At 44.2% G+C, this 144,179-nt stretch overlaps 1 protein-coding gene across 1 annotated transcript; it reads left to right on the plus strand.

Annotated features, from left to right (window-relative positions):
- Positions 1-15,560: 15,560 nt before the first annotated feature.
- Positions 15,561-78,594, plus strand: ANTXRL (ANTXR like). Its single transcript, XM_083615715.1, has 18 exons — positions 15,561-16,246; positions 25,586-25,657; positions 25,768-25,839; positions 28,559-28,640; positions 29,422-29,452; positions 30,953-31,032; positions 31,281-31,349; positions 32,646-32,726; positions 32,822-32,882; positions 35,549-35,647; positions 36,795-36,864; positions 37,208-37,286; positions 43,838-43,933; positions 49,948-49,986; positions 51,745-51,843; positions 61,694-61,861; positions 63,744-63,824; positions 76,863-78,594. Exons 1-18 carry the CDS (start codon positions 16,059-16,061, stop codon positions 77,088-77,090), a joined length of 1,695 nt encoding a protein of 564 aa, XP_083471841.1. The 5' UTR covers positions 15,561-16,058; the 3' UTR covers positions 77,091-78,594.
- Positions 78,595-144,179: the final 65,585 nt, after the last annotated feature.

Raw genomic sequence — 144,179 nt, forward strand, 5'->3', positions numbered from 1 at the left:
ATGAGGCGGTTGCGGCGCCACAGCAGCCGCTGAAGCGCCACCCTTCTGCGTACCTTCCCATCCCCTCCTCTTCCTCCTCCCTCAGGCTGCCTCCTCAGCCGCAGCCACCACCTCCGGCTTCCCCTGGCAGCGCGGCGGAAGTCTCACAAGAGAGGGGCTGCCCGCCCGCCCACCGCCACCCGTCCCCTCACATGGCAGCTCGTGCGTGCGTGCGCTCTCGAGGCGGAGGACCCCGAGCTGCTGCTTCCCTCCCAAGCCGGGCAAGCATGAAAGTCGGGAAATTTAAGGGGCATCATCAATAAGGGACAGTAACGGGACACTGTGCTGGGATAAGGGAGTTTCCCGCCAAATAAGGGACGGTTGACAGCTATGTTCCGGGTGTCTGCAGTTCCACTACGCGACGTTACAGGGGTGCCTGTCCGGGCTGATCCGGATCTTGTTAGGTGGAAATAACGGCGCTGGAAAGGATTCGGATTCAGATGATTTCGAGTTGACTGGGGTGGGGGGGCATCTTAAGACGGAGGAAATCAGGTGTTGGGACCCCTGCCCTGCTTCTATGCAATAGGAACCCAAAGCCGCCTTTGCAGAATGGGGAAAAGAATTGGTCCCTCTGCCTTCAACTCCTTCTGCACCAAAAATACCGGTGGAGAATATTTGAAGAAAAATTATAAGGCGGCCTTCCAGGAGGATTGGGAAAAGAAAGCTTTGAGGGAATTTTCTTTGGAAAATTTGTTATTTTTTTCTTTTTTTGCTTGCTTGCATTTATTTATTTATTTTTTAGCAATTTTTTTTTTTTTTTTTAGCAATTTTAACTGGGCTATTATTTCCCCAGTCCTTCAGTGCATCACCAATGAGACAACATTTTTATGGTGCTCTTGCAGTTTTGCACTTTACTTTTCATTCTTTTGATTCTGTAGTTATTAGGCTGCTTTAAACCTGAACAGCAAGCATGCCGATTTTTGCAAGTTGAAATGTTGAGGAGTGAAAATGTCTATTCCTCTACAGTCATATCAGCACTAGCATACAGGGAACCCACAACCTGTGTGCATCTAACCTGTGTGCATTCCGTTTTGTACACATGGCAAAAAAGAAATAGGAAAGGGGGCAGGGTTCTGGGAAAAAAATCACTAGGGGAATCTCACCCGCCATTAAAGCCAATGGGTTTTGACCACAGTATATGCACTGTAAGCACGATTCCCTGGAACCTAAACCCCACGTGAGCTGTGGGCTTACTGTATTGAGATACATTGCACATAAAAAAATTAGGGATGCGGGCGCCGGGCTCTCAGGGGTGCCAGACTGAGAGTTGAGTCCGGGGAAGAGCCCATCTGTTGGTTGGAGCTCTGCGATGGGCTTTTCTGATGCTGGCGGCTCCGCCCTGCGAGTTTGGGGGTGACCGAGCCAGCGAGACGCTGAGGTGGCCAGCCGGCTCCACTCTCCTGTGCGCCTGGGACTGGGCAACCTGGGGGGGGGGGAGCCGGGCAGATCTTTGCACCCCAGCACCGCATATGCTTAAGACAGCCCTGAGCTTGATAACACAGTAAGCGTAGGTAATTAAAAAGGAGGATTTATTGTGAAACCAAACAGATTGCTCTGGACAGCTTCAACAAAGCGTCCAGCATCATTGCTCAAGATGACCCTTCTGAAGACTCCTTCCGGCATTGACAGAAGATATTGAACTTACAACCCTTGCGTCTCTTGTTTTGCTTCCTATCTAACAGCCCTCCCATTCGCCGACTCTTTGGACTGAGTGGATCAACTCCAACCTCTTCCTGGTCTGAGACTATTCGCACCTTTTTGTGCTTCCGGCAAGCTTTGGCTCTGTTCCACCCTACTCTCAGCTACTGTCTTATCAGCCAGCCTATCAAGGTCTGGAAGAGCTGAAGTCTGCAGCTGCCGGCTCTCCCCTGCCTGATTAATATCTAAGCCTCTCTGTTCCTGGCTGCTTTCTGCAGTTGGCTGCAAATCTTCGCTTGGAGCTGGCTCATTCCTGACACTCCTGTTCCTGGGAGACAGTGGGAAAGGGGACAGAGGGGATTCTCCCAGCCCACCCCTCTCGGGAACCATCTTTTCCTCCGCTTCTGATGCGTCCTGCACTTCCTCCCCCAACTCTGACTGCTCAGCCCCTTCGCCTTCTTCCAGCCCTTGCTGCTGCCTCATGGGGGGGCACGAAACCCCATAAATCGCTGGCCCCTTCTCCTGGGTCAGCCTTGGACCACACACTCCTGAGAGCCCCACTAGTCCCTGACAGAAGGAGACCAACTGACAACCCAATTAGCTTCCAGGCCCAATTCAAAGCTCTGGTTTTGACCGATGAACGTGGCCCTGGACCCCAATACCTCAAGGAGAGCCTCTCCTCATAGGAACCAACCCAGACTCTGCAATCGTCATCCAAGGCCCTTCTTTGTGTGCCTCGTTCATGAGAGGTCTGGAAGGTGACCACACAAGAACAGGTTTTTACAGTGGTGGTTCCCCATTTGTGGAATGCTATCTCTGGGGATGCGGGTGGTGCTGTGGGTTAAACCACAGAGCCTAGGACTTGCCGATCAGAAGGTCGGCGGTTCGAATCCCCGCAACGGGGTGAGCTCCCGTTGCTCGGTCCCTGCTCCTGCCAACCTAGCAGTTCGAAAGCATGTCAAAGTGCAAGTAGATAAATAGGTACCGCTCTGGCGGGAAGGTAAACGGCGTTTCCGTGCACTGCTCTGGTTCACCAGAAGCGGTTTAGCTGTATGCTGGCTCCCTCGACCAATAAAGTGAGAGGAGCACCGCAACCCCAGAGTCAGTCACGACTGGACCTAATGGCCAGGGGTCCCTTTACCTTTACCTTTATCTCTGGGGAAGCTCACCTGGAGCCCTTATTACGTATCTTCAGGTGCCAGGAAAAAAAATATTCCTTTCAAACCAGGTCTTTCCCTGTTATGTACTGAGTTGAATAGGATCCAAACTGCAGCAGTCTGATTGGTCCTAGAACAATAGGATCCAAAAGGCAGCAGTCTGATTGGTCCTAGAACAATAGGATTCAGAATGCAGCAGTCTGATTGGTCCTAGAACAATGCAGCAATATGATTGGTTGGCAGGAACCACCCAATCATGCTCCAGATAGAAGTGAATCCACAACCTGATTGGCTTACAGTAGAATTCCGGAATTAGCCAATCATGTGCAGCCCATTGTGTAAATAATGTATATAAAGCAGATACCTTGAGGGGACTTCCATTCATTCCTCCTCACCACTATGAGCTGAATAAAGAGCATGAAATCACTTTGCGACTCTGAGTATATTTCACTGGCGACGAAGGTGGGATCCCGCTGAGCTGACTGCCACACACAGCACCGCAGCACCGCCACCTGCCGCACCGCTGCCTCGCACCGTGTATCCAGGCTTCAGCTCCGGGACACAAGGAACTCAGAATGGCAACCGACAGCAGCTTCTCGCCGTTCAACCCAGCATCTGGAGACTGGGAAGCGTACGCCTCCCGTTTCACCTTCCTCCTAGAAGCCAAAGGGGTCACCGATGAAGAAGACGCCAAGAAGAGGGCAATATTCTTCAGCATCTGCGGAGAGGAGACGTTTGAAATCGCCCGGGCTCTCCTTGCACCCGAAGACGTCGCTACTGTTCCATACAAAACAATAATGGAACAGCTGAAGGGGCACTTTTCGCCACAGCCCTCTGTGGTGGCTCGTCGAAATGCCTTCTATGCAAAGCGGCAAGCCCCTGGGGAAACCATAACTGGGTTTGTGACCTCTCTCCGCCAAGCTGCCCGGTTCTGCAACTTCTCAGAATTGGAGAACATGCTTCGTGACCGCCTCGTCGGTGGCCTGAAGGATGAGAAGCTGCAACGACGCCTCTACGCTAAGAAGGACCTAACGTTCCAGGTCGCTCTGGAGGAGGCCCTGGCAACGGAAGCTGCTGAGAGGTCGACGCAAGAGGCACGGCCGAGCCAGCCGTCCCAACCGAGGGTCCACCACGAAGACCTCACCGACGACTCAGGATCCAACAGGGAGGAGGTGCACCGAGTACAGCAGCGCACTCAAGCAGCCCACATACCACAGCTGCCTCGACGAGAAGCAGGGAACTGCGCAAGCTGTGGAGACAGTCACGAGAGGAGGACCTGCCGTTTCCGCAACGCAGAGTGCAGGCAGTGCAGAAAATTGGGACACATCGCCCGGGTGTGTCGAGCTCGGCCCACCCGACGCCAGGCATCAGATGACCAATCCAAGAGCCCCAGGTCCCGGGGCCCAACACACCAAGGCAACTCGACGGAGCTCACGGACTTCCAGGTATACCAGTTGCCCCACCCCAACGTAGAGAAAATTTATGTAGAGGTACAGATAGAGGGGGCCCCATGCCGCATGGAGCTTGACACGGGTTCAACTCTATCCATAATCTCGGCAAGGACCTTAAGGAAACTGTGTCCTACTGGGGGTCCCAAACTCAGGCCGGCCCCATTCACCCTCCGGGACTTCCAGAAACGTAAGGTCCCCACAATGGGGGTGGGGACCTTCAGGGTGCAATACCGAGGGCGGACGCGGCAACTGGACTTGCTTGTGGTCAAGGGCCCCTACATTAGCTTACTGGGATTGGCATGGTTTGGACCACTGGGGCTAGCCATCACCGGGGTGAACCACACTACCTTACAAGTGGACGTGGACGCCATATGCAAGGAATTTCCGGGGGTTTTTGATGGGAAATTGGGACAGTATACGGGCCCCCCCATTGCTCTACAGCTTGACCCCGCAGTACGACCAGTCAGGCTCAAGGCCCGCCGGGTCCCGTTCGCCCTGAAACCCCGTATAGACGAGGAATTGGACCGACTCGTGGAGCAAGGAGTGCTGGAGCCGGTGCCTAATGCCCCCTGGGAAACCCCAATCGTCACACCCGTCAAGCCGAATGGTTCGGTCCGCATCTGCGCAGACTACAAATGTACCATAAACAAGGCCCTCACGGCCCATGCATACCCAGTGCCAGTGGTCAGCCATGTCCTTGCCACCCTGGCTGGGTCGAAAATTTTTGGCAAGCTGGACTTGGCCCAAGCATATCAACAGCTGCCAGTAGATGAGGCCACAGCAGAGGCACAGACGATTGTGACGCACAGAGGAGCGTTCAGGGTAAAGCGGCTGCAATTCGGTGTCAGCGTGGCACCAGGCATATTCCAGAATCTAATGGACTCTCTCCTTAAAGGGATTCCTGGCGTCACCCCCTTCTTCGATGATGTGTTGATTGCCGGGCCCACACCAGAGGAGTTTGAGGACCGCCTCCGCACCGTTCTGCACCGTTTCCAGACAGCGGGTCTCAAGGTGAAGCGGGAAAAATGTCTACTAGGAGTGCCTCAGGTGGACTTTCTGGGATTTATGGTGGACGCAGAAGGGGTCCACCCGACTGGGGACAAGGTACGGGCCATTTGTGATGCCCCAGCGCCCAAGAACAAGACTGAACTTCAGGCCTTCTTGGGACTATTGAACTTTTACCATTCCTTCCTTCCCCACAAGGCGGCGGTAGCGGAGCCCCTACACAGACTCCTGGACAAGCGGGCCCCTTGGGTGTGGGGCCAGCGCCAGGAGGCCGCATTCCAGGCAGTCAAGGACTTGCTTGTCTCAAACTCGGTCTTGGCACACTTCGACGAGAGGCTGCCGGTGGTGCTAGCATGCGACGCCTCACCCTATGGCATTGGCGCTGTCCTGGGACACCAACTCCCGGATGGAAGAGAGGTACCGGTGGCATACTTTTCCCAGACACTCAACGCAACCGAGCGGAACTACTCGCAAATCGACAAGGAGGGTCTGGCAATCGTGAAGGGAGTAAAAAAATTCCATGATTTCTTGTACGGGCGGCCCTTCACCGTGGTGACTGACCACAAGCCCTTGCTTGGCTTGTTTGCCTCCGAAAAGCAGACCCCCCAAGTGCTGTCTCCTCGTGTCCTCAGGTGGTCAATTTTCCTTGCCAGCTACCAGTATGCACTGATTCACCGCCCTGGGAAGGCGATGGGCCATGCGGACGCCCTCAGCAGGCTACCACTACCGGAAACAGGCCCCGACCCAGCACCTGCACAAGAGGTTATGAGCCTGGAGCTGCTTCCCGACCGCCCCATTCAGGCACAAGAAGTTGCACACCATTCCAAGAAAGATAGGGTCATCTCCCGGGTCCTGGACTGGGTGTGGAGGGGATGGCCCAGCAGCAGCCCCGGGCCAGAATTCGCCGGCTACACAACCCGCAAACATGAACTGTCGGCCCACAAGGGGTGCCTGTTATGGGGAAGCAGGGTCGTTGTTCCCCAGCCCCTCCGCAAAAGGGTCCTCACAGCCCTACACGAGACACACCCAGGGGTAGTAAGAATGAAGGCCCTTGCCAGGAGTTATGTGTGGTGGCCGGGGATCGACGGAGAGATAGAGGCCTGGGTCAAACACTGCCAGGCCTGCCAAGAATCCCGCCCAGATCCCCCAAGGGCCCCAGTCCAGTCCTGGGAGTCCGCCCGAGCACCATGGTCACGCCTGCATGTGGACTTCGCTGGCCCCTTTCAGGGGAAAACATTCTTCATAGTGGTGGACTCCTACACCAAATGGCTGGAAGTCGCACTGGTACCGTCCACTTCTACGTCCGCAGCCATCCGGGTACTACGCAGGCTGTTTGCAACCCACGGGCTCCCTGACACTCTCGTCTCAGACAACGGGACTGCATTTACGTCAGGAGAATTCCAAACCTTCACAGCGCAGAACGCCATCCGCCACATCCGTTCGGCGCCATTCCACCCTGCCACCAATGGCCAAGCAGAACGCATGGTGCGGACCACCAAGGACACCCTTCGCCGCATGACGCAAGGGGATTGGGAGTACCGCCTTGCCACATTCCTCCTAGCACAACACAGCACCCCCAGCTCAACGACTGGCCGGAGCCCCGCTGAACTACTAATGGGTCGGCGCCTTGCAATCAGATTGGACCGCCTTCACCCCGATAGAGCTCAGGATGAGGTAGTGGTGGGGGAAGGCAGGAACCCCCGGACCTTCGAGGCCCAGGACCCAGTGTACGCAAAGAATTTTGGGGCAGGCCCAGCATGGGTACCCGCCACAGTCACCAGGGTCACTGGTCCCGTGTCGTACGAGGTGCTAACGGATGGGGGGCAATGCTGGCGCCGCCACTGCGACCAGATACGGCGACGATTCCCGGGAGAAAACCAGGAAAGGTCAGAGGAGTCCCAAGGGAACAGAGGGGCAGTGAAGCCCATAGAGCAGGAGGGGCCAGCAGGAGAGGCAGAATCAGTAAATACAGAGAGGACCCGCGAGGCCGAAAGGACACCGGAACCAGAACCACGACTGAGCGAACCGGTTGCACCAGACCAAACAGGCCCATCACAGCCAGCATCCTTGGAACATGAGCCAGAACCTGAACCCCGGACCAGGGAACACCCCAGGCCGCAACGCACACGTAGGCCACCGGCGTACCTCAAGGACTATGAATGCGACCTCCCGGGCAGGACTGGAACTTAGAGGGGAGGGGTGTTATGTACTGAGTTGAATAGGATCCAAACTGCAGCAGTCTGATTGGTCCTAGAACAATAGGATCCAAAAGGCAGCAGTCTGATTGGTCCTAGAACAATAGGATTCAGAATGCAGCAGTCTGATTGGTCCTAGAACAATGCAGCAATATGATTGGTTGGCAGGAACCACCCAATCATGCTCCAGATAGAAGTGAATCCACAACCTGATTGGCTTACAGTAGAATTCCGGAATTAGCCAATCATGTGCAGCCCATTGTGTAAATAATGTATATAAAGCAGATACCTTGAGGGGACTTCCATTCATTCCTCCTCACCACTATGAGCTGAATAAAGAGCATGAAATCACTTTGCGACTCTGAGTATATTTCATTCCCTTTTAACTATCCATGGCCTTTCAGAGTGGGTAGAATGTTTTAATGTATTTCTTCCCCTGGTTTTAATGTATGTGTTTTTTGTTTGTAAGTTACTTGGCAAGTCACTTTCAGTTGTCACGGCAAAATAAAAAGGCACCTAGTAAATTAAATAAATAAATAAATAAATACATAGTTGTGCTCATGAGTCTACCAGGTAACTGCTGCTTAAAACAACGAACTAAATACTCAAGTCAAATCAACCACCAATTCAAATGGCTTGTGGACTAAGTAATGAATTGTGGATTTCCCCCAAAGCAAGAATTGAACCTGAAATCCTTTAGCAACTTGAAACTGGCAGCTCCACGGTAAAAAAAAGCTTCTCAAAAACAGGTAGAAGGTGCCAAATGTTCAGGCATGATCTCAGAAGAAGCAGATTTGTAGCTCAAGTCCAGTGTTAGAAAGACAGAGGTCGATAATTTGTTTATCGAGGGCAATTGTTTTCGGTGTGATGGGAATAGTTTTACTCTCCTCTGAGGTTTTATATGCAAAAATAAAAGCTTATCAATTTTCCATGTTTAGGGTTTTTGTTTTTTTTTTAATGTTATATTAGGCCACCGATGAAGATATTTGCATTGAAACAAATTTGGCTTATGTCAAAATGATTTGCATGGTATTAGGATAGTTAAGGAATTATTGCTGGAATCTTTGTAGGTATGATTTGTTTGTTGTAATAAATAATTCTGCATTTTACTACCATTCCCCCCCCCCTTTGTTTTTGGTTGAAAACACTGGCATTGCCATTAAAGCAGCAAGTCAAAACCCTTTAACGGAGAACTTCATCATCTGCATTAGCCTGCCTAGTTGGTTGCTTTATGTGGCATGTAAGCCTGGCAGTTCCTGTTACGGGTGGGTGGGTCTAGTCATGTCTAATAAAAAAAGGTTGCAGGGAGGGAGCTACAGAAATGGGGGGACCCAGCTGCACCACTGGAAATTGCGACGAAGATGCCTGCTCTTATTTGCTCATCCTCCGTTGCTCAAAATAAAATCAAACTATCAGACCCTCGTCGGAATAAGAACCAGCACCATCTGCAACACAGAGGAGGCGGGAAAAATATTGGGGCCACTTTCAGAGTTGGTCTCCCTCGCCGGTCACCGAAACAGGCAAAATGAAAATTAAAAAGGCAGGTTCTTTATTTCCTCCAACACTCCTAAAGTAGCAAATACCTGCGCTGGCAACCCAATTGGATCAAAACATCTGCAGCTGATGGGAGAACGTTGGATAAAGACCTTTATGAAATGCCTGGATTGATTTCTGTGTTTTCTTTTCTTTCTTTTTTTTTTGCAAAATCAGAAATATTGCAAAGATTTCATCCCCCCCCCTCCCAGTTTTCTACATTAGCTTTGCAAGATCTCCTGAGCTTGTTCTGTCTTTTCCACAATCTCTCTTGTCAGCTTTTCTTTTGGCAACAGATTTCTCTTTGATTGTATCAAATATAAAATATCCCTCCTTCAAAACCATTACTGGGTTGACGTTTGGTTTTTCAATACAAGCCAATATTCAGTTTGCTTGGACATTAATCAAAGAAGCCCGGTTATTTCATTTGTCAACATGCTCATAGGAATTTTCTACCAGGCGTTAAAGGCATTTATATGGAATGACATCTTTCAAAAGCGATGTAGCAAGTCCCAATTTGGGGCCTATTCGATTCTGACAAGACATTTGATGGTTATATATTTTATGTACCAGCTGTGCCAGAAACCATTTGCTATGCAGAGCCATAAATTATCTCCAGCAAGTGCCTTTTATAAAGAAATTAAAAACAAACAGGCATAAGGCACTTCTTGCGATGATGATGATGATGATGATGGATGATGATCACCATCATCGTATGTGAACAGGTGAATTCCATTACAATATTAAATAAAGGGTTGGAAGTCAAAGGGATCTCAAGTTAGTGATTCCAAAGATAGGAGATAAAATGGATAAACCGTTTGCTAGATTTCATTGCAAAGGGCCTTTCTGAAGGCAGTGTAATTTGGGTTCATTATCTCATCCCCTTTCCCATTACTGCTGATCTTGTGCAGACTGGCATAAGCATTATTCCATCAACATGCACGGTGTTTTACAGAATACAAGTCCCTGTTCTGCATGTGGCTCCAGCCTGGCAACCCTGAGCAGAGAAGGCCGATGTCCTTTTCACAAATGATACCCACCTCTCCCCCCACAATTCCCCAGTTTGTAAGCTGAGTGAAGAACTTACACTGGCTACGAAACACGTTTTCCCCAGCCAATTCCATCTTGAATAGGGAATTGTATAAGGGTAAGAGCTGCAGTCCAGTGGCCAAGTGTAAATGGTTTTGCATGCACAATGTCCCTGGTTCACTGCCTGCCATCTCTAGGTTGAGGCTGGGGAAACCCTAGAACAGGCATAGACAAACTCGGCCCTCCAGATGTTTTTGGCCTACAACTCCCATCATCCCTAGCTAGCAGGACCAGCGGTCAGGGATGATGGGAATTGTAGTCCCAAAATATCTGGAGGGCTGAGTTTGCCTATGCCTGCCCTAGAAAGCCCTGATCAGCCAGAAGCAATTCTGAGTTACACAGATGGATAAATTGACTCTGTATAATGCAGCTTTCTATTTGTGGGATTATTTGTGGGGCCTGCCTGGTGTTTTTACATGAGTAGAATGGTGCTGTGGGTTAAACCACAGGACTTGCTGATCAGAAGGTTGGCGGTTCGAATCCCCACAACGGGGTGAGCTCCCGTTGCTCTGTCCCTGCTCCTGCCAATCTAGCAGTTCGAAAGCACGTCAAAGTGCAAGTAGATAAATAGGTACCGCTCTGGCAGGAAGGTAAACGGCGTTTCCGTGCGCTGCTCTGGTTCGCCAGAAGCGGCTTTGTCATGCTGGCCACATGACCCAGAAGCTGTACGCTGGCTCCCTTGGCCAATAAAGTGAGATGAGTGCCACAACCCCAGAGTTGGCCACGACTGGACCTAATGGTCAGGGGTCTACAACGGGGTAAGCTCCCATTGCTGTGTCCCAGCTCCTGCCAACCAAGCAGTTCGAAAGCACACCAGTGCAAGTAGATAAATAGGTACCGCTGCAGCGGGAAGGGAAATGGCTTTTCCATGCGCTCTGGTTTCCGTCACGGTGTCCTGTTGCGCCAGAAGCGGCTTAGTCATGCTGGCCACATGACCCAGAAAGCTGTCTGTGGACAAACGCTGGCTCCCTCAGCCTGAAAGTGAGATGAGCGCCACAACCCCATAGTCGCCTTTGACTGGACTTAACCGTCCAGGGGTCCTTTACCTTTCACCTTTACCTGCCCCACCAACATAAATCCTGACAACACCCATGCTAGGGGAGTTGTTTGTAAGCAACATCAGGAACGATGGAGCAAATGTGCAAATCGAGTAGACTCTGTAGAAGCATTTGTCACTCTTAACTGTGCTTGGTAAAACTTCTAATATAGTGTAGCTATATCAGAGTATCAGACACTGACTGGCTTGCATAGGCAGAAATGATCCTCTCTGTTAGCTGTTGCAATGCCCTGCCTGATTCATTGGCCCTTTGCTGCAAATTAAGGCTGCAATCCCATGCAACCGGAAGTAATTTACCTGTAAGTAAGCACCATTGAGGTACGTGGGTGGCGCTGTGGGTCAGAAGGTTGGCGGTTCGAATCCCCACAATGGGGTGAACTCCCGTTCCTCGGTCCCAGCTCCTGCCAACTTAGCAGTTTGAAAGCACGTCAAAGTGCAAGTAGATAAATAGGTACCACTCCAGTGGGAAGGTAAACGGCATTTCCGTGCGCTGCTCTTGTTTGCCAGAAGCGGCTTAGTCATGCTGGCCATATGACCCGGAAGCTGTCTGCGACAAAACGCCGGCTCCCTCGGCCAGTAAAGCGAGATGAGCACGCAACCCCAGAGTCGGTCACGACTGGACCTAATTGTCAGGGGTCCCTTTACCTTTTAAGCACCATTGATTTCAGGGGAGCTTATGACATATAAACGTGCATTGCGTCAGGCTGCATGTGAGACTGTGAGGAGCACAGAGGTGCAGTTGAGCCTGGTGTGAGAGACTTTGAGTCAATATAATAGCTGCAATGTACGGACAAAACATAAACACGCAACTCCCCAGGTTGAGTCAAGGCTTGTTTCCCACCAAAACGAAAATGGACAAATTGCCTCAAAGTGATTCTGCTTTCCTTCCCCGTCCTGTGGCTTGATCCATTAATTAGGTCAGATCGGTCCAGTTCCATCTCGAGGGGGCGACGGGGGGCGGGGCGGGCGGGACACAGGGATGACAAGAAAGAGTCGGTCATAATTACTGCAATAATTTCAGGTGGCTTGACAACCTTTCTAGGAAAAAGACTTTGGCGAGAAGGGTGAAATATGGAAATATGCAAAATAGGGTGTGTGTGTGCTTGTTTGTTTTAGAATGTTTCATTGCAAGAACTACATGTGTCTTACACACATAAATACAAGCATGTGCCTGGCAAACGTATCAATATGGTGCAAAGCTAATTTAGGTTAGATTTGCACATGATTTTATCATGTTAAAATCTGATTTTGTGTAGCCTCAACACTATATGTAGTAGAAGCAAAAATCCAAGCTTTGCACAGCCATCCATATGTGAAGCTACCTATTTCTGTGTTTGCTTTTAAAGCACAATTTACCATATCCCTACACACAGTTTGGACGCAGGCTATTGCTGAGCACAGCATTCCCCTACCAATTACAGTCACAATATGTAGAAAATATGGGACGCAGGTGGCGCTGTGGGTTAAACCACAGAGCCTAGGACTTGCTGATCAGAAGGTCGGTGGTTCGAATTCCTGCGACGGGGTGAGCTCCCATTGCTCGGTCCCTGCTCCTGCCAACCTAGCAGTTCAAAAGCACATCAGAGTGCAAGTAGATAAATAGGTACCACTCCGGCGGGAAGGTAAACAGTGTTTCCATGCACTGCTCTGGTTCGCCAGAAGCGGCTTAGTCATGCTGGCCACATGACCCAGAAGCTGTACGCCGGCTCCCTTGGCCAATAAAGCGAGATGAGCGCCGCAACCCCAGAGTCGGTCACGACTGGACCTAATGCTAAGGGGTCCCTTTACCTTTTATGTAGAAAATAATGGACTAGGCTGTGTGCCCAATTAGCATTGGCCCATCCCAGTTCCTTATTCCTTTCTCCATCTATTGGCTGCTGTTGGCAAGGAAGTCCAAGCTCGACAGCATTCTGCCCTCAAATAGAGGGCTGGACCACCAGGCACAATTCACCACTACCTCATAAAGGACACATCTCCAGTTGCCAACTGACAGTTTGCAGGCATATTTATATTGGTCACCTGGGCTCATCATGTTATCAATGAGTGTTGTGCAAAAAACAATGGTTTTGCCTGAATATAAAGAAGACAATTCCCCAGTCACGGAAATCTGTTAGATAAAAATTATTTTGTGGCCTAGGGACATAGAATCACAGGACAGATTTATTGAGCTCATTCAAACTTTTATTGGAAATAGTCGATATTCTAGTAAACTAGTACAGTATTCAGCTTCAATAGACACCCCTAGGAGGCTACATGCTTTTGAATTATGGTGCTGGAGACTCTTGAGAGTCCCATGGACTGCAAGATCAAACCTATCCATTCTCAAGGAAATCAGCCCTGAGTGCTCACTGGAAGGACAGATCATGAAGCTGAGGCTCCAATACGTTGGCCACCTCATGAGAAGAGAAGACTCCCTGGAAAAGACCCTGATGTTGGGAAAGATGGAGGGCGCAAGAAGGGGACGACAGAGGATGAGATGGATGGACAGTGTTCTCGAAGCTACCAGCATGAGTTTGACCAAACTGTGGGAGGCAGTGGAAGACAGGAGTGCCTGGCGTGCTCTGGTCCATGGGGTCATAAAGAGTCAGACACAACTAAACGACTAAACAACAAGAACAAGGAGACTACAAGTGGGGTGGGTGTGGCAGTGGCGGCACTCTGATGAATTTGTGGTCTCCTCTGAAAAGGAGGCTTTGAATCAACCCTGATTTTACTGCTTTTTCTTGCTAACAACTACAGTGGTACCTCAGGTTACTTACGCTTCAGTATACTGACTCCGCTAACCCAGAAATAGTGCTTCAGGTTAAGAACTTTGCTTCAGGGTGAGAACAGAAGTAGTGCTCCAGCAGCGCAGCGGGAGGCCCCATTAGCTAAAGTGGTGCTTCAGGTTAAGAACAGTTTCAGGTTAAGAATGGACCTCCGGAACGAATTAAGTACCTAACCTGAGGTACCGCTGTAGTTAATACATAAAAAAGCTGACAGCTCACTTCTCTGTTAGATGCCTGCTTTCATAGGAGCCAACTCCTAAGGGCCGAGGTCCCTTCACCCCCCTCCCCATAAAATACTTGAGGGGGCTGAGTGTCCCCCAGTTGCCATTCAAATGGTGTCCCTGTGCTTGTCATGTGATTGATTACGCGGGGTGCGGTTTACCCCAGTATTTAATTCAAGTTGGCACCCCTGGGCAAGACACCCATTCGTCACCATCTTCTGCCTGGCACTGTCTAGCAACTTCAGGCTGAAATGTCTCAACAGTAGTAGTTTTATTTTAATTTTTTTCAAAAAAAATTATTAAGTTTCACAAAATTATACACAAACAAAAAACACAAACAAACATAAATCATATTAAAATTACACTTATTGACATTGTTAAGTGACTTCCTTGCTTCCCCTTAGTTGAATTTCCATGCATATCCTTATAACGGCTTTCCAAATCATAATTCTTATAAACTTAACTTAGTCCAATAACATCCTTACGTCTTTTCAATTCGAAATTGTACATGTTAAACATCACTTAACTTATATAAATTCCTAAGCCAATCTGTTGCCTGCAAGCTATTTCCAATTAATTTAACTTAACAAATTTAGCTAAGTAATCGTTAAATTTTGTCCATTCTTCCTGATACTCCTCCTCCTTCTGGTCGCGGACTCTTCCGTTTAGGTCGGCTAGCTCCAAAAAATCCATCATCTTCATCTGCCATTCTTCCACGGTAATTCTTGGGTTTTCCACTTTTTCGCTAGTAAAATTCGAGCAGCAGTTGTGGCATACAAAAATAATTTAACATCTTTCTTGGGTAATTCCAAAACTGTTATTCCAAGAAGAAAGGCCTCTGGTTTCTTTATAAATGTATATTTCAACATTTTTTTCAGTTCATTATAAATCTTTCCCCAGAATTCTTTCACCTTGGGGCAGGTCCACCACATGTGATAAAAAGTTCCTTCGTTTTCTTTTACACTGCCAACATAAATTATCACAGTTAGGATATATCTTTGCTAGTTTGACGGGAGTCAAATACCATCTGTACATCATTTTCATTATATTTTCCTTTAACACAGTACATGCAGTGAACTTTACCTCTTTCTTCCACAGTCTTTCCCAATCCTCAAACATTATATTATGTCCTACATCTCTTGCCCAATCTATCATCACCAACAGAAGTTTTAAATGACTTTCTTTTGGATCCCTAGTGCTCATAAAACTTTCTACAATATCTACTTTTAGCGAAGTATGCTTGATTAAGGAGGGGCAACCCCGATCTCTGCGCTACGCCGGAGCCCCTCGGCCGTCTTCCCGCAAACGTCGGGGATGAAGCGCGCACGTGTGAACACCGCTCTTGGCTGCATGCTCCGGAGGGCTGCGCGCTCCGCGATCCCCCGTGGGCTTCCCCTTCCCCGGGTCCTCCTCTGGCCGATCCCCGAGGAAAGCCGCGGGGCTTTGCGCGCTTCGTCAAGGCGCCCACCTCCCACTCCATCTCCTGGGTCCTGTGCGCGCCTGTGCGCCCCGCTTCCCTGCGCGCCCGCCTGGCCGTCCGAGGGAGCTCCGCGCCGCGCGTCCCGGAACAGGAAAGGTCCGCGCGGCCGGCTCGCCTTCTCCCGGCCTGGGCGCGCAGCAGAGCAGCCCTCCTTCCCTGCTGGCCCGCTCCGTCCGGCCCTCCTTCCCCTCCCCGCCAAGGCGGGCGCGCAGGAAACCGGGGCCGCGCGGCAGACAGCCTCTTCCTGGGGCTTTAGGTAACGTCTCGCCAAGCGCCGCGGGCAGCAGCAGCAGCAACCCAGCCTTCGCGGCCCTCCGCCGATCGCCCCACCCAAGCAGCCGTCCGCCGGGGCTGCTGAGCCGGGCGCGCACGTCGGAGGAGCGGGCCGCTGCGCGCTCCTGCTGCTGCTGCTGGCGGAGGCGAAGATGGCGCGCCCGGGGAGCGGAGGGGTTCTCCTCCTCGGCGCCGCCGCCCTGCTGCTGGCCGCGGGCAGCCTGGCGTCGGGAGCCCGCCAGGAGAAGGACATCGGAGGAGGAGGGCACGGAGGCGGCGGGCCAGGGGAGCGGCCCTCGTCGTGCCACGGCGCCTTCGATCTCTACTTCGTCCTGGACAAGTAAGTGCCTTGCCGTCGGGGCTCTCCAAGAAGAAGCCTCCTCCCCAAATTGCCCTGGGCGCTTACTCCCGAGTAGTCCGTCCTCCCAGCGGGGCTGGCTCCCGAGGAAGCCGTCGTGGGCTTGCAGCCTCCCGGTGGAGGTTTCGTCCGGAGAGTTGCACCGTCGTTTTGTCTCGGAGCAACGTCCGCTGCGGGGAAGTGCGCAAACTTCGGGGTTGCACCGAAATGCGTGACAAGAAACGGGGGGTGTCGTCGGGCTGCCCAGACGCCAGCCTAAACGGGCAAATTGGAGTACTCTTTTTCTGCCAGCTGAAGTTACTCCAGGGTCGTTGTCTTGCAAATCCGCACCTCTTTGTTGTACCTTGTTGCAACCCGAGGGCAATTGCGCCCCCTCCTCTCCCCTATGCATTAGCTGCACAGAGGCCCTACAGAGAGAGTTGAAAAGTGCTATTGATGAAAGCATAGTCGTGGTTATTCCTGCCTCGTTGCTGATGTTGTTGTTCAGAGGCGTTCATATTCTGCCAGACTGGATTGAATGGCCAAACTTTTTGCCAGTTTTCTGGTCGTTGTGAGGAAGAACCATCCCAAACAGAAATCCAAGCACAAATTAGGTTCTGCAGAAAGAGCATTAAAAAAAGAAAAAACCCAAGGAAATGGGTTCATTTCCAGCAATTCTCCTAGAGGCCAAGTTTTGGCCAGATGTGAAGACTTCTGTGTGCACTGACAGTCAGCGCATGACGGTCTGCATTGAACTGCACCTGGATCGAGTTCTGGGTCTCCCTCATAGTTTGGCACTGAGCAACGCTGCTTTTATTGCATATTAAGATTAATATTCAGACTTGTTAAGCGACTTAACAGCCTAAGTGAAAACACGTTAGCTCCAAAAATTGTTCTTTGCTTGAGCAAGTATGGAGCTCAGACAAAGAATGATTTACTTCCTAGCATGCACATCAAGGAGGGATGTGGGTGGCGCTGTGGGTTAAACCACAGAGCCTAGGACTTGATGATCAGAAGGTTGGTGGTTCGAATCCCTGCGACGGAGTGAGCTCCTGTTGCTCAGTCCCTGCTCCTGCCAACCTAGCAGTTCAAAAGCACATCAAAGTGCAAGTAGATAAATAGGTACCACTCCAGCGGGAAGGTAAACGGCGTTTCCGTGCGCTGCTCTGGTTCGCCAGAAGCAGCTTAGTCATGCTGGCCTCATGACCCGGAAGCTGTACGCCGGCTCCCTTGGCCAATAAAGGGAGATGAGCTCCGCAACTCCAGTGTCGGTCACGACTGGACCTAATGGTCAGGGGTCCCTTTACCTTTACTTTATGCACATCATGAGCTGAAAGCATTTCTCCTTGGGAGAAATCGGTTCTGTGGACCCCATGAACAAATAGCTTGCAACTCTTAACTCTGCCGTGCGTTTCAGTGCAGGCACTGAAAAATACAGCCGCTGATGGAACAGACCTCCAGCAGCGACAGCTTAAATTCCCTCAGTAATCACCAAACAAACCCACAAAATTAAGAGAAGCCGAAAGAGTTGTTTGTCACGCAGTTGATGAAAACAACCAAGACAGCTTCATTTCTCTTAATGCTGAGTGGTAATTTAAAATACATATATTCCATACAAACTGTCACTGTCGTTCAAGATCCTCTGAAAATGATACAGTAATGGCAAGCCGGTGGTCAGTTTATGCTGGCCTAACATACCTAGTGGGATGCGGGTGGCGCTGTGGGTTAAACCACAGAGCCTAGGACTTGCCAATTAGAAGGTCGGCAGTTTGAATCCCCGTGACGGGGTGAACTCCCGTTGCTCTGTCCCAGCTCCTGCCAACCTAGCAGTTCGAAAGCACGTCAGAGTGCAAGTAGATAAATAGGTACCACTCCAGCGGGAAGGTAAACGCCATTTCCGTGCGCTGCTCTGGTTCACCAGAAGCGGCTTAGTCATGCTGGTCACATGACCCGGAAGCTGTACGCCGGCTCCCTCGGCCAATAAAGCGAGATGAGCACTGCAACCCCAGAGTCGGCCACGACTGGACCTAATCGTCAGGGGTCCCTTTACCTTTACCTAACATACCTAGTTGTAGTATAGAATCGTAGAATCATTGAATTGTAGAGTTGGGAGGGACCCCAGGGGTCATCTATTCCAACCCCCTTTTGCCCAACGTGGGGCTCAAACCCAAAACCCAGTTGTGTGCTATCTGTACATGAAGCATGCGATGGAGGGAGCTAGTCTGTGCATGGCGACAAAGAAAGGTTTCCATAATTTCGCTGCCCCTCGCTACAGGCTAAGCACACCGATGTCTATAGAGACAGATACCACAGCGCTGTGAGTCATTGTGGCGCAGGCAGCAAACAGCCAGCGGCTCTTTTCAAAACGATCTTTTTAAGTTTTCAGCAGAAAGATTCCCATGTGTATTGCTCAGCTCCCAGTCTGAATCATTGGGTAGAACTGATTTATAGACTGTCCAACTCAACAGAGGGCACAGAAGGTGCGGATTTAACAGACACAGGAAAGAAAAGAGAGACCCAAAAAGAGAGACCCATTACATGGATTGTCAGTCAAAGCAAAAATGCTGTTGAAATCAGTAGACATCTGAGTAGACATATTTAGGATGGCAGTAAAAAAATATCTACTGGAGCTCTTTACCTTCCTCTTTCCAAATGGGGATAATAAAACGTAAACCAGCAACTTTCTAATAAGACTGTTATGTTCACCATTGAAAGCAGCAATTATTCATTTCTGCGTTTCCTTTCTTTTTAATAATGCTTAGCATTCATGTATATTTTATTATACTTCACCAAGTTGGTGAAGTAAGCCAGTGTCATTCTGTCACTAAGTTGGAGTGAAACCATCCTACCGTCTCCAGGGGCCTTATTTGCTCCCCCAACCTCCTATTGCAGTTTAATTTGTTTCATAGGGAGGAGTCCAGCGCAGTGCGAACGTTACAGCAGAGTGGAGATTTCTGCTTGTACAATGGACCATTCTCCCCTCTCCTCCCTGTCTCCCGCATGCCCCATGAATCTGTTCTAGGGGTTTCCATGACTCTCTGGTGCAGATTTGCAGGGGGCGGGACCACAAGAGTAATGCAGGAATCAATAATAATAATAATAATAAATTAATTAATTAATTTACACCAGAGTGGGAGATAGCGTCCTTGCAACTGATGCAATTTTATTTTATGCATCTGTGTTCATTTGTTGTTTTTATGTTTGCAATTGGTGTATATTTGTGTCCTTCGATGTATTCTCTGCTTCCCACCGGTTTGTTAAGCTTGTGTGAATGCTTAGCCGTCCAGAAATGAAACCACAATAGCTTAATGTTACTGTGGTGTGTCACTGACTGTTTTGCTCTAGCCAATTTCAGTGTTAATTTGCATCAGGCTTTCAGGGCTTTGAACGGTAATGGGGCAGGTTTTTTCTGCTTAAATATTGTGGCTATGTTTTATGCAGAAAGATGGGGTGGAAATTATCAAAAGTGAACAAAGGGTGTTTCCTCATGAGAAAGCAAAAACCGAGTTCTATGTTTCGCCAGGAAAAGACGGAATGAAAAATAAATAAATAAATACTGTTATTCAAAAAGAGAAAGCAAACCAAACCGTAAATAGGCCAAGATCACCTAGTGGTTTGTGTGTGTCTGAGTGATTTCAGTCAGTCTCGATGAATTAAAAAAACCTTGCCTGTACCGTGGTACCTTGGTTTGCAACTGCTTTGGATTATAACCGTTTTGGATTACAACCACGTCAAACCCGAAAGTGCGTGTCCCTTTTTTTGGATTACAACTCATTTTTTTTTGAGGCCCCATTGGCGAAAGCGCACCTTGGGTTACAACCTGTTTTGGTTTACAACTGGACCTCCGGAACGGATTATGGTTGTAAACCAAGGTACCACTGTACTGGATGATCAGGGAGAAGAAACAACAACAACAACAAAACAACAACAATAATAATTCATTTATACCCCGTCCATCTGGCTGAGTTTCCCCAGCCACTCTGGGCGGCTCCCAATCAAGTGTTAAAAACAGTACAGCATTAAATATTAAAAACTTTCCTAAACAGGGCTGCCTTCAGATGTCTTCTGAATGCCAGGTAGTTGTTTATCTCTTTGACATCTGATGGGAGGGCGTTCCACAGGGCGGGCGCCACCACCGAGAAGGCCCTCTGTCTGATTCCCTGTAACTTTGCTTCTCACAATGAGGGAACCGCCAGAAGGCCCTCGGCGCTGGACCTCAGTGTCCGGGCAGAACGATGGGGGTGGAGACGCTCCTTCAGGTATACAGGACCGAGGCCGTTTAGGGCTTTAAAGGTCAGCACCAACACTTTGAATTGTGCTCAGAAACGTACTGGGAGCCAATGCAGATCTCTCAGAACCGGTGTTATGTGGTCCCGGCGGCCACTCCCAGTCACCAGTCTAGCTGCCACATTCTGGATTAATCGTAGTTTCCGGGTCACCTTCAAAGGTAGCCCCACGTGGAGCGCGTTGCAGTAGTCCAAGCGGGAGATAACCAGAGCATGCACCACTCTGGCGAGACAGTCCGCAGGCAGGTAGGGTCTCAGCCTGCATACCAGATGGAGCTGGTAGACAGCTGCCCTGGACACAGAACTGACCTGCACCTCCATGGACAGCTGTGAGTCCAAAAAGACTCCCAAGCTGCGCACCTGGTCCTTCATGTTTTAACATGAAGCTGTTGAAAGGAAGAAGGACCTTGCCTAGATGGAATGTGACAGCTCTCCTGTTTACACTTACTTCAAAGTAACCTCCGTTGCTTCTGAGGAATTGTACACAGGAGCCAGACTAGCAGCAAGGCATGATGCCACTAAGTAATGGGTAGTTTGTCTTACCAAAGCACTTTGGGCGGTCCAGTCCAACACCTGATTTGGAATTGCATGCCTGTTCTTGCAGCTTTTTCTGCTGTCTTCACGGGGCAGGGTGTGGTGACAATTATCACACAAGCTTTTCATTTTCTAACAGTGAAAAACTATTGCCGGGGGATAGTCATTATGGTAAATATAGATTGGAGCAAAATCAAAAATCCATCGCACACGTTTTTCACTTGACGAGGGAGTGTGCCAGAGAGGGATACGTATGAAAATGCAAAGGTGAAAACGTGCATCCCGTTTGCATAAGAGATTTACTTGCTCCCGAAACAACCTTTATATGCAAATATAACTTGTTCTTATTAAAGCACGGTAATTATCCTAAGGGATAATCCTAAGGGACATGGGTGGCGCTGTGGGTTAAACCACAGAGCCTAGGACTTGCCGATCAGAAGGCTGGCGGTTCGAATCCCCGCGACTGGGTGAGCTCCTGTTGCTCGGTCCCTGCTCCTGCCAACCTAGCAGTTCGAAAGCACGTCAAAGTGCAAGTAGATAAATAGGTACCGCTCCGGCGGGAAGGTAAACGGCGTTTCCGTGCGCTGCTCTGGTTCGCCAGAAGCGGCTTAGTCTTGCTGGCCACATGACCCGGAAGCTGTACGCCGGCTCCCTCGGCCAATAAAGCGAGATGATGAGCGCCACAACCCCAGAGTCGGTCACGACTAGACCTAACGGTCAGGGGTCCCTTTACCTTTACCTAATTATCCTAAGATACATACAGTATAGCAGGTTCTGCATTCCCTCTGGCTCTGATGTGCATGAACCAGGGACTGTACAAAAAATAGAGAGATGCCCCCACTTTGCAGCCATACTCTTGCAATCTACTTTTGCAATTTTCCATTTTCAGGTGAAGGGGATCATTCTGAAGCAGCATGGCTCTAATTTTTTCTGCGGCACTCATCCTTCACTCACCTGGCATTGCTCATCAATTACAGTGGTACCTCAGGTTACATCCGCTTCAGGTTACAGACTCCGCTAACCCAGAAATAGTGCTTCAGGTTAAGAACTTTGCTTCAGGATGAGAACAGAAATCGTGCTCCTGTGGCGTGGCGGCAGCGGGAGGCCCCATTAGCTAAAGTGGTGCTTCAGGTTAAGAACAGTTTCAGGTTAAGTATGGACCTCCGGAACGAATTAAGTACTTAACCCGGGGCACCACTGTAAAGCAAACTAGTTCATGGCTTTGCACATTAGTTAAAGTTTTGAAGGGGGCTTGTAGATTTTGCTTCATAACGTCTGCAAATACTAAAGATGTAATTTCTTTAATGAAGGCTCAAAAGTCTGGGCATTGCATAGGCTCTGGGACCTGTGGAGGTGAGACGAGGAAGTAGCAGATCCCTGAACTGGTAGCATAGGATGTACTTTTCAGTCTGCAGGGGTGCAATATTTTGAATGGTCCCTGTGGTAAAATGAGCATCTGATTCACCTGAGATATTCTGGACGCGGGTGGCGCTGTGGGTTAAACAACAAAGCCTAGGGCTTGCTGATCAGAAGGTTGGCGGTTCGAATCCCCATGACGGGGTGAGCTCCCGTTGCTCGGTTCCTGCTCCTGCCCAGCTAGCAGTTCGAAAGCACATCAAAGTGCAAGTAGATAAATAGGTACTGCTCCAGCGGGAAGGTAAATGGCGTTTCCCTGCGCTGCTTTAGTTTGCCAGAAGCGGCTTAGTCATGCTGGCCACAGACCCGGAAGCTGTACGCCGGCTCCCTCGGCCTGTAAAGCGAGATGAGCGCCGCAACCCCAGAGTCGGTCACGACTGGACCTAATGGTCAGGGGTCCCTTTACCCTTAGAAACTGCAAATTGCTATATCTTAACAAGTAGAACTCCCCTCTGCCTTCTCTGTCTTATGTCTTCGCTATGGAGTAACCCCCCCCCCCAAAAAAACCCCCACACCTTGATAATTTTGCTGCTATCTCCAGGAGCGACAGTGGAGGATTTTCCAGGTGGACACTCATGTTCCATCTGACCTCCTCAATGTAGACCCTGAATTCGTTTCTGTCTTGGGGTACCTTTCCCCCTTGATTAAGGGTCAAAAATCCAACTTTGGTGAGACCCTCAGCTTAAAAAGCTCTTCTATCCTGATCTTCTTTTTTTATCCTTTAAGGCAGTGGTTTTCAACCAGCGTGCCCTGGCACCCTGGGGTGCCTTGAATGATGGTCAGAGGTGCCACGGGCAATACTGGCCTCTGTCCGAATTTCTATGCCCCACAAATAACCCAGAGCTGCATTTTAAATATACACATTCTACTCATGTGAAAATACAGTGGTACCTCAGGTTAAGTACTCAATTCGTTCCGGAGGTCCGTTCTTAACCTGAAACTGTTCTTAACCTGAAGCTCCACTTTAGCTAGTGGGGCCTCCTGCTGTCGCCGCGCCGCCAGAACACGATTTTTGTTCTTATCCTGAAGCAAAGTTCTTAACCCAAGGTACTATTTCCGGGTTAGTGGAGTCTATAACCTGAAGCGTATGCAACCCGAGGTACCACTGTACGCTGATTCCCGGATTATCTGCGGGCCGGATTGAGAAGGCGATTGGGCCGGATCTGGCCCCCGGGCCTTAGTTTGCCTACCCATGCTCTTGCGTCTCTGCCTCCCAAAGCCTTGCACGACTGTTTGTTGCAGCAGCCCTGGCTACAAGCTCCGCAGGTGAATGGAGCCTCTGGGGCTGGCCAGGGGTGCTGGTTGCCAGGAGCTGAGGCGGCCTTGGTGCAAGCAAGCGGGTGAGGGAGCCTAGCCAGCCGGTCCGCCAGCCCTTGCTGTTGGGAATGGGCAGACAGATGGGAGACCAGGCAGGTGGGCACCAAGGTGGCCTCCCTTGTGCTTGTTGTGTGCAAGGCCTGTCTGGGAGCTGAGTGCCCGGCGCTGCCATGCAGGCCAGTGGTGCCCGCTGCTGCCTCCCAAGGAGCGTAAGATGGTGGCCTCACATTTGGGCCACTAAGGCTGGGGGCATCCTCTTCCCCGGCCCCTGTGGGGCAGTGTGAGAGACCAGGGATGGCGGTGGCAGCTGCCCAGAGGACCCCCAAGGAGAGGGGAAGGGAGAGGAGAGGAGGCTGAGGAAACACTCTCCAAGGGAGGGTATTTGAAAAGGGGTGAGGGGCTGCCAGCTCTGCAGGCAAGGGGTGACATAACTGGGCTCCTGAGCCCCACAGGGGTGCCAGCGAAAGAAGGTAGTTGGTCAAGGGAGCCGTGGACTCAAAAAGGTTGAAAAGCTCTGCTTTAAGGTATTACAGTAATTATTTTGTTCAGGTAGCAGTAACCGAAAGCAAACGTGCAGATGAAGGTTGTTGGTTTTTTAATGATGATGTTGATGATGATGATAATTTTATTATTTATACCCCACCCATCTGGCTGGGTTTCCCCAGCCACTCTGGGCAGCTTACAACACACATAAAAAATGGTAGAACATCTGACATTAAAAATTTCCCGATACAGTGGTACCTCGGGTGACATACGCTTCAGGTTACATACGCTTCTGGTTACAGACTCCGCTAACCCAGAAATATTACCTCGGATTAAGAACTTTGCTTCAGGATGAGAACAGAAATTGTGCAGCGGCGGCGCAGTGGTGGCACGGCGGCGGCGGGAGGCCCTATTAGCTAAAGTGGTGCTTCAGGTTAAGAACAGACCTCCAGAACGAATTAAGTTCTTAACCTGAGGTACCACTGTATAGGGCTGCCTTCAGATGTCTTCTAAAAGTCAGGTAGTTGTTTATTTCCTTGACATCTGGTGGGAGGGCGTTCCACAGGGTGGGCGCCACTACCGAGAAGGCCCTCTGCCTGGTTCCCTGTAACCTCACTTCTCGCAGTGAGGGAACTGCCAGAAGGCCCTCGGAGCTGGACCTCAGTGTCCGGGCAGAACAATGGGGGTGGAGATGCTCCTTCAGGTATACAGGACTGAGGCTGTTTAGGGCTTTAAAGATCAGCACCAACACTTTGAATTGTGCTCAGAAACGTACTGGGAGCCAGTGTAGGTCTTTCAAGACCGGTGTTATATGGTCTCGGCGGCCGCTCCCAGTCACCAGTCTAGCTGCCGCATTCTGGATTAATTGCAGTTTCCAGGTCACCTTCAAAGGTAGCCCCATGTAGAGCGCATTGCAGCAGTCCAAGCGGGAGATAACTAGAGCATGCACCACTCTGGCCAGAAAGTCTGTGGGCAGGGAGGGTCTCATCCTGCATACCAGATGGAGCTGGTAGACAGCTGCCCTGGACACAGAATTGACCTGCACCTCCATGGACAGCAGTGAGTCCAGAATGACTCCCAGGCTACGCACCTGGTCCTTCAGGAGCACAGTTACCCCATTCAGGACCAGGGAGTCCTCCACACCTGCCCGCCTCCTGTCCCCCCAAAATAGCACTTCTGTCTTGCCAGGATTCAGCCTCAATCCGTTAGCCGCTATCCATCCTCCTTTTACTGAGTTTCTGCCAGAAGCTATAAGAGAGTTGAGTAAAAGTTGGCCATTGCTGATCTGAGAATATTTCACTTTCAGGTCTGGAAGCGTCAAACACCACTGGATAGAAATTTATTCCTTTGTTGAAAGTCTGGCTGAGAAGTTCATAAGGTGAGTATAAACATCTGGAGATTTGAGTGCAGTTGATTTCAGTATTTCTAAGTTCCCTCCTTATTCATATTCACTTATTCACGGTGCTTTGTCCTGCCTTTGCCTCACAGTCCGATGCTTCGAATGTCTTTCATTGTGTTTTCCTCGCGAGGGACCACAATTATGAAGTTGACTGAAGACAGGCAAGTGTCTATATTTTTAATTAAATAAAGAAGGGGAGGGAAGGCGAGTAGAGGTGTTCCTGTGAATTGGTTGGTAATTTCCTGGGATGAAAGAGGAGCTAGTTTTGGAGAGAGCGTTGGTAGTTACTGGTTTGTACAGTTTTCGCCCAGTTACAACTGGGGAAATAAGAAAAAAACCTCAGTTCGTATTCACTGAAACGTATTTTGCCATTTGGCGATACTTTTTTCCAGTTCTGCTTGTTGTGTAGCTTTGTTCACAATCACAGAACGCTGGAAACTTGGGAGAGGCAGGCAATTAATTTTGCCTGAGAAAATAATAATAATAATAATAATAATAATAATAATAATAATGGTAATATTCATACCCCGACCATCTAGACGGCTCCCTGCAGAATATTAAAAACATTTAAACATTAAATGTTTTAAAATATTAAATATTAAAAATATTTAAAAATTAAAATTAAAATTAAAATTAAGGTCAGCATGCTAGAAACCAACTGCAGTTACCATGGCAACAGGTCCAGAATGCCAGCAGAAAGACCCTTTGGGTAACTAAAAGTTTTAGATGCCCCTTCAGCCTGCTTGATATTGAGGCCATTGAATTGTAGAGTTGCAAGCGTATCTTAGAGGACATCTCAGTGATGGGCATCTTCAGATATTTGAAGATGTCTGTTATATTGCATGTGGATAACCTCTCCTCCAAGCCAGACAGCCCAAATCTCTTTGACCTTTCCTCATAGGTAGTGATGGCCAAACTTGGCCCTCCAGCTGGTTTGGGACTACAATTCCCATCATCCCTGACCACTGGTCTTCTTAGCTAGGGATGATGGGAGTTGTAGTCCCAAAACAGCTGGAGGGCCAAGTTTGGCCATCGCTGCTCATAGGTTTCCAGGCTTCTTGCCGTCCTTGTTGCTTCCGTTGTGTTCTTGCTCGATGGTTAATAAAGCTCGCTTGAAAGCAACAACCCCGATTTCATGAAACCAGTGGAAGCCGTTGAGGTTGCTGGTGGAATTTTGTTAAGTAGTTGTCAGTTGGTTGGAATGTGTTGGTTGCAGGGTGGATAAAAATCAATGGTTTTAAAAAATAATAAATTTAAAAATCGGATATTTTTTAATCGGGGTTTTTTTTATTTAAATCAGATTTTTTAAAATTTTAATCGGATTTTTAAAATACAGTGGTGCCTCGCAAGACGAAATTAATTCATTCCGCAAGTTTTTTCTTCTTGCGAGTTTTTCGTCTTGCGAAGCACGGTTTCCCATAGGAATGCATTGAAAATCAATTAATGCGTTCCTATGGAGACCACTTGCCAGGCTGGCGGTGCGGAGAAGGGCTTTTCTCCCCACCGCAAGCCTTCAGGACAGGTACGGGAACAGAGGGGAAGGCGCGCAGCGCTTCTCCTCTGTTCCCGGGGCTTGCGGTGGGAGGAGGGTTTTTCCTCCCCACCGCCAACATTCAGAACAGCATTCTGAATGTTGGCGGTGGGAAGGAAAACCCTCCTCCCACCGCAAGTCTTCAGAACAGCCATCCGAAGGCTGGCGCGGGGAGAAGGTCTCTACGCCCCACCGCCAGCCTTCGGAGGAGGTTCGAGGACAGTGGGGAAGACGCGCTGCGCTTCCCCGCTGTCCTGGAGATTTCCCTATGGGCTTTCGTCTTGCGAAGGAAGCCCATAGGGAAATTCGTCTTGCGAAGCGCATCGAAAAACGGAAAACCCTTTCGTCTAGCGGGTTTTTCGTCTTGCGAGGCGTTCGTCTTGCGGGGCACCACTGTAAAATGTTTTTGGAGGAAAAATCTTTCTAAAGATAGTTTTCTATTTAAGTTACTTTATAGTCCAAAGCCTATTCATCAGGAAATAAGGATTAGTTTTAAGTTTTTCATGTGTGCTAAAACTCAGTCTAAGTTGGGGTTTTTTTAAAAAATTGTTTAACCACATCAGTTAAGAAACATGGATACATATGGATACATATGCTATAATGTTATTGTTTTAGTTAAATAAATTGTTTAAATTGTTATTAAGGAAATGATTATTAAAATAAATGATTTTTTTCTCCTTCCAATAAAGTACAGCAGAAAAGTTGTCTGAATATAAACAGCTAACTTATGAAACCTCACAATAATTTCATAATTATCTGTCTATGTATTTCTAATATAACTATTTTTTTATATAACTGTAAAAACCACTCTGAAAATTTATCATCCCAAAAATGAAACCTTCATCTGGTTGTAAATATTTTAGATGATACCAGAATGAGTCTTTCTGTGAAAATAATAATAATGATTTAAATCAAGTCTTCCTGACGAGTGATTTAAATTGTGATTTAAATCAATTTGATTTAAATCAAATCCACCTTGTTTGGTTGATGGTTGTGGGTCGAAACACAAGGGCTGTCTAATGTACGGCTTCCATTTTGTTGGGTCGTGTTGAGTTTGTGCATAATTTTCAATTAGATAGAGAGATCTAGAGATCTATGAATATGTTAATTCAGAGAAGTATTCCAGTTCAATAGGCTATGTCGCAGTGAACAGGACCATACAACCTTATTTTTATTTACATGCACGCAAGTGTCCCCGGGGGATGCAATTCCGAGCGAGCTTACGTGATGCACAACGCACGCTTTCCGGTCACTTTTCAGTCGTGTGGCTTGCTGAGGGTTTGCTGTCTTATTGCAACGTTTCGCGGTGGCGAAGCAAAAACGTTGAAAAGCTCTGCCTTTTTCCCTAGGGAAGTCATCCAGCGAGGCCTTGCAGTTCTTCAGAGACAAGTGCCTGGAGGAGACACATTCATGCATGAAGGCTTTAAAAGGGTAAACGCTGCAGTTTCAGTGCTGAGATTTACACATACCAAGTGCTTCCAATTCATTTCAGGACCCAATTCAAAAGGCTGGGTTTTGGGTTTGTTTTTTTCCTTTAAAGCCCCAAAAGGCTTGAGGTTGGGCTATTTGAGGGATCACTTTCAAATGTGATGCAGTATACCTGCCTGGGTGTTGAGACCTTAATAAGAGGCCATTTTTAGGTTCCCCAGCCTAGTGAGATGACGTGGGGGGCGAGCAGGGCTTTTGTAGGGGTGGCACCCAATATATGGAACGCTGTGGTCTCTTGTCAAGTGAAGAATCTTCTCCTCCCAAGGTACTTGCTATTCCCCTTGCTGACTTAATGTTGGTTTTAAGTTGTTCTTCGGTTACATTGTTTATGTTGATTTTAGCTATACTGGTTATTTGTAAATGGTTTTAGTGGGGGGGTTTTAACCATTTAATTGTTGTGATGCACTTTTAGTGGTATGTAAAGGACCCAAATAATACATCATCATCATAATTTATTATTTATACCCTGCCCATCTGGCTGGGTTTCCCCAGCCACTCTGGGCAGCTTCCAGAAAAATATTAAAATACAATAATTCATCAAATATTAAAAGCTTCCCTAAACAGGGCTGCCTTCAGATGTCTTCTAAAAGTCAGATACTTGTTTATTTCTTTGACATCGGATGGGAGGGCATTCCACAGGGCGGGTGCCACTACCAAGAAGGCCCTTAGTTATGTGAATGGTATGTAATATATGTAATAAATAAATTTGTATCCTCTGTTGCAGGCAAATGAACAGATCTATGAAAATTATGGAGGTAGGAGATGTTTCTGTTAGGAGCACTGTCACTTCCTACTGTAAGCATCCCAGGGAGGGATATGCGAGGGAGGAGGCCTAATAGGAGTTGCCATTAGATTAGGCCAGGCCTACCATCTTGAATAAGGGACGCGGGTGGCGCTGTGGGTTAAACCACAGAGCCTAGGACTTGCCGATCAGAAGGTCGGCGGTTCGAATCCCCGCGACGGGGTGAGCTCCCATTGCTCGGTCCCTGCTCCTGCCAACCTAGCAGTTTGAAAGCACGTCAGAGTGCAAGTAGATAAATAGGTACCGCTCCGGCGGGAAGGGAAACGGCGTTTCCGTGTGCTGCTCTGGTTCTCCAGAAGCGGCTTAGTCATGCTGGCCACATGACCCGGAAGCTGTCTGCGGACAAACGCCGGCTCCCTCGGCCAATAAAGTGAGATGAGCGCCGCAACCCCAGAGTCGGTCACTACTGGACCTAATGGTCAGGGGTCCCTTTACCTTTACCTTACCGTCTTGAATAATAATAGTAATAATAATAATTGTTATTATTATGAATACTCTGCCCATCTGGCTGGGTTTCCCCAGCCACTCTGGGTGGCTTCCAGCAAAATATTAAAATGCAGTAATTCATCAAATATTAAAAGCTTCCCTAATTTATCTGTTTTGATTTGGTATTTTTTACAATTGCTGTCCAGAATGTTTTCTTGAAGTCGTTAACTGTCTTAGGTCATTGCTGTTCTTATATGATAATCTGAAGGTATCATTTCACAGCCTGCAAAAAAGTTAGAGCGACTGACTATTGCGATTTTTTCTTGTTACATCCAAATGGGTTTTTTAAAACATTTGTGCCATGCAAGCTTGATCTTTTTAACATCAAAACTTAAATGGCTTTTGCTTTCCGTTTAGCCACATTTTCTAGGAACTAGACTATTTCATATGAAACAAAGGGAAGACCTGGATGCCAAACGATAATTCCCTCTCTTGCCTGCGTTTCTCCCAAGAAGCAAGACGAATGCGCCCGATCTCTCTCTCCCTTCCCAAGGTCACCTTGAAGATCTTGTGTCTCTGTGACATGAGCAAGAAAAGAATATTTGACATTAAGAATACCTGTCAACAGTGATCAGTGTCTTTAATTTCAAGCTAGACTGAGAGAGACATTTGAAAATACGATGAATTGTATTAGGAATGCACCCAGTAATAAAACAATATTTTAAATGACTGCTTAGCGGCGCTTTCAGATTGATGTATGTAACAAATTTCACGAAAGCGGTTTTCTGGAGATTCTTCATTGAGCTACCTACCTGTTGCTAATAGCTCGGTTTGTAGAATCCCCAGGAGCTTCAATGAGAGTGGCTACTGTATGTTTGAGCCTTGCTTCTGTGCATGTCATTCAGCCTCAATCCTGTTTCTCTGCTGATTGGTGCCCAAGTAAATTACTAGCTTTTCTCTTAAGCTGAAGTCTTGTTTTCTTTTTTAATTGAAGAATCTAATATATATTTATGCTGCCGTATTTCAGGACTCCAGACAGCTAGCGTGATCATAGCTCTCACAGACGGGGAGCTGCAAGAGGCCCAGTTTTATTACGCAGAGAAAGAAGTAAGTTGAGCCTGAAGTTCATCAGACTATGTGGAAATGTATGAAATGTTCCTTTCATATCTCCAATTTTCTTGAACAGATCTCTGGTTCTTCCCATTCTGTTGTTTTCCTCTATTTCTTTGCATTGCTCGTTTAAGAAGCCCTTCTTGTCTCTCCTTGCTAATTTTTGGAACAACAACAATGTGGAAATGTACAAGTGTGCCCCATGGAAGTTATATAGAGTTTTTTAATACCACCTCTCATTTTAGGCCGACAGAGCAAGAAGCCTCGGAGCAATTGTCTATTGTGTTGGTGTGAAAGACTTTAATGAAACTCAGGTAATTTTCAAAAAATAATAATAATGTTCTTCTACAAACGGAGTTTGATTCTTACATTGCATTAAAGGACAACGGATGGTTCCTGTAAGGCACTCCTGTACCTGCAAACAAAGACAAATACTTTGTCTGAATAAGTAACACACACCTTTGTCTTTGTTCCCCTTTAAGGTCAAGCACCCTAATCCCCCCTTTACTATTATTAGCATATGAACATCTATACACAGTGTCCTTCTTCAAATGTCACTTTGGCTTCTTTAAATGAACACCTAACAAAAAAATAATGTCCATACTTTTGTGTGGTTAAAAAGAACAAAACACCCCTTGGTTTCACCACAATTTTTTTTTGCAGTGATGGTGGGCCTTGGGCGTCCTACTCACAAGCAGCGTAGCATTGCTTGCTGGTGCCCGGGGCATGTGTGTGTACGTGCTTCCATGCTTCCAGAGCAACCCCACCAGAGCAAATTGGGGCCGCACTGAGCTGCCTGCCCACCCACATAGGGGGGAGTCCGGCTGGCTGACATGGCCCTTGGGGGGCAGAGAGGAGCACTGGGCTATTGGGGTCACCTGGATCATGCTGCCTCAAAAATCGTGTGCCCCCCGGCACCCCCTTTTAAAGAAGGCTTTTATGATCTCTATTGCTGCGGTTGATTGATTGTGGTTCATCACGCTGCTTTCTTTTCTCTTGTTTTATTACTATGCTTTGTGCTTTACGTACATCTTATTTTAATGTATGCTGCTTTGAGGGTCTCCTCTGGCCAAGAAGCTGAGTATTAATGTAAGTAAGAACTAAATAATAAATACTACACCTGTGTCCTTTCCAAAATGTTGGTGTATGGCAATAGTTAAGCTCTGTGGGTTGCAAGTTCCGATTTCGCATCAGCTCATTGATTGGCCTTTGCGTAGGTCATTATTTTCTTAATCTTGGTTGCCTCGCACCCCTGCAATATTGGGAAATAGAACTGGCTTAATGGCAACGCTGTTAGGCAGGTTACTGATATATGTGAAATACTACAAACTTTCAAATATATCTCTATAAATGTGAAGCCTTTTATGACAAAGAAATCTGCATGTATTTTAATAAGTGGCCTTAAATTCTTCCAGTCAGCCTCTACTCTGGGCACATAATTCTACCATGTCTCTGGGTGGATATCGCTGGATAATTTAAGTCTCTCCTGGGTCACACGTTCTTCAGAACTTCCCAACGGAAAAGGGGCATAAGCAGAAAGCAGGCTCTGTTTTTAGTTTAATAGATATTATTTTCCCCACCACACATTTATGAGTGTCTTGTCTTTGCAGCTATCGACTATTGCAGATAGCATTGATCACGTTTTCCCTGTGACTGGAGGTTTTTACGCTCTCAGAGGCACCATTGATTCAGTAAGTAGCTTATCCAATAAATTCACCCTTTTCTCAATTTGTCAATCAGTGTCAGGCTACCCTTGGCTGCAAACGTCGTTCTTTCAATCCTACAGATTCTGAAGAAATCGTGCATTGAGATCCTGGCCGCTGAACCATCAAGCATCTGTGCAGGAGGTGAGTAATGCTACCCCGTCCGCTATGGATTCTGGTGATCTTTCTAGATAGTGATGTGAAATGCTGGGCTCTGTTAAATAAAGTCCTGGCTTTGATTTTCCACACAATATCACAGAATCGTAGAGTTGGACCTCAAGCATCATCTAGCCCCAACAATGCAAGAACATCCTTGCTTAACCGATTTTTGCAAGTGATTTATTGAACATGGTGCATCCACGTTTTAGGAATATGCTTTCTTCTTCTTCTCTGGATGTTTGGCAAATCATAGCCTACAATGTGTTGTTGTTCCCTGCTGAACGAAGGATTTGATGATCAAATTCCATAAGATGCAAATGGCTCCTTCGCTTGTGAAGGAACAACCATACACTGCAGGATGCCATATGCATTCCAGATCACAATGTGCGAGATCAGAAGAGAGGTCAGGTGTGTCCTGGAATGGGTTCTTCAGAAGACAATGGTTCCAGTTGACTTGAGAAAGTGAGGCAAATCATTTCATTTCGTTTCACTTTTAATTTGTGTGGTGCAAGGCAGCTTGCAGCAGCAAAATATACAACAAAGAACACACGCCTTTATAATAATCTCACAGAAAGTCATAATAACACATAACTCTGAAATGGAATGACTTGTATCAAACAAAGTAATCTATTAGAATATAATAGTACACCGCAAAATTAACTATCAAAACAAAACAATAATTGAACAGAAATTCACTCCCTGTGGAACGCCCTCCCGTCAGATGTCAAGGAAATAAACAACTATCTGACTTTTAGAAGACATCTGAAGGCAGCCCTGTTTAGGGAAGTTTTTAATGTTTGATGTTTTATTGTGCTTTTAATATTCTGTTGGAGCCGCCCAGAGTAGTTGGGAAAACCCAGCCAGGTGGGTGGGGTATAAATAATAATAATAATAATAATAATAATAATAATAATAATAATTATTATTATTATTATTAGTATTATTAGTATTATTAGTATTATTAGTATTATTAGTATTAGTATTATTATTTTATAAATAATGACTAAACTATGATCAGTAAAAATGACTGAGGGACAGTGGACCGGCCCCCCTGCTGAAAAAGTTTGCTGGCCCCTGTTCTAGCCCAACCCCCTGCAATACAACAACAACAACAATAATAATAATAATAATTTATTATTTATACCCCGCCCATCTGGCTGGGCTTCCCCAGCCACTCTGGGCGGCTTCCAAAAAAATATTAAAATACTGTAATACATCAACTAGAATCTCAACTAAAGCATCCTTTGCGTTTAAGAACGGGTCTCTCTGTGTTTGTATTCATATTTTTCCACATATTTTTCCACCTGCCTCTGTTGAATCATGGATAGCCCCCAAGGCTGGTTTTTAGCGATCGAGAAAACTGAATGTTGACTGGGCTGCTGTAGATGGATTAGCCTGTCTGGATTCTGACAATTCTCTGAGGCTTAATGTTTTGTGACCCTCCCAATCTGTAAGCCCCCCGACTCGTAGTCCACTCTGCAAATTTGGATCTCCCTTGATTAGAAGTGACCGAGACGCGCAGCCTGCGAAGAGGCCCATCAGTCTGGAGTCCGAATTTCCCAGAAGCTTCATTGCTCTGATTATACTCACAAGTGCCCTGGCTTGATTGAAAGGTTGCGCTGGATGTTGGCACCCAACTGGCCGCGTCAACTCCCAGGTGTAGATGCAAGCCGTCAGCTCCTCATCAGAGTCACAGAAGCAAAACAGACAGCCCCGCCAGTGCGCACCAGTTTCAACCCACCCTCTCGCTGCCAGCGCTGCCTCTTTGGTTCTGCGCTGACCTTTTCCCCTTCGTTGTCTTGTCAAAATCAGCAATTTGGAATCTGACAGTAACGAAGGAAGAAAAGGACGTGTGCCGAGTCAGGGCCCCAATTTAAATAGAATTAGCCCTTTCAGCTGGCTTGGGTTCCCCGGAACAGAGTCGCGCTGTATGGCATTAAGAATGGGGCAAAAGGGGTCGCAGGTTGGCAGACCCAACAGTTTCCACCGCTCGTCTAACCCGCAATGAAAATGAATAGTTTTCCCCCTTTTTTGTTTCTGTACCGGTTAATAGGAGTCGAAAATGCATAGTGGTTGTTTTCACGAACACCGATAACATTACAGGCTGGTGGGGGGATGCAGTTATTAAAATGTAATATTTTTGTAGTGTCAAAAAAAGCACTTTTACAGGAGGTTACAGTAATAGTCAGGGAAGAGGACTTTGCCTCAAAAGCATAATTCTACAGCCTTCAAATACAGTGGTACCTCGGGTTAAGTACTTAATTCGTTCCGGGGGTCCGTTCTTAACCTGAAGCACCACTTTAGCTAATGGGGACTCCTGCTGCTGCCGCGCAATTTCTGTTCCCATCCTGAAGCAAAGTTCTTAACCTGAAGCACTATTTCTGGGTTAGCGGAGTCTGTAACCTGAAGCGTATGTAACCTGAGGTACCACTGTAGGTCAGAACTGAGCTCTTTCCCCAAGAATATTTTACTATAATGTTAATAGTGATTTCATAGCTCCTCGGCGTCGCACTTCTTGATTTCCTTTATCGTCTGAGGTTCTCCGTAAAATAGTGTTCCCATTTCACAGTCGGTGACCGCTCCCCGTGAAGCCCTGCTGTATGTTATTGGGCCACACCAGTTTTCCTCATTGTAACGTTTTCTCTTGACAGAATCCTACCAAGTGGTGGTCAAAGGCAATGGCTTTTATTACGCAAGGAACATTGACCAAGTTCTCTGCAGTTTCAAGATCAATAACACCATTACTCTTAGTAAGTTGGCAGGTTGTGGCCTTCCCACCCCAGAAAAGTGCTTTCACCATGTTGTGGTGTGAAATGGTAACAGGGGAAGAATTTTCACCCTCATGGCTACTTCTGCATCATTCCCATCGTACCTGGGCTTGTCTTGCTGGTCCGTGCAGGAGATGTCCGGCCAACGCATTTGTCAGCGTTGGAATGGAAGTTACGAATTTGATAATCCAGAACAGAAAAGCACAGGCAGGGTTGCAAAGTTTCAGGAAGATGCGGAAACCTACACTAGTTAAATTCTTGCATGTCCTGCAGCTGATAATGTCAGTCTGTATTCTCTGTCAAGGAGTGCGGCGAGATAGCCACACTAAAAGGGCCTTTGCATTATTTTCCTAGATAAGGATTTCATGAACTTCATCCGAAAGAAGCAAGTTTGAACCTCCCTAACGTATACTTAGGGACGCGGGTGGCGCTGTGGGTTAGACCACAGAGCCTAGGACTTGCTGATCAGAAGGTTGGTGGTTTGAATCCCCGCGACGGGGTGAGCTCCTGTTGCTCGGTCCCAGCTCCTGCCAACCTAGCACTTTGAAAGCATGTCAAAATGCAAGTAGATAAATAGGTAGCGCTCCGTGGGAAGGTAAACGGCGTTTCCGTGCGCTCCTCTGGTTCGCCAGAAGTGGCTTAGTCATGCTGGCCACATGACCCAGAAGCTGTATGCCGGCTCCCTCGAGATGAGCGCTGCAACCCCAGAGTCGGCCACGACTGGACCTAATGGTCAGGGGTCCCTTTACCTTTACCTCTACCTTTAACGTATACTTAGCACAAAAGGGCAACAACACAACCAGCATCAGTTAGGGAATCAAATCACTCTAAAACAGAACAGACAAATCATTATCTATCTATCTATCCATCTATCTTTCTATCTATCATCTATCTATCTATCTCAATTTGTTCTACTCTGAATGAAATGAAAGGGAAGACACACATATAACCTGTAACTCACTGGCTGAAATGTTAAAAAAAGAAGAAGAAAGGGAAACCTAAAACTATTTGCTGCTGTAACGAATTTTTTTTTTAAATGAAACAGGCACTCTTCATAAACTTGCCATCTAAAGTTTTTTATGGCTGCTTTGTACTAGCATAGAAGTGATTTTTCGTTTCTTCCCTTCAGATGAAAAGCCAACAATTGTTCAAGACACATACTTGCTTTGCCCTGCTCCAGTGATAGCAGATGTCGGACAGTAAGTACATTGTGCTTTTACCTGTTCCTCATACCACCTCTTACTTGTCGTGTTTTCTCCCCCCCCCAACCCCCGCCCCCCGAAATGCTAAAATGTGAGAACCGCCAACTGAAATATATCAGTTCTAAGCGGTTAGAAACTCGTGGGGGTGGGGAGAATCATTGATTTCATTGTTTGTTACGATAAACAGAGAACAGACATAGTAAAAATTATAATTTATTATTTATACCCCGCCCATCTGGCTGGGTTTCCCAAGCCACTCCGGGAACAACAAAAGATTAAAAATACATTAAAACAGAGGGAAAGACCATCGTTTTAATCAATGTCTCTGTTGGCTCTCCAGGGTGGTTTACCTGCAAGTTAGCATGAACAGCGGACTGACGTTCATCTCCAGCTCTGTCAGCATCACCAGCACCCGCTGTGTAAGTATGAAGCACGAAACTGAGGGAAGGAAGGACCTAAAACGCAGAAACAAGGACTAAGGGGTTGGGTGGAAAAGTGTTGCTTTTTGACCACCGATCCAGCTCTTAATAATAATAATAATATATTACTTATACCCCACCCATCTGGCTGGGCCTCACCAGCCACACTGGGCGGCTCCCAACAGAACATTAAAAACACAATAAGATATCAAACATTAAAAACTTCCCTAAACAGGACTGCCTTCAGGTGTCTTCTAAAAGTCAAAACAAAAAAATTTTTTTCCTTCTAGTAGCACTTTAAAGACCAACTAAGTTAGTTCTTGGTATGAGCTTTCGTGTGCATGCACACTTCTTCAGATACACTGAAACAGAAGTTGCCAGATCCTTCTATATAGTGAGAAGGTGGGGAGGGGTATTACTCAGAAGGGTGGTGGGAATGGGTGATTGGCAGATAGCTGTGATGAGCCTGTTGACGACTCTTAACGACTGCAATAGGTCTTACAGGAAAAAGCAAGGGGTGAGAAGGTGAAAAATGGCTTTGTCATGTATAATGAGATAAGAATCCAATGTCTTTGTTCAGACCAGGTCTCTCCATGGTTTTAAGTTTGGTAATGAGTTGCAATTCAGCAGCTTCTCTTTCCAGTCTATTTCTGAAATTCCTTTGTAGTAATACAGCTACTTGGAGATCTTGTATAGAATGTCCTGGGAGATTGAAGTGTTCTCCTACTGGTTTCTCTGTCTTGTGATTCTTGATGTCCGATTTATGTCCGTTTATTCTTTGGCGTAAGGTTTGGCCTGTTTGTCCAATATAGAGAGCTGAAGGACACTGTTGGCATTTGATGGCATATACAATGTTAGACGATGAGCAATTAAATAGTCCCGAGATGGTATGTGTGATGTTGTTGGGGCCAGTAATGGTGTTGTCCGGGTGTATGTGGCAGCAAAGTTGGCATCTGGGTTTATTGCAGGCTGGGTTTATTGCAGGCTCTAAAAGTCAGATATTCCTTGACATCTGATGGGAGGGCGTTCCACAGGGCGGGCGCCACCACCGAGAAGGCCCTCTTCCTGGTTTCCTGTAGCTTCACTTCTCGCAGGGAGGGAACCACCAGAAGGCCCTCGGAGCTGGACCTCAGTGTCCGGGCTGAACGATGGGGGTGGAGACGCTCCTTCAGGTATACTCAAGGGAACATGGAACTGGGTTTGACAGGGGCAGCCAACCTTGTTTATTCCTGACCCACTCATATCTAAAGCAGTGGATGGGGTGGGGGGCTAATTTTAAAGCCAAGAAAGGGATCTGTGAGTGTAAGATCTCTTGCTGAAGAGGGTTTTGGTAAGACACTTGCTGCTTTGTCTACACTGCTGCTGACCCAGGTTCAGGCTGTGGTCGTTTGAATGCTTGTACTTTATAAGTTAGAAACAAATATTTTATTTATAGAACAATGAATTTGTCTCCTCTCTCTTCCCAACCCCCTTCACTTTGCGTTTGTGGGCATTTTGCTCCTTACGCTGCCCTCTGCAATTCTGTGGGAGGGGTTCAGTTCCCTTCCTTGTGAAAACGGAAGAAAATGCGTAGGTCTATATTCTCACTATGGCGTCAGCATAACTGTCTGCAGGTGATCCTAGTCAGGGTACCAAGCAAAAATCCCATGCAACAAAGGCAGAAAGAACAAAACATTAGTCACACGTGGGCACACACAACTTACAAAAACAGCAGAGGGGGAAATCAGACATTTAGTCTCTACAACTAAACTTGTATGGGTTTGACTTTAACTATCTGTCCACACGGGACGCGGGTGGCGCTGTGAGTTAAACCACAGAGCCTAGAACTTGCCGGTCAGAAGGTTGGCGGTTCGAATCCCCGCGATGGGGTGAGCTCCCGTTGCTCGGTCCCTGCTCCTGCCAACCTAGCAGTTCAAAAGCACGGCAAAGTGCAAGTAGATAAATAGGTACCGCTCTAGCGGGAAGGTAGACAGTATTTCTGTGTGCTGCTCTGCTTCGCCAGAAGTGGCTTAGTCATGCTGACCACATGACCTGGAAGCTGTACGCCGGCTCCCTCGGCCAATAAAGCGATATGAGCGCCGCAACCCCAGAGTCGGTCACGACTGGACCTAATGGTCAGGGGTCCCTTTACCTTTTTATCTGTCCACACAGATTTTTTTGTATTTTGCACTGGCCATTTCTGATTTTGGCCTACCCAGATTGCCAGATAGACCGTGCGGAATAGGTACAGCAGAGACAAAATTTTAGCTGTGCTACTGAGCAGATTTATTTAGCAGTATACTAGCAGTGTAAGCGAGACTTGCCTTTCCGGTAGAAATGTTCTTGTGCAGTGCAGTCCCATACATATCTGCTCAAAGTAAGCCAATTGGGTTGAGTGATGCTCCCAGAATTGCTGCCTTTGGGGCTGTTACAGAGAGCCAAAATAATAGCTATGTTCACTTGCCCCACAACCATGCGATCAAATGCCACTACTTAGGTTTTCTGGAAATAAACTAAGAAGATAAGATCTTTTCTTACTCTATAGCATGGCTAGTCCTTTCCTTCGAAGTCACTGGTGCTGTTTATTGTCACGTTTGATAATATGTACAAATGCAACATGAAATGGCTATGAGCATGCAGGAAGGAATGTACATAAGAAGATGGCTCTATAGAGCAGGCATAGGCAAACTCGGCCCTCCAGATGTTTTGGGACTACAACTCCCATCATCCCTAGCTAATAGGACCAGTGGTCAGGGATGATGGGAGTTGTAGTCCCAAAACATCTGGAGGGCCGAGTTTGCCTATGCCTGCTCTATAGGTACCCAGGCTTGAATCCACCTTGGACTTTAAAGGTTAATAAAAGGTAAAGGGACCCCTGACCATTAGGTCCAGTCGTGGCCGACTCTGGGGTTGTGGCAGTCATCTCGCTTTATTGGCCAAGGGAGCCGGCGTACAGCTTCCGGGTCATGTGGCCAGCATGACCACCAGAGCAGCATGGCGAACCAGAGCAGCGCACGGAAACACCGTTTCCCTTCCTGCCGGAGCAGTACCTATTTATCTACTTGCACTTCGACAGGCTTTTGAACTGCTAGGTTGGCAGGACCAAGGACTGAGCAACGGGAGCTCACCCCGTCGCGGGGATTTGAACCGCCGACCTTCTGATCAGCAAGTCCTAGGCTCTGTGGTTTAACCCACAGCGCCACCCGCGTCCCTTAAAGGTTAATACCAGTGCTTCAAACTGAGCCTGGAAACTTAACTGGGAGCCAATACAGGCCTCTCCAAATTGGCCTGGTGGAATCAAGGTGCCTAGGGCCTGTCAGCAAACTGTTTTCAGCATTTCGTACCGATTTAATTTTCTGAACAGTTTTCAGGTGGTGCATTACAGTAGTCCGCTCTTGGGCGTGAATGACTCTGGGCGAGGACCGATTCTGCCAGGAACGGTTGTGGTTGGCTGCTTGCCAGCGTTATATTTGAAAACACACAAAAAAATTAAAATGAGGTTTTAAGCACTGTTTTTGCTCTGCTCCAGTCTGGAGTTACAGTCTCTGGGTGTCGAACCTAGATAGAGGGGGACACTGCTCTCTGAAAATTGCTTTGCAGTAGAGAAGCTGTGTCTGGCATTCGAAGAGATGAGCTTGTATGGCTTCCTTCTTCATAAGGAGAAAGCAAGGAAATTGATCTAATGTGCTGCCTTAGGGCCTGACCGCAGCCAAACGACACTCGCAGATGTCACAAGTAGCACATTTATTCACATCCCATTTTTTTCTTTCAAAGACACATGAAGCAGCTTACAAAAAACGATGCAGCGGAGATTAAATTGAAAAACAACAAACGCTAATATAGCAGCAGTAAGCATGGTAAAAGTCCATGATACAAACTTTCATTTAAAAAAACAACAACTGGGTCATTGAACGCTTGTTAGATTAAAAAAAAAATTAATGAAATGAAAAGAATAAAGATTTGCAAATTCAATGCTTAATTGCAAAGGACTTGCGATTAACAGTAGATTAATGGGGAAGAGCTGTAGCCTTGCAGAAGCTCCTTGGTTCACTCTCAGGAGACGGGGACTGTTATTGGTTATACTGGATGCGGGTGGCGCTGTGGTCTAAACCACTGAGCCTCTTGGGCTTGCTGATCGGAAGGTCGGCGGTTCGAATCCCCACAACGGAGTGAGCTCCCGTTTCTCTGTCCCAGCTCCTGCCAACCTGGCAGTTTGAAAGCACGCCAGTGCAAGTAGATAAATAGCTACTGCTGTGGTGGAAAGGTAAACAGCATTTCCATGCGCTCTGGCACTCGTCACGGTCCTCTGTGAGCCAGTAGCGGTTTAGTCCTGCTGGCCACATGACCTGGAAAGCTGCCTGTGGACAAACGCCGGCTCCCTCGGCCTGAAAGCAAGATGAGCGCCACAATCCCATAGTCGCCTTTGATTGGACTTAACCATCCAGGGGTCCTTTACCTTTACCTATACAGTGGTACCTCGGGTTACATACGCTTCAGGTTACATACGCTTCAGGTTACATACGCTTCAGGTTACAGACTCCGCTAACCCAGAAATAGTACCTCGGGTTAAGAACTTTGCTTCAGGATGAGAACAGAAATCGTGCTCCGGCGCCACCACAGCAGCAGGAGGCCCCATAAGCTAAAGTGGTGCTTCAGGTTAAGAACAGTTTCAGGTTAAGTACAGACCTCCAGAACAAATTAAGTTCTTAACCCGAGGTACCACTGTACTGGTTGCAGCGAAGGAAGCAAGGTGGGGGTTTGCCACGTTTCCCAGCCAGCGCAATTTCTTTGAACTAGTTGAAATTCAGAAGGCTGACCTTACTTAGTAAAGCCCTCAGTAAAAGTTCCTTGGCTGCATTTTCCGGATGTCAAAGCCAGAAGCAATGGGCACCCTGGGCTCAGTGGGGTGTGTGTCCCAGATGTTTTAACGAGTGCCCTGAGTACTGAGGGCACCTCGTGGCACTGATAAATGGTGGTGTGGGCGCCAGTAGTTCAACAAGCAGGGCAGCCGTGGGAAGAAGGAAGTTTTTGTTCCCAGCCCTCCTCCTCACCTTCTCTGAAGCACTGCATGCTGGGTGATAGAGCCCAGTGGAAACCCAAAGGAGTTTCAGTTACAGAAAGGTAGCCGTGTTGGTCTGCCATAGTCAAAACAAAAAAAAATTTTTTTCTTTCCAGTAGCACCTTAAAGACCAACTAAGTTAGTTCTTGGTATAAGCTTTCGTGTGCATGCACACTTCGTCAGATACACTGTGTGTATCTGACGAAGTGTGCATGCACACGAAAGCTCATACCAAGAACTAACTTAGTTGGTCTTTAAGGTGCTACTGGAAAGAAAAAAATTTTTTTTTGTTTTGCCAAAGGAGTTTGTAGTTGTAGCTGTTTTAAAGAAAGAGAGGGAAGAAAATACCTACGCTTTATATTTATTATTTATTTATTTTTATTAGTTTTTAATTACAACAATCCAATAATAGCCTCATTATAACAATGCCAAATTGTAATATAATTCCTAATACAAATCATTCGAATACCAAATTTCTGTATTTTTCGCTCTATAAGACGCACCAGACCATAAGTCGTACCTAGTTTTTGGAGGAGGAAAACAAGGAAAAAAAATAATATTCTGAATTCCAGAAGCCAGAAAGAGCAAGAGGGATCTCTGCGCAGCGAAAGCAGCGATCCCTCTTGCTGTTCTGGCTTCTGGGATAGCTGCGCAGCCGGCATTCGCTCCAAAAGACGCACACACATTTCCCCTTACTTTTTAGGAGGGGAAAAGTACATCTTATAGAGCAAAAAATACGATATATAATTTAGGTGGCCCCCCCGCATGCTAGAATTAATGGTTTGATGATTTACTTTGCTCCTGCGTACCAAAATCTTAAGGGACGCGGGTGGCGCTGTGGGTAAAAGCCTCAGCGCCTAGGACTTGCCGATCGAAAGGTCGGTGGTTCGAATCCCCGTGGCGGGGTGCGCTCCCGTCGCTCGGTCCCAGCGCCTGCCAACCTAGTAATTCGAAAGCACCCCCGGGTGCAAGTAGATAAATAGGGACTGCTTACTGGCGGGAAGGTAAACGGCGTTTCCGTGTGCTGCTCTGGTGCCGGTTCGCCAGAGCAGCTTCGTCACGCTGGCCACGTGACCCGGAAGTGTCTGCAGACAGCGCTGGCTCCCGGCCTCTAGAGTGAGATGAGCGCACAACCCTAGAGTCTGTCAAGACTGGCCCGTACGGGCAGGGGTACCTTTACCTTTTTACCAAAATCTTACCGATTTCAATTACATGCCCATCGTAATAGTAATCCCTTATGCAACAGCTGCAATATTAATAACTTCTGTTCGTGTTGACACATTAAGTAATTTATAAGCGTGCAAGTGAAGATCTCGTATTGAGTCATTGCTTTCCCTGTGTGTGACATTTATTCTGTCCGTGGTGTATTTTTCTGCCCTTGCCATTATCACCTCGTACACCATACGTCTGAAACCCGTGATTAAATCCGAACCGCGTCGATTGCAATGCGAAATAAACAATGCCCGGTTCTGTCGCAAGATCCGTAACCGAGGAATACCTTCCTTCCTTGCAGCATCATGGGACGATTGTTTTCATTGTGCTCCTGATCCTATTCCTGCTCCTGGCTTTGGCTCTCTTCTGGTGGTTCTGGCCGCTCTGCTGCACCGTGGTAAGTGTGCGGGTCGTATTCAAGGCTGTTTGTTTTTTTTAAATTTCTTTTTATATGTTGTTGTTGTTTAGTCGTTTAGTCGTGTCCGACTCTTTATGACCCCCTGGACCAGAGCACGTCAGGCACTCCTGTCTTCCATTGCCTCCCGCAGTTTGGTCAAACTCATGCTGGTAGCTTCGAGAACACCGTCCAACCATCTCGTCCTCTGTCGTCCCCTTCTCCGTGTGCCCTCCATCTTTCCCAACATCAGGGTCTTTTCCAGGGAGTCTTCTCTTCTCATGAGGTGGCCAAGGTATTGGAGCCTCAGCTTCAGGATCTGTCCTTCCAGTGAGCACTCAGGGCTGATTTCCTTAAGAATGGATAGGTTTGATCTTCTTGCAGCCCACGGGACTCTCAAGTGTCTCCTCCAGCACCATAATTCAAAAGCATCAATTCTTCGGCGACCAGCCTTCTTTATGGTCCAGCTCTCACTTCCATACATCACTACTGGGAAAACCATAGCTTTAACTATACGGACCTTTGTTGGCAAGGTGATGTCTCTACTTTTTAAGATGCTGTCTAGGTTTGTCATTGCTTTTCTCCCAAGAAGCAGGCGTCTTTTAATTTCATGGCTGCTGTCACCATCTGCAGTGATCATGGAGCCCAAGAAAGTAAAATCTCTCACTGCCTCCATTTCTTCCCCTTCTGTTTGCCAGGAGGTGATGGGACCAGTGGCCATGATCTTCATTTTTTTGATGTTGAGCTTCAGACCATATTTTGCGCTCTCCTCTTTCACCCTCAATAAAAGCTTTTTATATATAAATTTTTATTAGTTTTTTTTAACATACCATTTTCAACAGTGACTAAACATATTTTTACATCTTATGCAATTTTTTTCCCTTCCATCATTCCTGTCTGAAAACTTTCCAATCCAATCTCTTAGTATACATTTCTTATTTTCCCTGTTACATTAAAACTCATAACCAATGTTTCTATTCTTTATCTGCTTTGTAGCACTTCACATATTTCTCCCTCCAAAACTTCTTGTAGTCCTACTAGCGTAATTTGTTGATTACAGTTGCTCTTCAAATAGTTCATATACTTCTTCCAATCTTCTGTAAATCTCTTGTCCCGCAGGTTTCGAATCCTTCCTGTCATTTTGTCCAATTCTGCATAGTCCATTAATTTCGTCTGCCATTCTTCTTTCGTCGGAATTTCTCCTTGCTTCCATTTCTCGGCTAACAATACTCTTGCCGCTGTTGTTGCATATAAATTTTTATTTACATCTTGCCTATTAATATCCTGACCTAGAATACCAAGTAAAAATGCTTCTGGTTTTTTAAAAAATTGTATATTTCAACATCTTTTTCATCTCATCATATATCATTTCCCAGAAGTTCTTTATTTTCTTACATTCCCAGTATTCAAGGCTGTTATTTGGCCAGGGGCAGAATTTAAAATCCAGGAAAAGTGTAAAAGAAAGAGAAACACTCTCCCTTGTTTGACCTGAGAAATGAAGAGTTTCCACCCCCCTTCCCTGCACGCCCAAAATTGTATTGATTTCCAAGGCTTAAGAAAACAGCCTCCTCTCTTACTAGGTTCCTGAACTTTTAACAGCAGGCCGACACGTGCAGATTTAAGAAACGAAGGTTTTTCTTTTCACTTTAGTTTCCTGTCAGGAAACCCTTCCTCATTTGTGTGTTAGATTGCTGTTATCCTGGGATATTTTTAATTATTTTTTACCAAAAGGTCACATGGAAACGTTTTAAATATATTAATAGCATCCTAATGCTTTTGAATTATGGTGCTGGAGGAGACTCTTGAGAGTCCCATGGACTGCAAGAAGATCAAACATATCCATTCTGAAGGAAATCAGCCCTGAGTGACAGATCCTGAAGCTGAGACTCCAGTACTTTGGCCACCTCATGAGAAGAGAAGACTCCCTGGAAAAGACCCTGATGTTGGGAAAGATGGAGGGCAGAAGGAGAAGGGGACGACAGAGGACGAGATGGTTGGATAATGTTCTCGAAGCTACCAGCATGAGTCTGACCAAACTGCAGGAGGCAGTGGAAGACAGGAGTGCCTGGCGTGCTCTGGTCCATGGGGTCACGAAGAGTCGGACACGACTAAACGACTAAACAACAACAAAACGCAGTGAGAGGTCTAGGTGCTGGTAAAGGGACAAAGACAGGCCATCCTTGTTTCTTTTGCTCAATTTCCATCCTTTTTTCTTACAATGAAGGCATAGGAGATGGGCCAGGATAAACTAGGTGACTGTAGTGAGATTCAGTCTCGGATCGGTAACAAACTAATGGGACGACGTTGCCCTCTCCTGTTACTGATCTTTCCCGTTTTGTACAAAGGTGACAACAGTAAGCGTTCCTTGCAGGGATTTTATGCAGATTTGTTAAGGCAAAAATAGAGTTGCCTGTCCTTAACCTTGGCTATAAGGAGCCTAAACAATAGGGTACTGAGTGGGATGCGGGTGGCACTGTGGGTTAAACCACAGAGCCTAGGACTTGCCAATCAGAAGGTCGGCGGTTCGAATCCCCACGATGGGGTGAGCTCCCGTTGCTCGGTCCCTGCTCCTGCCAACCTAGCAGTTTGAAAGCACGTCAAAGTGCAAGTAGATAAATAGGTACTGCTCCGGTGGGAAGGTAAACGGCGTTTCCGTGCGCTGCTCTGGTTTCACCAGAAGCAGCTTAGTCATGCTGGCCACATGACCTGGAAGCTGTACACCGGCTCCCTCGGCCAATAAAGCGAGATGAGCGCCACAACCCCAGAGTCGGCCACGAGTGGACCTAATGGTCAGGGGTCCCTTTACCTTTAGCTTTAACCTTGGCTATAAGGAGGCTAAACAATAGGGTACTGAGTGGGAATGGTCAAAGAAGCATCATGAACATGAGCAGGAAACCTGATTTTAAGAAACTATTAAATTAAATTAATTTGGCTTGATTTGTAATAATTGGGGAAATTAATAAAAATAATTTTTTAAAAGAAGCAGCAGCCAAATAATAATAATAATAATTTATTTGTACCCCACCCATCTGGCTGGGTTTCCCCATCTCCCAATAGAATATTAAAAACACGATAAGACATCAAACATTAAAAACTTCCCTAAACAGAGCTGCCATCAGATGTTTTCTAAAAGTCAGATAGTTGTTTATTTCCACAGGGCAGGCGCCACTACCGAGAAGGCCCTCTGCCTGGTTTCCTGCCAAGATGTTTCCAGAGCTTTGGGGCTTATGTTTAACAAAAGGATGTCTTGAAGAAAGCTTGACTGGGAGCTCCTTTCTCGCAGGAACGGGTGCTGTGTGCTTTCATTGCAAAGACAGCCCTTAGTAGATTCTGCAGTCAGCAGCAAAGCGATTAGATTCTCGGGCTGCATGCCAGGATCCCACCCCAGAACTTGCACTTGCTTGTAACTTTAGAAAATGAGTCACTTCCTCGCTGCTCAGCTCTGCTTTTGCGAGATACCCCTGGCAGAGTTTTCATCTGGAAGACGCGTGCTTTTTTTTCTGGGCACTGGAAAAAGATTCGTGGCGGCTGAGCTTGCAGAATGATACAAGGCCCAGAAACCACGTTTCAGGCAGAGACAGAATTCACTAGATATTAGTGGTCCACAGACAACAAAGCAAGGTTTGGTTTCTAAGGAGCGAACATATTTTTAAAAAATAAATCAATAAGTTATTTCTTCAGAAAAGGAATGCCAAACAATCCTATTTCAGCTGCAACTGAGGGCTGTTTCATATATTGTCAGCTAGAAACCTGGGCCAGCAGCCAAGCTGACTGCCCTTGTATGATCTTTTTATTTCCTGCGTTTATACTTTCTGTGTACATTTTTAAAAAATCTTCAAGTATCCACTGCTTGTTAAACTAAATTTAGCAAGCCAGTAGAATTATATGAGTGGATTGCATTAATTTCCTCAGACCAATTATACCCGTGCCATCTTATACCATTAAAAAAAACTGTAAAAGAGCAGTTTAACGAGATTGCCAAGAAGCAGAATACTTCCTAACAGGGAGAAAAATGTGAGCACACTAAAATGCGAAAAGCATAACTGACTCGTTCACGGCTGGTTCACGGTGGTAGTAGCCTGTCCTTCCTCGGTTTCTGCAAACTTCACATCAGGGTACGTTTTCATTTTTGTCAAATTATCCCTGATTTGCCAGGGGTGTTTTTAAAGAGTCACACCCACCACAGCTGCACAGCCAGTGGCAACAAGTTAAAGACAGATGTGTGGGCTGGATGGCTGCCACAATTCTCCATGATTAAATGTCTAAGGTTGCAATCCTGGCCCCCACCCCCAAATGCTGATTCTTGCCTCTGCTTGCGGGGGAGCTCCATTGTTGCAGAAGCCCTGAGCTTTTACCCCTGTGGTCAGGAAGCTACTTTCCCGGGGTTAGACTAGATGGCCCTCGTGGCCTCTTCCAATTCTATGATTCCGTGATCTGTGAGTTTCAGGGTCCAATGTTAGATCCGAAAGCCCCACAGATCTCCCGAGGGGCCCGATCTTTGGAGCTGGTACAGCGAAAAAGAAAAAAGTGCCTACCTTTTGTTTTGCCCTGAAGGAGTTGGCAGGATTGTAAGCGCAGCAGTGAATACAAAACACTGTGGCTTTTCCGTTGCCTCTCGCTAGGAATATTGGTGGAGCAATCCCAGCCTTAGGTTCATTTCCCTTGCTTTAGCAACGGCACTGTTGAGCCTGGAGCAGGAGTGGCTAACCTCTGGGGCTGCAGATATTTTGGGACTCCCAACATCCATCAGCGCCAGCCAGCATATTCCTCCCCCCCCCCAATTATAGGTGGCGCTGTGGGTTAAACCACAGAGCCTAGGACTTGCCTATCAGAAGGTCGGTGGTTTGAATCCCCGCGACGGGGTGAGCCCCCGTTGCTCTGTCCCTGCTCCTGCCAACCTAGCAGTTCGAAAGCACGTCAAAGTGCAAGTAGATAAATAGGTACCACTCTGGCGGGAAGGTAAACGGCGTTTCCATGCGCTGCTCTGGTTCGCCAGAAGCGGCTTGGTCATGCTGGCCACATGACCCGGAAGCTGTACGCTGGCTCCCTCGGCCAGTAAAGCGAGATGAGCACCACAACCCCAGAGTCGGTCACGACTGGACCTAATGGTCAGGGGTCCCTTTACCTTTACTATATTTCATTAAGTTTCAACTTTTTAACATGTATTGTCATAACACGATTTTGTCTTTCATTTTTTCAGCTTCCTGCCCCTTTTCCCATGGAGTTCTTTTATCCTCCCCTTCTGTCACACCTCATCTTTTATCTATCGCATCATAACCACAATATTATAATCTAATTACTGTTGTTGCTCATAGCTCAAATCCTACTCACAGGTTCATCATACTATAATATTTCTTTAACTAGTCTGAAAAAGGCAACCATTCTTCCACAAAACACTCATCATAAGATTCCCTGTTTTCCTGATCATTTTGCTGGTTCTGCTTAGTCCATTATCCGTTCTTCTTTGGTTCGAACTTCCTTCTTCCTTCCATTTCTATGCATATACCATATTGGCCCGAATATAAGCCGCACCTTTAAAATTCGGGGGGGGGGGGGGAGGAAAAAAGACAATACCCGAATATAAGCGACTCCCTTAAGATTCCGCAGGCACTCACACCCGTAAATGGCAAATGTAGAAGGAAATCCTACAGCAATATCGTAAAAGCCAATTTTTGTAAGATCACGAATTTAAACCTCACTTTAACTTTTCACGGTCGGAATTTGGAAAAAAAAGAAGTGTGGCTTATATTTGGGGCAATACAGTAAAATCCTAGTTGCTTTAATATTTTTTGGGGGGGATTTCTGCCATCATATTCAACAGTCTGTGATTGTGGTCCAATGGCATCTGAGGGGCACCCTGGTCTAAAGACTCTAAAGGGCTCGGGTAAAGCCAACCTTTGCGAACCATTTGAAGAGATGAAGTTGATGAGCCGGACTGTTTCATTGAGTGAAAAGGTTGCATGTAGATGGGGGACAAAGCTTGCAGGCACTGACAGGCCTGTGTGTGTGTGTTTCAGGTCATCAAAGAACCGCCGCCACCACCCCCAATGGAACCTGTAAGTATGTTGTTACTCAAACTGTTACCCTGGAAGTAGCATCATTCGTGTAGGGCAGGGGTCAGCAACCTTTTTCAGCTGTGGGCCGGTCCACTGTCCCTCAGACCATGTGGTGGGCTGAATTATATTCCTATGCCCCACAGATAAACCAGAGATGCATTTTAAATAAAAGCACACATTCTACTCATGTCAAAACATGATGATTCCTGGACCATCTGTGGGCCAGATTGAGAAGGCGATTGGGCCACATCCGGCCCCCCACGCCTTAGGTTGCCTACCCCTGCCATAGGGGCTTCTGGGAATGGCAACGAATGGGGCAGGCTAGGTAGGGAGAAGAGTCTCCCATTAATTTAGCTAGTAAGTCAGCGATTGCAAACTGAAACTTCCAATTCTCCGGGAAGGAAAACAACAGGGTTTCCATTTCCTTTCTACGGGGAAAAGAAAGGGCTGTCTAGCTCAGGCTTCCCCAAACTCGGCCCTCCAGATGTTTTTGGACTACAACTCCAATGATCTCTAGCTAGCAGGAACAGTGGTCAGGGATGATGGGAATTGTAGTCTCAAAACATCTGAAGGGGCGAAGTTGAGGAAGCCTGGTCTGGCTCTACCATTGGAGCTTCCCTCTTTTTTCCCCGTCCCTCAGAAGGAAACAGGAACGGTGTTGTTTTCTTTTGCTTGGGATATTTGAGGTCACACTGGGCTGCACTCGGCTGCCAGCTTCCTTTTGCTTAATGTAGGTTTTTGTTTTTAAGGAAAAGGAAAAGAGGCACCTTCTCCAACCAGTATCTACGTTAGAGATACTCGACACTTTTCCAGCTGAATCTGTTTGGCTGGTGCAGGGTAACGCCATTTATCCGCACCAGAGCTAGCACACTTGAAACGGAAGAGGAGTCCCAGCAGTGCTAAAAATGTGTAAACGGGAGCGTGGGTGTACGGGTGCAAGCGCTGTTCAGTGTAAATAAGTGTAACATGATCCACGTTGGTGCAAAAACACCTGATACAGACTAGTGGCGTTTCAGCTGGCAGCGACAGACCAGGAAAGTCTGAGGGGTAATTTGCTTCCAGATGCAGTAGCATTTTCCACAAAAAACCATCATCAAAATAATAGTTGTAAAACTGGGGCAATGAATAAACAGGAGTTTGCGAGAAATATGGATAGTTTCAAAAGTATATAATAAATACAGTGGTACCTCGGGTTAAGTACTTAATTCGTTCCGGAGGTCCGTACTTAACCTGAAACTGTTCTAAACCTGAAGCACCACTTTAGCTAATGGGGCCTCCTGCTATCGCTGCACCAGCGGAGCACGATTTCTGTTCTCATCCTGAAGCAAAGTTCTTAACCTGAGGTAATATTCCTGGGTTCGCGGAGTCTGTAACCTGAAGCATATGTAACCTGAAGTGTCTGTAACCCGAGGTACCACTATAAGGTCATATTTTATTAATGCATTGCCCTTTACAATATCTAGGATTATAACGTACAATACAGCTTTAGAATCTAAATGGATTTTTGAAGCTCTCTCTGTATTTGATTACAGATAAATAGCCTTAGCTAAAAAGGCAAAGAGCCCCTCTCTCCTTCTTTTTTTATGCCCTGGAAGGAGCTGCAGCTGGGAAAACAACGAGGTTTCTGTTTGCCGCCAGGCTATGAATGCAGACATGCAAAGCCAAGAATAGAGATTTCAGATGCCTGCTAGTTGACTAAGCTGCTTCCTGATAATATGCACACGCAGATCGCTCTCCCTTTCCGTATCTTTCCCACAGGAGTCAGATGATGAAGATGGGTTTCCAAAGAAAAAGTGGCCTACAGTGGATGCATCTTATTACGGAGGGAGAGGTGTTGGTGGAATCAAAAGAATGGAGGTATTGCATTTGTTCTGAAGCCTGGGTGGGGCTCCTAATTGCGTCTGCAAAACTCCTCACATACACAAGCAAACTGTTTGCATGTGACCATGCACATTCAGATGATCGGTGTTGAGGATGAGTTTAGGGCTTGCACGATCCAAGCTTAAAGTTTGAGAAACCCTGACTTGGACTATAATTGTACTTGTGTCTAGGAAATCAGAAATCGCCATAAATTGGGGGCTTCAATAAACCATCTGTTAGTGCCAGGCAAGCTGGTACATGGGTGTCAACATGGGCAATTCAACAACAACAACAACCACAACTTTTATTTGTATCCCGCCCACCCTGGCTGAAACCGGGCTCAGGACAGCTAACATCAAATATATAACATTGGTATAAAATCAAACAATAATTAAATTGCCTCCTAAAAACATGTCGGGATCAAGTTAAAATCTAATTAGATGGCTTTCTGCAGGATTAGGGCATAGCTGTCAACCGTCCCTTCTTTGGCGGGAAACTCCCTTATCCCAGCGCCGTGTCCCGCTGCTGTCCCTTATTGATGATGTCCCTTAAATTTCCTGGGTTTCAAAGGAAGCAGCTCCTCTCCCTCCTTCCCTTCCGGCCAGGGAGGAGGGAGGCTCCAACTGTGTTGCTTGGCTGCCCAGCCCCCTCTGGCCTCCTCTCACCGGCCTCAGCCCTTGGGAGCTCCTCCCCGCCGGGACTGGCGGGAGCCTCGGGCCCTTCTGCTGCCATCCTCCTCGCGGCCGCCGAACTGAGCGTCTCTGCCTGGGGCCTCTGCCCATCGCCTCTGTGTCGTAATCTTCAAAGCCTTGTCAGAGGAATTTGGCACTCTTCAGGTGCCCGGCTTTGGTTCCTTGTTGGCCTCCCCGTCAGCGACTCCCGGCAAGACAAGGCGAGGTCTCTATCGGCCGATCCTCCTCACGAACGTGAGAAGAACACAACCATCCCTCCTCCCTCACTCCCTGCCATCCCCAGGGAGGGGAGAGAGACAGACAGAAATGTCTTTACATGCCTTTATTTCTGTCTTTCCAGCAGTGCAGAAAAGAACATGTCTGCACTCCTCAGCAGCCACAGCAGAGAGAGAATAACTCCACCCATGTACTTCTGGTACAGGGTCATGTGACACTCTGAGCTAACATCCGGTGCTCAGAGCACATAATAGACTGTCCCTGGTTCCCACGGTACAGTCTCAAAACATCAACATCCTGTTTGGCTTTCCAGCCATCTGGAGCACTCAGCAGCATTGCTCCTTTTTCATAACAACCTCCCCCAAAAGAATCAATGCGTGTTGCGGCAAGCAAAGCGTGATCCAGAGAAGAAAACAAACAGTTGTTATACACATAACACTCCCCTGTTGTTTCAGTTCCACCCTTGGAACTCCCCGCCACTGGTTTCCCCAGTGTACCTCTCTGGTTGTCTGGCTTCCAAGGAATGAGTGCATCTGCATTACCTTGGCTAGCAACTCTCTGTTGTGTCTTTGTCTCTGACTTGGACACAGCTCCAACCTGTCCTCGGTTGTTTACAACAGCAACACAGCCCATCGCCACCGCTCCTACCAGGCCGTACTGCGGCTGCGCGGCCGAAGGACCCGGATGAGATGGACAGCCTGGCGCGGCCTATGAATTGCTGAGGAGCCTTGAGAGCAGAGCAAGGGCAACCATAGAGAAAGCAGTTCAGAGAGAGGAGGTGGAGGCGTTGGCAGATGTTCCAAGGGCTACAAGGGAAGGACCGCAAGCGTTTCACCCATAGATTTGTAGTGGTAGACTAGCATAGATGGTCAGATCTGCAGGTTTACTTTGGTCGCTATTTCCCTCCTCTCTTCCTTCCACCCGCCTGATGGAACTGAGAGCTACAGATGGAGCATGAGAGAAAAGATACAGAACTGCAGCAGCATCTTCGTAGCTTGGACTTCATTTTGCACGAAAAGTGGTTGCTGCTTGTAGTTATTTAATTGCAGTGTTTCATCGGCTGGTGTCTTGAGCAGCAACCTCTGGAAACGAAGGGCTAAAAACCGGCGCTGCTCTCCTCTAAACCAGCCAAAAATCAGAGGAAGCCCCCCTCACTCAGTCAACTTGATACTGAGGCCATGTGAGATTGTTCTCCACATTTTTCCATACAGAGGGCCCCTACCTTACTGGGAGTCATCCCTCTGGGCCAGACATCATCTAAATCTGCTCCTAGGCCTTGAGGGGGGAAGGATTGACTTAAAAGCAGTCAAGAGGCTCACTAACGATGGATATTCCAAAAAAGTACTACTAAGATTTGGTAGTCATAGAATCCCAACCGAAATCTTAAGGGAAAAGGCTCATTTAGCCCAGAAAGGAATTATTCCACGTCGACACTTTGAAGATATATCACTCAGACCATTGATTGCATCTAAAAGACAGAACAAGATGAACAAGGCCATTCCAACAGAAGCCGATATCTGCCCTACTCCCGTGGAAGAACCCAGTAGATGGGAGAAACCGCTGCCAGCTACCCGGGAAATCACGCAAGAAAAATCCAAGCTCCCAAACCATGCGATTGTAGCATCAATTAACAGCCTCGCCCTTGACACAACAGACTGGACAGTCCCAGAAGAAGAAGATCTGCTGAGTAACTTTACCAACCTACCAGATAAAGAACAAATAAGCATACTCAGTAAACTGACGAAACTACAGGCCAAATTGATCGAAATTCACCAACAAGGTCAACAAAATGCAGTAGAAACAATACACAATCAAACTTCACACCTACCAGCCCTCTCCCCAAAATGCATAGTCAAAAAGAGAGCTACTAATGGAACCTTTAAATGTATAGATGCAGAGCTTCAAATCCAGCCTCCTTTAAAATATGAAATGACAAGGAAAAACTCCAGTAATGAGACCACAAATTCCTGGCTGAGATATCAATTACTAGCTCCAAACGAAATAGGTACCCCTTATTTAAGTACTACAAAGGATTCTAACATTCCCGAACAAAAGATGACCTCCAACAGACCTGACACATTGAGCTCAACATCAAATGAGACCAAAGAAATGGAAGTAGAGACCGAAAACAATCCTACTGTCCATAATAGTCCACCAACCACAGAAATCTCTCAGGAACAAGGAACAGCTAAGGAAGAAAATCAAGAAAGGGAGGAAATTCTAATTTCCCGCACTTTAAAAAAGAATCTAAAAGATCCACCATTATGTTCCCCACCGAAAGTAGCGACAAATGGCTGTATCGGCACAAGACAAAATTCCTCGCTGGACTCAATAACAGAATTAGAATGACTAAATGCTGTCAACCAGCCACCAACTCAAAAACGGATTCTACGCTTGCTGTCCTGGAATATTGCAGGGTGGGGAAACAAAGACGGAGACCCAGACCTAATGAACTTCTTTAAAGATTTTGAATTAATACTTCTACAAGAAACATGGTCAACTAGAGATATTAAAATCAATGGATTCTCCTCCTATACGAAACCCGCATTGAAAACAAACACGAAGGGCCGGCCGAAAGCAGGGTTCTGTTGTATGATCAAAGACAACTTAGGGTTTGAAATCAAGCAGCTAGGAAAATGCTTGCCACTTGCACAAGCCCTACTTTTAACCCAAAAAGAAGATACTTTGCTACTTGTAAATGTCTATATCCCCCCATCCAAAAACAACAGCAACAGTGAAAATTGGTCACAACTAACCTTTTATATAGAAAATTTGACCGCTAAATACCCAAATGCCTCATTGATAATAGCAGGTGATTTTAATGCCAGAGTGGGAACCAACAATGAACAACTATGTAGCAAACTAAATTGGAATACTGACAATGATATCGCACATGCCCTGAAAATAGGACGATTCTCCAGAGATAGGGTTGTAAACAACGAAGGCTTACGCCTACTTGAATTATGTAACAACTTTAATTTGCAGATTGTGAACGGTTCAACAAAAGGCGATAGAAGCGGGGAGTTTACATACTTCTCCCCCCGAGGATGCAGTGTCATCGACTATATTCTTGTCCCTTATAATATTATAAATTCGATTATGGACCTCAAAATCGGAACGCGTACTGAAAGCGACCATCAGCCATTATTGTTGTCTATTAACTTAAAGGATGAAACCAAAATAACCAAGCACAATATTATAGAACCCTCTCAATACAAACAAATGACCCAATTAAAATGGTCCCAGGAAATGAGTGCAGTAGTGGGGCAAAAACTTACAGCCAACTTGAGAAAACAAGTATTATCCAACTTAAAGACCACTAATTCCTACAGCGATATTCCGAAAATTTATAATGAAATCTTCCAAATGTTCGTAGAACTTAGTACTCCACCTAAAGTTTGGGTACTTAAACATAGCGCTAGCCCTTGGTTTGATGATGAATGTTTCCAGCTAAAAAGAAAACTGCGCCAAACATTTAAAAATAATCGCACTAAACTCGAGCCCTCTTATCTTGATGAAAAAAGAAAATATCATTACATTCTGGCCGAAAAGAAACAGAATTATGCAACCCAAAAATGGCTACAATTACTCGACTCAATCCAGAGTAAAAATAACAAAGCGTTCTGGAACCTAGTGTACGGAGGATTGAAAGCCGAAAATCAACTAACTCTACCACCAATTGCAGAATCCAAATGGTCCCAATATTTTACATCTGTATTTAACAATCTACACAGTGAACTTAAAGGAAATGAAACCACTAAAAATAAAATTAATAAACTCCAGGAGTGGCCAAGGGTAGAAGAAGAGGAAATTAGAGAGATAGTTAAAAATTTTAAATCGGGGAAATCTCCTGGGCCAGACGGTCTACCAATAGAATTATTTAAGACCTATATAGATTGGTGGGCAGAACCCTTAGCTCAATTGTTTACTCTCATAGATAAATATGGGATCATACCTGAGATATGGTTAAGATCAATAATTATCCCAATTTTTAAAAATGGCGACCCAAAAGAACCAAGGAATTATAGACCGATAAGCCTATTATCAGTGATAGGGAAAATCTACGCTAAGCACCTTTTATCTAAACTCCTTACCTGGATGAAAAATCTAAATTTACCAGGGAAAGAACAAATAGGTTTCTCCAAAGGTTGCTCTACATTAGACCACTGCCTTATACTTATGCATTTGGTTGAAAAATACAGATCTCAAAGGCAATCTAAGATATTTGCTGCTTTTGTAGATTTTCGTGGTGCATTTGACTCAATTGACCGCCCAAAGCTGTGGAGGAAACTCGCAGAATTAAAAATTGATCAGCGCTTATTGATCCTAATAAAAAATTTATACTCTTCCAATATCTGTCAAGTCAAACTTAACACCAAAGGTCACCTTTCATCAGACATCCCAAACTCGAAAGGGGTAAAACAAGGGTGTATTCTTGCCCCCTTCCTATTTAATTTATTTTTATCAGACTTGCCAGATCACCTTCAAAAAATAGAATCACATGCCCCTAAACTTAATCAGAAACCAGTTTCTCTGTTATTATACGCAGACGATGCTGTTCTACTATCATTAACGAGTTTGGGTCTGAAACGTCTTATATCTTCTCTGATCCTTTACTGCGAATGTAACAAGCTCTCTATAAATTACGAGAAGACAAAAATTTTGGTCTTCTCGAATGGTTGGAAATTAGAGAAATGGAAAATAAGAGGACAGGAAATCCAACAAGTGAAAATCTATAGGTATCTGGGAATCTTATTCCAGAGCAATTTAGGGTGGGCAAATCATCGCACAAATGCCATAAAACAGGCAAAGTGCACCTCATCAGCAGTTGCCCGTTTTTATTATCAGAAAGGCAATCAATTTATTCCTGCGGCCAATCAGATATTCCAAACAAAAGTGCAATCCCAGATATTCTATGGAATCCCGCTATGGGTCCAAGCATATAATAGTGATTTAAAAAAGATTCACTCCAGCTTTCTGAGACGTATTCTTGGACTCCCAGCTGTGATCAAATATGAAACAATGTGTGCAGAAATAGGCATACACACAATGGAATATTGGGCCTGGTCCACCTCAATAAAGTACTGGTTACGCTGCCATTTTCGCTGCCCTCCATCAAGTCTGCTCGCTGATTTGCTCAAAGACTCCTACAAATCAAGATGGTATCAGTACCTCGAAAAAAAGATTGAATCTTTAGGCATCGAGCTGGAGCCCCTGTACAATTCTAATGAGCAATACATTTTCCATAATATCCTAACTAGACTAAAGGATGTCGAGAGGCAAAATATTATGGCAGCTGTAAACAAAATTTGCTCGCCCATATTCTATGATTTAAATATCTTAGATAGCAGAGCCAATTACGTCACCAAATTAATAATTCCAGCCCAACGTAGGGCTTTTATGCTGGCCCGTTTGAATGTTTTTCCCTCAGCATTTGTCAGGGGAAGATATCAAAACATCCCTAGAAACAAGAGATTCTGCAGATGTTTTATGAATGTCCCGGACACGGTAGAGCACATTCTCTTTCAGTGCCCATTGTACAGTACGCTCCGTCAACGCGTGCTGCCCCCTCTTTTGGGTGGTCTGGAGCCCCAACAAGGTGAATGTGTGGGATTCTGCCTATCCGACGTTGACCAAAGGGTAACGGCGGGGGTAGCCGAGTTTTTGGTAGCAGTCCTCCAAGGAGCAGGTTAACAAGGAAAACCACTGATTTTATATGTATATATATATATATGTATGTAGCCAACTGCTGCCTTTCTGTATATATCTCAAGGCTTTTATATGTTACTTTTTCTTTTATCGTTTTATTCGTATAATGCCTAATAAAGGTTTGAATAATAAAATAATAATTATCTGGTCCCTTTTAACTTCGTCTTTCAGCTGGTTGACTAAAATCCCTTATTTTGGCTGCTGATCCCTTATTTTTGAGACTGCTGGTCCCTTATTTTCAAATCTGTAAGTTGACAGCTGTGGATTAGGGTTGGGAACAGTAAATGCTCATCAGGCCCAACTGTTTACGCTGTTCTTATATAGGCCTGTGAGAATGATGGGAGGCCTCTTTCATACTAGTTCTTATACAAAAAAAGAAAGGGGTTCAGGCTGAGCCCTGACCAAAGGACTGGCCTGGCCAGATTCTCTACTGATGGCCTCAGTGGAGCAATATTGGTGTTATTCCAAATTGTTCCTGGCCCACATGTCACAAACTAACAATTTTATAATAATAATTTAATTATTTTTTATTATTTTTACCTCGCCCATCTGACTGGGTCACCCCGGCCACTCTGGGTAAACCCCAAACTATTTTGCACTTGGACCCATGGGAAATCTCAAGGTAATCCAGTAGTGACAGGTTTTTCAGGTTTCACAGTTCTACTGAAATCATATAACCAGTGGTTTTTTTGTGTGTGTTTAGGGGTACTCTCATTTTAACTCAAGAACATCACCATTTTATAGTTTGAATCGGTAAATACAGTAAATGGACAAAAGTACAAAGAACATGCATTACGTCATATTGCACAGTTGACAGCTCACAGTAACTTCCACATTGGCATGAGGTTGTATGCACTAACATCTTCCCAAAACTGACCAATCACAGCCCTAGATTCCAACTCCTACTTCACACATTAAACGCTCGCTTCTGTCTGAGACTCAGGAAATACTGTGGCAGGAAATGAGGCCGCCATCGGGGGTAGCAACAGAACTGATGAATCACTGTGATAGAGAAGAAACAAAAAAATTTAAAAATTGTAGTTTCTTCTCCCATTAGATTCACAAAATGTTTTAGGGGTACGCATACCCCTGCGTCCCCCCAAGAAAAAAGCACCTCATATAACGAAACTAGGATGAGATTACTGTAATTCTTAAAAGTTCAAGGACATAACCAGTTTTAAGCAGATGCAAGTTCATAATTAAAAAATAACACTGGCATAAATGGTATAGAATGAAACTATCCCTGCTCCCATGCCCCCAAAATAAATAGAAATTCAATCTGAGATAGAAATTCAAAATTACCGTATTTTTCGCTCGATAACACGCACCTGACCATAACACGCACATCGTTTTTAGAGGAGGAAAACAAGGGAAAAAACATTCTGAATGAAACAGTGGATGTATCATTTTTGTGCTTCATGCTGTGGCCACAGACATGTGATCTGATGGTGAATTTGGGGTGACCCAATGCAAAAATCCTGAGAATCCCTGTGGATCCATGTTTTGTAACCACGTTTTTGCACCATTGCAGCCCCAGGCAACAGTGGGTGCGTGATTTGGGGGGGGGGGCAGGCTGTAGCCATGGACATGCTATGTGATCTGATGGTGAATTTGGGGTGACCCAATGCAAAGATCCTGAGGATCCATGTGGATCCATGCTTTTTAACCACATTTTAAGTGGGGAAGGAAGGAAAAATACAGAATGGACAAGGAGCACGAGAGGGGTGTGCAGAGAAGCAGCTGGCTAAGAATGCAGGAGAGGGGTATAACGGGAGGGAGGAAAGGAAGGCAAAAGTTTTCCCTCACCTACCCACCCAAGCCAGCCAGCGCTCTCTCTCTCTCTCTCTCTCTCTCTCTCTCTCTCTCTCTCTGCTTGCCTGGAGGGGAGGGGCTTTCCCTGCTCTTTGTTCCGTTTGAGCAAACACAGCAAGGAAACAGAGCAGGGTGGGCAGTAAGACCCTGAGGCAGAATGCAGGAAAGCAGCCACTTCCTCTTTTCAGGTTTCCCTTCTCCGAGACGCGCGATTTGATTTTTGCCTGATTTTTTTTGCCATTTGGCTCCAGGGACCACACATTCGCTCAATAACACGCACAGACATTTCCCCTTCCTTTTTAGGAGAAAAAATCTGCGTGTTATAGAGGGAAAAATACGGTATATATATAATTTTTATTGGTTTTTTAAACATATCATTTTCAACAGTAATTAATCATAGTTTTACATCTTATTCAAATTTTTGACTTCCATCAATCCTGTCTGAAAATTTTCCAATCTAATCTCTCAGTATGCATTTCTTATCTTCCCTATTACATTTCAAACTCATAACCAATATCTCTATCTTTTTCTACTTTGTAACACTTCGTATATTTCTCCTTACAAAACTTCTTGTAGTCCTGCTAGCATAATTTATTGATTACAGTTGCTCTTCAAATAATTCGTATACTTCTTCCAATCTTCTGTAAATCTCTGGTCCCGCAGGTTTCAAATCCTTCCTGTCATTTTGTCCAATTCTGCGTAGTCCATTATTTTCGTCTGGCGTTCTTCTTTCGTCGTAATTTCTTCTTGTTTCCATTTCTGGGCTAACAATACTCTTGCCTCAGTTGTTGCATATAAAAACAATTTAACATCTTGCCTATTAATGTCCTGACCTATAATACCAAGTAAAAATGCTTCTTTTTTAAAAAAAAAATGTATTTTTCAACATCTTTTTCATCTCATTATATATCATTTCCCAGAAGTTCTTTACTTTTTTACATTCCCACCACATATGATAAAATGTTCCTTCTTTTTCTTTACATTTCCAACATTTATTATTTGTCTTATACATTTTAGCTAATATAACTGGTGTAATATACCATCTATACATCATTTTCATCATATTCTCTTTCAAAGCATTACAGGCTGTAAAGAGATAGAAATTCAAAATGAGAAAAACATAATATGCATGACTTGGGGGGAAATTATGAAAAGTGTTAACCATGGGTATTGGTAGTGCTGTTAGAAAAATAATAGAAGAGTCTTGTGATAAGACAAAAGAAACTGCATAAACATTTGTGGACTAAAGCCTGTGGAGGGGAAAAATGTAAAACAGTGGAGTCAGATGCAAAAACAAGACCTGGGACAATTCATCTGGCTATTTTCCCAGTCAGAATCGCAAACACCTCACACACAAAAACCCGATTTCCCACCTGCTAGAGAGAATATCCCATTCCGTTGTGTTTTGCCTTAATCAGGTGAGATGGGGTGACAAAGGATCGACAGAGGAAGGAGCGAAACTAGAGAAGCCCAAAAATGCCGTCATCAAATTGCCGGAAGAGGAATTTGAACCCTGGGAACCCAAGCCAAAGAGAGATCACGTCCGGAGGTTGCCCTCCGAAAGGAAATGGTACACTCCCATTAAGGTAACGCACGTATTTGATTTTCTTCTAGGTTTTGCCAGACACCCACCCACTCCCAGAATTGAACCACCAGAATGGCCACCGTCGTTCTTTGCCATGATCTTCTTAGGGAACTGCTCTCATGCACATATTAACTGTAAAGAAAGAAACCAAACCCGTTCTTAATTTTATTACCGTATTTTTCGCTCTATAGGACGCACTTTTTCCCCTCCAAAAATTAAGGGAAATGTGTGTGCGTCCTATGGAGCGAATGCAGGCTCCTTGCGCTGCGCTCTGAAGGCTTTGAGTTCCTTTAGCTGAAGCCAGGAGAGCAAGACTCTCCTGGCTTCAGCCAAAGGAACCCGAAGCCTTTGGAGCGCAGCGCGAGGTCCCGCTGCGTTCCAAAGGCTTCAGCCACGCTCCTGCCTGGAAGGCGGAGGAGGAACAGAAGGGTCTTCACTTGAAGAGGCGCTGCGCAGAGAGGGAGAACTGCACAGCACCCCTTCAGCCACGTGCCTGCCTCGAAGCCGGAGGAGGAACAAAAGGGTCTCCTCTTCTCCGCTCGCTGTCTTGGCTTGTGCCATGGCCGCGCACAACCCCTCCGGCAGGGAGAGGTTGCGCGCAGCCTGTACGCTGCTCTTTGGGGCTGGGGGGGAAATAAGACTTTTCCCCCTCTAAAAACTAGGTGCGCCCTATGGTCTGGTGCGCCCTATGGACCGAAAAATACAGTGGATTTTTATATGGTACCCAAGAAGTGGGGGCAGTTTCCGGCAAGATCTCATGTGATCTTGCCAGAACCTGCCACCATTGTTTCTGCTTCGCGGGCGCCACCACAGGATCCAGGCTGTAGCAGGAAGACAATTTCTTGTTTTGCCTCAGGCGGCAAAATGGGGCGGGCTGCCTCAGTGCAGAACAATGATACCACCTTTTTTCTGAGATTGTGAGTTGTTTTCAACTGTTTTAATCTTGTGTTTTGCCGCTGTAACCTGCCTTGGGACCTTAGGGTAAAAGGCGGGTAATTACGATTCATAATAGTCGTACCTTGGTTCTCGAATGCCATGGTATTCAGACGTTTTGGCGCCCGAATGCCAAAAACCCAGAAGTAAGTGTTCCGGTTTTCAAACGTTTTTTGGAAACCGAACCTTGGTCGCGGCTTCTAGTTGAGTGCAAGAAGTTCCTGCAGCCAATCGAAAGCCGTGCCTTGGTTTTTGAATGGTTTTGGGAGTCGAATGGACTCCCAGAATGGATTAAGTTCGAGAACCAAGGTTCCACTATAATAATAATATAAAAGTCCCAAGGCAAGGCAAGCAAATGCTGCAATCAGTCCACTAAAATTATGTGAATAGGGCAAGTTATGAGTTATGTGTAAATAATATTTGCCCTTTTAATAGGCCCTTGATCCAATTGACATGTTAAGATTTCTGAAATATTTTGTTACAATTTTTTCAGAAATGTGAGTAACAGTTAGGATTCCAGCCAAATCTAGCCAATGTGGTTAATGATCAAGAATGACGGTGTTTTTAATGTTTGATGATTTATTCTGTTTATTATTCTGTTAGGAGCTGCCCAGGGTGGCAGGGTATAAATTATTATTATTATATTTGCTGTCCCATTTGCCCCAGCTGGACTGATTCCTGATTATTAATTAATTCTGCAAAGGCTACGAGACTTGAAAAGCCAGCTGTGTGACCAGTACAATAGCAACCCTAAACTCCGAGCCTAAGTTTTAAAGGGAACACAACCCCTTGTTGAACATGCAAGATAAAAATCCTGTTTGGAACAACCTCTTTCTTGCCTGAATTTAGTTTCAGTTTGCTAGTTGTCATGTAGCCCATTGCTGATATCAAACCAGTCTAGGAAACCTACCGTTTCCAATGTCCAATATGTCAATCATTTCTTATTTCAGGGCAAGCTGGATGCCCTCTGGGCCCTTGTTCGACGAGGCTATGATCAAGTTTCTCTAATGAGACCGCAGCCTGGGGATAAGGTAAGGTTTTATAAGTGCCTTGACACGTCACTTCCTTCTTGTCAGAGACAATGCTTTTCATCTTTCTCTCAGCCTTTTGTGTCCTATCGAATTCCTGTTAAAACTAAACGTTTTCAATCTAGTCTGAACCCCAAAGCCATAACTGGATCCTGTTTTATTATTTAACACGCAATCAGCAATATCTTTTTTATATGCCTGTTGTCTTTGTCCATGGAGTTTTCTTGGCAGGGATACTGGAGTGGCTTGCCGGTTCCTGCTCCAGGTGGATCACATTTGGTCAAAACTCTCCACTATGACCTGTCCATCTTGGGTGCCCTGCTCGGCATAGTTCATAGCTTCTCTGAGTTCTTCAAGCCCCTTCGCCACGGCAAGGCAGTGATCCATGAAGGGATCTCTCTTCTCATGAGGTGGAGACTCCAATACTTTGGCCACCTCAGGAGAAGAGAAGACTCCCTGGAAAAGACCCTGATGTTGGGAAAGATGGAGGGCACAAGGAGAAGGGGACGACAGAGGACGAGATGGTTGGATAGTGTTCGCGAAGCTACCAGCATGAGTTTGACCAAACTGCGGGAGGCAGTGGAAGACAGGAGTGCCTGCCATGCTCTGGTCCAGGGGGTCACAAAGAGTTGGACACGACTAAATGAATAAACAACAACAATATCTTCCAGCTGGTTCACAATGAAAAAATAATTAAATACTGCATTCCAAAAGTAAAACAATCAGTTAAGAAAACAGACTAACAAACAAATCACCATTGATACCAAGAAAGGTCCTAAAACAGATAATTGAACAGTTGGTCTGTGAGCACTTAGAAAATGCTGTGATTACTAAGTGGCAGCATGTTTTTCTCAAAAACAAGTTATGCCAGATGATTCTCCTTTTTTGATGCAGTTACCAGCTTGGTGGATCAGGGGAATGCTGTGGATTTAGTATATCTTGATTTCAGTAAGGCTTTTGACAAAGTCCCCCATTATACTCTGGCAGAGAAGCTGGTAAAATGTGGACTGGATGAGTAACTGTTAGGTGGATTTGTAGCTGGTTAAATGACCGAACCCACAGAGTGGTTCCTCAACGTCCCGGGAAAAAGTGACGAGTGGGGTGCTGCAGGGTTCTGTCCTGGGCCTGTTGTTCAATGTCTTTATAACTGACTTGGTCGGAGGAATTGAGTAGATTCTTACCCATTTTGCAAATGTCACCAAACTGGGAGGGATAGCTCATACTGCAGAAGACAGAATCGGGATTCGAGATGTCCGTAACAGATTGGAGAGCTGAGCCCAAACTAACAAAATGAATTTCAATAGGGACAAATGTCAGTTTGTGCACTTAAGCAAGAAGAACCAGGTGCACAAATATAAGATGGTTTGCTTGCATCAACAAAGTATAGTGTCCTGATATAGGGAAGTAATAGTCCTGCTCTGTTCTCCAGTGGGGAGGAAGAAGCAGCCAAGATACATTCCGAACATCATGATATATCAACGTATCACGATATTTAACTGCTGAGGTGGGGTGAAATAGCACACAATTTTGTTGCCCATAAAAAGGCAGATGGAATGTTATGGGTTATTTGAAGAGGAGCAATACAAAAATTATGGGACGTGGGTGGCACTGTGGGTTAAACCACAGAGCCTAGGACTTGCTGATCAGAAGGTCAGCGGTTCAAATCTCCACGACGGGGTGAGCTCCCGTTGCTCTGTCCCTGCTCCTGCCAACCTAGCAGTTTGAAAACACGTCAAAGTGCAAGTAGATAAATAGGTAACGCTCCAGCGGGAAGGTAAACGGTGTTTCCGTGCGCTGCTCTGGTTCGCTGGCCACATGCTGGCCACATGACCTGGAAGCTGTACGCCGGCTCCCTCGGCCAATAAAGCGAGATGAGCGCCGCAACCCCAGAGTTGGCCACGACTGGACCTAATGGTCAGGGGTTCCTTTACCTTTACCTTTAATACAAAACTGTGTTGTGCTGCATTGCAATGCAGCGCTGTGCCTTCCCTCCCCACCACTGTTCCTAAAGTACTGTGTGCAGTTGCAGCTATGCCACAATTTTATGACTGTAGCAACAATGAGGCTTCTGGCATAAGGATAGGGCAGGCTTCCCATGTAAGCTAAATCTCTGCGGGTAGCGGGGGGGTGGGGGGTGGAGAGAAGCTTGCCTTATGGAGCCCTGACCTTGTCCTTCTCAGATCCTCCTTTGATTTGGTTTTCGAAAAGAATCTGCCCTAGTATGCATTTCAGCAAATAACCACACAGGAAATTCCCCAAGCCCTGGTTGACCAAAAACCTCAGCTGAAAAGAGTCAGCATTCATGTTTACTCCAGCCCGGATGGAAAAGCCCGCCATTTGTCTCTGAAAAATGCATGCCCTCTTTTGCTGAACACCATCCCATACATGTCTAGTCCCATCGTATTCAATGAGGTTTCTTTTTTATAATAATAATAAAAAACAACAACCAGTGCTAAGTGTGGCCTAGCCACTAATCAGAACCATAGCTGTCAACTTACAGATTTGAAAATAAGGGACCAGCAGCCTCGAAAATTAGGGATCAGCAGCCAAAATAAGGGATTTTGGCTTAGCTTATACAGAAATCTGGCACTGATGGAGCCATGCTGCTTCGGCTGCGATTGACTGTGTTTTGCAGGGGGTTGGACTAGATGATCCTAAGGGTCTACAACTCCAACCAAAGAAGAGTGGCAGACAAAACTGATGAACGACGTCCAGATGGCAAAGCTTACAGGCAGAATTAGAAACCAGGAAGAGGACCTCTTTAATAAAGAATGGGGAAAGTTTATAATTTAGTTGAAAAGCTATTGTCAAGAGTTACATACATTGGGAGGATTGACAGAAAACTTGTAGTAAAAATTTGAACTATGGATGGACAAATGATTTATAAAAATAGAGTTATGAAAGGGATGCAAAGGGGGAAATCCCTACATTAAGATGCTGCACTGGTTGGAGGGGATGCTAATCAGCACGTCGGGGCTGCGTTAACCTGGTGCGAGGAGTTCCATCGGCCCTTCCCCGCCCGAGGGGGGAGGAGGGAGAGAGACTCTCGCCCACGCCGCCCACGAGCCCGGCATGAGGCGGTTGCGGTGCCATGGTGGCCGCTGAAGCGCCGCCCTTCTGCGTCCCTCCCCATTCCCTCCTCTTCCTCCTCCCTCAGGCCGCCTCCTCAACCGCCGCTGCCGCCTCCAGCTTCCCCTGGCAGCGCGGCGGAAGTCTCACAAGAGAGGGGCTGCCTGCCCACCCGCCGCCACCCATCTCCTCACAACGCGCCCCTGACGGGGAAAAGGGAGAGATGGAGATGCGGCAGCTCGTGCGCTCTCTCTCTCACGGCGGATGACCCCGAGCCGCTGCTTCCCTCCCAAGGCGGGCGAGCATGAAACCCGGGAAATTTAAGGGACATCATCAATCCGGGACAGCAGCGGGACACGGCGCTGGGATAAGGGAGTTTCCCGCCAAATAAGGGACGGTTGACAGCTATGATCAGAACTGGTCCCACAATTAGGAAAAGTGAACTGGTATTCAAGAAGCGACAGCAGAGGAGGGCTGGAGCTGAGGGGGAATTACTGCCCAATGTTATGTGCTCCTCCCTTCGCTAGCCATATCGCCAGGTTATGTTCCTGGTTAGGAACACGAGAGGAATCCTGATAGATGAGACCAATGACCCCTCTAGCCTGGCATCTGGATTACAACAGCCTTTGAGGGCTTTGCGGGGCAAACGGAGGAGATTCCATTTATACGACTGCTAGCAGTTGGGTGAATGAATAAATAATGGAATAATAGAATTGTAGGGTTGGAAAAGACCCTGAGGGTCACCTAGTCCAACCCCCTGCAATGCAGAAATCTCAACTGAAGCATCCATGGCAGATGGCCATCCAAACTATATACCAATAAAGTGAGATGAGCGCCGCAACCCCAGAGTCGGCCATGACTGGACCTAACGGTTGGGTTCCCTTTACCTAATACGTACAAGCGTTTACAATTTAAGTGAATTAAATTGCTGTACTTAACAACCTTTGCTTAAAAACCTCCCAAGGAAGGAGAGTTCACCACCTTCTGAGGGGGACCGTTCCACTGTTGAACAGCTCTTACCATCAGAAAGGTCTTCCTGTCGTTTATTCGGAATCCCCTTCCTTGTAACTTGGAGCCATTGTAACTCCAAAGCAGGAGAAAACGAGCTTGCTCCATCTTCCATGGGACAGCCCTTTAGATATTTGAAGATGGCTTTTAAAAGAAAATAGAAGGAGCAGGTGGGAGCGCAGTGGAGGGGCAAACAAGTTCAAGGTCCATATTCACATAGCACTGTAGCATTCCTTGTCAAGGACTACCGTGTGCTTTTTATTTTTATTTTTTTATATATATAATTTTTATTAATTTCAACATGCCAATTATTATACATTCCACAGAACTTCACATCTTATACAATCTTTTTGGACTTCCATCAGCACCTCTGATGATCCACCATTTTTATCATTTCTTCTGCATTTCTTAAATTCCTATTGCCTTTAATCATCTTAACTCACAATCCACCTCTTTAACGATTTTTGCAATAATTCAAATAATTTACCTCACAAAACTTCTTGCAAACCTACAAACGTAATCTGGTCATCACAATTACTTTTCAAATAGTCCGTAAATTTACACCAGTCTTCTGTGAATCTCTGGTCCCGCAGGTTTCGAATTCTTCCAGTTAGTTTATCCAATTCTGCATAGTCCATCAATTTCATCCTCCATTCTTCTTTTGTCGGTAATTCTTCTTGTTTCCATTTTTGTGCCAATAATATTCTCGCTGCCGTCATTGCATATAAAAACAACTTACAATCCTTTCTGCTTATATCATCTCCTACAGTGCCAAGTAAAAATGCTTCTGGTTTCTTAATAAATGTATATCTCAACATTTTTTTCATCTCATTATATATCATCTCCCAGAAGTTTTTCACCTTTTTACATTCCCACCACATATGATAAAATGTTCCCTCTTTTTCTTTGCATTTCCAACATTTATTGCTAACTTTATACATTTTAGCTAATTTAATGGGTGCGTGCTTTTTATTTTTAAAAGCCATCCAGGTAAAATCGTCACTTGCGCAAAGGGCACATCATTTAGTTGAGCTCTGAGAAAAGAAGGCACAAAGCCCATATCCTTTCCCCTCTGCTTGACCCCAGCATCTGATTGAGAGTCATGGCTAATATCTGTAGAATAAATCTGTGAATTTATCTAATTTTCCATGAGTTTGTGAGTCACATGTGACCAGCTTGTTTCCCTGCTACCACCGCGCAGTTCCTGCGGGGTTTCTGATCCCGCGAGTGTCTCCTGCTGTTTTTGAAAATGACAACATTCTGGATATAATAGATAATTTGCTGGGGAGAGCTTTGCATAGCCTCATTGCTCTCTTTCAGTGCTTCCTAGACTAGACTTCTGTTGCCATGACAAGTGACTTGTCTGCCTCCCAGCTTGACGCATATGCTTAATATCAGTGACACTGTCTTAATGTTTCCTGATGTTCGCTGACCGTGATTTCTGGGTGTCCTAGTCTAGGGGTAGAGCACTTCAATGATATAAAGCAATTGGGCCCAGAAGTATAATAGCTAGATGACTGCAGTCAACAAATCAGTTTTTGGCATTGTTGTTGTTGCTGTTTAGTTATTTAGTCATGTCTGACTCTTCGTGACCCCCTGGACCAGAGCACGCCAGGCACTCCTGTCTTCCACTGCCTCCCGCAGTTTGGTCAAACTCATGTTTATATCTTCGAGAACACTGCCCAACCATCTCGTCCTCTGTCGTCCCCTTCTCCTTGTGCCCTCCATCTTTCCCAACATCAGGGTCTTTTCCAGGGAGTCTTCTCTTCTCATGAGGTGGCCAAAGTATTGGAGCCTCAGCTTCAGGATCTGTCCTTCCAGTGAGCACTCAGGGCTGATTTCCTTCAGAATGGATAGGTTTGATCTTCTTGCAGTCCATGGGACTCTCAAGAGTCTCCTCCAGCACCATAATTCAAAAGCATCAATTCTTTGGCAATCAGCCTTCTTTATGGTCCAGCTCTCACTTCCATACATCACTAAGTTTTTGGCGAAGGCCGGTCTAATAGGATCTGTGTTTTGGGTGCTCAAGAATCCGGAGCGTTCTATGCTTTTGCCAGGCATTGTTTGGTTCCTTGCCCAGAATGGAGGGAAGTGTTTCATAGGTCAATCATGGAATTGTAGAGTTAGAAGGGACCCCTAGAGCCATCTAGTCCACCCCCTGCAATGCAAAAGCAGATCATTTGCTGGTCGTAAATGAATTGGCTTTGAGTGATTTGCCAAAGAGCACCATGGGCTTGCAACACAGCTGAAAATCTGCCTCTTATGTCCCATACCCCTCGAGTTTTCAAGTATATTCTCTGCTGCTTCGAGCAAGGCATTGGTTTTTTTTTTCATGTAAGGATGAAACCCCACCCAGTGTGGAAGGAGGGGATGGTGAGAAGATTCAAGGACAATCAAAGAAACATTTAAACATTTCAGTGTAGTGTAGTACAGTGACAATTTTTTTTTTAATTTGCAGAATATAGACCAGGGGTCAGCAACCTTTTTCAGCCGTGGGCCGGTCCACCGTCCCTCAGACCATGTGGGGGGCCGGACTATATTTTTTTTTTGGGGGGGGGGGGAATGAACGAATTCCTATGCCCCACAAACAACCCAGAGATGCATTTGAAATAAAAGGACACATTCTACTCATGTAAAAACACGCTGATTCCCGGACCGTCCGCGGGCAAGAGAGAAAGAGTATCAAGTAATATGGAGGACAATCCTAGTTGTGTTTTCCGATGTACAGTGGTACCTCAGGTTAAGTACTTAATTCGTTCCTGAGGTCCGTTCTTAACCTGAAACTGTTCTTAACCTGAAGCACCACTTTACCTAATGGGGCCTCCTGCTGCCGCCGCGCCGCCGGAGCACGATTTCTGTTCTCATCCTGAAGCAAAGTTCTTAACCTGAAGCACTATTTCTGGGTTAGCGGAGTCTGTAACCTGAAGCGTATGTAACCTGAAGCCAGTGGCGTAGCGCGGGTTGTCAGCACCCGGGGCAAGGCAAGTAATTTGCGCCCCCTAACCCGTGGATTTGCGCCCCCTAACCCTAACCCCCAGATGTTGCGCCCGGTGTGGCCGGCCCCCCCTGCACCCCCCATGCTACGCCACTGCCTGAAGCTTATGTAACCCGAGGTACCACTGTATTTCTAATCAGTAAAAAATTTGGTGTGGTGCGAGCAAATTTTTATGGCCCAGAGAACAAAGTTTGAGAACCACTGGTGTACCATACCGAAGATGACTTCTCAGCCCAAACCGTCCTGATGATTTTACCCAGCAGTTTCAAATTGCATGGGTGGCAAAAAAAAAAAATTGAACCTTGTGGCACAGCATAGACTCTCCTTCCATCTCTACCCCCCTGAGAACCGCCAAAGAAGAGCCAGGATCAGTTCAGCACGCTCCATCCCAGTCCCATTCCTCCCCAGCGAGTTCTCTAAATCAGTCTAAGCAAAATCTTTCAGTCACTTGAATCATCCATGCCGATAGATTTCAGAAATATTACTAGAAAACTATTTTTAATACCTGAAGACGTATGGCGTTTTTGACAAAATATATGGACAGTACTGAGCTGAGGACAAACTTCCGCAAAAACCCCATCACCCAGTTTGATGCTAATAATTCATGTTCTGAGGCTCGCCGTTTCTGTGACATGAATAATTGGAGCGTCTGATCCTTTGAGACAGTACAGCTTATAAAATAATTTAACAAAAAATAATTTTCAGGGATGTGTGGATTAGCATTCTAAAATGTTGTATTAAATATGTGAAGTAACTGCCTTTTTTCAGTGCAAATGTCAGTTGATTGTGCGCATGTGGGAAAAGATTTGGTTAATTATAGATCTATAAAAGCACTCCCATTTTTTTGTTTCCTCTGGTAAATCGTCCTGCGTAACTGCACTTCCCAATTAGCAGAAGCCCAGGTTTAGAAACTGTTATTTCGCAGGATTTTTTTCCTACCTTTTCAGCTGTGAAGAGTTGGGGTAGGGAAAGCAGGCATGACTGAAAAACACACTACGGTTGCAGCTGTTTTAATCGCCCTTTTGATTAACACTGAGGCAAAAACTGATTTCTAAACTCAAGGCTTTGTTTCTTGCAAGCTGCAAACTGGTGTGAGTCAACCCAGGCATACATTAAATGACCAACTGTGCCAGTGGCTTCCTAATTTCCAGCTCTGCTCTCTATGATAATCAGTAAAATACCAGGGAAGCAAGAGAGGTTTTTTAATCGGCCGTGACAGCCAGCCCATGGCCAAACAGGGCGGCTTTTAGCAAGCATCAATTTCCTTAAAGGGCAACCTCCGATACAGGCAATCTAGTTAACATGAATTGCCAGTGATCAACTTTATTCCAAGTCCGTCTATCTTAACAATAAATCTCATCACCTTCTTTTCTGCTTTGCTGGCACCGCAAGCCAGACAGAGCCCACCCAGCAAGGACCTGCCCATCAGAAAGAATAACCTCCCGGACTTCATTGTGTTGGTATCATCAGTTGACAGATATGAGATGCGTTTGCCAAGTGCCCGGGGCTGCTAACTTAGAGCAGAGAGGCGCATGTTGCTTGCGTCCGAAGCAGCGTCTCCTCAGCAAGTTCCTACAGAGACGGGCAGTGTGAAGTAATTCTAAACCAGAGGCCTCGCAGTTCAGGGCACAGAAACTGAAAAATGCGGAGACGGGCATCCATTCAGTTGTTGTTGTTGTTTAGTCGTTTAGTCGTGTCCGACTCTTCGTGACCCCATGGACCAGAGCACGCCAGGCACTTCTGTCTTCCACTGCCTCCCGCAGTTTGGTCAAACTCATGTTTGTAGCTTCGAGAACGCCGTCCAACCATCTCGTCCTCTGTTGTCCCCTTCTCCTTGTGCCCTCCATCTTTCCCAACATCAGGGTCTTTTCCAGGGAGTCTTCTCTTCTCGTGAGGTGGCCAAAGTATTGGAGCCTCAGCTTCATGATCTGTCCTTCCAGTGAGCACTCAGGGCTGATTTCCTTCAGAATGGAGAGGTTTGATCTTCTTGCAGTCCATGGGACTCTCAAGAGTCTCCTCCAGCACCATAATTCAAAAGCATCAATTCTTCAGCGATCAGCCTTCTTTATGGTCCAGCTCTCACTTCCATACATCACTACAGGGAAAACTATAGCTTTAACTATACGGACCTTTGTTGGCAAGGTATCCATTCAGTAAGCTGCTCTAAATGTTACTGCTGCAAAGTGGCATTCCTGAGATCGAGCCGTCAAATCTTTACAGACAAGCCCTGTTTTGTTCAGATATATATATATATATATATTTATGTGACGGGCCTCGTGTGGCCACCCTAGTTCCATTTTGACTGGAAAAGCTTCCGGTTATTGTTTTCTTTTGTTTTTATTTATTCATATCTTGCCTTTTCTCCAGAACCAGGCATCTTACAGATATTTAAAATTCAGGTAGGTAGCCGTGTTGGTCTGACGGAGTAGAAATATATATAAAAAATTAAAAAATTGTCCAGTAGCACCTTAGAGACCAACTACAGTCATACCTCAGGTTGCAAACGTGATCCATGCGGGAGGCACGTTCGCAACCCGCAGCTTTCGCAGCCTCAAGCACCACGTCTGCACACTGGCGTGACATGATTTGGTGTTTCTGCTCATGCGCGAGCACCTAAACCATTGAGCCTCTTGGGTTTGTCAATCGGAAGGTCGGCGGTTCGAATCCCTACAATGGGGTGAGCTCCCGTTGCTCGGTCCCTGCTCCTGCCAACCTAGCAGTTTGAAAGCATGCCAAAAAGTGCAAGTAGATAACTAGGTACCACTCTGGCAGGAAGGTAAACGGCATTTCTGTGCGCTGCTCTGATTTTGCCAGAAGCAGCTTAGTCATGCTGGCCACATGGCCCGGAAAAACTGTCTGTGGACAAATGTCGGCTCCCTTGGCCTGTAAAGCGAGATGAGCGCCGCAACCCCAGAGTCATTCATGACTGGACTTAACTGCCAGGGGTCCTTTTACCTTTACTACTAAAATTATGATTAGTTATGGGATTTGTATAACGAATTTGCATAATAATAAGAAATGTGTATAATACATAGTAATCAATCATCATCCTATACAGTGGTACCTCAGGTTACATACGCTTCAGGTTACATACACTTCAGGTTACAGACTCCGCTAACCCAGAAATAGTGCTTCAGGTTAAGAACTTTGCTTCAGGATGAGAACAGAAATCGTGCTCCGGTGGCGCGGCAGCAGCAGGAGGCCCCATTAGCTAAAGTGGTGCTTCAGGTTAAGAACAGTTTCAGGTTAAGAACAGAACTCCGGAACGAATTAAGTACTTAAGCCCAGGTACCACTGTACTGAAATGCAGACACTAAACCAAAAACAAAGGAATGGCACACTATTAGCCCTTCCCTTAAAAGCAGTCAATTCCCCAGAGAGTTAAAATAACTGTTCATCTGTCAGTGGAAGGACAACAAGGAAGGAGCCAGTCTAGCTTCTCTAGGAGGTGAGATCCAAAACCTGGGAGCAGCCATCACTAAGAAGGCCCGGTTGCGCATCCCTAGCAAGATGTGCCTGTGAAGGTGGCAGGCTTCATTTCTTCGCTGTGACTTTTATTTTGGCTTCGGGCAACGTGTCAAATACAGAGGGCAGTGTCTGTTGAGCAGGGGACTTCCTGTTTTGAAGCTTGGTGCCTCTGCCAGTTATGCTACACAAGTCTCTTTTGAATAGTCCACCTTGGCAGAATTTTCCCTTTGCTAAGCAAAGCCAGCCCTGGCTGCTTTTACAGAAGAAAGAGGTCGAGAACAGATTATGCTGAACCAGCGCAGGATAAAGCGCCATTGCTGTCTCAAGGGTTTTTCATATGGTAGCTTTAAAGTTGACTTATCCCTGCTGAGATTTGCCATTCCTGTAAAAAGAATGACAGCGCTGGCTTACATTTACATTGTGCAACTAGGAGCACATTTCTATGCATGACTATTCTGAAATAAGTTCAATTGGGCTTGCTCTCATATAAGTACAGGCCCAAAAACCCCTTACTGTTCTGGTGAATGCAAGCTGGCATCGAAATTAAAAGAATTATTAATTATTTGTTGCTATCTTTCACCCTAGTAGTAATACAAGGCTGACATTCATCTTGATTTCTTGAAGTCTCATCTCCTTTGAGCACCACAGTACAAAACGAGGCGAGACTCCTGCGATATTTTGCAAGGAAATGTCACACTAGATCTGTTGATGACCGGGCCGGTTTTGTGTCAGACGTTCCAGTCCAGCTTTATTTTCCGAGACAAACGTAGCACTTGGCCTTTAAATTACCCATCTGTCCGACAAATCAAGTGGTGTGGCAGGAACTGGCAATAGCTTGACGTTGCCCATCAGTTTAATTGAAGTGAAAGTAATGCAAAGTGATCATCCTACAGGATTCGCTTTGATTATGGACTATGAATATATTTGATGCAGCGAAAGAGGCAGAAGGCAAAAGCTAGCGTCAGGCAGCAGTGCTTCTAAGCTTTGAAATAATAATAATCCAGGCATTAGCAAAGATTCAGAAGCATTTTGTTAATCGCAGAGCAATCTGTAACACGACTGATGTGTCTTTGTCTCTGCCTTTTAAAATGGAATCCCTCCCACACACCCCTCTCTTACACATATGCTGTAACCCAGTACGTTCTACTAGAGCAGGCATAGGCAAACTCGGCCCTCCAGATGTTTTGGGACTACAATTCCCATCATCCCTGACCACTAGTCCTGTTAGCTAGGGATCATGGGAGTTGTAGTCCCAGAACATCTGGAGGGCCGAGTTTGCCTAGGCAAAGCAGTTGGAGTATTATTTCATTGTGGAGTTCAAGAGTTTGAAGTAAAAATGAAATGGGTGTGATTCCGCCCCACTCCATCCCATGTAGCATCAACCAAGTTAATTCTCAAAAGTAAAAAGTGCTCCTGTTTTGAGGTCAGGTGGCTGAGACGGAATGGCCACTTGGTGGATTTCAGATTACCATGCCCCACAAGCCTGCAGACCCAGAAAACATCAGGCATACCTGGAGCCCAAATACCACACTAGCCTCTGGGGCTATTTTGACTTGTGGGAGCAGTTTCCACAGCTACCAGCCAATAGCCACAGGTTCACAGCAGCATGTTTTTGCCTGAAAGCCGCCACAGCTGCTCAGCCATTCAGAAGTAACGGACTATGTAAAGTGCAGGCTTCATAGTTACTTAGGGTTTGCCAGGACTTGGCAGATGACTTGTGGATCCTGCCCTGTATGTTGGCATCGGCATATCTGCCATAAAGGCCTCGCGGTGCCAACTTAACAGGTCTATGAGACATGAGCCTAATCTTTTAATTAGGCTGTTAGTTGCGGATGTGGCTCCCCCTGGATTCATATATCCCAAGGAAAGGGGCAAGTAGTTAGTACTGTGTGTTGGTAGTGCTGTATTGATGATTAACCAATTAATTGATTACAGTGGTACCTTAGTTCTGGGACGCCTTAGTACTCAAACAACTTGGAACCCAAACACTGCAAACCCAGAAGTAAGTGTTCCGGTTTTCGAACATTTTTTGGAAGCTGAACGTGCTCTGATTTGAGTGCCACACTTCCGTTTTGAGTGTTGCGCTGAGGTCTGTCTGTTTTTGCTATTTATTCTTTATTTATTTTTGCTCTTTGGTTTTTGTTTTTGTGACTGTGTGAAACCCAGTTCAGCTACTGATTGATTGATTGATTGATTGATTGTGTGACTTCAATACATTGTTTATTGCTTTCATTTTATGGATCAGTGGTCTCATTAGATAGTAAAATTCATGTTAAAGTGCTGTTTTAGGGGTTGTTTTTAAAAGTCTGGAACAGATTAATCCATTTTGCATTACTCTCTGTGGGAAAACGCACCTTGGCTTTAGAACGCTTTGGTTTTGGAACAGGCTTCCAGAACGGATTAAGGTTGAAAACCAAGGTACCACTGTATTACTAAAAAATAGCGGAAAGAATTATGTCGGTGCTTGGAAAGAATAACCTTCCCTTTGTTTGCTTTTACAGGGACGATGCATAAATTTCACCAGAGTGAAATCAGATGGGACGGTCATCTCGTACAGCGCACCTCAGCAGCCAAGAGAACACCACACCCTCAACAACGCTCCAAGAAGCCCATCTTCTCCAGCGCCAATGCAGCCCCCTCCCTGCAGGCAGCTTCCTCCTGCGCCTCCCCCTTCGAGATGTCCACCAGGGCCCCCTCCATCCCGTCCTCCACCTCAGCTTCTGGCTTGAAGCGTGGGGAACCGAGATGGGAGCAGAGCATATCCAGTCTTAGTTTATAATCAAGAGTTTGTTGCTGGTCAGCAAAAAAACAGAACAAAATGCCAGGCGTCCTTTTGTACTGTCAAGTATATTTATGCCGTGTAAACATTCCATGATTGAATCTTGGGAACTGCTGGGTATTTGATAAAAGAACAATATCCAGGCAGCGCGTGATAATAGATTATGCATTAATGGTTCACACACACATACCCTCGTTACGTTTTATAAGTCGTTAGCCAGATGGAAATAGCCTGCGCTGATGAATGGGGTTAGGTTTCCCCGCACATAATTTTGCCATCCATAATAGTAATGCTAGGAAGGGTCCGATTAAGTGGAAGCTAAATTCTGTAAATTTCCCCCTCACCCCCACTGTCTCAGGTGCTTTCAATGCCACTGGGAAGCTCCTGCTAATTTTAAGCCGACTAAAGTAACGACTTCATATTGCGGCGGTGTCTTAAACATTTGCTCGTTTTGGATTCGGTAACGAGGAAAATTCGGAAAGCTTCCCAAGTCTCCCATTTCTTTGCACCTCACAGTTGATGGGGCAGCAATTACCAGGCAGCAACTCTTGCAGGGTACGAGGGGGGGTTCATTTTGCACATAAACCGACTTCTGTTGGACTTCCGTTGTATTATGCATTGCATCCTTCGTCGATGGGCGCCAGTCTTCTGATAAATTCAGCTGGGCGTCTCCTTTCCAATATAGTATCGTTACTGTTTTTTATTCACTGATAAAACTGTTCTGCTTCCGTACGTAGAAAAAAAAGATAGATGTGGAAGAGATGGTACACCTTCTACTTTACTGCTGGACAGTCAAAATAACTTATTAAATAGTACTGCAGGCAAATGTGCGTCAAAGGCGCCACACAATTATCAGTTCAGGTGCGATCGTGCTGCATGTGCTGTTATCAGATGACTCTCCAGCTTTGAGCTGGGCTAGGGGGGAAAAACATTGGTACTTTTTCTGCGTTTTTAAGAGCTTCATCCAATTGAATCCTGCAAATCTATGCAAAGTATTAATAGCACCAAGAGGGCCAGGGATTTGTGCACGTGCAACAAAACTGAAAAAGATACAGCAATAACAAAATAAATTAAAAGAGGAGGATTATACAGATGGCCTCTTTTTTTTTTGAAAGGCATACGCGTTGCAGTTGTGGCCTGGTGATGGTTTTGAGAAAGTAAAAGGATGGCGTTTGGCTGTGTAGCGTCTTGAGAATTTAAATAGGGTATGTATCAGAGCAGGTCATTGATTGCTGTCCACTGGTCCATCTTGTATACAACTTTCTGTAAGTAATGGAGTGCTTCCAATGTTATACTTGTGTAAGATTTGTGCATTGTGCACATCTTGTTAGCAACATCTGCAAGGGTAAGTATGTGGCGATGAAAGCTATGTAGCAAAAAATATTTCATAATCCAAACTTTTATGTAGTTCTCATGGATTTTAAAATAGCAATAAAACTGCTAAATTAGCTACAGATTGTCTTGGTGAATTAAGAAGAAGATAATTTTGTACAGTAAACTCAACAGCCCTGACATCACTGCTGGCTTTCTACCTGTGTTCCTATTGTTACTGAGTTTGTTTACTGGGGGGGGGGGGCGGTTGGGATTTGTAAGATCAATAAGGGGGCAAGGTGGCCAGGACAGCCAACTTTCTTAATTCACAGTTGCCTCATTTGCTTAATGCTTTTTCCAGGCTTCTTCAGCCGCTGCTTCTCTCTCGCTCGGTGTCTTGAACAAAACAATGCAGAGTTTGCAATGTGCACACAAATTCTTAACATGCACACAAAACCAGCAATTACAGATGGTGGAGGAAGTGACCTTGGAACCAACGGAGCTTAAAAATACCCCTGGACTGAGGCCTTGCCAAAACCTCTTTCTCTCTCTCTCTCTTTCTCATTGCTGAGTCAAACTATCCCTCTCCAAGTCTCTGTCGTTCCTGCAGCCACAAAAATTGATACTGAACAAACCAAGAATTATTTCCTTTCCTTTCACACCAACGGTTTGTGGCAGGTCGGACTGTCTACTATCAGTAACCAAGAGGGAGGCCCAGGCACTCAAGAGCTAGAACACTTTCTTTCTTTCTTTCTTTCTTTCTTTCTTTCTTTCTTTCTTTCTTTCTTTCTTTCTTCCTTCCTTCCTTCCTTCCTTCCTTCCTTCCTTCCTTCCTTCTTTCCTTCTTTCTTTCTCTCTCTCTCTCTCTCTCTCTCTCTCTCTCTCTCTCTCACACACACACACACAAAGAGAGAGACAGGAAAAAAATTAGACACAGTATTCCAGATATGGTCTGACCAAGGCAGAATAGAGTGGGACTATTGATCTGGACAGGGACACGGGTGGCGCTGTGGGTTAAACCACAGAGCCTAGGACTTGCCAATCAGAAGGTCAGCGGTTCGAATCCCCACGATGGGGTGAGCTCCCGTTGCTCAGCCCCAGCTCCTGCCAACCTAGCAGTTCGAAAGCACGTCAAAGTGCAAGTAGATAAATAGGTAGCGCTCCAGCGGGAAGGTAAACGGCATTTCCGTGCGCTGCTCTGGTTCGCCAGAAGCGGCTTAGTCCTGCTGGCCACATGACCCGGAAGCTGAACGCCGGCTCCCTCGGCTAATAAAGCGAGATGAGCGCCGCAACCCGAGAGTCGGCCACGACTGGACCTAATGGTCAGGGGTCCCTTTACCCTTTACCTATTGATCTGGACACTATACTTCTGTTGATGCTATTTTTTGCTACTGCATCGCACTGTTGACTCACGTTAAGCTTGTGGTCCACCAAGACCCCTAGATCCTTTTCACACGTACTGCTAGTGAGCCAGGTGTCCCCCATCTTGTATTTGTGCAGCCGGTTATTCCTGCAAAAGTGCACAACCTGGCATTTGTCCCTACTGAAATTCCTTTGGTTAGTTTGTGCCCAGTAATCCAATCTGTGGAAGGTCATATTGAATCCCATTTCTGTCTTCTGCAGCATCAGCTACCCCTCCCAGTTTGGCATCAACTGCAAATTAGATGAGCATCCCCTCAATTCCTTCGTCCAAGTCGTTTATAAAGACGCTGAACAATCCAATACCTGGTTTAGTTTGTGTTATACACTTTTCAGTCTGGTGTGCAGCTTAGAACCACGCCTAAAAAAACCACAGGCCTCAAAACACAGTACAGTGGACGCACGGATTGCAAACATGATGCGTGCGTGATGCACGTTCTCAACCTGCAGAAGACAGAAACTGCGTAAGATGTGCAGTGCTTTGAACTGGACTCCCTGGTCTAGGCGTGTGCGCGAATAAAGGTGCATGCAGAAATGTTTCGTTAAGACCTAGCCGCTTCACTGTCATGGCTGCTACTGAAGACGAAGATGAGCTGATGAAGAAGTAGGCCTTATGCCAACAAAATATTAAGTTTTACCAGGGCCAGATTTAGGTTTGATGAGGGCCTAAGCTACTGAAGGGAATGGGGCCCTTTATGTGTCCAGCTATCCTTCTTCAGCAACAAATTGTTGCTGGTTTTTTGTGTTGAATATATGCTATATGGTAATTTATGGGCCTAGGGCAGGACACGGGTGGCGCTGTGGTCTAAACCACTGAGCCTAGGCCTTGCCGATTGGAAGGTCAGCGGTTCAAATCCCCGCAACGGTGCCAGCTCCTGTTGCTCTGTCCCAGCTCCTGCCAACCTAGCAGTTCGAAAGCACGTCAAAGTGCAAGGAGATAAATAGGTACCGCTCCAGCGGGAAGGTAAACGGCATTTCCGTGCGCTGCTCTGGTTTGGCCAGAAGAGGCTTAGTCATGCTGGCCACATGACCCAGAAAAACTGTCTGCGGACAAACGTCGGCTCCCTTGGCCTGTAAAGCGAGATGAGCGCCGCAACCCCAGAGTCGTTTGCGACTGGACTTAACTGTCAGGGGTCCTTTACCTTTACCCTTTAATTTATGGACCTAATAGGTATCTAAAGCCATTTCCACATGTTGCCACACAACCAGTCCATGCAGAATGTAAGCACCCTATATATAGAAATGAGCAAACCAGTGATATTTAGGGAACAGGCTAGCAGGCAGGGACCATTATTACATCATAGGAGCCTACACAACACAAAACACTGTTGGTGTATGAAGGTTTTATTTTATTTGTTTTGTATCTTATATTTTGGAAATGTACATCCAGTTTACTTCTTTTAATTTTTGGGGGGGGCCCAAAAAGAGTGGGGCCCTAAGCTATAGCTTGTTTAGCTTATACGTAAATCTGGCACTGAGCTTTACCCCTAACTCCAGTCCCAGCTGGTGTTTCTGTGTGGTCCAGGAGCCTTTAATTCATCATCCTTTGCCTTACGCTAGAGTGGAAAAGAACAGATTGGACAAAATTTTGGGGAGAACAATAATTTGACAAGAGGCAGGGCTTTCGACCCGTGAGGGGAGTCCATACTAGGGAGCAAACATCAATTGCACCTCCCTATCAGAGTATGTTGTGAATGAGTGCGATCCTGCCCAACCTCCCAACTTTTCTCCAGTGAAAATAGAGACAGTGACGGGCTCCATTTACAGTAAAGAAATAAACACCCCAGGCGTTTCCTAAGAAATGGTTGGCTGCTGAAGCCCTGCCATTAAAGAACTTAAAGCGGATTGTTGACCTTTTACTTTCAGAATTATTGGAAGGGCTTCACCTTTTCCTTCATTTGGTACAGGTGTTCTGTTTTCAGTATGAGCAGGACTATGTTTTTGCACACACGCACAGCACTTTTAATTGTTCTCTGATATGTGGAGGGGGGACGCGGGTGGCACTGTGGGTTAAAACACAGAGCCTAGGACTTGCAGATCAGAAGGTCGGCGGTCGAAATAGAAGGCTTTTTATCACAGGAAAAGAAATCAGCCCTCGAGAACTTGACTGACAGAAAAAAGTTTTTTTAAAAAAAATCCCTAATCTCCGGGGTCACAATTTCATCAAAAATCTGACTTTCGGCAATTCACTCAAAAATGGTGCCAAATGGTTGGAAACACTCCCCTGAGAGGTTTGGCGGTCGAAACAAAAGGCATTTTATCACAGGAAAAGAAATCAGCCCTCGATAACTTAACCGGCTGAAAACGATTTTTTTGAAGAATTCCCTAAGCCACGGGGTCACAATTTCAGCAAAAATCTGACGTTATCGAATTCACTCAAAAATGGTGCCAAACGGTTGCAAATGCTCCCCTGAGAGGTTTGGCAGTCGAAACAGAAGGCTTTTTATCACAGGAAAAGAAATCAGCCCTCGACAACTTAACCGGCAGAAAAAGATTTTTTTTGAAAAATGCCTAAGCCCCGGGGTCACAATTTCATCAAAAATTTGACGTTCTCCAATTCACTCAAAAATGGTGTCAAACGGTTCCCCTGAGAGGTTTGGCGGTCAAAACAGAAGGCTTTTTATGACAGGAAAAGATATCAACCCTCGACATCTTAACTGGCAGAAAAAGTTTTTTTGGAAAAAATCCCTAAACCCCGGGGGCCCAATTTCATCAAAAATCCGACGGTCAAAACAGAAGGCTCTTTATCACAGGAAAAGAAATCAGCCCTTGGTCACAAGTTCATCAAAAATCTGACTTTCGGCCATTCACTCAAAAATGGTATCAAACGGTTGAAATTGCTCCCCTGAGAGGTTTGGCGGTCGAAACAGAAGGCTTTTTATCACAGGAAAAGAAATCAGCCTTCGGTCACAATTTAATCAAAAATCCGACTTTCGGCCATTCACTCAAAAATGATGCCAAACGGTTGAAAATGCTCCCCTGATACAATTGGCGGTCGAAACAGAAGGCTATTTATCACAGGACAAGAAATCAGCCCTCGACAACTTAACTGGCAGAAAAAGTTTTTTTTTGAAAAAATCCCTAAGCCACGATTTCCTCAAAAATCTGACTTTCTCCAATTCACTCAAAAATGGTGTCAAACGGTTGAAAATGCTCCCCTGAGACAATTGGCGGTCGAAACAGAAGGCTTTTTATCTCAGGAAAGAATTCAGCCCTCAACAAAATAACCGGCAAAAAAAGTTTATTTTGAAAAAATCCCTAAGCCCCGGGGTCACAATTTCATTAAAAATCTGACTTTCGGCAATTCCCTCAAAAATGGTGCCAAACGGTTGCAAATGCTCCCCTGAGACGTTTGGCGGTCGAAACAGAAGGCTTTTTATCACAGGGCAAGAAATCAGCCCTCGACAACTTAACCGGCAGAAAAAGATTTTCTTGAAAAAATCCCTAAGCCCCGGGGTCACAATTTCCCCAAAAATCTGACGTTCTCCAATTCACTCAAAAATGGTGTCAAACGGTTGCAAATGTTCCCCTGAGAGGGTAGGCGGACGAAACAGAAGGCTTTTTATGACAGGAAAAGAAATCTACGCTCGACATCTTTACTGGCAGAAAAAGTTTTTTTTAAAAAAATCCCTAAGCCCCGGGGTCACAATTTCATCAAAAATCCGACTTTCGGACATTCACTCAAAAATAGTGCCAAACAGTTGCAAATACTCCCCTGAGAGGTTTGGTGGTCGAAACAGAAGGCTTTTTATCACAGGAAAAGAAAAGAAGCCCTCGGTCACAATTTCATCAAAAATCTGACGTTCTCCAATTCACTCAAAAATGGTGTCAAACGGTTGCAAATGTTCTCCTGAAACGTTTGGTGGTCGAAACAGAAGGCTTTTCATGACAGGAAAAGAAATCAACCCTTGACAACTTAACTGGCAGGAAAAGTTTTTTTTAAAAAAATCCCTAAACCCCGGGGTCACAATTTCATCAAAAATTCAGCCCTCGGTCACAATTTTATCAAAATCCGACTTTCGGCCATTTGCTCAAAAATGGTGCCAAAGGGTTGCAAATGCTCCCCTGAGAGGTTTGGCGGTCGAAACAGAAGGCTTTTTATCACAGGAAAAGAAATCAGCCCTCGGTCACAATTTCATCAATAATCGGACTTTCAGCCATTCACTCAAAAATGGTGTCAAAGGGTTGCAAATGCTCCCCTGAGAGGTTTGGCGGTCGAAACAGAAGGCCTTTTATCACAGGAAAAGAAATCAGCCCTCGGTCACAATTTCGTCAGAAATCTGACTTTCGGCCATTCACTCAAAAATGGTGCCAAACGGTTGCAAATACTCCCCTGAGACGTTTGGCGGTCGAAACAGAAGGCTTTTTATCTCAGGACAGGAAATCAGCCCTCGACAACTTAACCGGGAGAAAAAGATTTTTTTGAAAAAATCGCTAATGCTCCCCTGAGATGTTGTCCACCGCCTGTGCACCGTCCCTCGGACCATGTGGTGTAAGAAAAAAATGAACAAATTCCTATGCCCCACAAGTAACCCAGAGATGCATTTTAAATAAATGCACACATAAAGTAGGAGTAAAGTAGGTGTAAACTAGGAGTAAACTAGGTGTAAAGTAGATGTAAACTAGGAGTAAACTAGGTGTAAAGTAGATGTAAACTAGGAGTAAAGTAGGAGTAGACTAGGTGTAAAGTAGGTGTAAACTAGGAGTAAACTAGGAGTAAATGGTGTAAACTGGGAGTAAACTAGGTGTAAAGTAGGAGTAAGGCAGGAGTAAATTAGCCAATCACATGCAGCACATTGTGTAAATAATGTATATAAAGCAGATACTTTGAGGGAACATCCATTCTTCCTCACCACTATGAGCTGAATAAAGAGCATGAAATCCACTCTCGACTCAGAGTATATTTCATTCTCAAACCCTCCAACACTTCTCTGGTGAACAAAGGGATGTCCTATTCAATAATAAATAATAATAATAGCTTTATTATTTGTACCCCACCCATCTGACTGGGTCGTGCCAGCCACCCTCAGCAGCTTGCAGGATAAAATAATATACAATAAAACATGAAACCTTTTTTAACTATATGCCTACAATGTGGAAGTTAACAACTGGACAACAGAAATGGATTGTACACACTCTAATGGTAGCTGAGAGGCTGATATTGATAAACTGGAAGAGGAAAGAGATGATCTCCTTTAATCGGTGGATTGATAATATGGTAATACTTGCAACCTGTGAACGGACTGCTTACAAACATTGACTGCTTGGATAAATACGACAGTATTACGAATAAATTTACACAAAATGTAGTTGACTAATTTATATTAGGGCGCGGTCACAATTTCATCAAAAATCTGACTTTTGGCAATTCACTCAAAAATGGTGCCAAACGGTTGCAAATGCTCCCATGAAAGCTTTGGCGGTTGAAACAGAAGGCTTTTTATCACAGGAAAAGAAATCAGCCCTCGACAACTCAACCGGGATAATTTTTTTTTGTTTTTGAAAAATCCCTAAGCCCCGGGGTCACAATTTCATCAGAAATCTGACTTTCGGCCATTAACTCAAAAATGGTGGCAAACGATTGCAATTGCTCCCCTGAGAGGTCTGACGCTCGAAACAGAAGGCTTTTTATCACAGGAAAAGAAATCAGCCCTCGGGTCACAATTTCATAAAAAATCTGACTGTCAGCGCTGCCCGAGGTCCCAGCTCACAGAAGACCAACGCTGCTTCGTTCTTTAGTATAAAAGTCTTTATGGAAGTTCAGTTTCACTTCCACACGCGCAGCGTGCCACGCTACATCTCTAACCTTAGACCGCCAAAGCTCCGTCTGAATCTCCTCCCCCCTGATCCTCCGCTGCTCCCTTGGGAGTCCCCGCTGTCTCCTTGCTTCTGGTGCGTCCCCCCTGGGACCCCCCTTGCCCTTACCATAGGCGCCCGCTTCTGGGAATCACCTGATTCGCTGGAGAAGCTCATGGAATCTCTCGGGTCACTGTCATACTCCCCTACGCTCCCCTCGGATTCCTCTCCTTCGCTCTCTATTTCCCTGTGCTTTCGCTCCTGAGCCTCTGACACTGACTTTCGGCAATTAACTCAAAAATGGTGGCAAACGATTGGAAATGCTCCCCTGAGAGGTCTGGTGTTCAAAACAGAAGGCTTTTTATCACAGAAAAAGAAATCAGCCTTCGGTCACAATTTCATCAAAAATCCGACTTTCAGCCATTCACTCAAAAATGGTGCGAAAGGGTTGCAAATGCACTCCAGAGACGTTTGGCGGTCGAAACAGAAGGCTTTTTATCACCGGACAAGATATCAGCCCTCGACAACTTAACGGGCAGAAAAAGATGTTTTTGAAAAAATCCCTAAGTCCCGGGGTCACAATTTAATCAAAAATCTGACTTTCGCCCATTAACTCAAAAATGGTGCCAAACGGTTGCAAATGCTCCCCTGAGAGGTTTGGCGGTCGAAACAGAAGGCTTTTTATCACAGGAAAAGAAATCAGCCCTCGACAAATTAAGCGGCAGAAAAAGATTTTTTTGAAAAAATCCCTAAGCTGCGGGGTCACATTTATATCAAAAATCTGACTTTCGGCCATTCACTCAAAAATGGTGCCAAAGGGTGGCAAATGTTCCCCTGAGACGTTTGGCGGTCGAAACAGAAGGCTTTTTATCACAGGAAAAGAAATCAGCCCTCGACAACTTAAGCTGCATAATTTTTTTTTTTTTTTGAAAAAATCCCTAAGCCCCGGGGGGGTCACAATTTCATTAGAAATCTGACTTTCGGCAATTCACTCAAAAATGGTGCCAATCGGTTGCAAATGGTCCCCTGAGAGGTTTGGCGGTCGAAACAGAAGGCTTTTTATCACAGGAAAAGAAATCAGCCCTCGATAACTTAAGCTGCTGAATTATTTTTTTAAAAAAAATCCCTAAGCCGCGGGGTCACAATTTCATCAAAAATCTGACTTTCGGCATTTCACTAAAAAATGGTGCCAAACGGTTGCAAATGCTCCCCTGATAGGTTTGGCGGTCGAAACAGAAGGCTTTTTATCACAGGAAAAGAAATCAGCCCTCGACAACTTAACCAGCAGAAAAAGATTTTTTTGAAAAAACCCCTAAGCCCCGGGGTCACACTTTCATCAAAAATCTGACTTTCGGCAATTCACTCAAATATAGTGCCAAACGGTTGCAAATGGTCCCCTGAGAGGTTTGGCGGTCGAAACAGAAGGGTTTTTATCACAGGACAGGAAATCAGCCCTCGACAACTTCATCCGTCGAAAAAGATATCATCAAAAATCTGACTTTCGGCAATTCACTAAAAAATGGTGGCAAACAGTTGCAAATGGTCCCCTGAGAGGTTTGGTGGTCGAAACAGAAGGCTTTTTATCACAGGACAGGAAATCAGCCCTCGACAACTTAACCGGGAGAAAAAGATTTTTTTGAAAAAATCGCTAATGCTCCCCTGAGATGTTGTCCACCGCCTGTGCACCGTCCCTCGGACCATGTGGTGTAAGAAAAAAATGAACAAATTCCTATGCCCCACAAGTAACCCAGAGATGCATTTTAAATAAATGCACACATAAAGTAGGAGTAAAGTAGATGTAAACTAGGAGTAAACTAGGTGTAAAGTAGGTGTAAACTAGGAGTAAACTAGGTGTAAACTAGGAGTAAACTAGGAGTAAACTAGGTGTAAACTGGGAGTAAACTAGGTGTAAAGTAGGAGTAAGGCAGGAGTAAGTTAGCCAATCACATGCAGCCCATTGTGTAAATAATGTATATAAAGCAGATACTTTGAGGGAACATCTATTCCTCCTCACCACTATGAGCTGAATAAAAGCATGAAATCCACTCTCGACTCAGAGTATATTTCATTCTCAAACCCTCCAACACTTCTCTGGTGAAAAAAGGGATGTCCTATTCAATAATAAATAATAATAATAATAGTTTTATTATTTATACCCCACCCATCTGACTGGGTCGTGCCAGCCACGCTCAGCAGCTTGCAGGATAAAATAATATACAATAAAACATGAAACTTTTTTTAACTATATGCCTACAATGTGGAAGTTAAGAACTGGACAACAGAAATGGATTGTACACACTCTAATGGTAGCTGAGAGGCTGATATTGATAAACTGGAAGAGGAAAGAGATGATCTCCTTTAATCGGTGGATTGATAATATGGTAACACTTGCAACCTGTGAATGGACTGGTTACAAACATAGACTGCTTGGATAAATACGACAGTATTTCGAATGAATTTATACAAAATGTAGTTGACTAATTTATATTAGGGCGCGGTCACAATTTCATCAAAAATCTGACTTTCGGCCATTCACTAAAAAATGGTGCCAAACGGTTGCAAATGCTCCCCTGAGAGGTTTGGCGGTTGAAACAGAAGGCTTTTTATCACAGGACAAGAAATCAGCCCTCGACAACTTAACCCGCAGAAAAAGATGTTTTTGAAAAAATCCCTAAGCCTCGGGGTCACAATTTAATCCAAAATCTGACTTTCGGCAATTCATTCAAAAATGGTGCCAAACGGTTGCAAATGCTCCCCTGATAGGTTTGGCGGTCGAAACAGAAGGCTTTTTATCACAGGACAAGAAATCAGCCCTCGATAACTTAAGCTGCTGAATTATTTTTTTTGAAAAAATCCCTAAGCCCTGGGGTCACAATTTCATCAAAAATCTGACTTTCGGCAATTCACTCAAAAATGGTGCCAAACTATGCCGAGCTTGCTAGAATAACGGGAAGAATAAGAGATCAAGATGAACAGAAATTTCATGACAATTGGGTTAAATATGCGACGTACATTGGAATCAAATTATAAAAGACACTGGCGGGACTGGAACAACTTCAACAGTAATGGGTTAGCTCTTAGAAGAGACAAAATACGTGTTGATAGAATTTATTAGAGTCTTACCAAAGGAGTGGAGGGGAGTCCAAGCCTCGGCAGAGCCTAGAGTTATATTTAGAATTTATGGATTTGTCATATTATGTGTAATTTTTATGTTGGATTTTGTATAGGTTTATATGTATATAGGTATAATATTAATATCAATAAAAATTTAATGCATTAAAAAAAAAATGGTGCCAAAGGGTTGCAAATGCTCCCCTGAGAGGTTGGGCGGGGAAAATAGAAGGCTTTTTATCGCGGGACAGGAAATCAGCCCTCGACAACTTTATCCGCAGAAAAAGATTTCATCAAAAATCTGACTTTCGGCAATTCACTCAAAAATGGTGCCAAACATTTGCAAATGGTCCCCTGAGAGGTTTGGCGGTTGAAACAGAAGGCTTTTTATCACAGGAGAGGAAATCAGCCCTCGACAACTTAACCGGGAGGAAAAGATTTTTTTGAAAAAATTGCTAATGCTCCCCTGAGATGTTGTCCACCACCTGTGCACCGTCCCTCGGACCATGTGGTGTAAGAGAAAAATGAACAAATTCCTATGCCCCACAAGTAACCCAGAGATGCATTTTAAATAAATGCACGCATAAAGTAGGAGTAAAGTAGGAGTAAAGTAGGTGTAAACTAGGTGTAAAGTAGGTGTAAACTAGGAGTAAACTAGGGGTAAACTAGGAGTAAAGTAGGTGTAAACTAGGAGTAAACTAGGTGTAAAGTAGGAGTAGACTAGGTGTAAAGGAGGAGTAAACTAGGTGTAAAGGCAGGAGTAAATTAGCCAATCACATGCAGCCCATTGTGTAAATAATGTATATAAAGCAGATACTTTGAGGGAACATCCATTCGTCCTCACCACTATGAGCTGAATAAAGAGCATGAAATCCACTCTCGACTCAGAGTATATTTCATTCTCAAACCCTCCAACACTTCTCTGATGAAAAGATGGATGTCCTATTCAATATTAAATAAATAATAATCATAGTTTTATTATTTATAACCCACCCATCTGACTGGGTCGTGCCAGCCACGCTCAGCAGTTTGCACGATAAAATAATATACAATAAAGCATGAAACTTTTTTTAACTATATGCCTACTATATGGAGGTTAACAACTGGACAACAGAAATGGATTGTACACACTCTAATGGTAGCTGAGAGGCTGATATTGATAAACTGGAAGAGTAAAGAGATGATCTCCTTTAATCGGTGGATTGATAATATGGTAACAATTGCAACCTGTGAACGGACTGCTTACAAACATAGACTGCTTGGATAAATACGACAGTATTACGAATGAATTTATACAAAATGTAGTTGACTAATTTATATTAGGGCGCGGTCACAATTTCATCAAAAATCTGACTTTTGGCAATTCACTCAAAAATGGTGCCAAACGGTTGCAAATGCACCCATGAAAGGTTTGGCGGTAGAAACAGAAGGCTTTTTATCACAGAAAAAGAAATCAGCCCTCGACAACGCAACCGGGATAATTTTTTTTGTTTTTGAAAAATCGCTAAGCCCCGGGGTCACAATTTCATAAAAAATCTGACTTTCCGCCATTCACTAAAAAATGGTGCCAAACAGTTGCAAATGCTCCCCTGAGAGGTTTGGCAGTTGAAACAGAAGGCTTTGTATCACAGGACAAGAAATCAGCCCTCGACAACTTAACCGGCAGAAAAAGATGTTTTTTAAAAAATCCCTAAGCACCGGGATCACAATTTCTTCAAAAATCTGACTTTCGGCAATTCACTCAAAAATGGTGCCAAACGTTTGCAATTACTCCCCTGAGAGGTTTGGCGGTCGAAACAGAAGGCTTTTTATCACAGGAAAAGAAATCAGCCCTCGACAACCTAACCAGAAGAAAAAGATTTTTTTGAGAAAATCCCTAAGCCCTGGGATCACAATTTCATCAAAAATCTGACTTTCGGCAATTAACTCAAAAATGGTGACAAACGATTGCAATTGCTCCCCGGAGAGGTCTGGCGCTCGAAACAGAAGGCTTTTTATCACAGGAAAAGAAATCAGCCCTCGGTCACAATTTCATCAAAAATCCGACTTTCGGCCATTCACTCAAAAATGGTGCCAAAGGGTTGCAAATGCTCTCCTGAGAGGTTTGGCGGTCGAAACAGAAGGCTCTTTATCACAGGAAAAGAAATCATCCTTTGATAACTTAAGCTGCTGCATTTTATTTTATTTTTTGAAAAAATCCCTAAGCCCCGGGGTCACAATTTCATTAAAAATTTGACTTTAGGCATTTCTCTCAAAAATGGTGCCAAACGGTTGCAAATGCTCCCCTGAGAGGTTTAGCGGTCGAAACAGAAGGCTTTTTATCAAAGGAAAAGAAATCAGCCCTCGACAACCTAACCAGAAGAAAAAGATTTTTTTGAGAAAATCTCTAAGCCCCGGGGTCACAATTTCATCAAAAATCTGACTTTCGGCAATTCACTCAAAAATGGTGCCAAACGGTTGAAAATGCTCCCCTGAGAGTTTTGGCCGTCGAAAAAGAAGGCTTTATATCACAGAGCATTAAATCAGCCATGGACAACTTAACCGGCAGAAAAATGGTGCCAAACGGTTGCAAATGCTCCCGTGAGAGGTTTGGCGGTCGAAACAGAACGCTTTTAATCACGGAAAAAGAAATCAGCCCTCGAAAACTTAACCGGCAGAAAAAGATATTTTTGAAAAAATCCCTAAGCCCCAGGGTCACAATTTCATGAAAAGTCTGACTTTCGTCAATTCACTCAAAAATGGTGCCAAACGGTTTCAAATGCTCCAGTGAGAGGTTTGGCAGTTGAAACAGAAGGCTTTTTATCACGGGAAAAGAAATCAGCCCAAGACAACTTAACCGGCAGAAAAAGATTTTTTTGAAAAAAACCCTAACCTCCAGGGTCACAATATCATCAAAAATCTGACTTTCGGCATTTCACTCAAAAATGGTGCCAAATGGATGCAAATGCTCCCGTGAGAGGATTGGCGGTCGAAACAGAAGACTTTTTATCACAGTAAAAGAAATCAGCCCTCAACAACTTAACCGGGAGAAAAAGATCTTTTTGAAAAAATCCCTAAGCCCCGGGGTCACAATTTAATCAAAAATCTGACTTTCGGCAATTCACTCAAAAATGTTGCCAAACGGTTGCAAATGCTCCCCTGAGACGTTTGGCGGTCGAAACAGAAGGCTTTTAATCACAGGAAAAGAAATCAGCCCTCGACAACTTAAGCTGCACAATTTTCTTTTTTTGAAAAAATCCCTAAGCCCCGGGGTCACAATTTCATCAGAAATCTGACTTTCGGCAATTCACTCAAAAATGGTGCCAAACGGTTGCAAATGTTCCCTGAGAGGTTTGGCGGTCGAAACAGAAGGCTTTTTATCACGGGAAAGGAAATCAGCCCAAAACAACTTAACCGGCAGAAAAATATTTTTTTGAAAAAATGCCTAAGCCCCGGGGTCACAATTTCATCAAAAATCTGGCTTTCGGCAATCACTCAAAAATGGTGCCAAATGGTTGCGAATGCTCCCCTGAGAAGTTTGGCGGTCGAAAAAGAAGGCTTTTTATCACGGGGGAAAAAAACCGGCCCAAAACAATTTCCTAAGCCCAGGGGTCACAATTTCATCAAAAATCTGACTTTCGGCAATTCATTCAAAAATGGTGCCAAACGGTTGTACATGCTCCCCTGAGAGGTTTGGCGGTCGAAACAGAAGGCTTTTTATCACGGGAAAAGAAATCAGCCCTCGACAACCTAACCAGAAGAAAAAGATTTTTTTGAGAAAATCCCTAAGCCCCGGGGTAACAATTTCATCAAAAATCTGACTTTCGGCAATTAACTCAAAAATGGTGGCAAACGATTGCAATTGCTCCCCTGAGAGGTCTGGCGCTCGAAACAGAAGGCTTTTTATGACAGGAAAACAAATCAGCCCTCGGTCACAATTTCATCAAAAATCCGACTTTCGGCCATTCACTCAAAAATGGTGCCAAAGGGTTGCAAATGCTCTCCTGAGACGTTTAGCGGTCGAAACAGAAGCCTTTTTATCACGGGAAAAGAAATCAGCCCTCGACAACTTAACCGGCAGAAAAAGATTTTTTTGAAAAAATCCCTAAGCCGCGGGGTCACAATTTCATCAAAAATCTGACTTTCGGTCATTCATTCAAAAATGGTTCCAAAGGGTTGCAAATGCTCGCCTGAGACGTTTGGTGGTCAAAACAGAAGGCTCTTTATCACAGGAAAAGAAATCAGCCCTTGACAACTTAAGATACAGATTTTTTTTTAAAAAAAAAATCCCTAAGCCCCGGGGTCACAATTTCATCAAAAATTTGACTTTCGGCATTTCACTCAAAAATAGTTCCAAACGATTGCAAATGCTCCCCTGAGAGGTTTGGCGGTTGAAACAGAAGGCTTTTTATCACAGGGCAAGAAATCAGCCCTCGGCAACTTAACCAGCAGAAAAAGATTTTTTTGAAAAAATCCCTAAGCCCCGGGGTCACAATTTCATCAAAAATCTGACTTTCGGCCATTCACTCAAAAATGGTGCCAAATGTTTGCAATTACTCCCCTGAGAGGTTTGGCGGTCGAAACAGAAGGCTTTTTATCACAGGACAAGAAATCAGCCCTCGGTCACAATTTCATCAAAAATCCGACTTTCGGCCATTCACTCAAAAATGGTGCCAAAGGGTTGCAAATGCTCCCCTGAGACGTTTGGCGGTCGAAACAGAAGGCTTTTTATCACAGGAAAAGAAATCAGCCCTCTACAACCTAACCAGAAGAAAAAGATTTTTATGAGAAAATCCCTAAGCCCCAAGGTCACAATTTCATCAAAAATCTGACTTTCGGCAATTCACTCAAAAATGGTGCAAAACGGTTGCAAATGCTCCCCTGAGAGGTTTGGCCGTCGAAACAGAAGCCTTTTTATCACGGGAAAAGAAATCAGCCCTCAAAAACTTAACCGGCAGAAAAAGATTTTTTTGAAAAAATCCCTAAGCCCCGGGGTCACAATTTCATCAAAAATCTGACTTTCGTCAATTCACTCAAAAATGGTGCCAAACGGTTGCAAATGCTCCCCTGAGAGGTTTGGCGGTCAAAACAGAAGGCTTTTTATCACAGGACAAGAAATCAGCCCTCGGTCACAATTTCATCAAAAATCCGACTTTCGGCCATTCACTCAAAAATGGTGCCAAAGGGTTGCAAATGCTCCCCTGAGACGTTTGGCGGTCGAAACAGAAGGCTTTTTATCACAGGACAAGAAATCAGCCCTCGGCCACAATTTCATCAAAAATCCGACTTTCGGCCATTCACTCAAAAATGGTGCCAAAGGGTTGCAAATGCTCCCCTGAGACGTTTGGCGGTCGAAACAGAAGGCTTTTTATCACAGGAAAAGAAATCAGCCCTCGACAACCTAACCAGAAGAAAAAGAATTTTTGAGAAAATCCCTAAGCCCCGGGGTCACAATTTCATCAAAAACCTGATTTTCGGCAATTCACTCAAAAATGGTGCCAAACGTTTGCAAATGCTCCCCTGAGAGGTTTGGCGGTCAAAATAGAAGGTTTTTTATTACGGGAAAGGAAATCAGCCCAAAACAACTTAACCGGCAGAAAAATATTTTTTTGAAAAAATCCCTAAGCCGCGGAGTCACAATTTCATTAAAAATCTGACTTTCGGCAATTCACTCAAAAATGTTGCCAAACGGTTGCAAATGCTCCCCTGAGAGGTTTGGCAGTCGAAACAGAAGGCTTTTTATCACAGAGCAAGAAATCAGCCATGGATAACATAACCGGCAGAAAAATGTTGCCAAACGGCTGCAAATGCTCCCCTGAGAGGTCCGGCGGTCGAAAAGGAACGCTTTTTATCACGGGAAAAGAAACCAGCCCTCGAAAACATAAACGGCAGAAAACGATTTTTAAAAAAAAATGCCTAAACCCCGGGATCACAATTTCATCAAAAAGCTGACTTTCGGCAATCACTCAAAAATGGTGCCAAATGGTTGCGAATGCTCCCCTGAGAGGTTTGGCGGTCGAAAAAGAAGGCTTTTTATCACGGGGAAAAGAAACCGGCCCAAAACAATTTCCTAAGCCCAGGGGTCACAATTTCATCAAAAATCTGACTTTCGGCAATTCACTCAAAAATGGTGCCAAACGGTTGCAAATGCTCCCCTGAGAGGTTTGGCGGTCGAAAAAGAAGGCTTTTTATCACAGAGCAAGAAATCAGCCATGGACAACATAACCGGCAGAAAAATGGTGCCAAACGGTTGCAAATGCTCCCCTGAGAGGTTTGGCCGTCGAAACAGAAGCCTTTTTATCACGGGAAAAGAAATCAGCCCTCGAAAACTTAACCGGCAGAAAAAGATTTTTTTGAAAAAATCCCTAAGCCCCGGGGTCACAATTTCATCAAAAATCTGACTTTCGTCAATTCACTCAAAAATGGTGCAAAACGGTTGCAAATGCTCCCCTGAGAGGTTTGGCGGTTCGAACAGAAGGCTTTTTATCACGAGAAAAGAAATCAGCCCAAGACAACTTAACCAGCAGAAAAAGATTTTTTTGAAAAAATCCCTAAGCCCCGGGGTCACAATTTCATCAAAAATCTGACTTTCGGCAATTCACTCAAAAATGGTGCCAAACGGTTGCAAATGCTCCCCTGAGAGGTTTGGCGGTCGAAACAGAAGGCTTTTTATCACGAGAAAAGAAATCAGCCCAAGACAACTTAACCGGCAGAAAAAGATTTTTTTGAAAAAATGCCTAAGCCCCGGGGGTCACAATTTCTTCAAAAATCTGACTTTCGGCAATTCACTCAAAAATGGTGCCAAACGTTTGCAAATGTTCCCCTGAGAGGTTTGGCCGTCGAAACAGAAACCTTTTTATCATGGGAAAAGAAATCAGCCCTTGAAAACTTAACCGGCAGAAAAATATTTTTTTCAAAAAATGCCTAAGCCCCGGGGTCACAATTTCATCAAAAATCTGACTTTCGGCAATTCACTCAAAAATGGTGCCAAACGGTTTCAAATGCTCCCCTGAGAGGTTTGGCGGTCGAAACAGAAGGCTTTTTATCACGGGAAAGGAAATCAGCCCAAAACAACTGAACCAGCAGAAAAAGATGGTTTTGAAAAAATCCCTAAGCCCCGGGGTCACAATTTCATCAAAAATCTGACTTTCGGCAATTCACTCAAAAATGGTGCCACACGGTTGCCAATGCTCCCCTGAGAGTTTTGGCCGTCCAAACAGAAGGCTTTATATCACAGAGCATTAAATCAGCCATGGACAACTTAACCGGCAGAAAAATGGTGCCAAACGGTTGCAAATGCTCCCCTGAGAGGTTTGGCGGTCGAAACAGAAGGCTTTTTATCACGAGAAAAGAAATCAGCCCAAGACAACTTAACCAGCAGAAAAAGATTTTTTTGAAAAAATCCCTAAGCCCCGGGGTCACAATTTCATCAAAAATCTGACTTTCGGCAATTCACTCAAAAATGGTGCCAAACGGTTGCAAATGCTCCCCTGAGAGGTTTGGCGGTCGAAACAGAAGGCTTTTTATCACGAGAAAAGAAATCAGCCCAAGACAACTTAACCGGCAGAAAAAGATTTTTTTGAAAAAATGCCTAAGCCCCGGGGGTCACAATTTCTTCAAAAATCTGACTTTCGGCAATTCACTCAAAAATGGTGCCAAACGTTTGCAAATGCTCCCCTGAGAGGTTTGGCGGTCGAAAGAGAAGGCTTTTTATCACGGGAAAGGAAATCAGCCCAAAACAACTTAACCGGCAGAAAAATATTTTTTTGAAAAAATGCCTAAGCCCCGGGATCACAATTTCATCAAAAATCTGACTTTCGTCAATTCACTCAAAAATGGTGCAAAACGGTTGCAAATGCTCCCCTGAGAGGTTTGGCCGTCGAAACAGAAGCCTTTTTATCACGGGAAAAGAAATCAGCCCTCGAAAACTTAACCGGCAGAAAAATATTTTTTTCAAAAAATGCCTAAGCCCCGGGGTCACAATTTCATCAAAAATCTGACTTTCGGCAATTCACTCAAAAATGGTGCCAAACGGTTGCAAATGCTCCCCTGAGAGGTTTGGCGGTCGAAACAGAAGGCTTTTTATCACAGGAAAAGAAATCAGCCCTCGAAAACTTAACCGGCAGAAAAATATTTTTTTGAAAAAATCCCTAAGCCCCGGGGTCACAATTTCATCAAAAATCTGACTTTCGGCAATTCACTCAAAAATGGTGCCAAACGGTTGCAAATGCTCCCCTGAGAGGTTTGGCGGTCGAAACAGAAGGCTTTTTATCACGGGAAAGGAAATCAGCCCAAAACAACTTAACCGGCAGAAAAAGATGGTTTTGAAAAAATCCCTAAGCCCCGGGGTCACAATTTCATCAAAAATCTGACTTTCGGCAATTCACTCAAAAATGGTGCCAGACGGTTGCAAATGCTCCCCTGAGAGTTTTGGCCGTCCAAACAGAAGGCTTTATATCACAGAGCATTAAATCAGCCATGGACAACTTAACCGGCAGAAAAATGGTGCCAAACGGTTGCAAATGCTCCCCTGAGAGGTTTGGCGGTCGAAACAGAAGGCTTTTTATCACGGGAAAGGAAATCAGCCCAAAACAACTTAACCGGCAGAAAAAAATTTTTTTGGAAAAAACCCTAAGCCCCGGGGTCACAATTTCATCAAAAATCTGACTTTCGGCCTTTCACTCAAAAATGGTCCCAAACGGTTTCAAATGCTCCCGTGAGAGGTTTGGTGGTCGAAACAGAAGGCTTTTTATCACAGGAAAAGAAATCAGCCCTCGGAAAATTAACCGGCAGAAAAAGATTTTTTTGAAAAAATCCCTAAGCCCCGGGGTCACAATTTCATAAAAAATATGACTTTCGGCAATTCACTCAAAAATGGTGCCAAACGGTTGCAAATGCTCCCCTGAGAGGTTTGGCGGTCGAAACAGAACGCTTTTAATCACGGGAAAAGAAATCAGCCCTCGAAAACTTAACCGGCAGAAAAAAATTTTTTGGAAAAAATCCCTAAGCCCCGGGATCACAATTTCATCAAAAGTCTGACTTTCGTCAATTCACTCAAAAATGGTGCCAAACGTTTGCAAATGCTCCCCTGAGAGGTTTGGCGGTCGAAACAGAAGGCTTTTTATCACGGGAAAAGAAATCAGCCCAAGACAACTTAACGGGCAGAAAAATATTTTTTTGAAAAAATCCCTAACCCCGGAGTCACAATTTCATCAAAAATCTAACTTACGTCAATTCACTCAAAAATGGTGCCAAACGGTTGCAAATGCTCCCCTGAGAGGTTTGGTGGTCGAAACAGAAAACTTTTTATCACAGGAAAAGAAATCAGCCCTCGACAACTTAACCGGCAGAAAAATATTTTTTTAAAAAAATCCCTAAGGCCAGGGGTCACAATTTCTTCAAAAATCTGACTTTCGTCAATTCACTCAAAAATGGTGCCAAACGGTTGCAAATGCTCCCCTGAGAGGTTTGGCGGTCGAAACACAAGGCTTTTTATCACGGGAAAACCAATCAGCCCTCGACAACTTAACCCGCAGAAAAAGATTTTTTTCAAAAAATCCCTAAGCCCCGGGGTCACAATGTCATCAAAAATCTGACTTTCGGCAATTCACTTAAAAATGGTGCGAAACGGTTGCAAATGCTCCCCTGAGAGGTTTTTCTGTCGAAACAGAAGGCTTTATATCACAGAGCAATAAATCACCCATAGACAACTTAACCGGCAGAAAAATGGTGCCAAACGGTTGGAAATGCTCCCCTGAGAGGTCCGGCGGTCGAAAAGGAACGCTTTTTATCACGGGAAAAGAAACCAGCCCTCGAAAACATAACCGGCAGGAAAAGATTTTTCTAAAATAATCCCTAAGCCCCGGGATCACAATTTCATCAAAAATCTGACTTTCGGTAATTCACTCAAAAATGGTGCCAAAAGGTTACACATGCTCCCCTGAGAGGTTTGGCGGTCGAAAAAGTAGGCTTTTTATCACGGGAAAAGAAATCAGCCCAAAACAATTCCCTAAGCCCAGGGATCACAATTTCATCAAAAATCTGACTTTCGGCAATTCACTCAAAAATGGTGCCAAACGGTTGCGAATGCTCCCCTGAGAGGTTTGGCGGTCGAAACAGAAGACTTTTTATCACAGGAAAAGAAATCAGCCCTCGACAACTTAACCGGCAGAAAAATATTTTTTTAAAAAAATCCCTAAGGCCAGGGGTCACAATTTCTTCAAAAATCTGACTTTCGTCAATTCACTCAAAAATGGTGCCAAACGGTTGCAAATGCTCCCCTGAGAGGTTTGGCGGTCGAAACACAAGGCTTTTTATGATGGGAAAAGAAATCAGCCCTCGACAACTTAACCGGCAGAAAAAGATTTTTTTTAAAAAATCCCTATGCCCAGGTGTCACAATTTCATCAAAAATCTGACTTTCGGCAATTCACTCAAAAATGGTGCCAAACGATTGCAAATGTTCCCCTGAGAGGTTTGGTCGTCGAAAGAGAAGGCTTTATATCACAGAGCAAGAAATCAACCATGGACAACTTAACCGGCAGAAAAATGGTGCCGAACGGTTGCAAATGCTCCCGTGAGAGGTTTGGCGGTCTAAACAGAAGGCTTTTTATCACGGGAAAAGAAATCAGCCCTTGACAACTTAACCGGAAGAAAAATATTTTTTTGAAAAAATCCCTAAGCCCCCGGGGTCACAATTTCATCAAAAATCTGACTTTCGGCAATTCACTCAAAAATGGTGCCAAACGGTTGCAAATGCTCCCCTGAGAGGTTTGGCGGTCGAAACAGAAGCCTTTTTATCACGGGAAAAGAAATCAGCCATGGACAACTTAACCGGCAGAAAAATGGTGCCAAACGGTTGCAAATGCTCCCCTGAGAGGTCCGGCGGTCGAAAAGGAACGCTTTTTATCACGGGAAAAGAAACCAGCCCTCGAAAACATAACCGGCAGAAAAAGATTTTTTTGAAAAAATCCCTAAGCCCCGGGATCACAATTTCATCAAAAGGCTGACTTTCGGCAATTCAATCAAAAATGTTGACAAACGGTTGCAAATGCTCCCCTGAGAGTTTTGGCCGTCCAAACAGAAGGCTTTATATCACAGAGCATTAAATCAGCCATGGACAACTTAACCGGCAGAAAAATGGTGCAAAACGGTTGCAAATGCTCCCGTGAGAGGTTTGGCGGTCGAAACAGAACGTATTTAATCACAGGAAAAGAAATCAGCCCTCGAAAACTTAACCGGCAGAAGAATATTTTTTTTGAAAAAATCCCTAAGCCCCGGGGTCACAATTTCATCAAAAGTCTGACTTTCGGCAATTCACTCAAAAATGGTGCCAAACGGTTGCAAATGCTCCCCTGAGAGGTTTGGCGGTCGAAATAGAAGGCTTTTTATCACGGGAAAAGAAATCAGCCCTCGAAAACTTAACCGGCAGAAAAAGATTTTTTTTGAAAAAATCCCTAAGCCCCGGGGTCACAATTTCATCAAAAATCTGACTTTCGGCAATGCACTCAAAAATGGTGCCAAACGGTTGCAAATGCTCCCCTGAGAGGTTTGGTGGTCGAAACAGAAGGCTTTTTATCACGGGAAAAGAAATCAGCCCAAGACAACTTAACAGGCAGAAAAATATTTTTTTGAAAAAATCCCTAAGCCCCGGGGTCACAATTTCATCAAAAATCAGACTTTCGGCAATTCACTCAAAAATGGTGCCAAACGGTTGCAAATGCTCCCCTGAGAGGTTTGGCGGTCGAAACAGAAGGCTTTTTATCACGGGAAAAGAAATCAGCCAAAGACAACTTAACCGGCAGGAAAAGATTTTTTTGAAAAAATCCCTAAGCCCCGGGGTCACAATTTCATCAAAAATCTGACTTTCGGCAATTCACTCAAAAATGGTGCCAAACGGTTGCAAATGCTCCCCTGAGAGGTTTGGCCGTCGAAACAGAAGGCTTTATATCACAGAGCATTAAATCAGCCATGGACAACTTAACCGGCAGAAAAATGGTGCCAAACGGTTGCAAATGCTCCCCTGAGAGGTTTGGCGGTCGAAACAGAACGCATTTAATCACAGGAAAAGAAATCAGCCCTCGACAACTTAACCGGCAGAAAAAGATGTTTTTGAAAAAAATCCCTAAGCCCCGGGGTCACAATTTCCTCAAATATCTGACTTTCGGCAATGCACTCAAAAATGGTGCCAAACGGTTGCAAATGCTCCCCTGAGAGGTTTGGTGGTCGAAACAGATGGCTTTTTATCACGGGAAAAGAAATCAGCCCAAGACAACTTAACCGGCAGAAAAAGATTTTTTTAAAAAAATCCCTAAGCCCCGGGGTCACAATTTCATCAAAAATCTGACTTTCGTCAATTCACTCAAAAATGGTGCCAAACGGTTGCAAATGCTCCCCTGAGAGGTTTGGCATTCGAAACAGAAGGCTTTTTCTCACGGGAAAGGAAAACAGCCCTCGACAACTTAACCGGCAGAAAAAGATGTTTTTGAAAAAAATCCCTAAGCCCCGGGGTCACAATTTCATCAAAAATCTGACTTTCGGCAATGCACTCAAAAATGGTGCCAAACGGTTGCAAATGCTCCCCTGAGAGGTTTGGTGGTCGAAACAGAAGGCTTTTTATCACGGAAAAAGAAATCAGCCCAAGACAACTTAACCGGCAGAAAAAGATTTTTTTGAAAAAATCCCTAACCTTCCAGGGTCACAATTTCATCAAAAATCTGACTTTCGGCAATTCAGTCAAAAATGGTGCCAAACGGTTGCAAATGCTCCCCTGAGAGGTTTGGCGGTCGAAACAGAAGCCTTTTTATCACGGGAAAAGAAATCAGCCCAAAACAACTTAACTGGCAGAATAATATTTTTTTGAAAAAATCCCTAAGGCCCGGGGTCACAATTTCATAAAAAATCTGACTTTCGGATATTCAATCAAAAATGGTGCGAAACGGTTGCAAATGCTCCTGTGAGAGGTTTGGCGGTCGAAAGAGAAGCCTTTTTATCACGGGAAAAGAAATCAGCCCAAGACAACTTAACCGGCAGAAAAAGATTTTTTTGAAAAAATGCCTAAGCCCCGGGGGTCACAATTTCTTCAAAAATCTGACTTTCGGCAATTCACTCAAAAATGGTGCCAAACGGTTTCAAATGCTCCCATGAGAGGTTTGATGGTCGAAACAGAAGGCTTTTTATCACAGCAAAAGAAATCAGCCCTCGAAAACTTAACCGGCAGAAAAATATTTTTTTGAAAAAATCCCTAAGCCCCGGGATCACAATTTCATCAAAAATCTGACTTTCGGCAATACACTCAAAAATGGTGCCAAACGGTTGCAAATGCTCCCCTGAGAGGTTTGGCGGTCGAAACAGAAGCCTTTTTATCACGGGAAAAGAAATCAGCCCAAGACAACTTAACCGGCAGAAAAAGATTTTTTTGAAAAAATCCCTAACCTTCCAGGGTCACAATTTCATCAAAAGTCTGACTTTCGTCAATTCACTCAAAAATGGTGCCAATCGGTTGTAAATGCTCCCCTGAGAGGTTTTGCGGTCGAAACAGAAGGCTTTTTATCACGGGAAAAGAAATCAGCTCTCAACAACTTAACCGGCATTAAAATATTTTTTTGAAAAAATGCCTAAGCCCTGGGGTCACAATTTCATCAAAAATCTGACTTTCGGCAATTCACTCAAAAATGGTGCCAAACGTTTGCAAATGCTCCCCTGAGAGGTTTGGCGGTCGAAACAGACGGCTTTTTATCACGGGAAAAGAAATCAGCCCAAGACAACTTAACCGGCAGAAAAAGATTTTTTTGAAAAAATCCCTAAGCCCCGGGGTCACAATTTCATCAAAAATCTGACTTTCGGCAATTCACTCAAAAATGGTGCCAAACGGTTGCACATGCTCACCTGAGACGTTTGGCGGTCGAAACAGAAGGCTTTATATCACAGAGCAAGAAATCAGCCATGGACAACATAACCGGCAGAAAAATTGTGCCAAACGGTTGCAAATGCTCCCGTGAGAGGTTTGGCGGTCGAAAGAAAAGGCTTTTTATCACAGGAAAAGAAAACAGCCCTCGACAACTTAACCGGAAGAAAAAGATGTTTTTGAAAAAATCCCTAAGCCCCGGGGTCACAATTTCATCAAAAATCTGACTTTCGGCAATTCACTCAAAAATGGTGCCAAACGGTTGCAAATGCTCCCCTGAGAGGTTTGGCGGTCGAAACAGAAGCCTTTTTATCACGTGAAAAGAAATCAGCCCAAGACAACTTAACCGGCAGAAAAAGATTTTTTTGAAGAAATCCCTAACCTTCCAGGGTCACAATTTCATCAAAAGTCTGACTTTCGTCAATTCACTCAAAAATGGTGCCAATCGGTTGTAAATGCTCCCCTGAGAGGTTTGGCGGTCGAAACAGAAGGCTTTTTATCACGGGAAAAGAAATCAGCTCTCAACAACTTAACCGGCAGAAAAATATTTTTTTGAAAAAATGCCTAAGCCCTGGGGTCACAATTTCATCAAAAATCTGACTTTCGGCAATTCACTCAAAAATGGTGCCAAACGTTTGCAAATGCTCCCCTGAGAGGTTTGGCGGTCGAAACAGACGACTTTTTATCACGGGAAAAGAAATCAGCCCAAGACAACTTAACCGGCAGAAAAAGATTTTTTTGAAAAAATCCCTAAGCCCTGGGGTCACAATTTCATCAAAAATCTGACTTTCGGCAATTCACTCAAAAATGGTGCCAAACGGTTGCACATGCTCCCCTGAGACGTTTGGCGGTCGAAACAGAAGGCTTTATATCACAGAGCAAGAAATCAGCCATGGACAACATAACCGGCAGAAAAATTGTGCCAAACGGTTGCAAATGCTCCCGTGAGAGGTTTGGCGGTCGAAAGAAAAGGCTTTTTATCACAGGAAAAGAAAACAGCCCTCGACAACTTAACCGGAAGAAAAAGATGTTTTTGAAAAAATGCCTAAGCCCTGGGGTCACAATTTCATCAAAAATCTGACTTTCGGCAATTCAGTCAAAAATGGTGCCAAACGGTTGCAAATGCTCCCCTGAGAGGTTTGGCGGTCGAAACAGAAGCCTTTTTATCACGGGAAAAGAAATCAGCCCAAAACAACTTAACTGGCAGAATAATATTTTTTTGAAAAAATCCCTAAGGCCCGGGGTCACAATTTCATAAAAAATCTGACTTTCGGATATTCAATCAAAAATGGTGCGAAACGGTTGCAAATGCTCCTGTGAGAGGTTTGGCGGTCGAAACAGAAGCCTTTTTATCACGGGAAAAGAAATCAGCCCAAGACAACTTAACCGGCAGAAAAAGATTTTTTTGAAAAAATGCCTAAGCCCCGGGGGTCACAATTTCTTCAAAAATCTGACTTTCGGCAATTCACTCAAAAATGGTGCCAAACGGTTTCAAATGCTCCCATGAGAGGTTTGGCGGTCGAAACAGAAGCCTTTTTATCACGGGAAAAGAAATCAGCCCAAGACAACTTAACCGGCAGAAAAAGATTTTTTTGAAAAAATCCCTAACCTTCCAGGGTCACAATTTCATCAAAAGTCTGACTTTCGTCAATTCACTCAAAAATGGTGCCAATCGGTTGTAAATGCTCCCCTGAGAGGTTTGGCGGTCGAAACAGAAGGCTTTTTATCACGGGAAAAGAAATCAGCTCTCAACAACTTAACCGGCAGAAAAATATTTTTTTGAAAAAATGCCTAAGCCCTGGGGTCACAATTTCATCAAAAATCTGACTTTCGGCAATTCACTCAAAAATGGTGCCAAACGTTTGCAAATGCTCCCCTGAGAGGTTTGGCGGTCGAAACAGACGGCTTTTTATCACGGGAAAAGAAATCAGCCCAAGACAACTTAACCGGCAGAAAAAGATTTTTTTGAAAAAATCCCTAAGCCCCGGGGTCACAATTTCATCAAAAATCTGACTTTCGGCAATTCACTCAAAAATGGTGCCAAACGGTTGCAAATGCTCCCCTGAGAGGTTTGGCGGTCGAAACAGACGGCTTTTTATCACGGGAAAAGAAATCAGCCCAAGACAACTTAACCGGAAGAAAAAGATGTTTTTGAAAAAATCCCTAAGCCCCGGGGTCACAATTTCATCAAAAATCTGACTTTCGGCAATTCACTCAAAAATGGTGCCAAACGGTTGCAAATGCTCCCCTGAGAGGTTTGGCGGTCGAAACAGAAGCCTTTTTATCACGTGAAAAGAAATCAGCCCAAGACAACTTAACCGGAAGAAAAAGATGTTTTTGAAAAAATCCCTAAGCCCCGGGGTCACAATTTCATCAAAAATCTGACTTTCGGCAATTCACTCAAAAATGGTGCCAAACGGTTGCACATGCTCCCCTGAGACGTTTGGCGGTCGAAACAGAAGGCTTTATATCACAGAGCAAGAAATCAGCCATGGACAACATAACCGGCAGAAAAATTGTGCCAAACGGTTGCAAATGCTCCCGTGAGAGGTTTGGCGGTCGAAAGAAAAGGCTTTTTATCACAGGAAAAGAAAACAGCCCTCGACAACTTAACCGGAAGAAAAAGATGTTTTTGAAAAAATCCCTAAGGCCCGGGGTCACAATTTCATCAAAAATCTGACTTTCGGATATTCAATCAAAAATGGTGCCAAACGGTTGCAAATGCTCCTGTGAGAGGTTTGGCGGTCGAAACAGAAGCCTTTTTATCACGGGAAAAGAAATCAGCCCAAGACAACTTAACCGGCAGAAAAAGATTTTTTTGAAAAAATGCCTAAGCCCCGGGGGTCACAATTTCTTCAAAAATCTGACTTTCGACAATTCACTCAAAAATGGTGCCAAACGGTTTCAAATGCTCCCATGAGAGGTTTGATGGTCGAAACAGAAGGCTTTTTATCACAGCAAAAGAAATCAGCCCTCGAAAACTTAACCGGCAGAAAAATATTTTTTTGAAAAAATCCCTAAGCCCCGGGATCACAATTTCATCAAAAATCTGACTTTCGGCAATTTACTCAAAAATGGTGCCAAACGGTTGCAAATGCTCCTCTGAGAGGTTTGGCGGTCGAAACAGAAGCCTTTTTATCACGGGAAAAGAAATCAGCCCAAGACAACTTAACCGGCAGAAAAAGATTTTTTTGAAAAAATCCCTAACCTTCCAGGGTCACAATTTCATCAAAAGTCTGACTTTCGTCAATTCACTCAAAAATGGTGCCAATCGGTTGTAAATGCTCCCCTGAGAGGTTTGGCGGTCGAAACAGAAGGCTTTTTATCACGGGAAAAGAAATCAGCTCTCAACAACTTAACCGGCAGAAAAATATTTTTTTGAAAAAATGCCTAAGCCCTGGGGTTACAATTTCATCAAAAATCTGACTTTCGGCAATTCACTCAAAAATGGTGCCAAACGTTTGCAAATGCTCCCCTGAGAGGTTTGGCGGTCGAAACAGACGGCTTTTTATCACGGGAAAAGAAATCAGCCCAAGACAACTTAACCGGCAGAAAAAGATTTTTTTGAAAAAATCCCTAAGCCCCGGGGTCACAATTTCATCAAAAATCTGACTTTCGGCAATTCACTCAAAAATGGTGCCAAACGGTTTCAAATGCTCCCGTGAGAGGTTTGGCGGTCGAAACAGAAGCCTTTTTATCACGGGAAAAGAAATCAGCCCAAAACAACTTAACTGGCAGAATAATATTTTTTTGAAAAAATCCCTAAGCCCAGGGGTCACAATTTCATAAAAAATCTGACTTTCGGCAATTCACTCAAAAATGGTGCCAAACGGTTGCACATGCTCCCCTGAGACGTTTGGCGGTCGAAACAGAAGGCTTTATATCACAGAGCAAGAAATCAGCCATGGACAACATAACCGGCAGAAAAATTGTGCCAAACGGTTGCAAATGCTCCCCTGAGAGGTTTGGCGGTCGAAAGAAAAGGCTTTTTATCACAGGAAAAGAAAACAGCCCTCGACAACTTAACCGGAAGAAAAAGATGTTTTTGAAAAAATCTCTAAGCCCCGGGGTCACAATTTCATAAAAAATCTGACTTTCGGATATTCAATCAAAAATGGTGCCAAACGGTTGCAAATGCTCCCGTGAGAGGTTTGGCGGTCGAAACAGAAGGCTTTTTATCACGTGAAAAGAAATCAGCCCAAGACAACTTAACCGGCAGAAAAAGATTTTTTTGAAGAAATCCCTAACCTTCCAGGGTCACAATTTCATCAAAAGTCTGACTTTCGTCAATTCACTCAAAAATGGTGCCAATCGGTTGTAAATGCTCCCCTGAGAGGTTTGGCGGTCGAAACAGAAGGCTTTTTATCACGGGAAAAGAAATCAGCTCTCAACAACTTAACCGGCAGAAAAATATTTTTTTGAAAAAATGCCTAAGCCCTGGGGTCACAATTTCATCAAAAATCTGACTTTCGGCAATTCACTCAAAAATGGTGCCAAACGTTTGCAAATGCTCCCCTGAGAGGTTTGGCGGTCGAAACAGACGACTTTTTATCACGGGAAAAGAAATCAGCCCAAGACAACTTAACCGGCAGAAAAAGATTTTTTTGAAAAAATCCCTAAGCCCTGGGGTCACAATTTCATCAAAAATCTGACTTTCGGCAATTCACTCAAAAATGGTGCCAAACGGTTGCACATGCTCCCCTGAGACGTTTGGCGGTCGAAACAGAAGGCTTTATATCACAGAGCAAGAAATCAGCCATGGACAACATAACCGGCAGAAAAATTGTGCCAAACGGTTGCAAATGCTCCCGTGAGAGGTTTGGCGGTCGAAAGAAAAGGCTTTTTATCACAGGAAAAGAAAACAGCCCTCGACAACTTAACCGGAAGAAAAAGATGTTTTTGAAAAAATCCCTAAGCCCCGGGGTCACAATTTCATCAAAAATCTGACTTTCGGCAATTCAGTCAAAAATGGTGCCAAACGGTTGCAAATGCTCCCCTGAGAGGTTTGGCGGTCGAAACAGAAGCCTTTTTATCACGGGAAAAGAAATCAGCCCAAAACAACTTAACTGGCAGAATAATATTTTTTTGAAAAAATCCCTAAGGCCCGGGGTCACAATTTCATAAAAAATCTGACTTTCGGATATTCAATCAAAAATGGTGCGAAACGGTTGCAAATGCTCCTGTGAGAGGTTTGGCGGTCGAAACAGAAGCCTTTTTATCACGGGAAAAGAAATCAGCCCAAGACAACTTAACCGGCAGAAAAAGATTTTTTTGAAAAAATGCCTAAGCCCCGGGGGTCACAATTTCTTCAAAAATCTGACTTTCGGCAATTCACTCAAAAATGGTGCCAAACGGTTTCAAATGCTCCCATGAGAGGTTTGATGGTCGAAACAGAAGGCTTTTTATCACAGCAAAAGAAATCAGCCCTCGAAAACTTAACCGGCAGAAAAATATTTTTTTGAAAAAATCCCTAAGCCCCGGGATCACAATTTCATCAAAAATCTGACTTTCGGCAATTTACTCAAAAATGCTGCCAAACGGTTGCAAATGCTCCTCTGAGAGGTTTGGCGGTCGAAACAGAAGCCTTTTTATCACGGGAAAAGAAATCAGCCCAAGACAACTTAACCGGCAGAAAAAGATTTTTTTGAAAAAATCCCTAACCTTCCAGGGTCACAATTTCATCAAAAGTCTGACTTTCGTCAATTCACTCAAAAATGGTGCCAATCGGTTGTAAATGCTCCCCTGAGAGGTTTGGCGGTCGAAACAGAAGGCTTTTTATCACGGGAAAAGAAATCAGCTCTCAACAACTTAACCGGCAGAAAAATATTTTTTTGAAAAAATGCCTAAGCCCTGGGGTCACAATTTCATCAAAAATCTGACTTTCGGCAATTCACACAAAAATGGTGCCAAACGTTTGCAAATGCTCCCCTGAGAGGTTTGGCGGTCGAAACAGACGGCTTTTTATCACGGGAAAAGAAATCAGCCCAAGACAACTTAACCGGCAGAAAAAGATTTTTTTGAAAAAATCCCTAAGCCCCGGGGTCACAATTTCATCAAAAATCTGACTTTCGGCAATTCACTCAAAAATGGTGCCAAACGGTTTCAAATGCTCCCGTGAGAGGTTTGGCGGTCGAAACAGAAGCCTTTTTATCACGGGAAAAGAAATCAGCCCAAAACAACTTAACTGGCAGAATAATATTTTTTTGAAAAAATCCCTAAGCCCAGGGGTCACAATTTCATAAAAAATCTGACTTTCGGCAATTCACTCAAAAATGGTGCCAAACGGTTGCACATGCTCCCCTGAGACGTTTGGCGGTCGAAAAAGAAGCCTTTTTATCACGGGAAAAGAAATCAGCCCAAGACAACTTAACCGGCAGAAAAAGATTTTTTTGAAAAAATGCCTAAGCCCCGGGGGTCACAATTTCTTCAAAAATCTGATTTTCGGCAATTCACTCAAAAATGGTGCCAAACGGTTTCAAATGCTCCCATGAGAGGTTTGATGGTCGAAACAGAAGGCTTTTTATCACAGGAAAAGAAATCAGCCCTCGAAAACTTAACCGGCAGGAAAATATTTTTTCGAAAAAATCCCTAAGCCGCGGGGTCACAATTTCATCAAAAATCTGACTTTCGGCAATTCACTCAAAAATCGTGCCAAACGGTTGCAAATGCTCCCCTACGAGGTTTGGCGTTCGAAACAGAAGGCTTTATATCACAGAGCAAGAAATCAGCAATGGACAACATAACCGGCAGAAAAATTGTGCCAAACGGTAGCAAATGCTCCCGTGAGAGGTTTGGCGGTCGAAAGAAAAGGCTTTTTATCACAGGAAAAGAAAACAGCCCTCGACAACTTAACCGGCAGAAAAAGATGTTTTTGAAAAAATCCCTAAGCCCCGGGGTCACAATTTCATCAAAAATCTGACTTTCGGCATTTCACTCAAAAATGGTCCCAAACGGTTTCAAATGCTCCCCTGAGAGGTTTGGCCGTCGAAACAGAAGGCTTTATATCACAGAGCATTAAATCAGCCATGGACAACTTAACCGGCAGAAAAATGGTGCCAAACGGTTGCAAATGCTCCCCTGAGAGGTTTGGCGGTCCAAACAGAACGCATTTAATCACAGGAAAAGAAATTAGCCCTCGAAAACTTAACCGGCAGAAAAATATTTTTTTTGAAAAAATCCCTAAGCCCCGGGGTCACAATTTCATCAAAAGTCTGACTTTCGTCAATTCACTAAAAAATGGTGCCAAACGGTTGCAAATGCTCCCCTGAGAGGTTTGGCATTCGAAACAGAATGCTTTTTCTCACGGGAAAGGAAAACAGCCCTCGACAACTTAACCGGCAGAAAAAGATGTTTTTGAAAAAATCCCTAAGCCCCGGGGTCACAATTTCATCAAAAACCTGACTTTCGGCAATTCACTCAAAAATGGTGCCAAACGGTTGCAAATTTTCCCCTGAGAGGTTTGGCATTCGAAACAGAAGGCTTTTTCTCACGGGAAAGGAAATCAGCCCAAGACAACTTAACCGGCAGAAAAAGATTTTTTTGAAAAAATCCCTAAGCCCCGGGGTCACAATTTCATCAAAAATCTGACTTTCGGCAATTCACTCAAAAATGGTGCCAAACGGTTTCAAATGCTCCCGTGAGAGGTTTGGTGGTCGAAAGAGAAGGCTTTTTATCACAGGAAAAGAAATCAGCCCTTGAAAACGTAACCGGCAGAAAATGATTTTTTTGAAAAAATCCCTAAGCCCCGGGGTCACAATTTCATCAAAAGTTCGACTTGCGGCAATTCAGTCAAAAATGGTGCCAAACGGTTGCAAATGCTCCCCTGAGACTTCCGGCGGTCGAAACAGAAGGCTTTTTATCACGGGAAAGGAAATCAGCCCAAAACAACTTAACTGGCAGAAAAATATTTTTTTGAAAAAATCCCTAAGCCCCGGGGTCACAATTTCATAAAAAATCTGACTTTCGGCAATTCAATCAAAAATGGTGCCAAACGGTTGCAAATGCTCCCCTGAGAGGTTTGGCGGTCGAAACAGACGCCTTTTTATCACGGGAAAAGAAATCAGCCCAAGACAACTTAACCGGCAGAAAAATATTTTTTTGAAAAAATCCCTAAGCCGCGGGGTCACAATTTCATCAAAAATCTGACTTTCGGCAATTCACTCAAAAATGGTGCCAAACGGTTGCAAATGCTCCAATACGAGGTTTGGCGGTCGAAACAGAAGGCTTTATATCACAGAGCAAGAAATCAGCAATGGACAACATAACCGGCAGAAAAATTGTGCCAAACTGTAGCAAATGCTCCCGTGAGAGGTTTGGCGGTCGAAAGAAAAGGCTTTTTATCACAGGAAAAGAAAACAGCCCTCGACAACTTAACCGGCAGAAAAAGAGGTTTTTGAAAAAATCCCTAAGCCCCGCGGTCACAATTTCATCAAAAATCTGACTTTCGGCATTTCACTCAAAAATGGTCCCAAACGGTTGCAAATGCTCCCCTGAGAGGTTTGGCCGTCGAAACAGAAGGCTTTATATCACAGAGCATTAAATCAGCCATGGACAACTTAACCGGCAGAAAAATGGTGCCAAACGGTTGCAAATGCTCCCCTGAGAGGCTTGGCGGTCCAAACAGAACGCATTTAATCACAGGAAAAGAAATCAGCCCTCGAAAACTTAACCGGCAGAAAAATATTTTTTTTGAAAAAATCCCTAAGCCCCGGGGTCACAATTTCATCAAAAGTCTGACTTTCGTCAATTCACTCAAAAATGGTGCCAAACGGTTGCAAATGCTCCCCTGAGAGGTTTGGCATTCGAAACAGAAGGCTTTTTCTCACGGGAAAGGAAAACAGCCCTCGACAACTTAACCGGCAGAAAAAGATGTTTTTGAAAAAATCCCTAAGCCCCGGGGTCACAATTTCATCAAAAATCTGACTTTCGGCAATTCATTCAAAAATGGTGCCAAACGGGTGCAAATTTTCCCCTGAGAGGTTTGGCATTCGAAACAGAAGCCTTTTTCTCATGGGAAAGGAAATCAGCCCAAGACAACTTAAGCGGAAGAAAAAGTTTTTTTAAAAAAAATCCCTAAGCCCCGGGGTCACAATTTCATCAAAAATGTGACTTTCGGCAATTCACTCAAAAATGGTGCCAAACGGTTGCAAATGCTCCCCTGAGAGGTTTGGCGGTCGAAACAGAAGCCTTTTTATCACGGGAAAGGAAATCAGCCGAAAACAACTTAACCGGCAGAAAAATATTTTTTTAAAAAAATCCCTAAGCCCCGGGGTCACAATTTCATCAAAAATCTGACTTTCGGCAATTCACTCAAAAATGGTGCCAAACGGTTGCAAATGCTCCCCTACGAGGTTTGGCGGTTGAAACAGAAGGCTTTATATCACAAAGCAAGAAATCAGCTATGGACAACATAACCGGCAGAAAAATTGTGCCATACGGTTGCAAATGCTCCCGTGAGAGGTTTGGCGGTCGAAAGAAAAGGCTTTTTATCACAGGAAAAGAAAACAGCCCTCGACAACTTAACCAGAAGAAAAAGATGTTTATGAAAAAATCCCTAAGCCCCGGGGTCACAATTTCATCAAAAATCTGACTTTCGGCAATTCACTCAAAAATGGTGCCAAACGGTTTCAAATGCTCCCGTGAGAGGTTTGGCGGTCGAAACAGAAGCCTTTTTATCACGGGAAAAGAAATCAGCCCAAGACAACTTAACCGGCAGAAAAATATTTTTTTGAAAAAATCCCTAACCTCCAGGGTCACAATTTCATCAAAAGTCTGACTTTCGTCAATGCACTCAAAAATGGTGCCAATCGGTTGCAAATGCTCCCCTGAGAGGTTTGGTGGTCGAAACAGAAGGCTTTTTATCACAGGAAAAGAAATCAGCCCTCGAAAACTTAACCGGCAGAAAAAGATGGTTTTGAAAAAATCCCTAAGCCCCGGGGTCACAATTTCATCAAAAATCTGACTTTCGGCAATTCACTCAAGAATGGTGCCAAACGGTTCCAAATGCTCCCCTGAGAGGTTTGGCGGTCGAAACAGAAGCCTTTTTATCACGGGAAAAGAAATCACCCCAAGACAACTTAACCGGCAGAAAAATATTTTTTTGAAACAGAAGGCTTTATATCACAGAGCAAGAAATCAGCCATGGACAACATAACCGGCAGAAAAATTGTGCCAAACGGTTGCAAATGCTCCCGTGAGAGGTTTGGCGGTCGAAAGAAAAGGCTTTTTATCACAGGAAAAGAAAACAGACCTCGACAACTTAACCAGAAGAAAAAGATGTTTATGAAAAAATCCCTAAGCCCCGGGGTCACAATTTCATCAAAAATCTGACTTTCGGCAATTCACTCAAAAATGGTGCCAAACGGTTTCAAATGCTCCCGTGAGAGGTTTGGTGGTCGAAAGAGAAGGCTTTTTATCACAGGAAAAGAAATCAGCCCTCGAAAACTTAACCGGCAGAAAAAGATTTTTTTGAAAAAATCCCTAAGCCCCGGGGTCACAATTTCATCAAAAGTCTGACTTTCGGCAATTCACTCAAAAATGGTGCCAAACGGTTGAAAATGCTCCCCTGAGAGGTTTGGCGGTCGAAACAGAAGGCTTTTTATCACGGGAAAGGAAATCAGCCCAAAACAACTTAACCGGCAGAAAAATATTTTTTTGAAAAAATCCCTAAGCCCCGGGGTCACAATTTCATCAAAAATCTGACTTTCGGCATTTCACTCAAAAATGGTCCGAAACGGTTTCAAATGCTCCCGTGAGAGGTTTGGTGGTCGAAACAGAAGGCTTTTTATCACAGGAAAAGAAATCAGCCCTCGAAAACTTAACCGGCAGAAAAAGATTTTTTTGAAAAAATCCCTAAGCCGCGGGGTCACAATTTCATCAAAAATCTGACTTTCGGCAATTCACTCAAAAATGGTGCCAAACGGTTGCAAATGCTTCCCTGAGAGGTTTGGCGGTCGAAACAGAAGGCTTTTTATCACGGGAAAGGAAATCAGCCCAAAACAACTTAACCGGCAGAAAAATATTTTTTTGAAAAAATCCCTAAGCCCCGGGGTCACAATTTCATCAAAAATCTGACTTTCGTCAATTCACTCAAAAATGGTGCCAAACGGTTGCAAATGCTCCCCTGAGAGGTTTGGCATTCGAAACAGAAGGCTTTTTCTCACGGGAATGGAAAACAGCCCTCGACAACTTAACCGGCAGAAAAAGATGTTTTTGAAAAAATCCCTAAGCCCCGGGGTCACAATTTCATCAAAAATCTGACTTTCGGCAATTCACTCAAAAATGGTGCCAAACGGTTGCAAATTTTCCCCTGAGAGGTTTGGCATTCGAAACAGAAGGCTTTTTCTCACGGGAAAGGAAATCAGCCCAAGACAACTTAACCGGCAGAAAAAGTTTTTTTTGAAACAGAAGGCTTTATATCACAGAGCAAGAAATCAGCCATGGACAATATAACCGGCAGAAAAATTGTGCCAAACGGTTGCAAATGCTCCCGTGAGAGGTTTGGCGGTCGAAAGAAAAGGCTTTTTATCACAGGAAAAGAAAACAGCCCTCGACAACTTAACCAGAAGAAAAAGATGTTTATGAAAAAATCCCTAAGCCCCGGGGTCACAATTTCATCAAAAATCTGACTTTCGGCAATTCACTCAAAAATGGTGCCAAACGGTTTCAAATGCTCCCGTGAGAGGTTTGGTGGTCGAAAGAGAAGGCTTTTTATCACAGGAAAAGAAATCAGCCCTCGAAAACTTAACCGGCAGAAAAAGATTTTTTTGAAAAAATCCCTAAGCCCCGGGGTCACAATTTCATCAAAAGTCTGACTTTCGGCAATTCACTCAAAAATGGTGCCAAACGGTTGCAAATGCTCCCCTGAGAGGTTTGGCGGTCGAAACAGAAGGCTTTTTATCACGGGAAAGGAAATCAGCCCAAAACAACTTAACCGGCAGAAAAATATTTTTTTGAAAAAATCCCTAAACCGCGGGGTCACAATTTCATCAAAAATCTGACTTTCGGCATTTCACTCAAAAATGGTCCGAAACGGTTTCAAATGCTCCCGTGAGAGGTTTGGTGGTCGAAACAGAAGGCTTTTTATCACAGGAAAAGAAATCAGCCCTCGAAAACTTAACCGGCAGAAAAAGATTTTTTTGAAAAAATCCCTAAGCCGCGGGGTCACAATTTCATCAAAAATCTGACTTTCGGCAATTCACTCAAAAATGGTGCCAAACGGTTGCAAATGCTTCCCTGAGAGGTTTGGCGGTCGAAACAGAAGGCTTTTTATCACGGGAAAGGAAATCAGCCCAAAACAACTTAACCGGCAGAAAAATATTTTTTTGAAAAAATCCCTAAGCCCCGGGGTCACAATTTCATCAAAAATCTGACTTTCGTCAATTCACTCAAAAATGGTGCCAAACGGTTGCAAATGCTCCCCTGAGAGGTTTGGCATTCGAAACAGAAGGCTTTTTCTCACGGGAATGGAAAACAGCCCTCGACAACTTAACCGGCAGAAAAAGATGTTTTTGAAAAAATCCCTAAGCCCCGGGGTCACAATTTCATCAAAAATCTGACTTTCGGCAATTCACTCAAAAATGGTGCCAAACGGTTGCAAATTTTCCCCTGAGAGGTTTGGCATTCGAAACAGAAGGCTTTTTCTCACGGGAAAGGAAATCAGCCCAAGACAACTTAACCGGCAGAAAAAGTTTTTTTTAAAAAAATCCCTAAGCCCCGGGGTCACAATTTCATTAAAAATGTGACTTTCGGCAATTGACTCAAAAATGTTGCAAACGGTTGCAAATGCTCTCCTGAGAGGTTTGGCGGTCTAAACAGAAGCCTTTTTATCACGGGAAAAGAAAACAGCCCAAGACAACTTAACCGGCAGAAAAATATTTTTTTGAAAAAATCCCTAACCTCCAGGGTCACAATTTCATCAAAAGTCTGACTTTCGTCAATGCACTCAAAAATGGTGCCAATCGGTTGCAAATGCTCCCCTGAGAGGTTTGGTGGTCGAAACAGAAGGCTTTTTATCACAGGAAAAGAAATCAGCCCTCGAAAACTTAACCGGCAGAAAAAGACGGTTTTGAAAAAATCCCTAAGCCCCGGGGTCACAATTTCATCAAAAATCTGACTTTCGGCAATTCACTCAAAAATGGTGCCAAACGGTTGCAAATGCTCTCCTGAGATGTTTGGCGGTCGAAACAGAAGGCTTTATATCACAGAGCAAGAAGTCAGCCATGGACAACATAACCGGCAGAAAAATTGTGCCAAACGGTTGCAAATGCTCCCGTGAGACGTTTGGCGGTCGAAAGAAAAGGCTTTTTATCACAGGAAAAGAAATCAGCCCTCGAAAACTTAACCGGCAGAAAAATTTTTTTTTTGAAAAAATCCCTAAGCCCCGGGGTCACAATTTCATCAAAAGTCTGACTTTCGTCAATTCACTCAAAAATGGTGCCAAACGGTTGCAAATGCTCCCCTGAGAGGTTTGGCGGTCGAAACAGAAGGCTTTTTATCACAGAGCAAGAAATCAGCCATGGACAACATAACCGGCAGAAAAATTGTGCCAAACGGTAGCAAATGCTACCGTGAGAGGTTTGGCGGTCGAAAGAAAAGGCTTTTTATCACAGGAAAAGAAAACAGACCTCGACAACTTAACCGGCAGAAAAAGATGTTTTTGAAAAAATCCCTAAGCCCCGGGGTCACAATTTCATCAAAAATCTGACTTTCGGCAATTCACTCAAAAATGGTGCCAAACGGTTGCAAATGCTCCCCTGAGAGGTTTGGCGGTCGAAACAGAAGGCTTTTTATCACAGGAAAAGAAATCAGCCCTCGAAAACTTAACCGGCAGAAAAATATTTTTTTGAAAAAATCCCTAAGCCCCGGGGTCACAATTTCATCAAAAATCTGACTTTCGGCAATTCACTCAAAATTGGTGCCAAACGGTTGCAAATGCTCCCTTGAGAGGTTTGGCGGTCGAAACAGAAGGCTTTTTATCACGGGAAAGGAAATCAGCCCAAAACAACTTAACCGGCAGAAAAATATTTTTTTGAAAAAATCCCTAAGCCCCGGGGTCACAATTTCATCAAAAATCTGACTTTCGGCAATTCACTCAAAAATGGTGCCATACGGTTGCAAATGCTCCCCTACGAGGTTTGGCGGTCGAAACAGAAGGCTTTATATCACAGAGCAAGAAATCAGCCATGGACAACATAACCGGCAGAAAAATTGTGCCAAACGGTAGCAAATGCTCCCGTGAGAGGTTTGGCGGTCGAAAGAAAAGGCTTTTTATCACAGGAAAAGAAAACAGCCCTCGACAACTTAACTGGCAGAAAAAGATGTTTTTCAAAAAAATCCCTAAGCCCCGGGGTCACAATTACATAAAAAATCTGACTTTCGGAAATTCACTCAAAAATGCTGCCAAACGGTTGAAAATGCTCCCGTGAGAGGTTTGGTGGTCGAAACAGAAGGCTTTTTATTACAGGAAAAGAAATCAGACCTCAAAAACTTAACCGGCAGAAAAATATTTTTTTGAAAAAATCCCTAAGCCCCGGGGTCACAATTTCATCAAAAATCTGACTTTCGGCAATTCACTCAAAAATGGTGCCAAACGGTTGCAAATGCTCCCCTGAGAGGTTTGGCGGTCGAAACAGAAGGCTTTTTATCACAGGAAAAGAAATCAGCCCTCGAAAACTTAACCGGCAGAAAAATATTTTTTTGAAAAAATCCCTAAGCCCCGGGGTCACAATTTCATCAAAAATCTGACTTTCGGCAATTCACTCAAAATTGGTGCCAAACGGTTGCAAATGCTCCCTTGAGAGGTTTGGCGGTCGAAACAGAAGGCTTTTTATCACGGGAAAGGAAATCAGCCCAAAACAACTTAACCGGCAGAAAAATATTTTTTTGAAAAAATCCCTAAGCCCCGGGGTCACAATTTCATCTAAAATCTGACTTTCGGCAATTCACTCAAAAATGGTGCCAAACGGTTTCAAATGCTCCCATGAGAGGTTTGATGGTCGAAACAGAAGGCTTTTTATCACAGGAAAAGAAATCAGCCCTCGAAAACTTAACCGGCAGAAAAAGATTTTTTTGAAAAAATCCCTAAGCCGCGGGGTCACAATTTCATCAAAAATCTGACTTTCGGCAATTCACTCAAAAATTGTGCCAAACGGTTGCAAATGCTCCCCTGAGAGGTTTGGCGGTCGAAACAGAAGGCTTTTTATCACGGGAAAAGAAATCAGCCCAAGACAACTTAACCGGCAGAAAAAGATTTTTTTGAAAAAATCCCTAAGCACCGGGGTCACAATTTCATCAAAAATCAGACTTTCGGCATTTCAATCAAAAATGGTCCCAAACGGTTTCAAATGCTCCCGTGAGAGGTTTGGTGGTCGAAACAGAAGGCTTTTTATCACATGAAAAGAAATCAGCCCTCAAAAACTTAACCGGCAGAAAAAGATTTTTTTGAAAAAATCCCTAAGCCCCGGGGTCACAATTTCATCAAAAGTCTGACTTTCGGCAATTCACTCAAAAATGGTGCCAAACGGTTGCAAATGCTCCCCTGAGAGGTTTGGCGGTTGAAACAGAAGGCTTTTTATCACGGGAAAGGAAATCAGCCCAAAACAACTTAACCGGCAGAAAAATATTTTTTTGAAAAAATCCCTAAGCCGCGGGGTCACAATTTCATCAAAAATCTGACTTTCGGAAATTCACTCAAAAATGCTGCCAAACGGTTGAAAATGCTCCCGTGAGAGGTTTGGTGGTCGAAACAGAAGGCTTTTTATCACAGGAAAAGAAATCAGCCCTCGAAAACTTAACCGGAAGAAAAATATTTTTTTGAAAAAATCTCTAAGCCCCGGGGTCACAATTTCTTCAAAAATCTGACTTTCGGCAATTCACTCAAAAATGGTGCCAAACGGTTGCAAATGCTCCCTTGAGAGGTTTGGCGGTCGAAACAGAAGGCTTTTTATCACGGGAAAGGAAATCAGCCCAAAACAACTTAACCGGCAGAAAAAGATTTTTTTGAAAAAATCCCTAAGCCCCGGGGTCACAATTTCATCTAAAATCTGACTTTCGGCAATTCACTCAAAAATAGTGCCAAACGGTTTCAAATGCTCCCATGAGAGGTTTGATGGTCGAAACAGAAGGCTTTTTATCACAGAGCAAGAAATCAGCCATGGACAACATAACCGGCAGAAAAATTGTGCCAAACGGTAGCAAATGCTCCCGTGAGAGGTTTGGCGGTCGAAAGAAAAGGCTTTTTATCACAGGAAAAGAAAACAGACCTCGACAACTTAACCGGCAGAAAAATATTTTTTTGAAAAAATCCCTAAGCCCCGGGGTCACAATTTCATCAAAAATCTGACTTTCGGCAATTCACTCAAAAATGGTGCCAAACGGTTGCAAATGCTCCCCTGAGAGGTTTGGCGGTCGAAACAGAAGGCTTTTTATCACAGGAAAAGAAATCAGCCCTCGAAAACTTAACCGGCAGAAAAATATTTTTTTGAAAAAATCCCTAAGCCCCGGGGTCACAATTTCATCAAAAATCTGACTTTCGGCAATTCACTCAAAATTGGTGCCAAACGGTTGCAAATGCTCCCTTGAGAGGTTTGGCGGTCGAAACAGAAGGCTTTTTATCACGGGAAAGGAAATCAGCCCAAAACAACTTAACCGGCAGAAAAATATTTTTTTGAAAAAATCCCTAAGCCCCGGGGTCACAATTTCATCTAAAATCTGACTTTCGGCATTTCACTCAAAAATGGTGCCAAACGGTTTCAAATGCTCCCATGAGAGGTTTGATGGTCGAAACAGAAGGCTTTTTATCACAGGAAAAGAAATCAGCCCTCGAAAACTTAACCGGCAGAAAAAGATTTTTTTGAAAAAATCCCTAAGCCGCGGGGTCACAATTTCATCAAAAATCTGACTTTCGGCAATTCACTCAAAAATGGTGCCAAACGGTTGCAAATGCTCCCCTGAGAGGTTTGGCGGTCGAAACAGAAGGCTTTTTATCACAGGAAAAGAAATCAGCCCTCGAAAACTTAACCGGCAGAAAAAGATTTTTTTGAAAAAATCCCTAAGCCCCGGGGTCACAATTTCATCAAAAATCTGACTTTCGGCAATTCACTCAAAAATGGTGCCAAACGGTTTCAAATGCTCCCCTGAGAGGTTTGGCGGTTGAAATAGAAGGCTTTTTATCACGGGAAAGGAAATCAGCCCAAAACAACTTAACCGGCAGAAAAAGATTTTTTTGAAAAAATCCCTAAGCCGCGGAGTCACAATTACATAAAAAATCTGACTTTCGGAAATTCACTCAAAAATGCTGCCAAACGGTTGAAAATGCTCCCGTGAGAGGTTTGGCGGTCGAAACAGAAGGCTTTTTATCACAGGAAAAGAAATCAGCCCTCGAAAACTTAACCGGAAGAAAAATATTTTTTTGAAAAAATCCCTAAGCCCCGGGGTCACAATTTCTTAAAAAATCTGACTTTCGGCAATTCACTCAAGAATGGTGCCAAACGGTTGCAAATGCTCCCCTGAGAGGTTTGGCGGTCGAAACAGAAGCCTTTTTATCACGGGAAAAGAAATCAGCCCAAGACAACTTAACCGGCAGAAAAATATTTTTTTGAAAAAATCCCTAAGCCCCGGGGTCACAATTTCATCAAAAATCTGACTTTCGTCAATTCACTCAAAAATGGTGCCAAACGGTTGAAAATGCTCCCGTGAGAGGTTTGGTGGTCGAAACAGAAGGCTTTTTATCACGGGAATGGAAAACAGCCCTCGACAACTTAACCGGCAGAAAAAGATGTTTTTGAAAAAATCCCTAAGCCCCGGGGTCACAATTTCTTAAAAAATCTGACTTTCGGCAATTCACTCAAAAATGGTGCCAAACGGTTGCAAATTTTCCCCTGAGAGGTTTGGCATTCGAAACAGAAGGCTTTTTCTCACGGGAAAGGAAATCAGCCCAAGACAACTTAACCGGCAGAAAAAGTTTTTTTTGAAACAGAAGGCTTTATATCACAGAGCAAGAAATCAGCCATGGACAACATAACCGGCAGAAAAATTGTGCCAAACGGTTGCAAATGCTCCCGTGAGAGGTTTGGCGGTCGAAAGAAAAGGCTTTTTATCACAGGAAAAGAAAACAGCCCTCGACAACTTAACCAGAAGAAAAAGATGTTTATGAAAAAATCCCTAAGCCCCGGGGTCACAATTTCATCAAAAATCTGACTTTCGGCAATTCACTCAAAAATGGTGCCAAACGGTTGCAAATTTTCCCCTGAGAGGTTTGGCATTCGAAACAGAAGGCTTTTTCTCACGGGAAAGGAAATCAGCCCAAGACAACTTAACCGGCAGAAAAAGTTTTTTTTGAAACAGAAGGCTTTATATCACAGAGCAAGAAATCAGCCATGGACAACATAACCGGCAGAAAAATTGTGCCAAACGGTTGCAAATGCTCCCGTGAGAGGTTTGGCGGTCGAAAGAAAAGGCTTTTTATCACAGGAAAAGAAAACAGCCCAAAACAACTTAACCGGCAGAAAAATATTTTTTTGAAAAAATCCCTAAACCGCGGGGTCACAATTTCATCAAAAATCTGACTTTCGGCATTTCACTCAAAAATGGTCCGAAACGGTTTCAAATGCTCCCGTGAGAGGTTTGGTGGTCGAAACAGAAGGCTTTTTATCACAGGAAAAGAAATCAGCCCTCGAAAACTTAACCGGCAGAAAAAGATTTTTTTGAAAAAATCCCTAAGCCGCGGGGTCACAATTTCATCAAAAATCTGACTTTCGGCAATTCACTCAAAAATGGTGCCAAACGGTTGCAAATGCTTCCCTGAGAGGTTTGGCGGTCGAAACAGAAGGCTTTTTCTCACGGGAAAGGAAATCAGCCCAAAACAACTTAACCGGCAGAAAAATATTTTTTTGAAAAAATCCCTAAGCCCCGGGGTCACAATTTCATTAAAAATGTGACTTTCGGCAATTGACTCAAAAATGTTGCAAACGGTTGCAAATGCTCTCCTGAGAGGTTTGGCGGTCTAAACAGAAGCCTTTTTATCACGGGAAAAGAAAACAGCCCAAGACAACTTAACCGGCAGAAAAATATTTTTTTGAAAAAATCCCTAACCTCCAGGGTCACAATTTCATCAAAAGTCTGACTTTCGTCAATGCACTCAAAAATGGTGCCAATCGGTTGCAAATGCTCCCCTGAGAGGTTTGGTGGTCGAAACAGAAGGCTTTTTATCACAGGAAAAGAAATCAGCCCTCGAAAACTTAACCGGCAGAAAAAGACGGTTTTGAAAAAATCCCTAAGCCCCGGGGTCACAATTTCATCAAAAATCTGACTTTCGGCAATTCACTCAAAAATGGTGCCAAACGGTTGCAAATGCTCTCCTGAGATGTTTGGCGGTCGAAACAGAAGGCTTTATATCACAGAGCAAGAAGTCAGCCATGGACAACATAACCGGCAGAAAAATTGTGCCAAACGGTTGCAAATGCTCCCGTGAGACGTTTGGCGGTCGAAAGAAAAGGCTTTTTATCACAGGAAAAGAAATCAGCCCTCGAAAACTTAACCGGCAGAAAATTTTTTTTTTTGAAAAAATCCCTAAGCCCCGGGGTCACAATTTCATCAAAAGTCTGACTTTCGTCAATTCACTCAAAAATGGTGCCAAACGGTTGCAAATGCTCCCCTGAGAGGTTTGGCGGTCGAAACAGAAGGCTTTTTATCACAGAGCAAGAAATCAGCCATGGACAACATAACCGGCAGAAAAATTGTGCCAAACGGTAGCAAATGCTACCGTGAGAGGTTTGGCGGTCGAAAGAAAAGGCTTTTTATCACAGGAAAAGAAAACAGACCTCGACAACTTAACCGGCAGAAAAAGATTTTTTTGAAAAAATCCCTAAGCCCCGGGGTCACAATTTCATCAAAAATCTGACTTTCGGCAATTCACTCAAAAATGGTGCCAAACGGTTGCAAATGCTCCCCTGAGAGGTTTGGCGGTCGAAACAGAAGGCTTTTTATCACAGGAAAAGAAATCAGCCCTCGAAAACTTAACCGGCAGAAAAATATTTTTTTGAAAAAATCCCTAAGCCCCGGGGTCACAATTTCATCAAAAATCTGACTTTCGGCAATTCACTCAAAATTGGTGCCAAACGGTTGCAAATGCTCCCTTGAGAGGTTTGGCGGTCGAAACAGAAGGCTTTTTATCACGGGAAAGGAAATCAGCCCAAAACAACTTAACCGGCAGAAAAATATTTTTTTGAAAAAATCCCTAAGCCCCGGGGTCACAATTTCATCAAAAATCTGACTTTCGGCAATTCACTCAAAAATGGTGCCATACGGTTGCAAATGCTCCCCTACGAGGTTTGGCGGTCGAAACAGAAGGCTTTATATCACAGAGCAAGAAATCAGCCATGGACAACATAACCGGCAGAAAAATTGTGCCAAACGGTAGCAAATGCTCCCGTGAGAGGTTTGGCGGTCGAAAGAAAAGGCTTTTTATCACAGGAAAAGAAAACAGCCCTCGACAACTTAACTGGCAGAAAAAGATGTTTTTCAAAAAAATCCCTAAGCCCCGGGGTCACAATTACATAAAAAATCTGACTTTCGGAAATTCACTCAAAAATGCTGCCAAACGGTTGAAAATGCTCCCGTGAGAGGTTTGGTGGTCGAAACAGAAGGCTTTTTATTACAGGAAAAGAAATCAGACCTCAAAAACTTAACCGGCAGAAAAATATTTTTTTGAAAAAATCCCTAAGCCCCGGGGTCACAATTTCATCAAAAATCTGACTTTCGGCAATTCACTCAAAATTGGTGCCAAACGGTTGCAAATGCTCCCTTGAGAGGTTTGGCGGTCGAAACAGAAGGCTTTTTATCACGGGAAAGGAAATCAGCCCAAAACAACTTAACCGGCAGAAAAATATTTTTTTGAAAAAATCCCTAAGCCCCGGGGTCACAATTTCATCTAAAATCTGACTTTCGGCAATTCACTCAAAAATGGTGCCAAACGGTTTCAAATGCTCCCATGAGAGGTTTGATGGTCGAAACAGAAGGCTTTTTATCACAGGAAAAGAAATCAGCCCTCGAAAACTTAACCGGCAGAAAAAGATTTTTTTGAAAAAATCCCTAAGCCGCGGGGTCACAATTTCATCAAAAATCTGACTTTCGGCAATTCACTCAAAAATGGTGCCAAACGGTTGCAAATGCTCCCCTGAGAGGTTTGGCGGTCGAAACAGAAGGCTTTTTATCACAGGAAAAGAAATCAGCCCTCGAAAACTTAACCGGCAGAAAAAGATTTTTTTGAAAAAATCCCTAAGCCCCGGGGTCACAATTTCATCAAAAATCTGACTTTCGGCAATTCACTCAAAAATGGTGCCAAACGGTTGAAAATGCTCCCCTGAGAGGTTTGGCGGTTGAAATAGAAGGCTTTTTATCACGGGAAAGGAAATCAGCCCAAAACAACTTAACCGGCAGAAAAATATTTTTTTGAAAAAATCCCTAAGCCGCGGAGTCACAATTACATAAAAAATCTGACTTTCGGAAATTCACTCAAAAATGCTGCCAAACGGTTGAAAATGCTCCCGTGAGAGGTTTGGTGGTCGAAACAGAAGGCTTTTTATCACAGGAAAAGAAATCAGCCCTCGAAAACTTAACCGGAAGAAAAATATTTTTTTGAAAAAATCCCTAAGCCCCGGGGTCACAATTTCTTAAAAAATCTGACTTTCGGCAATTCACTCAAGAATGGTGCCAAACGGTTGCAAATGCGCCCCTGAGAGGTTTGGCGGTCGAAACAGAAGGCTTTTTATCACGGGAAAGGAAATCAGCCCAAAACAACTTAACCGGCAGAAAAATATTTTTTTGAAAAAATCCCTAAGCCGCGGGGTCACAATTTCATCAAAAATCTGACTTTCGGCATTTCACTCAAAAATGGTCCCAAACGGTTTCAAATGCTCCCGTGAGAGGTTTGGTGGTCGAAACAGAAGGCTTTTTATCACAGGAAAAGAAATCAGCCCTCGAAAACTTAACCGGCAGAAAAAGATTTTTTTGAAAAAATCCCTAAGCCGCGGGGTCACAATTTCATCAAAAATCTGACTTTCGGCAATTCACTCAAAAATGGTGCCAAACGGTTGCAAATGCTTCCCTGAGAGGTTTGGCATTCGAAACAGAAGGCTTTTTATCACGGGAAAGGAAATCAGCCCAAAACAACTTAACCGGCAGAAAAATATTTTTTTGAAAAAATCCCTAAGCCCCGGGGTCACAATTTCATCAAAAATCTGACTTTCGTCAATTCACTCAAAAATGGTGCCAAACGGTTGCAAATGCTCCCCTGAGAGGTTTGGCATTCGAAACAGAAGGCTTTTTCTCACGGGAATGGAAAACAGCCCTCGACAACTTAACCGGCAGAAAAAGATGTTTTTGAAAAAATCCCTAAGCCCCGGGGTCACAATTTCATCAAAAATCTGACTTTCGGCAATTCACTCAAAAATGGTGCCAAACGGTTACAAATTTTCCCCTGAGAGGTTTGGCATTCGAAACAGAAGGCTTTTTCTCACGGGAAAGGAAATCAGCCCAAGACAACTTAACCGGCAGAAAAAGTTTTTTTTAAAAAAATCCCTAAGCCCCGGGGTCACAATTTCATTAAAAATGTGACTTTCGGCAATTGACTCAAAAATGTTGCAAACGGTTGCAAATGCTCTCCTGAGAGGTTTGGCGGTCTAAACAGAAGCCTTTTTATCACGGGAAAAGAAAACAGCCCAAGACAACTTAACCGGCAGAAAAATATTTTTTTGAAAAAATCCCTAACCTCCAGGGTCACAATTTCATCAAAAGTCTGACTTTCGTCAATGCACTCAAAAATGGTGCCAATCGGTTGCAAATGCTCCCCTGAGAGGTTTGGTGGTCGAAACAGAAGGCTTTTTATCACAGGAAAAGAAATCAGCCCTCGAAATCTTAACCGGCAGAAAAAGACGGTTTTGAAAAAATCCCTAAGCCCCGGCCGGGGTCACAATTTCATCAAAAATCTGACTTTCGGCAATTCACTCAAAAATGGTGCCAAACGGTTGCAAATGCTCTCCTGAGATGTTTGGCGGTCGAAACAGAAGGCTTTATATCACAGAGCAAGAAGTCAGCCATGGACAACATAACCGGCAGAAAAATTGTGCCAAACGGTTGCAAATGCTCCCGTGAGACGTTTGGCGGTCGAAAGAAAAGGCTTTTTATCACAGGAAAAGAAATCAGCCCTCGAAAACTTAACCGGCAGAAAAATTTTGTTTTTGAAAAAATCCCTAAGCCCCGGGGTCACAATTTCATCAAAAGTCTGACTTTCGTCAATTCACTCAAAAACGGTGCCAAACGGTTGCAAATGCTCCCCTGAGAGGTTTGGCGGTCGAAACAGAAGGCTTTTTATCACAGAGCAAGAAATCAGCCATGGACAACATAACCGGCAGAAAAATTGTGCCAAACGGTAGCAAATGCTACCGTGAGAGGTTTGGCGGTCGAAAGAAAAGGCTTTTTATCACAGGAAAAGAAAACAGACCTCGACAACTTAACCGGCAGAAAAAGATGTTTTTGAAAAAATCCCTAAGCCACGGGGTCACAATTTCATCAAAAAATCTGACTTTCGGCAATTCACTCAAGAATGGTGCCAAACGGTTCCAAATGCTCCCCTGAGAGGTTTGGCGGTCGAAACAGAAGGCTTTTTATCACGGGAAAGGAAATCAGCCCAAAACAACTTAACCGGCAGAAAAATATTTTTTTGAAAAAATCCCTAAGCCCCGGGGTCACAATTTCATCAAAAATCTGACTTTCGGCAATTCACTCAAAAATGGTGCCAAACGGTTGCAAATGCTCCCCTACGAGGTTTGGCGGTCGAAACAGAAGGCTTTATATCACAGAGCAAGAAATCAGCCATGGACAACATAACCGGCAGAAAAATTGTGCCAAACGGTAGCAAATGCTCCCGTGAGAGGTTTGGCGGTCGAAAGAAAAGGTTTTTTATCACAGGAAAAGAAAACAGCCCTCGACAACTTAACTGGCAGAAAAAGATGTTTTTGAAAAAATCCCTAAGCCCCGGGGTCACAATTACATAAAAAATCTGACTTTCGGAAATTCACTCAAAAATGCTGCCAAACGGTTGAAAATGCTCCCGTGAGAGGTTTGGTGGTCGAAACAGAAGGCTTTTTATCACAGGAAAAGAAATCAGACCTCAAAAACTTAACCGGCAGAAAAATATTTTTTTGAAAAAATCCCTAAGCCCCGGGGTCACAATTTCATCAAAAATCTGACTTTCGGCAATTCACTCAAAAATGGTGCCAAACGGTTGCAAATGCTCCCCTGAGAGGTTTGGCGGTCGAAACAGAAGGCTTTTTATCACAGGAAAAGAAATCAGCCCTCGAAAACTTAACCGGCAGAAAAATATTTTTTTGAAAAAATCCCTAAGCCCCGGGGTCACAATTTCATCAAAAATCTGACTTTCGGCAATTCACTCAAAATTGGTGCCAAACGGTTGCAAATGCTCCCTTGAGAGGTTTGGCGGTCGAAACAGAAGGCTTTTTATCACGGGAAAGGAAATCAGCCCAAAACAACTTAACCGGAAGAAAAATATTTTTTTCAAAAAAATCCCTAAGCCCCGGGGTCACAATTTCTTCAAAAATCTGACTTTCGGCAATTCACTCAAAAATGGTGCCAAACGGTTGCAAATGCTCCCTTGAGAGGTTTGGCGGTCGAAACAGAAGGCTTTTTATCACGGGAAAGGAAATCAGCCCAAAACAACTTAACCGGCAGAAAAAGATTTTTTTGAAAAAATCCCTAACCCCCGGGGTCACAATTTCATCTAAAATCTGACTTTCCGCAATTCACTCAAAAATAGTGCCAAACGGTTTCAAATGCTCCCATGAGAGGTTTGATGGTCGAAACAGAAGGCTTTTTATCACAGAGCAAGAAATCAGCCATGGACAACATAACCGGCAGAAAAATTGTGCCAAACGGTAGCAAATGCTCCCGTGAGAGGTTTGGCGGTCGAAAGAAAAGGCTTTTTATCACAGGAAAAGAAAACAGACCTCGACAACTTAACCGGCAGAAAAAGATGTTTTTGAAAAAATCCCTAAGCCCCGGAGTCACGATTTCATCAAAAATCTGACTTTCGGCAATTTACTCAAAAATGGTGCCAAACGGTTGCAAATGCTCCCCTGAGAGGTTTGGCGGTCAAAACAGAAGGCTTTTTATCACGGGAAAGGAAATCAGCCCTCGACAACTTAACCGGCAGGAAAATATTTTTTTGAAAAAATCCCTAAGCCCCGGGATCACAATTTCATCAAAAATCTGACTTTCGGCAATTTACTCAAAAATGGTGCCAAACGGTTGCAAATGCTCCCCTGAGAGGTTTGGCGGTTGAAACAGAAGGCTTTTTATCACGGGAAAGGAAATCAGCCCAAAACAACTTAACCGGCAGAAAAATATTTTTTTGAAAAAATCCCTAAGCCGCGGAGTCACAATTACATAAAAAATCTGACTTTCGGAAATTCACTCAAAAATGCTGCCAAACGGTTGAAAATGCTCCCGTGAGAGGTTTGGTGGTCGAAACAGAAGGCTTTTTATCACAGGAAAAGAAATCAGCCCTCGAAAACTTAACCGGAAGAAAAATATTTTTTTGAAAAAATCTCTAAGCCCCGGGGTCACAATTTCTTCAAAAATCTGACTTTCGGCAATTCACTCAAAAATGGTGCCAAACGGTTGCAAATGCTCCCTTGAGAGGTTTGGCGGTCGAAACAGAAGGCTTTTTATCACGGGAAAGGAAATCAGCCCAAAACAACTTAACCGGCAGAAAAAGATTTTTTTTAAAAAATCCCTAAGCCCCGGGGTCACAATTTCATCTAAAATCTGACTTTCGGCAATTCACTCAAAAATAGTGCCAAACGGTTTCAAATGCTCCCATGAGAGGTTTGATGGTCGAAACAGAAGGCTTTTTATCACAGAGCAAGAAATCAGCCATGGACAACATAACCGGCAGAAAAATTGTGCCAAACGGTAGCAAATGCTCCCGTGAGAGGTTTGGCGGTCGAAAGAAAAGGCTTTTTATCACAGGAAAAGAAAACAGACCTCGACAACTTAACCGGCAGAAAAATATTTTTTTGAAAAAATCCCTAAGCCCCGGGGTCACAATTTCATCAAAAATCTGACTTTCGGCAATTCACTCAAAAATGGTGCCAAACGGTTGCAAATGCTCCCGTGAGAGGTTTGGCGGTCGAAAGAAAAGGCTTTTTATCACGGGAAAAGAAATCAGCCCAAGACAACTTAACCGGCAGAAAAAGATTTTTTTGAAAAAATCCCTAAGCCCCGGAGTCACGATTTCATCAAAAATCTGACTTTCGGCAATTTACTCAAAAATGGTGCCAAACGGTTTCAAATGCTCCCGTGAGAGGTTTGGTGGTCGAAACAGAAGGCTTTTTATCACATGAAAAGAAATCAGCCCTCAAAAACTTAACCGGCAGAAAAAGATTTTTTTGAAAAAATCCCTAAGCCGCGGGGTCACAATTTCATCAAAAATCTGACTTTCGGCAATTCACTCAAAAATGGTGCCAAACGGTTGCAAATGCTCCCCTGAGAGGTTTGGCGGTCGAAACAGAAGGCTTTTTATCACGGGAAAGGAAATCAGCCCAAAACAACTTAACCGGCAGAAAAATATTTTTTTGAAAAAATCCCTAAGCCGCGGAGTCACAATTACATAAAAAATCTGACTTTCGGAAATTCACTCAAAAATGCTGCCAAACGGTTGAAAATGCTCCCGTGAGAGGTTTGGTGGTCGAAACAGAAGGCTTTTTATCACAGGAAAAGAAATCAGCCCTCAAAAACTTAACCGGAAGAAAAATATTTTTTTGAAAAAATCCCTAAGCCCCGGGGTCACAATTTCATCTAAAATCTGAATTTCTTCAAAAATCTGACTTTTGGCAATTCACTCAAAAATGGTGCCAAACGGTTGCAAATGCTCCCTTGAGAGGTTTGGCGGTCGAAACAGAAGGCTTTTTATCACGGGAAAGGAAATCAGCCCAAAACAACTTAACCGGCAGAAAAAGATTTTTTTGAAAAAATCCCTAAGCCCCGGGGTCACAATTTCATCTAAAATCTGACTTTCCGCAATTCACTCAAAAATAGTGCCAAACGGTTTCAAATGCTCCCATGAGAGGTTTGGCGGTCGAAACAGAAGGCTTTTTATCACGGGAAAAGAAATCAGCCCAAGACAACTTAACCGGCAGGAAAAGATTTTTTTGAAAAAATCCGTAAGCCCCGGGGTCACAATTTCACCAAAAATCAGACTTTCGGCATTTCAATCAAAAATGGTCCCAAACGGTTTCAAATGCTCCCATGAGAGGTTTGGTGGTCGAAACAGAAGGCTTTTTATCACAGGAAAAGAAATCAGCCCTCGAAAACTTAACCGGAAGAAAAATATTTTTTTGAAAAAATCCCTAAGCCCCGGGGTCACAATTTCATCAAAAATCTGACTTTCGGCAATTCACTCAAAAATGGTGCCAAATGGTTGCAAATGCTCCCCTGAGAGGTTTGGCGGTCGAAACAGAAGGCTTTTTATCACAGGAAAAGAAATCAGCCCTCGAAAACTTAACCGGAAGAAAAATATTTTTTTGAAAAAATCCCTAAGCCCCGGGGTCACAATTTCATCAAAAATCTGACTTTCGGCAATTCACTCAAAAATGGTGCCAAACGGTTGCAAATGCTCCCTTGAGAGGTTTGGCGGTCGAAACAGAAGGCTTTTTATCACGTGAAAGGAAATCAGCCCAAAACAACTTAACCGGCAGAAAAAGATTTTTTTGAAAAAATCCCTAAGCCCCGGGGTCACAATTTCATCTAAAATTTGACTTTCGGCAATTCACTCAAAAATGGTGCCAAACGGTTGCAAATGCTCCCATGAGAGGTTTGATGGTCGAAACAGAAGGCTTTTTATCACAGGAAAAGAAATCAGCCCTCGAAAACTTAACCGGCAGAAAAACATTTTTTTGAAAAAATTCCTAAGCCGCGGGGTCACAATTTCATCAAAAATCTGACTTTCGGCAATTCACTCAAAAATGGTGCCAAACGGTTGCAAATGCTCCCCTGAGAGGTTTGGCGGTCGAAACAGAAGGCTTTTTATCACAGAGCAAGAAATCAGCCATGGACAACATAACCGGCAGAAAAATTGTGCCAAACGGTAGCAAATGCTCCCGTGAGAGGTTTGGCGGTCGAAAGAAAAGGCTTTTTATCACAGGAAAAGAAAACAGACCTCGACAACTTAACCGGCAGAAAAAGATGTTTTTGAAAAAATCCCTAAGCCCCGGAGTCACGATTTCATCAAAAATCTGACTTTCGGCAATTTACTAAAAAATGGTGCCAAACGGTTGCAAATGCTCCCTTGAGAGGTTTGGCGGTCGAAACAGAAGGCTTTTTATCACGGGAAAGGAAATCAGCCCAAAACAACTTAACCGGCAGAAAAAGATTTTTTTGAAAAAATCCCTAAGCCCCGGGGTCACAATTTCATCTAAAATCTGACTTTCGGCAATTCACTCAAAAATGGTGCCAAACGGTTTCAAATGCTCCCATGAGAGGTTTGATGGTCGAAACGGAAGGCTTTTTATCACAGGAAAAGAAATCAGCCCTCGAAAACTTAACCGGCAGAAAAAGATTTTTTTGAAAAAATTCCTAAGCCGCGGGGTCACAATTTCATCAAAAATCTGACTTTCGGCAATTCACTCAAAAATGGTGCCAAACGGTTGCAAATGCTCCCCTGAGAGGTTTGGCGGTCAAAACAGAAGGCTTTTTATCACGGGAAAGGAAATCAGCCCTCGACAACTTAACCGGCAGAAAAATATTTTTTTGAAAAAATCCCTAAGCCCCGGGATCACAATTTCATCAAAAATCTGACTTTCGGCAATTTACTCAAAAATGGTGCCAAACGGTTGCAAATGCTCCCCTGAGAGGTTTGGCGGTCGAAAGAGAAGGCTTTTTATCACGGGAAAAGAAATCAGCCCAAGACAACTTAACCGGCAGGAAAAGATTTTTTTGAAAAAATCCGTAAGCCCCGGGGTCACAATTTCACCAAAAATCAGACTTTTGGCATTTCAATCAAAAATGGTCCCAAACGGTTTCAAATGCTCCCATGAGAGGTTTGGTGGTCGAAACAGAAGGCTTTTTATCACAGGAAAAGAAATCAGCCCTCGAAAACTTAATCGGCAGAAAAAGATTTTTTTGAAAAAATCCCTAAGCCGCGGGGTCACAATTTCATCAAAAATCTGACTTTCGGCAATTCACTCAAAAATGGTGCCAAACGGTTGCAAATGCTCCCCTGAGAGGTTTGGCGGTCGAAACAGAAGTCTTTTTATCACGAGAAAAGAAATCAGCCGAAGACAACTTAACCGGCAGAAAAAGATTTTTTTGAAAAAATCCCTAAGCCCCGGGGTCACAATTTCATCAAAAATCAGACTTTCGGCATTTCAATCAAAAATGGTCCCAAACGGTTTCAAATGCTCCCGTGAGAGGTTTGGTGGTCGAAACAGAATGCTTTTTATCACATGAAAAGAAATCAGCCCTCAAAAACTTAACCGGCAGAAAAAGATTTTTTTGAAAAAATCCCTAAGCCCCGGGGTCACAATTTCATCAAAAATCTGACTTTCGGCAATTCACTCAAAAATGGTGCCAAACGGTTGCAAATGCTCCCTTGAGAGGTTTGGCGGTTGAAACTGAAGGCTTTTTATCACAGGAAAAGAAATCAGCCCTCAAAAACTTAACCGGCAGAAAAAGATTTTTTTGAAAAAATCCCTAAGCCCCGGGGTCACAATTTCATCAAAAATATGACTTTCGGCAATTCACTCAAAAATGGTGCCAAACGGTTGCAAATGCTCCCCTGAGAGGTTTGGCGGTCGAAACAGAAGTCTTTTTATCATGAGAAAAGAAATCAGCCCAAGACAACTTAACCGGCAGAAAAAGATTTTTTTGAAAAAATCCCTAAGCCCCGGGGTCACAATTTCATCAAAAATCAGACTTTCGGCATTTCAATCAAAAATGGTCCCAAACAGTTTCAAATGCTCCCGTGAGAGGTTTGGTGGTCGAAACAGAAGGCTTTTTATCACATGAAAAGAAATCAGCCCAAAACCACTTAACCGGCAGAAAAATATTTTTTTGAAAAAATCCCTAAGCCGCGGAGTCACAATTACATAAAAAATCTGACTTTCGGAAATTCACTCAAAAATGCTGCCAAACGGTTGAAAATGCTCCCGTGAGAGGTTTGGTGGTCGAAACAGAAGGCTTTTTATCACAGGAAAAGAAATCAGCCCTCAAAAACTTAACTGGCAGAAAAATATTTTTTTGAAAAAATCCCTAAGCCCCGGGGTCACAATTTCATCAAAAATCTGACTTTCGGCAATTCACTCAAAAATGGTGGCAAACGGTTGCAAATGCTCCCTTGAGAGGTTTGGCGGTCGAAACTGAAGGCTTTTTATCACAGGAAAAGAAATCAGCCCTCGAAAACTTAACTGGCAGAAAAAGATGTTTTTGAAAAAATCCCTAAGCCCCGGGGTCACAATTTCATCAAAAATCTGACTTTCGGCAATTCACTCAAAAATGGTGCCAAACGGTTGCAAATGCTCCCCTGAGAGGTTTGGCGGTCGAAACAGAAGGCTCTTTATCACAGGAAAAGAAATCAGCCCTCGAAAACTTAACCGGCAGAAAAATATTTTTTTGAAAAAATCCCTAAGCCCCGGGGTCACAATTTCATCAAAAATCTGACTTTCGGCAATTCACTCAAAAATGGTGCCAAACGGTTGCAAATGCTCCCTTGAGAGGTTTGATGGTCGAAACAGAAGGCTTTTTATCACGGGAAAGGAAATCAGCCCAAAACAACTTAACCGGCAGAAAAATATTTTTTTGAAAAAATCCCTAAGCCCCGGGGTCACAATTTCATCTAAAATCTGACTTTCGGCAATTCACTCAAAAATGGTGCCAAACGGTTTCAAATGCTCCCATGAGAGGTTTGATGGTCGAAACAGAAGGCTTTTTATCACAGGAAAAGAAATCAGCCCTCGAAAACTTAACCGGCAGAAAAAGATTTTTTTGAAAAAATCCCTAAGCCCCGGGGTCACAATTTCATCAAAAATCTGACTTTCGGCAATTCACTCAAAAATGGTGCCAAACGGTTGCAAATGCTCCCCTGAGAGGTTTGGCGGTTGAAACAGAAGGCTTTTTATCACGGGAAAGGAAATCAGCCCAAAACAACTTAACCGGCAGAAAAATATTTTTTTGAAAAAATCCCTAAGCCGCGGAGTCACAATTACATAAAAAATCTGACTTTCGGAAATTCACTCAAAAATGCTGCCAAACGGTTGAAAATGCTCCCGTGAGAGGTTTGGTGGTCGAAACAGAAGGCTTTTTATCACAGGAAAAGAAATCAGCCCTCGAAAACGTAACCGGAAGAAAAATATTTTTTTGAAAAAATCCCTAAGCCCCGGGGTCACAATTTCTTCAAAAATCTGACGTTCGGCAATTCACTCAAAAATGGTGCCAAACGGTTGCAAATGCTCCCTTGAGAGGTTTGGCGGTCGAAACAGAAGGCTTTTTATCACGGGAAAGGAAATCAGCCCAAAACAACTTAACCGGCAGAAAAAGATTTTTTTGAAAAAATCCCTAAGCCCCGGGGTCACAATTTCATCTAAAATCTGACTTTCGGCAATTCACTCAAAAATAGTGCCAAACGGTTTCAAATGCTCCCATGAGAGGTTTGATGGTCGAAACAGAAGGCTTTTTATCACAGAGCAAGAAATCAGCCATGGACAACATAACCGGCAGAAAAATTGTGCCAAACGGTAGCAAATGCTCCCGTGAGAGGTTTGGCAGTCGAAAGAAAAGGCTTTTTATCACAGGAAAAGAAAACAGACCTCGACAACTTAACCGGCAGAAAAAGATGTTTTTGAAAAAATCCCTAAGCCCCGGAGTCACGATTTCATCAAAAATCTGACTTTCGGCAATTTACTCAAAAATGGTGCCAAACGGTTGCAAATGCTCCCCTGAGAGGTTTGGCGGTCAAAACAGAAGGCTTTTTATCACGGGAAAGGAAATCAGCCCTCGACAACTTAACCGGCAGGAAAATATTTTTTTGAAAAAATCCCTAAGCCCCAGGATCACAATTTCATCAAAAATCTGACTTTTGGCAATTTACTCAAAAATGGTGCCAAACGGTTGCAAATGCTCCCCTGAGAGGTTTGGCGGTCGAAACAGAAGGCTTTTTATCACGGGAAAAGAAATCAGCCCAAGACAACTTAACCGGCAGGAAAAGATTTTTTTGAAAAAATCCGTAAGCCCCGGGGTCACAATTTCACCAAAAATCAGACTTTCGGCATTTCAATCAAAAATGGTCCCAAACGGTTTCAAATGCTCCCATGAGAGGTTTGGTGGTCGAAACAGAAGGCTTTTTATCACAGGAAAAGAAATCAGCCCTCGAAAACTTAACCGGAAGAAAAATATTTTTTTGAAAAAATCCCTAAGCCCCGGGGTCACAATTTCATCAAAAATCTGACTTTCGGCAATTCACTCAAAAATGGTGCCAAACGGTTGCAAATGCTCCCCTGAGAGGTTTGGCGGTCGAAACTGAAGGCTTTTTATCACAGGAAAAGAAATCAGCCCTCGAAAACTTAACTGGCAGAAAAAGATGTTTTTGAAAAAATCCCTAAGCCCCGGGGTCACAATTTCATCAAAAATCTGACTTTCGGCAATTCACTCAAAAATGGTGCCAAACGGTTGCAAATGCTCCCCTGAGAGGTTTGGCGGTCGAAACAGAAGGCTTTTTATCACAGGAAAAGAAATCAGCCCTCGAAAACTTAACCGGCAGAAAAATATTTTTTTGAAAAAATCCCTAAGCCCCGGGGTCACAATTTCATCAAAAATCTGACTTTTGGCAATTCACTCAGAAATGGTGCAAAACGGTTGCAAATGCTCCCTTGAGAGGTTTGGCGGTCGAAACAGAAGGCTTTTTATCACGGGAAAGGAAATCAGCCCAAAACAACTTAACCGGCAGAAAAATATTTTTTTGAAAAAATCCCTAAGCCCCGGGGTCACAATTTCATCTAAAATCTGACTTGCGGCAATTCACTCAAAAATGGTGCCAAACGGTTTCAAATGCTCCCATGAGAGGTTTGATGGTCGAAACAGAAGGCTTTTTATCACAGGAAAAGAAATCAGCCCTCGAAAACTTAACCGGCAGAAAAAGATTTTTTTGAAAAAATCCCTAAGCCCCGGGGTCACAATTTCATCAAAAATCTGACTTTCGGCAATTCACTCAAAAATGGTGCCAAACGGTTGCAAATGCTCCGCTGAGAGGTTTGGCGGTTGAAACAGAAGGCTTTTTATCACGGGAAAGGAAATCAGCCCAAAACAACTTAACCGGCAGAAAAATATTTTTTTGAAAAAATCCCTAAGCCGCGGAGTCACAATTACATAAAAAATCTGACTTTCGGAAATTCACTCAAAAATGCTGCCAAACGGTTGAAAATGCTCCCGTGAGAGGTTTGGTGGTCGAAACAGAAGGCTTTTTATCACAGGAAAAGAAATCAGCCCTCGAAAACTTAACCGGAAGAAAAGTATTTTTTTGAAAAAATCCCTAAGCCCCGGGGTCACAATTTCATCTAAAATCTGACTTTCGGCAATTCACTCAAAAATAGTGCCAAACGGTTTCAAATGCTCCCATGAGAGGTTTGATGGTCGAAACAGAAGGCTTTTTATCACAGAGCAAGAAATCAGCCATGGACAACATAACCGGCAGAAAAATTGTGCCAAACGGTAGCAAATGCTCCCGTGAGAGGTTTGGCGGTCGAAAGAAAAGGCTTTTTATCACAGGAAAAGAAAACAGACCTCGACAACTTAACCGGCAGAAAAAGATTTTTTTGAAAAAATCCCTAAGCCCCGGGGTCACAATTTCATCAAAAATCTGACTTTTGGCAATTCACTCAGAAATGGTGCAAAACGGTTGCAAATGCTCCCTTGAGAGGTTTGGCGGTCGAAACAGAAGGCTTTTTATCACGGGAAAGGAAATCAGCCCAAAACAACTTAACCGGCAGAAAAATATTTTTTTGAAAAAATCCCTAAGCCCCGGGGTCACAATTTCATCTAAAATCTGACTTGCGGCAATTCACTCAAAAATGGTGCCAAACGGTTTCAAATGCTCCCATGAGAGGTTTGATGGTCGAAACAGAAGGCTTTTTATCACAGGAAAAGAAATCAGCCCTCGAAAACTTAACCGGCAGAAAAAGATTTTTTTGAAAAAATCCCTAAGCCCCGGGGTCACAATTTCATCAAAAATCTGACTTTCGGCAATTCACTCAAAAATGGTGCCAAACGGTTGCAAATGCTCCGCTGAGAGGTTTGGCGGTTGAAACAGAAGGCTTTTTATCACGGGAAAGGAAATCAGCCCAAAACAACTTAACCGGCAGAAAAATATTTTTTTGAAAAAATCCCTAAGCCGCGGAGTCACAATTACATAAAAAATCTGACTTTCGGAAATTCACTCAAAAATGCTGCCAAACGGTTGAAAATGCTCCCGTGAGAGGTTTGGTGGTCGAAACAGAAGGCTTTTTATCACAGGAAAAGAAATCAGCCCTCGAAAACTTAACCGGAAGAAAAGTATTTTTTTGAAAAAATCCCTAAGCCCCGGGGTCACAATTTCATCTAAAATCTGACTTTCGGCAATTCACTCAAAAATAGTGCCAAACGGTTTCAAATGCTCCCATGAGAGGTTTGATGGTCGAAACAGAAGGCTTTTTATCACAGAGCAAGAAATCAGCCATGGACAACATAACCGGCAGAAAAATTGTGCCAAACGGTAGCAAATGCTCCCGTGAGAGGTTTGGCGGTCGAAAGAAAAGGCTTTTTATCACAGGAAAAGAAAACAGACCTCGACAACTTAACCGGCAGAAAAAGATTTTTTTGAAAAAATCCCTAAGCCCCGGAGTCACGATTTCATCAAAAATCTGACTTTCGGCAATTTACTCAAAAATGGTGCCAAACGGCTGCAAATGCTCCCCTGAGAGGTTTGGCGGTCAAAACAGAAGGCTTTTTATCACGGGAAAGGAAATCAGCCCTCGACAACTTAACCGGCAGGAAAATATTTTTTTGAAAAAATCCCTAAGCCCCGGGATCACAATTTCATCAAAAATCTGACTTTCGGCAATTTACTCAAAAATGGTGCCAAACGGTTGCAAATGCTCCCCTGAGAGGTTTGGCGGTCGAAACAGAAGGCTTTTTATCACGGGAAAAGAAATCAGCCCAAGACAACTTAACCGGCAGGAAAAGATTTTTTTGAAAAAATCCGTAAGCCCCGGGGTCACAATTTCACCAAAAATCAGACTTTCGGCATTTCAATCAAAAATGGTCCCAAACGGTTTCAAATGCTCCCATGAGAGGTTTGGTGGTCGAAACAGAAGGCTTTTTATCACAGGAAAAGAAATCAGCCCTCGAAAACTTAACCGGAAGAAAAATATTTTTTTGAAAAAATCCCTAAGCCCCGGGGTCACAATTTCATCAAAAATCTGACTTTCGGCAATTCACTCAAAAATGGTGCCAAACGGTTGCAAATGCTCCCCTGAGAGGTTTGGCGGTCGAAACAGAAGGCTTTTTATCACAGGAAAAGAAATCAGCCCTCAAAAACTTAACCGGCAGAAAAATATTTTTTTGAAAAAATCCCTAAGCCCCGGGGTCACAATTTCATCAAAAATCTGACTTTCGGCAATTCACTCAAAAATGGTGCCAAACGGTTGCAAATGCTCCCTTGAGAGGTTTGGCGGTCGAAACAGAAGGCTTTTTATCACGTGAAAGGAAATCAGCCCAAAACAACTTAACCGGCAGAAAAAGATTTTTTTGAAAAAATCCCTAAGCCCCGGGGTCACAATTTCATCTAAAATCTGACTTTCGGCAATTCACTCAAAAATGGTGCCAAACGGTTTCAAATGCTCCCATGAGAGGTTTGATGGTCGAAACAGAAGGCTTTTTATCACAGGAAAAGAAATCAGCCCTCGAAAACTTAACCGGCAGAAAAAGATTTTTTTGAAAAAATTCCTAAGCCGCGGGGTCACAATTTCATCAAAAATCTGACTTTCGGCAATTCACTCAAAAATGGTGCCAAACGGTTGCAAATGCTCCCCTGAGAGGTTTGGCGGTCGAAACAGAAGGCTTTTTATCACAGAGCAAGAAATCAGCCATGGACAACATAACCGGCAGAAAAATTGTGCCAAACGGTAGCAAATGCTCCCGTGAGAGGTTTGGCGGTCGAAAGAAAAGGCTTTTTATCACAGGAAAAGAAAACAGACCTCGACAACTTAACCGGCAGAAAAAGATGTTTTTGAAAAAATCCCTAAGCCCCGGAGTCACGATTTCATCAAAAATCTGACTTTCGGCAATTTACTCAAAAATGGTGCCAAACGGTTGCAAATGCTCCCCTGAGAGGTTTGGCGGTCAAAACAGAAGGCTTTTTATCACGGGAAAGGAAATCAGCCCTCGACAACTTAACTGGCAGGAAAAAATTTTTTTGAAAAAATCCCTAAGCCCCGGGATCACAATTTCATCAAAAATCTGACTTTCGGCAATTTACTCAAAAATGGTGCCAAACGGTTGCAAATGCTCCCCTGAGAGGTTTGGCGGTCGAAACAGAAGGCTTTTTATCACGGGAAAAGAAATCAGCCCAAGACAACTTAACCGGCAGGAAAAGATTTTTTTGAAAAAATCCGTAAGCCCCGGGGTCACAATTTCACCAAAAATCAGACTTTTGGCATTTCAATCAAAAATGGTCCCAAACGGTTTCAAATGCTCCCATGAGAGGTTTGGTGGTCGAAACAGAAGGCTTTTTATCACAGGAAAAGAAATCAGCCCTCGAAAACTTAACCGGAAGAAAAATATTTTTTTGAAAAAATCCCTAAGCCCCGGGGTCACAATTTCATCAAAAATCTGACTTTCGGCAATTCACTCAAAAATGGTGCCAAACGGTTGCAAATGCTCCCCTGAGAGGTTTGGCGGTCGAAACAGAAGGCTTTTTATCACAGGAAAAGAAATCAGCCCTCGAAAACTTAACCGGCAGAAAAATATTTTTTTGAAAAAATCCCTAAGCCCCGGGGTCACAATTTCATCAAAAATCTGACTTTCGGCAATTTACTCAAAAATGGTGCCAAACGGTTGCAAATGCTCCCCTGAGAGGTTTGGCGGTCGAAACAGAAGGCTTTTTATCACGTGAAAGGAAATCAGCCCAAGACAACTTAACCGGCAGAAAAAGATTTTTTTGAAAAAATCCCTAAGCCCCGGGGTCACAATTTCATCAAAAATCTGACTTTCGGCAATTCACTCAAAAATGGTGCCAAACGGTTTCAAATGCTCCCATGAGAGGTTTGATGGTCGAAACAGAAGGCTTTTTATCACAGGAAAAGAAATCAGCCCTCGAAAACTTAACCGGCAGAAAAAGATTTTTTTGAAAAAATTCCTAAGCCGCGGGGTCACAATTTCATCAAAAATCTGACTTTCGGCAATTCACTCAAAAATGGTGCCAAACGGTTGCAAATGCTCCCCTGAGAGGTTTGGCGGTCGAAACAGAAGGCTTTTTATCACAGAGCAAGAAATCAGCCATGGACAACATAACCGGCAGAAAAATTGTGCCAAACGGTAGCAAATGCTCCCGTGAGAGGTTTGGCGGTCGAAAGAAAAGGCTTTTTATCACAGGAAAAGAAAACAGACCTCGACAACTTAACCGGCAGAAAAAGATGTTTTTGAAAAAATCCCTAAGCCCCGGAGTCACGATTTCATCAAAAATCTGACTTTCGGCAATTTACTCAAAAATGGTGCCAAACGGTTGCAAATGCTCCCCTGAGAGGTTTGGCGGTCAAAACAGAAGGCTTTTTATCACGGGAAAGGAAATCAGCCCTCGACAACTTAACCGGCAGGAAAATATTTTTTTGAAAAAATCCCTAAGCCCCGGGATCACAATTTCATAAAAAATCTGACTTTCGGCAATTTACTCAAAAATGGTGCCAAACGGTTGCAAATGCTCCCCTGAGAGGTTTGGCGGTCGAAACAGAAGGCTTTTTATCACGGGAAAAGAAATCAGCCCAAGACAACTTAACCGGCAGGAAAAGATTTTTTTGAAAAAATCCGTAAGCCCCGGGGTCACAATTTCACCAAAAATCAGACTTTCGGCATTTCAATCAAAAATGGTCCCAAACGGTTTCAAATGCTCCCATGAGAGGTTTGGTGGTCGAAACAGAAGGCTTTTTATCACAGGAAAAGAAATCAGCCCTCGAAAACTTAACCGGAAGAAAAATATTTTTTTGAAAAAATCCCTAAGCCCCGGGGTCACAATTTCATCAAAAATCTGACTTTCGGCAATTCACTCAAAAATGGTGCCAAACAGTTGCAAATGCTCCCCTGAGAGGTTTGGCGGTCGAAACAGAAGGCTTTTTATCACAGAGCAAGAAATCAGCCATGGACAACATAACCGGCAGAAAAATTGTGCCAAACGGTAGCAAATGCTCCCGTGAGAGGTTTGGCGGTCGAAAGAAAAGGCTTTTTATCACAGGAAAAGAAAACAGACCTCGACAACTTAACCGGCAGAAAAAGATGTTTTTGAAAAAATCCCTAAGCCCCGGAGTCACGATTTCATCAAAAATCTGACTTTCGGCAATTTACTCAAAAATGGTGCCAAACGGTTGCAAATGCTCCCCTGAGAGGTTTGGCGGTCAAAACAGAAGGCTTTTTATCACGGGAAAGGAAATCAGCCCTCGACAACTTAACCGGCAGGAAAATATTTTTTTGAAAAAATCCCTAAGCCCCGGGATCACAATTTCATCAAAAATCTGACTTTCGGCAATTTACTCAAAAATGGTGCCAAACGGTTGCAAATGCTCCCCTGAGAGGTTTGGCGGTCGAAACAGAAGGCTTTTTATCACGGGAAAAGAAATCAGCCCAAGACAACTTAACCGGCAGGAAAAGATTTTTTTGAAAAAATCCGTAAGCCCCGGGGTCACAATTTCACCAAAAATCAGACTTTCGGCATTTCAATCAAAAATGGTCCCAAACGGTTTCAAATGCTCCCGTGAGAGGTTTGGTGGTCGAAACAGAAGGCTTTTTATTACAGGAAAAGAAATCAGCCCTCGAAAACTTAACCGGAAGAAAAATATTTTTTTGAAAAAATCCCTAAGCCCCGGGGTCACAATTTCATCAAAAATCTGACTTTCGGCAATTCACTCAAAAATGGTGCCAAACGGTTGCAAATGCTCCCCTGAGAGGTTTGGCGGTCGAAACAGAAGGCTTTTTATCACAGGAAAAGAAATCAGCCCTCGAAAACTTAACCGGCAGAAAAATATTTTTTTGAAAAAATCCCTAAGCCCCGGGATCACAATTTCATCAAAAATCTGACTTTCGGCAATTTACTCAAAAATGGTGCCAAACGGTTGCAAATGCTCCCCTGAGAGGTTTGGCGGTCGAAACAGAAGGCTTTTTATCACGGGAAAAGAAATCAGCCCAAGACAACTTAACCGGCAGGAAAAGATTTTTTTGAAAAAATCTGTAAGCCCCGGGGTCACAATTTCACCAAAAAACAGACTTTCGGCATTTCAATCAAAAATGGTCCCAAACGGTTTCAAATGCTCCCATGAGAGGTTTGGTGGTCGAAACAGAAGGCTTTTTATCACAGGAAAAGAAATCAGCCCTCGAAAACTTAACCGGCAGAAAAATATTTTTTTGAAAAAATCCCTAAGCCCCGGGGTCACAATTTCATCAAAAATCTGACTTTCGGCAATTCACTCAAAAATGGTGCCAAACGGTTGCAAATGCTCCCTTGAGAGGTTTGGCGGTCGAAACAGAAGGCTTTTTATCACGTGAAAGGAAATCAGCCCAAAACAACTTAACCGGCAGAAAAAGATTTTTTTGAAAAAATCCCTAAGCCCCGGGGTCACAATTTCATCTAAAATCTGACTTTCGGCAATTCACTCAAAAATGGTGCCAAACGTTTTCAAATGCTCCCATGAGAGGTTTGATGGTCGAAACAGAAGGCTTTTTATCACAGGAAAAGAAATCAGCCCTCGAAAACTTAACCGGCAGAAAAAGATTTTTTTGAAAAAATTCCTAAGCCGCGGGGTCACAATTTCATCAAAAATCTGACTTTCGGCAATTCACTCAAAAATGGTGCCAAACGGTTGCAAATGCTCCCCTGAGAGGTTTGGCGGTCGAAACAGAAGGCTTTTTATCACAGAGCAAGAAATCAGCCATGGACAACATAACCGGCAGAAAAATTGTGCCAAACGGTAGCAAATGCTCCCGTGAGAGGTTTGGCGGTCGAAAGAAAAGGCTTTTTATCACAGGAAAAGAAAACAGACCTCGACAACTTAACCGGCAGGAAAATATTTTTTTGAAAAAATCCCTAAGCCCCGGGATCACAATTTCATCAAAAATCTGACTTTCGGCAATTTACTCAAAAATGGTGCCAAACGGTTGCAAATGCTCCCCTGAGAGGTTTGGCGGTCGAAACAGAAGGCTTTTTATCACGGGAAAAGAAATCAGCCCAAGACAACTTAACCGGCAGGAAAAGATTTTTTTGAAAAAATCCGTAAGCCCCGGGGTCACAATTTCACCAAAAATCAGACTTTCGGCATTTCAATCAAAAATGGTCCCAAACGGTTTCAAATGCTCCCATGAGAGGTTTGGTGGTCGAAACAGAAGGCTTTTTATCACAGGAAAAGAAATCAGCCCTCGAAAACTTAACCGGAAGAAAAATATTTTTTTGAAAAAATCCCTAAGCCCCGGGGTCACAATTTCATCAAAAATCTGACTTTCGGCAATTCACTCAAAAATGGTGCCAAACGGTTGCAAATGCTCCCCTGAGAGGTTTGGCGGTCGAAACAGAAGGCTTTTTATCACAGGAAAAGAAATCAGCCCTCGAAAACTTAACCGGCAGAAAAATATTTTTTTGAAAAAATCCCTAAGCCCCGGGGTCACAATTTCATCAAAAATCTGACTTTCGGCAATTCACTCAAAAATGGTGCCAAACGGTTGCAAATGCTCCCTTGAGAGGTTTGCCGGTCGAAACAGAAGGCTTTTTATCACGTGAAAGGAAATCAGCCCAAAACAACTTAACCGGCAGAAAAAGATTTTTTTGAAAAAATCCCTAAGCCCCGGGGTCACAATTTCATCAAAAATCTGACTTTCGGCAATTCACTCAAAAATGGTGCCAAACGGTTTCAAATGCTCCCATGAGAGGTTTGATGGTCGAAACAGAAGGCTTTTTATCACAGGAAAAGAAATCAGCCCTCGAAAACTTAACCGGCAGAAAAAGATTTTTTTGAAAAAATTCCTAAGCCGCGGGGTCACAATTTCATCAAAAATCTGACTTTCGGCAATTCACTCAAAAATGGTGCCAAACGGTTGCAAATGCTCCCCTGAGAGGTTTGGCGGTCGAAACAGAAGGCTTTTTATCACAGAGCAAGAAATCAGCCATGGACAACATAACCGGCAGAAAAATTGTGCCAAACGGTAGCAAATGCTCCCGTGAGAG

Source organism: Podarcis filfolensis (assembly GCF_964270895.1).
Source record: "Podarcis filfolensis genome assembly, chromosome: 5".
Taxonomy (NCBI): Eukaryota; Metazoa; Chordata; class Lepidosauria; order Squamata; family Lacertidae; genus Podarcis; species Podarcis filfolensis.

Excerpts from the sequence above, each read along its gene's own strand:
- ANTXRL (XM_083615715.1), top strand. The coding sequence starts at position 16,059 with ATGGCGCGCCCGGGGAGCGGAGGGGTTCTCCTCCTCGGCGCCGCCGCC. Across the intron at positions 28,641-29,421 it reads TGCATGAAGGCTTTAAAAGG|GCAAATGAACAGATCTATGA; the intron begins GTAAACGCTGCA and ends CCTCTGTTGCAG. Across the intron at positions 29,453-30,952 it reads GATCTATGAAAATTATGGAG|GACTCCAGACAGCTAGCGTG; the intron begins GTAGGAGATGTT and ends GCCGTATTTCAG.